The sequence below is a fragment of the Falco punctatus genome, assembly GCF_963210335.1.
Source record: "Falco punctatus genome assembly, contig: scaffold_71, whole genome shotgun sequence".
Taxonomy (NCBI): Eukaryota; Metazoa; Chordata; class Aves; order Falconiformes; family Falconidae; genus Falco; species Falco punctatus.
This window is the reverse complement of record NW_027660257.1, coordinates 235957-380135: the sequence shown is the minus strand read 5'-3', so window position 1 is coordinate 380135 and position 144179 is coordinate 235957. Positions and strand designations below refer to the sequence as shown.

Genomic DNA, 144179 nt, shown 5'->3' with positions numbered 1-144179 from the left:
TTTACTAGCTCCCCGTGCTCCCCAAGCGGGGCCTTGCCCTCTCTCGGGGGGCTATCTGAGTCAGAGGTCACGATCTCCCCCCACAACAATTACTTTTGTCCGAATTCCAACCAACATTCTGCAGATCCCAGCACGCTATCGGCTTGTCTCCTCCTGCGACCACAACGTCCTCACCCAGAGGCTCTTTCTGCATCACTGAAGAGAACGCAGATCTTTTCCCCACCCATTCTTTGTTCCCCATCCTTCCCAAGGCTGACTCCCTGGATGAGAGGTCCCTTAATTCGTCACTTCTAACAGCTTTAGAGAGTCAGCTTGGCCTAACCTTTGTGCGCAGGTGTGTTTAACGTAGAGCTACACACCAAATCAGAGCGTGGCAACTGGGGAGCTCAGACATCTTGTCCCTTTGCCGAGCCAGCAGCTTCCCCTTAACAGAATCCCTGGACATAAATGTATATACAGTGGAATCTAAACAGTGGCATCAAACGTCCCGCCAGACACCACATCCGTCCCTAAAATCCTTCCCCCCAAACAACCCTGAAAGACTTCCCTTGACACCCTCCTCCACCCCAGGCTGTTCCTGAAATCATCCCCCACCTCCACCTCCCCACCCTGGCCCTAAAACCTGTTCCCCCAGACCCTGGTGCAGCCCTTCCCCACCCTCGGTCCGTCCCTAAAATCCTTCCCCCAATCCCCCGGTCCTTCCCTAAAGGCCTCCATTAACCCCCCGTCCGTCCCTAAAACCCTTCCCCCAGGCTCCCCACTCTGTTCTCTAAATAACACACACACCCTCCACCCCCCCCACCCGCCCCCCCCCCAGTTTACCAATACACACACACCCACCTCCCCCCACCCCCCACCCCTACACACCCACTCCCACAAACACACATCCTTGCCCCATCCCCACACACCCCGCTCCATTCCTAAACACCTTCATCAATTCCCACCCGTCCCTCCCTAAACCCCTTCCCCCCGCCCCCTCCCCTGCCCCCGTCCCTCTGTCCCTGGCATGGCCCAACTGCCCAGCACCACCAGACCACTCTGGCCCAAACACCATAAGGCCATGGTTCCCACCTGACAATAGCAAGTCGAGGAACTTTTTTTTTTTTTTTTCCTAAATAGAGAGAGTTTTACTTCGTACGCTGCCGACTATGCCGAATGTTGTTTTGCTGGCTGACTGGATACACAGCAAAGCTGAACTCCACATCAAATATAATCAAATCTATCAAGTATATCAAATAACGGAATATATCAAATGCAGTTTCTTATATTGCAATAGAAGAAAATAGCATGCAATATGATAAAAGGAACCAGTAGCAGTTACTGTGAGCGATATGATAAAAGAGCAATAGGAGCGAAGCACCAAATTGTCACTGCAAAGCCTTAACGAGACTAAGGAAAGGAGACATCACCAATTCCAACCCCAGCATCACACAGGACCACCCTTTGTCTGGGAGCGCCCTTGCAGCCGGCACCAGCAGTCTCTCGGGAACCGGGAAATTCCCCTGGAGAAGGTGCCAGAAAGGAATCCTCTTGCTGCTTCTCAGCCTGCCCTGGCAGACATATGACGCACATCATAAAAGTTCTGCTCCCTGCTTTCTGTGGTGAAAAATTGACCAAAAGCTTTTGCACTCATGCAGAGCCAAAAAAATACATTTTGGGAAAGGGCAGCACGGCTCCCCTGGAGAAGGTTCCAGGAAGGAATTCTCTTGCTGCTTCTCACCCTGCCCTGGTAGCCCTGTCAGGCACTGAGCAAAAGTTCTTCTCCCTGCTTTGTGTGGTGAGAAAACTGACCTCTTTTCAGTGGCAATAATGCACAGCCCAAATTACTCACCTTGACAAAGTGCAGCAGTGCTCCCTGGAGAAGATGCCAGGCAGGAATTCTCTTGCTGCTTCTCACCCTGCCCTGGCAGCCATGTGAGGAACAAAAGAAAATTTCTGCTCCCTGCTTTCTGTGGTCAGAAAACAGAACCATCACATTTGAAATGGTACAGAACCAAAAAAAGTCACCTTGTGAAAGTGCAGCACTGCTCCCCTGGAGAAGGTGCCAGGAAGGAATTCTCTTGCTGCTTCTCACCCTGCCCGGGCAGCCATGTGAGGCACAGCACAAATGTTCTGCTCCCTAGTATCTGTGTTCTGCAAATTAACCCGTCACATTTGCAATCGTATAGAGCCAAAAAAACCCTCACTGTGGGTAACTGCAGCACTGCTCCCCTGGAGAAGGTGCCAGGAAGAAACTCACATGCTGTTTCTCACCGTGCCCTGGCCGCCATGTGAGGCACAGCACAAAAGTGCTGCTCCCTGCTTTCTAAAGTTGGCAAAATTGACCGTTTATAGTTCTACTCATGTAGAGACAGGACTTTCTTATTCAAAAGCAAAACCCAAAAAGCCACATAGCCGTGGGAAACACTTTTTCCTTCTGTGTGGCTGGTGACTTCCCATGGCTCTTCCACAAGGCAGGAGAAACAACCATGAATTTGGAAGCCCACGTAAATTCAAGTACACTTAGTCCTCTGACAGTCACTGCTTATGGGCCAGCAGTCCTCTCACCCCTCCACAGATCTGCCTCTTAGTCCTCTAGCAGTCATCCTCCATGGAGGGACCACAAGTCCTCCATACCTACCTACCAACTCACCAGAAATGAGTCAGACCACACCAGAAGTGACACTGCCTGACCTGCAGGAGATATATTAGGCCTGTAACGATGGTTTCAAGACAGAAAAAAACACCACCATCCAACAGCACAGCAGAAAAACAACCAGAAGAAACTTTGTACACAAACCAAAGGCCCCCATCCAAACCCTGCAAAAGCCAAAAAGCTGAAAAAAGGCACTCTCCACAAAAAAAAAAAACAACCACACAGAACACATGATAAAAATGCCATAACCCCAGGAACACAGGGCCAACAAACACAGGTTCTGTCCATAACCGTAACACACTTTGACACTAACTCGCCTGACCTCTGGCATACCATAACCTTGTTGCCCCCAAACCACAGCACATTGTAGCCCTAAGGCAACACTAGATGGAACGCAAAGTCCCTGAAGATCTCCGCCAGGGTTTTCAGGTGGTCCCTGACCTCAGCCATCACAACCTTGAAGTGGAAGCCAGATGGAGGCACCAGAACATTACTGGCACCCATCTTCACACCCTGAAACAGTGCCTGGGATAAACGCTCCTGGGGACAGAGGCTGAGTGTTGCAGAATGGCTGTGTGATCACGGCCATGACTCCCTTAAAGATCTTTGTGAAACAAAGTTAGCGTAAGTTAGCTGAAGCAGGCCTTGCAGCTGTGCTGAGGCATGCTGATAAGGAAGCTGAGAAAAACACTGACCTTGTGCCTAATGTTGTAAATAACTTTGAGGAATCCGCGTAGACAAGAGAGAAAAAAATATATGTAGCTAGCTATCCGCAGAAACCGCAAGTAGGAGGACGTATGAAAATGTAAGCCTTTAGAGCTTAGCCAATTAGCAGATGACTTGTAGGCATAATTAACTGGAACTGTATATAAGACATAATCGTGCCGTAATAAATCGAAGCTTGCTTTATCACTCACATTGAGTCGGCTGCTTGCTTCCCCTCGCTCGTCGCAGCTGAGGCACTCAGAGGCTTTGAGCCAGCCAGCCACCATCACAGGGCTTCAGCTCATCATTTCTGTGTCAGAGCCACCAGGCAGGTGGCCCCATCCTCCCTGAGAGACCGCTCAGGGCACCTGTACCCAGCTCCAGGGGGCTGGATACACAGCCTCGGATCCATGGGGGGAGGGGTGCTTTAATCCTGGGAGCAGGATTTCTAACAGTGCCCCTGGGGAGGAAAGCCTCCTCAGGCCTGGAAGCCTGAGAGACATCCCTGCGCTGCTCCACACGTCACCAAAAGCAGGGGCTGAGGAAGGCTGCTTTGGGGCCCGTCGAGGGAACCAGCTCCCCTGGGCTGCTCTGCGGCCACCGGCTGCCATTGCTGTTGCGCGGGTCTCAGTGCTGCTCTGCAGTCGGCCGTCACCTCCCCGCGGGACACTCCCCAGCGCAGCACACCTCTGCACTGGCTCTCCCTGGGGACAAAGATCACAAGCGAGGGATGGGCTTGGCTTTGCCCCCAGTCCCAGGCTGCCACCAGAGAGACTTGCCACCCCCGCCCCAGCTGTGCGATGTGGGCACCACGTACAGCTGCAGATGTGGGTCAGGGCAGCTGTGGGCAGGGGGCAAGCCCCGTGGCGGTGCCCCCGGCACTGGCAGCAGGCAGAGCTGGGGAGAGCGAGGGGCAGCCCAGGGCAGCCGGCAGCTGGCGGCGGGGCCCGTCAGGGTGCAGCACCCTCAGCAATGCCCGGCTCCGTGCGCCTCGGCCCCAGGGCTGCAGCGCAGGGCTGGCCCCAGCTGGGGCTGGGCTGGGAACAGGCAGGCAGGGCCCCTGGCAGCCCCGGCACGCACCTGCTCCCTGCATGGGGCAGCCTGCTCCTCTGCAATCGACCCCGTGGCATCCAGAGAAGAGCCCTGCCCTGGGCCTGAGCCATCTCTGCAGGCAGGAGGCCTTCCTCGGCGTCCGTCCCTCAAACCCTCCCTCCGGCCCCCACGGTCCGTCCCTAAAACACTTCCCCTCGCCCCCAGCCCCTGCGAGCGGGGAATCCGCCTCCCCAGCTGTGAGCCCGTGCGGCGCAAGCCCCCCCAGGGCTCACCCTGCCATCCATGTGGTTCCTGGAAGAAACACCATCCCACCATGCCCGCAGGCAAACCGCTATCCCTATGGACACAATGGGGGCAGCCGGCACGGGGGTTGGGGGTGGGGGGGTGGGGGTGGGGGTGGGGGGGTGTCACTCTCGGGGCTATCCTAGTGAGCAACACTCAGAGAGGCCAAAAACTGGAGTGCAGGGTTGATGCCGGCATTAGAGCCGGCTGCAAGCGAAAGGCACTCAATGGGCATGGGCGCTGCTGGGAGGGAAAGCGCCACGTCAGGACGGTCGGGAATCTCGGCTGGCTGGGAGGGAGCTCCATCGAGCGCTCAGAGTCGAGGCTTGAGATCCTTGCAGCCACGGAGGTTTTTGCACGGAGAGCTGCGCTAAGCAAGGCCCGTTTATCACTTTGGCTGCAACACGAGGGTGCTGCACCCCTGCATGGTGCTTCCCCTGAGCCGACAGAGAACTTTCTCTCCTGGGCTTTGTTCCCTCTGGGACAGCGGCTGTGAGCGAGGCAGGGCTGTCAGATATGCACAGCTGGGGTCGAGGGGCTCAGAACGGATAAACCCCCCGGCCTGCGCCCGGCCCTGCCCCTCTCTTACAGCCGCCATGGCAGTTCCCCTGCAGCTGAATAGAACCATCAACGCTCTGTCTTCAGTGGGGTTTCTTGTACATAGAAAAAGGGGACAGCACAAAGCGTGAAGCAAAGCCAAGAAGGTGGCACCTGCTTTTAAAAAAGAATACATTCAGTACATCACAAAAAAATGCGGTGGAACTCACTCTTCCAGTTGGGTTAGGCAGGAGGAAAATGGATTTGGAAAGCAAATAAGAATCGCTCACTTCAAGCTATAAGGTGGCTACTAAACACAGACTCTCCCGTGCATGTCCTGCTCATTAGTTCCGTGCTTTGGAAGTGCCTGTGGTGTCCCTGAAGCACCCTCTCTGGGTTACTCTTCCAAAGGGGTTCCGGGGACATCTGCATAGGGAAGCTGCCTGAAGCAATCACCGTTTGTTATCCTGTCAGGTTTCAGCCAGGGCAGATAGCCTGTGCATGCAGGGACTACAAACTTTCTCTGTAACTACAGACTTTTGCTGTTAACATACTGATCTTGCAGAGAAGTCATGCAATGTGCAATTAAAAACAGAGAGCAGTGGGAAACTAGTTTTGGCCTTCAAGGCATTTCTGACCTAATTACATTGAACTTTATTTGCTCAGAAGCCCTTAAAAAGTGCTCCAGTTGAAGGCAGTTTCCTGATCAGCTCTGCGTTCAGTCTAACTCCTATACACCTACAGCCGTCCAACTCTGAAAAGTCACACAAGGACTCCCTAAATCACCCCAGCTTTAAAGTGTCGTTTCCAGTGCCTCCCCCTGGGCCAGAAGCGTTTCCTTGCTGCCCCAAACGGAATTTCAAAGCTTCAGAGACACCCTTTGGAGAGCCTGCCCCACCTCTCAGCACCGTGAAGACACAGGTGCTGACGCCCAAAGGCACTTCCAAGTCCTGTCCCTGACTTCCCCGCAGAACCCTCTACCTCCAAACTCTCCCCAGCCCCGGAGAAGGGGCAGGGATACCTCGTTGTGCTGGAAGCCGGGACAGCGCGAGGCAATTCAGCATCCTACAGCCGGATGGCCTCAACGTTCGGGGCCAGCAAAGCACCCTGCCCTGCGCACTACTGCAAAAGCAGGCTGAAGGAGGTTGCTGTCCTACAAGAGCTGGAGGGGAAGAAACTGCAGTGAATATCACAGCAGGTACGCTGCCTGCAGCTGTTAGGTGCTACTGCTCAACGCCGTCCCAGGTAAGGAGTGCCGACACTTTCCTCAGCCTCACAGACCCCCTGCGAGCCCAGGGACCAGGCCTCACTGATTTAGGGCTCCCACAGACGGGAATTTGCTCTCCGAGGAAATGCAGCCATTGCAATCAACCTTTCCTCCCCAAAACATCAGCTGGAACATGGATGGAACCAGAATGGGAAGCACCGAGCTCCATTACCCTGAAGCCCAGGGGGGACACCCTGATGTCGTGGATGGTTTACTTGTCCTATGCCATTCAAAAAAGCACCAACTTCCCTCTGAGGCTGTACATTAGTTTTACCCCTGGGCAGTGTGTGTTACTGAAAGGAATCTTCCCAGCGAACCTCAGCTTCTCCTGATCCTCCTCTTCTTGACTAACAAAAGCCTTCCACTGGAGTGGGCTATGACTTTACTCTGATTGTGGATGACGATGGATTTGTGGTTTGACAGTGTGATGTAGGTCTTCCCAACTGTCAAAGAGTTCCTGTCTAGCCTGATGTTGACATCTTCAGCTGCTCCATGAAGGCTTGCATGAATATCTTCACCTGGAATAAAGCAAAAGGGAGACTTTGCTCATCACCCTTGCTGATGGGAGTACAAGGAACAGAGGAAGCCACAAGGAACAGAAGTGTCACAGCCTTTAGCTATATTAGCAGTTCCACAGATCAATACATTTATCACATCCTGATAGCTGCACGTGTACAGCACGAGGATGTCCTGGACACCACCTTAAGCACCTTATTTCTGGGTGGGCTTGTAAAGATTTATCCCCAAGGCGACACTATCTACAGGGAGACGTTTTCAGTGTGCCCAGGTGGCCTTTGGGTTGCCATCCCACGCGGGTCACAGGGAATTCTGCATTTGAGTCGTTCAGGTGACTCTGAGGAGGCCCCACCTCGGTCACGGCTCGCCCAGAGTCTCCTGCAAGCACGCCACCAGGGTTGTGTCTCTCCTGATCCCTTGTTGCCAACATGACAAGATGCCTGGGGCACGTAGGCAGAAGAGGGAGGTGAAGAGAAACAGGCAAAGTGACAGCCCACGGCAGGATGGGACGCAGATGAGAACTTCACCGTGTTGGAGCAGCAGTGCCCTCACTTGCTGTGGGTCTGTGAATATAGGTCGGAACCAGACTGGTGGGGCACGGCCCACACCAACCTGTCCATCACAGCCCTGCAAGTCCATTTCTTCTGCCTGGAGCCTGTCGGTGCCTATGCCCGAGCGTGCAAGTCTACACCGAGTATTCCCAAGCTGTCCCACAACCCGAGCGAGCACACCTTTGCTTTCCAACTCAGACCGAAGAGGAAAGAGCCCCTGGCTGCGCACAGCAGCCGATTAACGCCTGGAGTCTTGCTGGAGCACCTGCCAGCCCTTCACCCTCCAGAAGAGACCCCCACCAAAGCGTCCCTCACTGCCAGAGCTTCCAAACCTTCATTCTTCCCAACCAAGCAACTCCCGGGAGTCAACTAAGCTCAAACTTGAGCACCGAGCCTACTCTGCCTGTTGCAGGTGAGGGTCTCCCAGGTGAGAAGCAAACCCCAAACATGAGACATTCTCCGTCGAAATGGCACTTCTGTGGAGCGTGTTTAAAGCCTCAGAGCCAGCCCCAGCTGAGAAGGGCAGCGACCCGGCCATCCCTGGAGAGCATCCCCCTGCCGAGGCAGAGCCTTCTCCTCGCTGCACGGGTTACAGCAAGGCAGCCAGGGGATGGACCTGCCTTTCCAAGGCTGCCACGCAACAGCACGGGGGAGAGCTGGCTGCCTACTGGGTGGACTCCTTAAACCCTAAGCCAGACACAATGCGGCGAATCACAGTCGTGCCAGAAGAAAGAGAGCCCCCTCTCTTGGAGGGAGGTTGGGGAATGAATCACCCTTCAAACAGATCTCTGCAGCCATTCCTTCACCTCCACACATGGAGAGTTCAGCCTTCGTGCCTGTATAACCTCAACTTCTCTGCTCTTAAGGGAGCCCAGGAGGAGTGGGAGGGATTCGTGGCCAGACATGAGTTATGTTGCGAGAAACAGCAACGTCTCCAATGACTGGACAGCCTGCTTTCTATAACAGACAACTCAGCGTACAAAAATAACCGAGGTTCAGAAGCGTTACAGAGGCAGGCGTGCTTTATAAGCCTTGCCTTCCCCCTCCGCTGAATCCTCGGCATACGTTGGCAAGCAGAGGAAGCAGGACCCAAGAAATGGGAGACATGCACAGTGCTTTGAGCATGTACAACTCAGGTTCATGGAAACATGACATGAAAAATGCTCTACGAGACAACTAACTACTGCAAAATAAACTCCACGAAAACTATCATGATCTCCCTGTCTAGGCCCATGGACAGGTGGGTCTTGAAACAATGGGTATAGTTCTGATCTTAAAAACCAAGCTGAAGCCTTTGAAATGTAATCATTCTTTCTGCCCTTCTACGAAGTACAGAGCAGCTTCTATACAAAGACTGAACAGGGGATTCCTCAACCTAGAAATGATATAGGGGATAGGTAGGTTTGTAAAAGTATGAATGGCCTGGGAGAAAGTGAACAAGGAAAAAATTGTCAGCATTTGTCATAAAACAGGAACCCGAGGGCCTGAAATAGTATTAGTCAAAATTAGAGAAAAGTAGTACTAGTACTTTTCCAAGGAATATTCCTTCCTTTGGAACATGCTGCCATAGCTGCCTACAGACGCTCACCGCTATAAATCCACAAAGCAACTGGACAAAGGCTTGGAAGGTAAAACCATCAGAAGTGATTAAACAAAGACGTGAATAAAGCCTCCAGCACAGAAAAATGCTACCTCCAAGGCCCACGAAGGAGAAAGCACATGCACTGCCTGCTTCTACACGCTTTGCTGAGCATCCCCTACTGCTGCTCTCCTGGAGAGCACTTACACTCCCGGCTGCAGGCACCGAGGACGCTTCTGAAGGCTGGAGGGCTTTGCCGGAGCGCCTTCTACCTCAGAGAGAAGGAACTGGCATTGTGCTGACTGTGTAAACCCACAAACCTCCCGGTACAGACGAGAGCGTGCGGATGCCAGCGAGTCAGGAGGGCGCAGCAGGTCTTTCTGCCAGGCAGATAAACTGACACAGAGCAGAGCTGTCAGGGTTGGCCCAGGGCAGCTGCAGGCTTCATGTCCTGGGTGCCAAATGAGATGTGACATTTATTTAAGACCCTTGGTTGTTTAATATATAAGTCTGGAGGAAAAAAAAAAAACAACAAACCACAACAAAACAATCTCTGTACTGTAACAGCAATGTAGCCCTAGGTATTTCACTTGATGGGACAATGTCCATGGGTCTGTGGTTTGGGATGCTTTGCTGCCATGAAAGCACGTTTACTGAAGCCAGACGTACCTGCCCTATCGTTACTTACACAACACGATCTTATTACAGGCTGTCAGTTCTCTCATTCTTGCATTCTTACATGAGCAGGACACAGCTCACTCTGCAACCTGAACAAAGCGACACCTGAACTTGAAATTAAAAGAGAGGCTTCTTATACAGCAGTAGAGCAGATGCTTTTGGCTGTGCACTCCTGAACGATGCTTTTTGAGACAGCAGGAACACCACCGTGTTTTATTCCAGCATCCATCTGCATGGCTATGGACACCGGTATCTTAGCACATCATGGTAACTTTTAACTATCTGAAAGTAAGAAATCCAGCACTGGGCCATCCTCTGTGGGGCCTGTTGTGCAGGAGGAGAGGGAATTTACAGAAGAGCTAAAATATCTTTCCCTTGATCAAAGCAAACCCTTGAACACGATTTCAAAACAAATTTCAGGTTTTATGAAGAATGTGTTCCTAGCATTCAACAGCCAGTACCTTCCTCCATCGATTACTGCTCTAAATATTAGGAAGCTGGTAGCCAGATGGATACGGCTGAAGAGAAACAAAACAGCACTCTGCTGCCTTTCGTCCTCACCATAATATTCTTCTTCTATCCCTGTAACTCTCTCCTTGCTGAATTTGGATTTTAAACCTTTTTAGGAGTGCATGACAATCAGGTTCAGAATATTTGGGTAACAGGGAAAGCAAGTTTAAGTTAATTTGCCCAGTTTGTCAGAAAACTATGCCTGGCTCTCACCTCTTCTAAAAGAGGCAGGTCCTGCTGCTTTTTCACTGAAAATACAAGCAAGCAACGAAAGCCAAGCTCTTCACTCAGAAGAGTGTCATTGTACCTCCACATCGATCCTCTGAGCAGCTCTTTTGCTCCTGCTACTATCACGATACCCAACTGCCTCACCACCGCCAGCATATTCTGGTTTTTCAAACAGCATGCAAAGGTCTACTGGTACCACTTCACCACCGGAGACGGGAGTCATTTCACCAGGCTAACGATCTCTGGAAAGCGAGAGGAGTCCCCTGCGGCTGGATCCAGCCCTCCCCACCATATGCTTTTTGCTGCACCTCCCATAGAGCTACCTCGATCAGAGTCAGGAGCGCTGCTCTGAGCTGTTTTGCTGTCAGGAAGCTAATGGCATCACCTTCAAAGTGTGCTGGATCTCTGACAAAGGCCACCTGTCAGTCCCCACGTTCGTATTTCCAGCACTAGAGCAAAACACAGGGCACTGACAGTCATTTTTAAGTGTTTCTCTGAGGCAGTGCTCATGAGCTACCTTCAGACATCATTAAAACCATCGCGCTGGTTACTCCAGCCCTAAGAGCAGCTTGTTTATAAACCTCACCGTTAAATAACTGCTGCCAACACAGGGGTTTCTGCAGGACCATTGCCCAGGCTACAACAAAGCTCAGGGCACCCTAATCATCACTGCTGCCACAGCTGATGCTGTCAACAGCTAAAGTCCCCAGCAAAGCCCCCTCCGAGCCCATGCAGCCCATCGCAAGGAAAGGATCTGCTACCCCAGGGCATTGCAAGCCACCGTGAGACAACAGATGGGGAGGAAAAGGGAGATGGAGAGCAATGACCAGCCACAGCGTCTACGGGACAGGTCGCAGGCTCTTCAGACAGCTCTCCTGCACTTAGGAGTCACTTTGCTTTCCACCAGGCTCCTTGTTGTGCATCCTCCTGTAATGGATCACCCAAAGTATTACCCATTACCTCCTCCGCACCGTGCTTAGGAAGGGCTGTTGGCTTTGTTACAGGATGAAATACTCCAGCGCAGGAATATCTGGGAGCCAGCACAGAGGCTTTGTGCTGCCCAGCGTGAAGGAGACTCGCAGAATGGATTGAAAGGACAATGAAACTGTTGGATAACGCAAGACAGCGCTGCCGCATATCCAGGATGCCGTGGGCTATTTTTAATCATTATTGGTACTACAGCCATGGTACGCTGGGGTCCCTGGTCAGCTGAAACATTGCTTTTGGCCCACGGGGAAAAACAGAGCAGGAATCTTCATTCTGATTGCCTGGCAAAGGCATGCTTAATACGCCACTTCATAAATCAATCACCCTTCAAGCTACTCCTCTGCTTCTCAGCAAACGCTGATTGATCCATGAGGAAAGGAGACTAATGAATGGTCAGTTCTGCCCCGAAATGCATCCAGGGTTCATGGCACCTAAGAACGTACTAGTGATTTCCATTGATGATAGAAGAGACAAGCTGCAGTCCAGGATGCCCTGCAAAGAGATGAGAACTACATTCTTCCAGAAATCCTTCACAGGCTAAGAACGGGATAGGCGGCGTCACATGGAAGTCTGCTTCTGGGGATGAACAAAACAGCCAAAAGGGGACTTTTAACCTCCAAATAGCCCTCTTAGCACCCACCCCCCAGCCGTGCTCCTGCAGTCAACTCCACAGGTTGCTTTAGCAGCATTTTTGTCAGAAGGGGTGTTACGTAGTTTTGGAGATATATAGCCATGGGAAAAAAAAAAAAAAGATCAAGCAAATGAAGCACAAACCTAATTTCTCTTCTTCTACCCTCAAAGCGACAGACCATCGGCTTTGAAACACAAGGCCCTAGAGAGGGGCGAAGGCCATACTCTGTTTGCAAGAAATGTAACAACCTTATCTAAAACAGTATATATAAAGAAAAATCATTGTTACAAGCAGTTGTGGAAAAGGGGAACAAAGACAGGAAACTGTTGTTAACTGTTAGCTGATCTGACATAAAGGAACACTTTGGAGACCAATTATACTCGCCCATCAATCCAATTGATTTGAACTCTAAAAGCCTATATAACCAATTATTTGTATAAAGTATTAGTTACCAATCCTCAGTCCATTGCAGTGCTGCTGTGATTAAGATGCAAAGTCAACATATAATTGCACAAACTCCTATTTACACCTTTTTTTGCCTACAGTATATGCCACCCTGCACTTGCTTAAAGCAGACATACAAGAACATAAAAGTCCGACAGAAACTAGCCAGTCCTGCTGGGAATCCTCACAAGTGAAGGAAGAAAAGCACAACATGCACTCACGACCCGAGACAAGCAGAAAGGAAAATCCCTTTGCAAAGTTCTTAAATGCCTGGCAGTCCAAGGGAAAGCTAGAGCAGCCTCTTGTAATAACCACGGTGTCAGAGCCTGGCTTACACCTTTGGATAACACGGGAAACAAGATCTTTAAAAACTCACCAAACAAAACAAGTTTGTCTGCGTCTGCTAGCACTAAACACAAATGGAAATAATAACATCAGTTCATGCACTACAGTGAAGCTTTAGAGCCAAGAGAGGCTGCTGCTTAGGGAAGCAGAAGGTTTCCTCATCTCTCAGCACTGGTAAGAAGCCACTACCAGCCTGCCTGGTGTTGAAGGATCGGAGAATTGTGCGGCGATGAAGAGCTACAGACCTGACCAGCAGTGGCACACAGTGGTGGCCACCAGAAGCTATGGGGCTGTTGCCGTGAATATAGCTCGATAGCAACCGAACACACTGCGACATCAGAGCCCCTGTGAACGCTCACACCAGACCAAGGTTAAAACCAGAAATGGTTTTGGCATTCCCACCCTGGTATCCTGCACAACACAGGCACAGCTCAGGTCAATATGCAGCGAGGCAGAGGGTTTGCTCAGGCAAGTCCTGAGCCTCCTCCACTCCGGCTGGAGTCGGTACAAACCGCGAGGGCTCAGCAACCTGAGTGATCTCAGGAATGTGAAACGCAACACAGCAAGGGCTGAACCTCAGCTAAACCCTGCTGCCTATCCACATCCATCAGTGGGTTTGCAGAGAAAAAAGACAAAGAAAAAGGCTTGATCTAGAGGCTAAGTCAATAGGATTTTCATTTTGTTTTCAAACAAGTTCCTGGAAGCTACTGATGGCAGTGCCAGCCTGGCAAGATGACAGGACCTTCGGTAGAAAGGGGGTTCTTAAAGGAAAGAGAAGAGAGGCATGCAGAGGTGGTTGTCTTCTCCAAAGTCTGCACAAAACCACAGACTAATATCACAGCGAGGTAATGTTTTACTCTTGTGAGTAGCTGAGATGCCCAGAGGTGATGGCACATCCGTGCTGCCGTTACTTGTTCAGCCTCAAACATCAATAAACACGTAGGGCTGGGATTTAATGAGCTTCCTGCGTGTGTACAGTGGCCACTAACACACCGCCAAGCCCTTGCAGAGGTGGCCTCATTTACCAAAGTAAGCTGATTCAGCTAAGTCCAGCATCAATTTCAGCTGAAGAAAGGGATTCAGCATCCCAACACATCGACATTTCCGGCTGGGAACCCCAATGCTGATCTGTGCAGGAGCTGAGCAGTCGGTAACGCCCCTGACAATTCCCCTCGGCCCATTTGCAACGCGATGCAGCCCCCACTGCAGTTTCCCACCGTGGCCGAGATGCAGAGGCTGTGCTTGCCCTGCTGCCAGCTGAGCACGCCTGGTTCTGTAGTTACCGTCATCTTCACCAAACCCAAATGGCTCTAACACACCACATCAAACTCTCTGTCATGCCACAGGTGACTGAAGAGCTCCACATCAGCTCCCTAATTAATCGTGTTTCATATGCCTTGATTTTTCCTGTGATCTCATGCCTCATTTCCCCCCATTTGTGATGAAACCTCGGTGTTTTCTCAAGCTGGCGGTTATCACTCACAGCTCCAGAGGCTGCCGCAGCACAGAGAAGCTGCCTGTGGTTGGACCGAGAAGGGCTGAGGCACCTCAGGGCAGTGGCTCAGGCCATCCTGTGTAGGGCAGAAGACCCAGATCCTCTTCTGACATCCCCTGCCACCCTGAGCACTGCTGCCACACTAAATACAGTGATCCCCAGCCAGTTCTTCCAGATCTACTGTTGGGAGAGGGGTCTGCCGGAGTCAAGAAATTACTCAATACGAGTTATGCATCTTGCTCATCTTTATTGGCTTCTAATACTTCTTATACAGCCTCAATACACAAGCATGTTCCCAAAGCAAACATAGAATTGGTTATTAGCCCCTAAGCACGCGCTGCTCTCACACCACTAATTATCATGATCAGAACAAGCATTCTATCCATGCAGCTACTTGCCTTAGCCATGTTTTAGCCTTGCGGTTTGCTACTCCCTTTATTCCCATCCCGCTCCCTATCTCCCTTGGCCTTGCACCTGTCTTCCCTGACAGCTGCAGCTTGTTACAGCCACGGCCTGTTAGTACAACAAAGTTACTTGGTCTCAGGATTCAGGAGTAGATCAAGGCCACTTTCTTGTTAACTTCAGCACAACAACTTCAGCACAATTCTAATTCCAGGCCTGGATTGTGCAGATCTTTAGGGATTCTATGGCCACGCTTCTGCAGCCATTCTTCTACAATCAACCCAAGAAATTCTTCTGTTATTTTTTTTTATGCTTACGTTGCCCTAAGGAGATCTTGTCTATCGTGCAAGTGTTGGTGCTGGCTTAGAGGAAGGGGAAGATCTGAGGCCAGCTCGTCACGCTTACTGACCAACCCAAAACACACATCCCAGTAGCTCTCCAGTGCTCAGTACCAACCCCCCTGCAGCAGCCCCCCGCGTGCGGGCAGCCTAAGCAGCAGCTGCCGGCCAGCCTTCGGGACTGGGGGGCTGGCGGGACCCTGCCAGGGAGGAGACGGCTCCGGCAGGGCTTGCTTCTCCACGCTGCAGGCTGGAATCACCACCCCTGACGTGTTCGACAAACACACAGATGTGGTGCTTCGGGACACGGTTGAGCGGTGGGCTTGGCAATCCGGGTTAAGTTGGACTTGGTCATCTTCAAGGTCTTTTCCAGCCTCAATCATTCTATGATTCTACGAGGCTGATGGCATTTGCCCCACGCCTAGCAAGCAGCAATGGGGAGGAAACGGTGCTGGGGACCCCCTGCTGTCAGGGCCAGGCAGCAAAGCTCAGGGGCAGGGGAACAAGGCAGCCAGAGCCCTCCCTGACCCAGGGCAAGGCAAGCTCTGCTCCACATCATCTCCAGCTCCCAGCGTGCTGCACTGAAGAAGCCTATTTAGCTGCTCTCTCCTGCCATACAGGAATAACCTGAATCTGGCACAGAGCAAGTTTTGCTGCCCAGGGCTCAGGAGGGGAGACATGACTTCACCCACTTCCTATGGGGACAGGAACTGAGCCAGCGCAGGAAAACTCACTCTGATTAACAACCACGGAGCCAGAATCAGACCCTGCTCGCACTTTCTACCTGCCCTTGAAGCAAGTAATTGAGGGGCCAAGGCTGAACTCCCCCAACTGTGCCCTGGGCGTGCAGAACCACAAAGGATGCTCTGAGCCTGGGTCTGCCATCCACAGCAAACAAGCCAAGATTTGCTTTAGCACAGCTCCTGCTCAGCAGCTGTCAGCCCTCCTGCAAGTTGTGTGGGAAGTTGAGGGAAAACAGGGCATTCATCTGCCAAACACCTAGATGGTTCCTCAGCAGGCTTTTAGCACAAGGCTGGAGGCTTCCAGCAGGACTAAAACCACTGAGAACTACTCCTGAGCCACACATGTTACCTCTCTTCTGGGGAAACCGCTTTCTGGGGCTCTGAACCAAGGGGAGACAGAAGAGTAATGGAATAGACAGTCCTGCTTGAGGGCTGCCTCCTCTTGGGTATGCTGTCTTCTAAAATACTCCTATGGGTATGGGTTCTGATCTCCCCCCTCAAAGAGGGTGAGATCCTGCCCCCAGGCTTTTGCTTCTGCATTAGACTCACAGAGCTACTGAAAGAGAGCCATCTGCATCATTACTTTTATTACTGACAGCAATAAAAGCATCTCAATATATAGCGCCTGTCAGCCATGCACAAGCTCAGTGGTGCTTTGCTAATTACTGAAGTTTTCTGTGCTGACAAAGAGATGCCAAGGGATGCAGCAACCGATGGGGAAAAACTGCACAGAAGAATTTCAGTGCCGCACCACAGATCCCCTGGGCTAGAAGCGTGTTGTAGCACCTTGCCACAAGGGCCAGTGGGCACTGCAGGCACCCATATACAGGCACAGGATCTGGTCCTACACCTTAAAGACCACCCATCATACTATACTAGGTACTCTTTGGAGACAGGAGTCTAATGTGAGTCAGCATTTACGGAGCTCTGAGTAGAGAAGCAATTCTCCTTTCACAACTCCAAGCATCTCTCCGGCACCTCCTGTCTCTGGCAGCCTTCTTCACCTGCATGGAGCACCTGCCGTAGACGTTATTGTTTCTGGATGGCATTGGACTGGTGGATTTGCTTTGCACCTCTGGCACACCTCTGGGAACCCGTCATGCATCTCCTCAGCCACGTGTCCCTGAGCAAAGCTCACCTTCCCACACCAAGCTGGTGCTACGCTGCCAGGTTGCAATAAATGTTGTTACTGCAGCAAACTGGGTTTGGTGTACAATCAGCAGCACTCAGGGCAAGCAGCTTGGGCATCATCTCACTTGAGCAGGACTTGACAGCTGAAAGAATATCGAAACTTTATGAATACTGACTTGGTTGAGACTAGGACTTACCTCCATAAACTTATTTTCCCACATCCACACGGTCCACACAGGGTGGGCTGAACGTCATCTGGGAAAGGCCAAGCGACCGACAGGACTTTCAGTGGTATTGAAACCTTTTCCAAACCTGTACGAGTGCTTCGCACGCAGGTTTCAGAAACCCTTTCAAGTACCATAATCTGATGTTAAGGTGCTGGGCAGGGATATGCTGGAGCCCAGAACATCCCAAGTCACCCTCATTTCAGTACGAGCTGGGATTTTTCACACCCAGACACATGTACACAGGTGAAAAGGAGGAGTTTAGGCATGTAAAGCACTGAAGGACAAGTTTTCATTGTAAATCATTACGCTCGTAGCAGCAAACATTTTCTCCACACTCATCCATAAATTTGTAGCAACAGAACCGCCACCACACACACAGTCTATCCAGGGGACAGTACCTGTGCTCCTAAGCAGCCCAAGGGACACACAATTTAAAGCAACCAAATCATACGCTAAGGGAAAAATTGTGACTTGTTCACATGGAAGAGCTCCATGCTTGCTTAAGCAATGCTAGGGACAGATCTGACCCAGCTTCAGCAGAAATTTAAGCAATGTTCACCTGATTCTGCGTAAGTCACCCTAAGAAGGGTGTGATCCATTGAGAACTACTGCTGCCTGCGAGCAAGTCAGTACCGATACACAGCAAAGCGAAGGAAACGCCTCCCAACACCTTAAACTGCTGTTTTGCTCTTAGCACTTCTGTTTCTTAATAAACACTCTGTTGGTGGCTCCGAAAGAGCAACCCAGCTGCTTTCTGTACGCACGTCGCAGGGAGCCTGCCGTGGTGCCGGACACATTAGCCAGGGCTCGCCACGCGAGGTCAGGGAACGCTGTCTGGTGCTCTGCACTACTCCTGCAATAAGCTCTGCACCACACCTCGAAAGATTGATTGATTACACGTTTCTGCTTCACTTTAGCAATTAATCTCAGCAGCCTTTCATTTACCTGTGTGCTTCAAAACTAGAGAGATAATCCCTTCATTATCCCCTTGCTCTCCTTCGCAATTCGTAGTTTATTTCAAAATAACTGTCACATTGTACTGGCAGGCAGGAATGAAATCCTGGGTTCTTCTCCCAGGGAGCTGCACATGTTCCTGGGAAATCACCCATCTCAGAGCCAGCAGAGAGTTTATCTCCGTGGCCTACCCACACAAATCACTTTTGCAAAGATTGACTATGGAAGAACCAGCTGTTTCAGTAAGAACAAGACTCTCAGGTTTTTCAAAGCAAGCCACAAAGATCCTGGCCCTAATTATTCGCTCACTCTGTTCCGTCACAAAGTATAAACCCTACGGCCCTAGTCTCCACCGTCACTGCTCATCTGCCCCAGAGAAATTCTAGCCCTCTCAATTTCATCCTATAGATTCTGTATAGGCATACAAATAAGGCACTTTTTTGTGCTTCCCTAGCTGATATTTCATTTATTCTTCCTAGAAACTGTTACCCAAAACAATAAGCTCCTCTGAGTGAGCATAAACCATTCTCCGTGAATATGTCAATAACTGGAAAACATTAGACAAAGCTGAAATAAGTCGTAAGGCTACATAAGCGTTTGGAAGATACAGGAGCATTTGTAACTTCCACAAACCCAAGACAACTAAAATGCTCTTTGCCGGGCTAAAGCAGCACACAGTATCACCTCGGTTAGGACACCACGCTTCCAAGGACCAACGCTGAGGAACAGGGACAAAACAAACCTCCCTCTCAGGCGAGAGGAAACACACGCCAAGTGCCTTCATGCAACTGAGGAAGCGTCTCGTTCGGCACCACAACGTACCCCTGCTGAGCCAAGGCCGACAGAAGCATTTTAACATGACGCCTTTTCCTAAAGATATTCCCCACTTACTCTTGAGTGAAGCTTAAAGCTGATGGTGTTTCTGTGGCCTGATCTTGGCTTCTGCTAGCCTAATATAAATTTTACACCTATCTCAGGAGGCAGCGAGCTCTTCCTCCCAAATCCCAAGAGCCCTCAAGTCCTGGCGGCATTAGTCCTGATGTCGTGAGCTGTGGGATGCAGGTGGGTAGATGTCGCGACAGAGGGAAGACACAGTCACTCGATATGAGTGATCAGCAGACTTCGTTTATTGTCCCTTACAGTCACCTTTTATGCCTTCTTATAATTAGCTCATACATATTACAAAAGTTAAGCTCATTATTAGTTAGTTGCCTAAATACCAAGCCTGCCCCTAGTTTCTCTTCTGTAGTTATCTGTTCCCACCTGCAACATTCTTTTCCCACCAAAATCTTCCTGTTATTGTGTAACAAGGACAGCCAAAGACAGTGTATTTTTCTTTACTTCAGATAAGCTGAGAGCGATGTGCATTTTTGTCCAGCCAGCTGGACTATGTCTATGAGACCTTTTTCAGCTACCCAGTCATCCACAGGTAGAGGGCAAAAAGAAAGAACAAGGGTCTGCGGCAAAACAACGTAGAAGCAGTGCAGGGGACAGATGTGTAAGAGACAGCGGCATTGCAGCGAGTCTGACAGAGGCACGCATTCCCACGTCGCGCTTCAAACATAGCACCGCCAAGGAATGAAGCTTCACACGTGCATATGCACACCGTAACGGAGAATCAAGGTTCCTCCCGCCTCCGACTCAGCAACTCCCAGCAAAACCGGATTCCAAAAAACCTCATTCCTGCTTGAGGGGATGCACTTTAAAAGCCCCCCTAAACACCAACTATTTGTCCCTTTTCTTTGAGGCAAAGCCGGGACAGGGGAGATACACCTGGAGAGGGAGTTAAGGTGACCAGGACAACAGGGAATGATGGTAGATGACAGTCATGGGGGGGCTGGGTGGAGAGCACCCAGCCGACACCAGCATCCCCCAGGGAGAGGCCGGCACACAGCCACACAGAACAAGGGCACACTCAGCCTTTGTCCCTTACCTGTTCACTTGAAGCACCAAAACATACTGAGGTTCTGAAATACAAGGTTTTAGAAGTAGTCTGCAAAGCAAGCTTCACATTTTTCTGCTTTGAAAGGACTCTGTTTTGAAGGACGCAGAGACTGGGCACCATGCAGTGCCCAGACCTTACCTGTGTCGTAGTGTACTGTCAGGGACCCGGAATAATCACCAGTCTTCTGTGGGTGGAAGTCCACTGTTACTTGCACGGCATCGCCAATCCCAAGAGTCCCAGCAGAGCGATCAACAGAGAAAGGGCTGCAACACAGAGAGGCACATCAGGATTACTGTGGGACATGTGGGGACTACGCTCCTTCTGCCGTCTAGCTCACTCCAGCTCACCTCTATTAGCAAGGGGCCAAGAAACCACAGTCAGCAGCAGAAAAAGAGAACATACAGGGCCAGGAACTGAGCCACCGACCCAACTCCTGAAGAGCTCCAGCCTAAGCTATAAAGATCCTAAGCTATAAAATGACCTCATCTCCCCCATACCCTGCACCCAGTTCTCTGCAGCAAGGCTCAAGAGTCTGACTGCTAGCGGTACGATCGGAGGAGGGTTTTTGAAGGGCACAGAGATGGCAAGAGTTATTTGCATGCACAACTTGACACTGAGTTCCTCAGGAATCCGTCTTTTCCTGCCACCTATACACCTCAAGAGATACAAATGTCAAGGTGATACCTGTCCCAGTGAGATTACAGCCTGGAAATCAGACAGGGAGAACAGAAGTTTATTCTTGAAGAACAGAAAATAATTAAACTCCAATTGGCAGAATTAATTTTTTTTTTTTTTTTTATTTTTTTTTTACCTTGAAAGCATCCTGGTTTTGCCTAAGAAAGGGCACATTTTATCAGCATTTCAATGAAAGCTGCTCTAAGCCAAGAAAAATCTGTAGGAGTGCAAAGGCACATTAGAGTGATACAGAAACAAGAAAACAAGACACAAAAGGAGTACCCATTTACAGCCTGAACAATTAAATCTCTAGCTAAATGAAGCACCATTACCAGGAGCATTTCAAGGCACCTTTAACAGGAGGTTTTCGGTGTATTCACAAGCAATGCAGTCTGGGGCTCTGGGTTGTGATCCAGGCTTGGTAACTGTTTGCTTGGCGTACTAGAGAAATTCTGTGCAATGTGTTGGAAATAATTATGAAAAGGTTTTGGTGTACTTTGGATTTAACAAGAGCAGTTATGATTTGTGGCCAGGTAAACAGCTCTCAGCTGACAGACACATAATTCAGTCCTTTAATACTCAGGGAAAAGTCAGATGCAACATGTTTCTGCACAACAGCAGCTGGGCTTTGTGGCTCTTGTACAGCCTCACTTAGAAAGCAAAAGTTATTTGGTTTAGCGCTTTGCCGGTGGTCAATTAACCTTAAAAATATGTTCTGCAGAGTTTCCCAGTGATTGGGGAATGCAGCCCACAAAAATAATGTGAAAAACTGGAGCCATGTGCACGCTGAGCTTCGTTCATGTAAGCAGTGACAGCTGATGAAATTGCTGGAGTTCCTGCTCATTAAGGAGACACTGATGCAATTAGGGGCCTGACCTGCTCCCATTACAACTAGCAAGAACATCACCAGTGACTAATGGGGAAGCACTGGGCCTGCAGTGTTCACGTGCTGGACCTGAGACTTTTGAGAGGGAGGAGGAAAGCCAAGGTGCCGCCAGCCTCAGAACCGGACTGCTCTCCATGGCCCTGCACCTGCACTGGGGGTTGTGCCTGGTTATACTGGGAAGGGCTCTGCTGGTGCTCGGCTGGCATCACTGCCTGCTGGGGGAAAGGCACAGAAAAATTCCCCCCCACCTCTTTTATTTTGTTGTTTTTACCAGAAACATTGCGGGAACAGAAAAGTTGCTGGTTAAGGGCCACACTTCAGCACTACCTCCCACCCCATCCCCTTCCTACTCCATCCCCTTGTCTGCATACCCCTGCCCTCAGATAGCTGGGATGGGAATGACACTCCCGAGGATGACTTCAGGGGATGCCCGAGAAAGTAGATACCTTCACATCTTCAAATTACCAGAGAAGAGGATCCCACCGAGGTCAGGACTCATTCTCAGGACTGAGAAACAGAGCGCAAGTCAGACGCTGCACCTCCTGCCTCCCACCCCACGCTGTACCCACAGGACAACTTGGTTCCTGCTGTAGCAGGAGCTTGTTATCCCTCACGTAGACCTGGTTCTCCAAGACGCAGAGGGATGCAAGGTCCATGCTTAAACTGAACTCTGAACTTCAGTGCACGTCACTAAGCTGTTCCCTGCAGCCTACAGATAAGAGATGCTAAGGAAACGTCCCTGACACACTAATAGCCACATGAAAGCCACTGCCAAGAGATGAAGCTGGCAGGCTAAACTCTGGCCTTTTAGCCATTAATTGTGAGCTGTTCTTTAGGATAATTCTTGTCCTGTTAGATCTACCCTTGTAATGAATAACTACTGCTCCTGAAAAGACAGGAAAGATAAGGTTTGGAGGTTTTTTAACAGCTTCTCTTCTGACATCCTTTTTAACTATGCCCATTTGTACGTTTGCTTTGTTGTACAACATCTAAACTGTCACAGGTCCAGATCTCCCAGTGGTACCTTGCAATCCCTGGCTTGTATAAACTCATCTAGCGGCACCAATCTGAGGGAGACCTTCCCAGCACAACCTGCTGAGATCTTGCCCGTAATAGCCCTTCAGAAAGGGAACAACTCCAGACTAGTAAGCAATTTCATTGTGATCTGTCTTGGTGTTTACATCTTGCTTGCTTTCACCAGGCATCAGCTCCCCATCTTGACAAAGCTGGGCAAAAGTTAAATCCCATGAGGATACCACGGGAAAAATACTCCTGACAAGTCAGAAACACAACTGACAAGTGAACAACGCTGACAATTCTGTGGCTCAGGATTTCCCGACTACCGTGCTGCCTTTTCTCCTGCAACCATACGTTTAGTCAGTGCAGTGTGCAAGGAGGCTGCAACATACTTCGTCCCATGGTATGGTTCTCTTCTACAACCACAACCCCTTTACTCCACTGATGCCTTAATTTGCATTATAAAATCATCTGAGTTTGTGAGAATTGATTTCATTAAAAGCTGCCTCCCACCCCAAGACCGACAGTAAAATTACAGGTTTGAATTGCCTCATCTGTCAACTAAGACCTATTGCAGGAAAAAAACCCAAAGATCATTTAATCTTGGCATACAGAATTTTTTGGTAATGGTATAAAAGCCAAAGTTGAGCACTGTAATGCGGCGAATGAAGAGACGGGACGCAGCTTGATGCAAGCAGATGTCAATTTATTGTACAGAAGCACGAGGTTTTCTAGACTTTCAGAAGCTGCGCGTTTTAAACAGATTGGTTCTTGAAGCTAAGCCTTGCATACTAGAGGCAATCCCTGATTGGTGGTTAACTGCCATCAATTAACAGCAAGGTGTTACCTTTCCTTGGCGCCATCCGTCTCCCACCCCCCTGTGCTCTGCAAACATGCCTCATCATGTTAATTGTTGTCTAGACAAGCTCGAGCACATTCCCCTCAGCTAACTGATTGCCACGCATGGTCCTAGTTTCCAGCCCGCTCCTGCACTGTAACCATTCCAGTAAACACAGTCTGTTAGGGCAAAGCATCCAAGACTCCATCTCCATACTGAAAAAATCCTGCACAGAGCCAGCATCTGACAAGCTCTCTCTTTCCCTCTTTCCCTGCACATAGGCTCTGTTGTCACATCCCTGTACATCCCATGGTAACTCTCCAATCCCACGCCTCCATGTAGTATAATGGGTACTGCAGGGTGGGATGCAAGGCGGCTCCTAGCACTGTGCCATGTAGGATCCTTTCCTGAGCTTCCAGAGCTTGATGGGACATTCCTAAATGGAGCTTCTCAGACAGATCCTCTCTAACGCCGTAGCACAGCACAGCACAATGTAACATCAGGAAAAGGCAGTGCTGCACTGAGATCTGCTTCCAGGCAAGCTTGGGGGAGTACAGTCGAGATACCGGACTGCTGGGCTGCTATTCAGGGGACACAGCAGAACTGCATGCAGCCGAGGGATGGGAAATGCAAACACCTCTATTTGGGATGGAAGAATCCCTGGCAGTACAGGCTGGTGGGCACGAAAACCTTTCTACGGAAAGGGAGCTTAGGGGCTGCGGCACAGGACGTACAGGGAGATGCTGGGATAAATGGCTTTGCGCAGCCTTGAGAAGGAAAGACGAAGGTTGGTATCACTTGGTCTTACTTTTCGTGTTGTGTGCACACCTGGTCAAACTTTGACACTTGCTTTGAGCACTGTGTTTGCTCAGATGATCTCCAGAGGTCTCTTCCAAAGTTATTCTATGATTTTATCTTCTCCAGCAGCCCAATTCCATTTCACATGTTCCCCAAATTTCCAATATTTCCTATACACCTGTGCATATATATAGGCAGATGGTAGACAGACAGGCATTAGAGGAACTCAACCTTTAAGAAAGTTCCCAATGAGGAATTCATTATGACATTTTGCTGAACACTTAAAGCCAAAAAAAAAAAAACCAAACAAAAAACCCAAACCAAAAAAAACCCGAGCAAAAAGACAGGAACCTCAGAGTATTTAAAAAGAAATCTGAAGGAAAGTGGGGGTGACCTAATTAGAATAAAAAAGTAAAACGCTGCTTATATTCAAAGATCATCAGTTTGAAATTTCAAACTGGCTTTCAAAAGTTCATAACAAAATGGAAGAGATGACCGATGCCTTTGGCTGACATGGGAAATCTTACCAGCTTTGATCTCTGCGCACATGCAATCCAGTTATTCAGAATTGTACTTTCTTGTGTAGTTTGAAATAAAGCTTTCATAACGCTTCCCATCCCTTTGCTGCAAATCAGGACTGAAACATTCAATTGCTGAAGTTCAGCATAAAAATCGTATCAAGCAGGATTCAACATACGCTGGATCACTCAATAGAAGAGTTGGCAAGGACATTGCCAAGAGATGCTACACACGACTGGGTACTTGTTTTGGTGGTGACGACTAGATCTGGAAATCCCAGAGGGAAGCTGTACAGGGATTTACAAGGTCCTGCCTACATATTTCCACAGTGACAAGCAGCAGCCTGCTTGAATAGCATCCTGGAAGCCTGCTTCCATAGCCTTGCCAGGCTTTGGTAGGAGCCTCTTGGACCTTCACGCTTCCCAGGAGCAAGAGCAAAGAGCCTTCTCTTGACCCCTGTTTTCCTGGGGAAGAAACTGAAGCAACTCAGGTGCACTAAGGCAGACAGTCTTTGCTGCGTTCTGGACCTCAGCTCCTGCACCAAGACCTCTGGGACCAAGCAACTCGGAGCTAACTACCAGCCAGCTGAACTGGTTTCCTTGCAGGTGCAGTGTCCAAAATGCATTACCTTCTCCAGTTCAGCAAACTGGAAAAACAGTGACTGTCTTCTGAGACCAACAGGAACAGTACAGGCTGTCCACGACACAGCACACATCGGGCGCTTGACCAGGAGACTGCCGAAATACCACGTGCTTGTGGCCTCCCAAGGAACGCGTATATTTGGCCAACAGGGCCACATACCCATTTCAGAAGGTACTGAAGATCAAGGAGGTTGCCGGTAGCTACTACAAAGTGCTAGAGCACTTTCCAGGAGATCTGAGAGAGACAAAGCTCTACAAGAGGCTCCCACCCCACATACCAGGTATTTGCTGCACCTTTTGCCTGTGCGCCCATTGGCATTCTGCTTTGGGGCTAAAGTGCAGTTTTGAAGCTGCTGCCAGCTCATCTCCACTTAAGAGCTCATTCTAATGAAGAGTATTGGATCCCAGGGACCAGATCAAACCTACTGGAAAACCAGGTTCTGGACCCCACAGGGTTTTTGTCAGGGTCTCAATACCAATTGCTTTGATCTATCATCTCTGATTGCACTTGCTACTCTAGACAAACTGCTGATAAAGCTGCTGATAAATTCTTAAATGTCTCTTCCACCAGCTCAGAGCTTGCCCATTTCTTAGCACTGCCCTTGGTCTGCAGGAACTGAGCTCCTAGAGCTGTCGTCTGCCCCGCAGGATCTTCCACAGCCCAAGGGCAGTCCAGCTGCCTTCTTACAATTGCTCTTTCAGTCTAACAGAATCAGCCTTGCACGACTGTGCTCTGAAGACACCGTTGCACTATAAAACTCCACTCTGCAGCTTGCAGAGTTTAAGCAGAGGTTGCGCCATGCTTCAAACACTATAATCAACAGCAAAACCCACGTGCCCTGCCCATCTCCAGCCACGGCAGCAGCACGGCAGCTCACATGCTCTGGTTCCTTTTTGTCGCAGTTTCCCAACTATATTATCACAGAACAGTGTTTTGCACAAAAAGAGATGAGCTCCCTACCTCTGCGTGCTGATGCAGTAGCGGGCCACCCGGTTACCAACGTTGCGAACCAGCAGCGTTTTCTGGGTGCTGTACTTGACGGGACAGGCTGAGAAGTTCACCTGGTCAGGGAAGTCCAGGATTGCTCGGGCACCTATAGCTCGGATAGGCACAACAAACTTCTCCCTTTCTGTGATGCAGATGAGCTCGTGGAAATAATCCTGCAGGGAAAGAAACAATCTCAGCACAATGCTTTTAGCACCATTCCCACGGCAGAAGGAAAACTGCTGTTTTCTAGGACTGTAGCAGTATCATTCAGTAACGCAATAGTACCTTTTACCTTCATGAGCTTTCATTCCAGTAGCATGACTTGCACAGGGTCGTTAACTTGCAAAGAAGAAACAAGCCCACTGATTCACCTGCTTTCGCAGCAAGCTGGCAGCACCACAATTACCTGATGCTTTGATTCTGAGACACCAGAACAGTCTCTTCGTGCAAGGGATCACAGCACTAATGGAACCTGCTTCAATCGCCACCGCAGACTATTGGAAGCACCACTGAGAACCCAGCTGTGCCACAGCACTAACTCCAATGCCAGCAACGCGGCGACCTCGTTGAAGTTTGGCAGGGGATGCTCAGGTACACTTTCAAAAGGACTTCACCACATACGTGATCAACGGCCAGTCGCTGGGGAAATACTTCACAAGCTGGTGACGTACGGAATTAGACAATTGCGGCAGCGTCAGGGCAGCGTAGGGTACGGGTGTATTTCCTGCCCCTTCTCACAGCGTTATAGGGCCAAGGCTGGGGACACGCACCCTTCAAAAGCCACCTGGTCCATCTCCCCACACCAGAGCTGGCTCAGCTCCAGACCCAAACTGTTTTTGCAAGAGGTTTCACAAGTACTTAAAAGCACTACTAGTTCCACCCCTGCCCTCAGCAGCCTACGCCAGCTCTGCGCTAGAGTTAAAGGGTGTCAGTTCTTCCTGTGTCTGAACTCCGTTTCCCTTTACATCTCGCCCAGCCTCAGGGGACACAGGAGACAGCTCTGGCTGATGCCTTAATCACACCCCTCTGTAAGGTCTGTTCTAGAGGAGTAAGTGACGGCGTGCCTGGTTAGCACACCCACCCCAGGCAGGCGGCATCAGGAGCTGCACACGGGGGACACTCAGACACCCCGCCAGAGCAAAGCCGGCTGTGCATTGCCAGCCACTGCCTTCTGCAGAACAGAGCCAGGCAATCCCCCCCGCGCCCCGGCTGTCTGGTGTTTAGCAGCAGGAAGGCAAATCAAATTACCAAAATCATGTTACTGTAGAGATGAGCAGAGCAGTCTCCAGATGTATGGCGTGGTGTCGCTGCGCTGGAACTATCACCTTGCCCCCACTGAAATCAGTGGTCAAACTGCTGCCATAGGGCCAGGAGCCATTACCCCCAGCAGCGCTCTTGTTGATGAGCTGATAAAAGCTCTGCTTCTCATCACTCACCGGCTGCCCTGATGTTTTCCTCAGTGCTTTTAATTAATTTGATATTTTTGTCATTGTTGAAGCAGCAAGCACTTTGATTTAGGAATTGCATACAGCAGCAAACTCCCTTCAGCAGAACTGATCCAGACTCCTCCACGGCTGGGATTTCTGCTCCCATCCCCATCCCCTCCTGGAAGGGCCCTAAGGCAGCCAGCCCAGGCACAGACACATACCTATTGCTCTAACACAGGCGCTGACAGCCAGCGCCTCACCCGCCACCCAGCACCTCGCCTACCACCTGCTCAGCTGGGGTTTAAGGTTGTCAACACAGATGCTGCCCCATCCAAGACAAAAAGAATAATCTCTTTTTCTAGACATCTCAAATATTCACCCTAGAAACTGCACAAGGGCTTTTGCTTTTCCTATTTGGAAGGTAAAATACTAGGAAGGGAACTGCAGCAAGCAACCTGCATGATTTAATACCGCATTTCAGGAAAGTGTTTCACCTTCAGCAAGTCATTCTGAATTGGCAATTTTGTACTCAATCTTGCAGCTAAGCCCTCTAAAGTAAAAGCTATGGGCAGCCCATGTGAATTTAAAGCACCTGTTATCTGGGTACTTCACATCCTGCACTGTTTCGATCCTCAGAAACTCATTAGCAAATGAAGAATGTTATTTGCTTTTGTTGTTGTTGTTGTTCTTTTGGCCACACTACTGTAACAAAGGCATTGCAAAGCCAATTGAAAGCTACCTGCCTTATTAAGTCTTGGCATGCCATATTTACTTAGCTCCCTCTTTCAGGTGCCAGGTAGGCAGGGGAGGATGCAAGTTCAGATCAGCAGGAGGATAAAGAAAAAAGGAACTTCAACAACTGGAGCTACTTGAAGGAAGTAAAAGGAAGTAATTGTCAAGTCGTTGTCATTGCTAAGGAGCAAATGGATCAACAGCAATGCAATTAAGAGCCCAAGAAATAAATCCCCCCCAAAAGCAAGCACAGGCAGCCTTCCCAGCTCCCTTGCTGGTGAGGGGCACTGGGACCACCTGCACAGCAACGCACAAGGAAAGGGAATTCTTTCTCCATGGACCTGAGGGCAAGGCTAAAGCAGCAAGGGTTTGGTTTCACAGAGACAACCACGACCTTGAGAGAGAGATGCCTCTCGCCATTCCTGCAGATGCACATTATGCTCCAAGCCCCCTCTCCAGGGACACCGTGGGACATGGCATCCCGTGCAAGGCTTGACTCAGCCCTTCAGAGCGGGCTGACCCTTCAGCCACGCTCTACCACCCCACCAAAGTGGGACCTTGCACCAGGCTGAATGCAGCGTCAGCTCAAACAGGGGGAAAGCCAAGGCAGAGGGGTGCTAGGCAGAAGCTGGCTGCTTGTGTCGCTGTGAACCCATGGTCCCTTAAGCTTTTGAAAGCTGAATTGCCCTCCCTTGGGGGTAAGAGGTTGCAAAGTCTCTACTGCAGCACTGCCTCGTGTTACCAGGGCGCTAACTCTGCTACACACTCGCTTGTAGCCTAGGGGCACAGTTGAGACCAGTGCAAAATGTTGTTCTGCTTTGCAACTGCAAACCCTTAGCAGACTGTTTAAGACCAGGTTTCTAAATAAACGTGCCTGGATGACAGAGGGGTTGCATCCCATCTATGCTTTAAAGTTTGTTGTGTTTAGACACAGCTTCAGGCTATAGGTTTTCATGCAAATACGACTTCATCCTTCATACAACTCCCTTCTCAATTTCAAGGAAGATACAGACAGTCGTACGATGGTTCCCCTTCTCGTGCTCCCCTGTGACAAGCAGTAAATTACAAGCTCTGGCCTTCCAGGTATCACCACTGGCATCTGAACTGGCACCCACTCAGACTGAAGCAGCTGCTCGTCTTTGGTGCTGTTTCAGGCTCTTTGTAAACTCAGGCTAACAGCAATTACTGTCACAGCAATATCAACCCTAACTGCCCAGAACCCCAAACTCAGATGTCAGTTTCCCTGCATAACCTATCCCAAACACTTCACTGAACTCCTTGCAGCAGCCAACCTGCACAGAAAAGATCCTTGTAGCATGAGGTAACACGGCAAGCCAAGCAGGGAAAGCTCCTGCTGAAACCCTGATATCAGAAAGGCTGGAAAATAAGGGCCATCACAAGACAGGAGAGACCGGAGGATGAAGATCTGTTTGCAGCAGAGGGGGTGCCCCTGCGCCTGCCCCCCTCACCTGCCGGTTCGCAGGAGTCTTTGAAATGAGTCACTTGGCTTCAGGTTCCTGTGGCGCCGGGCCATTTGCCTTGGTCTTCTGCCCCTTTCCTCCTCACAAGAGTCATCTTAAAAGTATTTGTGGAATAGCTTCTGTGCACAACAAAACATCTAACAGGGCTGGACTGACTTTTAAAGGACTTATTTCCAGTAATGCAATAACTCGCTGTCCTGTCGTATTCCATAGTCATCAATGAGCATTAATTCAGTCTCCACGGAGCATCAGCAATGAATTTCACAAACCTCACAGACTGAACTTGCATTGCCTGAAAACAGTGCACTGCTACAGTGGAAAGAGCAAGAGGACAACACAGAATAAGCTGTGCTATGTTTTTATGTGCTTCTTACTTACTTCTTCCTTTACAATAAACTATTAATAAGCCTGTAGGACGCACAAATGGAAGTATTTCTGTCTGTTGTTTATCTGCCGGTCAGTGCCACAATGGTTTCCAATTCAGCAGAGGCCGTCAGACCATAATGCAAGAACACACGGGAACGTGGGCTGGCACGAGAACACCCACGCTGTACAACTGGAGCCATAAAACAGAAACGTGCAAATCAGAAGCAGCAAGAGTAACAAACTGGAAATGTTGCCCAGCAGAAAAATTAGCAGTTCATTTATAACACAAGTGCCAATAAACCAAGAGGCACACTGGCTATTTCTTTTCTGACAGTCTGAGCACGTGGCATGTTCCCAAATGACTGCGAGACAGTAGGAAACTGCTCATTTTCCAAGAAAGGGCTACGTGGCATTTCAGCCACTAACAACTCACATGGCCCGATTAATTAGGGCTTAGCCACAATTTTACTCCTTTCAATCAGGAGTGACTTCACTGAAGTCAGACTTACCCCAGGGAAGAATAGATTCAAAGCAAGAGAATTATACAAACCAACTCCCCATCAGGAAGACCCGGACCCCAGTTCACTGGGTTACCCACAGTCCCTGTGGATCGTGCAGCATCAGGGATGTAGAGGTTGTTCAAAGGCAGCACTCCTGAGCCTTCCACAACTAACACAGATACTCTGCAGGCAAGCAACTGCAAGCCCAGCGCAGGTGGCTTTACAGAACCATTTCCCAAAGCCTGCCTCTTGGCCAAGGGCTTTGCAAGGTGCTCTGCACATCCTGACCATGCTACTGATGCATTTCTAGCTGAGCGACAGCACTGCGGGACTTTGCTGACTCACACTCCATCAAGTATGAGACAAAAAGTCTGATTTGTACAACATTCTGGTTCTGCTGTATAATCCCCATGTGCTCCTCACCAAGCGGCCCACATCCCTCCCCCAATGCCCTGCAAGGAGCACAAAACCCAGTTTGGCAGAAACCGCCAGCTGTGCAGAGGACCTTGCTGGCACAGCTCCCTAATGCCACACACTCACCAGTTCAAGGGCAAGACAAGGGACAAAGTACTGGACATGAGTGCTCCTGGGAGTTATCTCACCCTACTTCTATTTGGGGTGATGTTCATCTGTTGCTCTGCTGCTTCTCTCTAGTTGAAGAGCAGCAATTTGCCCTTCATGGGAACCAATTTACTTCCACACCCAAAATGAATGCTAATTCATACTGATAAATCACATTTTAAAGGAAGCAGTGCCCTCTGCAAAGCCTACCTCGGTGAGATTAAGCTCTTATGTCACTTGGGCAGTATGGAGAACTGCCCTAGGCCAACATCATTTTTACCTTCCATACGAATGACGTAAAACCATTTCTCAGTCCCTCCCCAAAGCAACAGATCATTTCACAAGCTCAGGGAGCCAGGGACCGCAGGGCATTTCCTCTCTAGTTTGCCACAGCCACGCTGTTTGAGGATAGGACAGGGCATTAAACTAAATCTAAGCAGCGAACGCAAGATGAGAGAACAGCTGTGCCCAAAGGGATCCTGCGCCTCTGGCCTGGTGCGGAAACGCCAGCTGGCTCAGAGCGACCCCCTCACCTTGCATCACCCACAAAGTCACACAAAGAACCGTGCCAAGAGGCAGCAAAGTGCTGGTGCAAAGAATCAGCCTGTCTGTCTGTGTTCCCCTGTAGGACAAGGCCTCAAGGACAGGAGTCCAAGTACTGATAGCCTGATGAATAGGGACTTGTTAGAACTTGCAGGGCACAAGCCCTGGGAACCAAGGAACAAGCTAACTGCAGACCCCTGAGCCGTTACAGCTGAGGAGGCAGCCAGGCGGACAGAGAAACAAGTAGCCAGATAAGGGAACGGATGGCGCCGATATGTAACTTTGTTAATCAAGAAAGCCGCCTAGAAAGAAACCTCCTAATTTGGGAATAGAAATTGTTGCTATGTCAAGGTAAACTAATAAGTTCCTATTGTTTTAACGGTGTGCCTTAAATATCAACCAATCCCTGTTTTTTACGCTTAAGATTTAACCAATCAGTGTGTAATATGTAGAAGGTAGAAACGTATAATTGTAAGAAAATCACTAATAAACCAACAACTTGCTTGCATCAAGCTGCATCCCGTCTCTTCATTCGCCGCAAATTGGTGACCCCGACATGATCCGGTGAAGGATCTGATGTGGACGGACTCTGGAATCGCCTATCTGAGTGACATGCAATGGATCCCACAGAACTTTGAATGATCCGCTGAAAGGAAGCGGGAGCCGGCCAGAACACCCTCCGGAGTTGAGAGGTGAGTTGTGGGAAATCCGTAATGGGGAATCAGGCTTCGTCCCCAGAAAGAGACGTATATGAGCTTATGAAAAGTCTCCCTAACAAACATGAGAAAAGTATTTCTGGGCATGACCTTAAAGCAATGCTTAAGTAGGTGCAAGTAAATATGCCTGCAGTGACCGCAACTACAATTCTCACGCGGGATCTTTGGGACGATACAGGGGTGAAATTGTGGGATTCTGCGACAAAAGGCAATACTGAGTCCCACCGTCTGCTCTCTTCATGGAGAGTTATTTTTGAGACTCTGAAAGCACAAAAAGAAAAGGCAGAGGAAGGAGAGGAGGAGGAGTCGCAAGCTCCTATAGCCCTGTCCTTATCAGCCTCTAAATCACAGTGCTCTAAACCCCTGGGTGTCAATGCAGTGGGGTATCCGCCAGAAGAAGACCCCTTTGACCCGGGACCGGTAGAGCCTGAACAAGAACCTGATTTATACCCTCCTCATCTACGTGATGTGTGGGCAAAAATAAAGAAACAAGCCTTAAAGGAGGGGGATCTAGAAATGGCTATTACTATAGTTGCTCCGGTCTTGTATTCTCAGGGTCGGGCAGGGGGAGCACGATGGGAGGCTCTTTCTTTTTCGGTTGTTAAAGAACTGCGCCGCACGGTTACGGAACGTGGTATTTCTTCTCCCTGTTTTATAAGTCTGTTATCTTCTGTGTTTGATGCTTATGTCATGACTCCTCATGATTTGAAATCTTTAGCACGATTGCTGCTAACCCCGACTCAGTACACGTTATGGGAGTCGCACTGGAGAGGGGGACTGCAAGCACTCCTGCTCACGTACGTTAACCATAATGATTGTGCATCAGCTGCACTGGCAATAGAGCATCTTACGGGCACCGGTGCACGTGCTGATCCGGTAGCGCCGGCTCAACACTGCCCCCGTGCGGCTCTCGAGGCAATTAGAGAAGAGGCGAAAAAGGCTTTTTTCCAGGTCCCTGACGTACAAAAGCCACAAAAAGCCTTTACTAACATCACTCAGGAGTCTCGAGAACCTTATTTGCAGTTTATTGATAGACTAAAACAGGCTTTGGAACGTCAAGTAGATAATGCGGAAGCTCGGGATATATTGTTAACAAAACTAGCTGTTGAAAATGCTAATGTTGATTGTAAAAGGCTACTGAAGTCTCTTCCCAACCCAAACCCCACTCTGGTGGAAATGGTGGAAGCATGTAACCGAATCGGTACGGTTGACCACAAGTTTGAAGCTATGGCTGCTGCTTTTGCAGCGATGCGTGGTGTGGGGAATTGCTATGGTTGTGGTAAGCCTGGTCATCTAAAGAGAAATTGTCTTGCTTGGGCTGCGGGGAATAAACAACAACCTCCTGGTCCTGGATTTTGTCCGAAATGTCAGAAAGGGCGTGATTATGCTAATCGATGTTGACCTAAGTATGACTTCCAGGGACAACCGATACAGGGAAACCGACCACGGAGCGCGGGACAGCGACGCGCACAGACACAAGTGCCACAGCTGACATTTCAACAAGCTCGGAGAGAAGCACCGACACCTCAAGTCTCTGTCCAGCAACCTCAGGCAGCGCCGGATTGGACCTGGCAACCTCACACACAGTAACACTGCTCAATTCCTCGGTTCATTTATTATCAACAAATGTCAAAGGACCATTACCCCCCGATACACAAGCTCTGTTAATTGGTAGATCTTCCACAACATTGTCTGGTCTCTTTGTTTTACCGGGTGTTATTGACCCTGACAGTGTGGACGAAATCAAAATCATGGCACAGACTCCATTTCCACCTTGTACGATACCTCAGGGTAGTCGTGTTACCGAAATCTCGGAATGAAGAACTTATCGACACCAATGTGATGTAGATAAGCAGACACTTCTTTATTGACGGCCGGGTGCGTGAGCGAGTCCTCTCACGATCAACGCACACCAGGTCCCAAACTCAGATTCCATATATAGAACTTATTAATATATATTCATTAAATATTCATGCATAATCATAACATTTCCCGTAAATCATTTACATACTCTCCTCCTATATCCGATTCTGCGCAGTAAAGCTTAGAAATGTCTAGAATGGGTCTAGGGTACGATTTGGGTAGGTGGTATATGAGTCGGTGGTCGCGATCTCCCCCTGCCGGAATTACCTTTTACTAAAGTTCACGGTTTCTTGGCAGGCACCTACAAGCTGTTCCAGTTGACTCTCCCCAGTTCCCATTCATCTCATATTCTGACATTTCAATACACCTCTGCATACAGAAGACTGGTCAAATACAAGGAAACCTTTCAACCCTAAAGTTATTACCTAAGTTTTAACTATGGTTCCAGCCCCTTCTTCTAGCCTTGGTACAGAACGTACAGAAGATCTCATAGCAGCTTTTACTGTGCAACTATAAGTTTCATTAAAAATATTTCTTATCCTTCTATTTTTCAATTTTATAAAATGATTTTATAAATCAATTAATCAATCAAATAAAGTCAATCAATCTTAACTTATTAACAAATCGATAACATTTCCCCCCTTTGAAAGTGTTGAAAATCATTATTTCAATACTTTCACATTATTCATATATCTTTTGTTTCAACATATTTTGGTGATGGATCATGTCTTGATAAAATAGTTGGTACTTCTCTCATAATCATACGATTCACTGCAATTCTATTGGTAAACTGTTTCTTCAAACATGCATATACTAGCATGCTCATCAAAAAGACAACTAGTAACAGAAACAAAGTTTTAATTATAGATTGTATCCAAGAGCTCAAATTCCATCCCAGTTTGTTAAAAATTTTCCCAAGCCAATCTTCTGACATATCCTTTTGAATTGTTTCAGTTTCTTCTTCAATTTTTCCCAATAGGTCTAGATCATGTTCCACATCCTGAGTGACATTTGGAATGTGGATACAACAGTGGTCCAATTTATCCTTGAGATACCCACACACTCCATGTTCTTTAAGCAGGACCATATCTAGTGCCATTCTATTTTGTAAAGTCATTCTGGAAGTTGCCTGTAGTTGTATATTCAATTCCTTAAACCCCTTCTTGGTAACGTTTGCCAATTTTTCCACTTGACCAGGTAAATGATAGAGCCATGCTCTGTTTCTATATGAAGCTATAGGATTTAAAAGTGATTCAAGTGCCCAGCCAATTTTCACTCCTGTAGATGGTTCATTCCAAACATCATCATTTATCCCAGATCTCTTTATTCGTTTCAATTCTAAATTCTCTAGAGATCCTTTAAATGGTGATTTCTTCCAGATTGGACACAATGTTGGCATGCCTAACGTGATTTGTTTCACCTTACCATCTAATGGTAGGTGTGTTGTCCAGGTTCCATCACTTAATGCCCAAACTAAATGTCCTGGACTTCAAATAGTAGATTTTCTACAACTAAACAAAGTTCCTCTTCTGACTGTTAAAAGCGCTGGTTAAATTTAGAGTATTCTTAAGACCTCGACAAAAACAACCATATTTCAAAGCAGCAGCCAACGGAGGAATTCTTTGGATTACTAAATCTGCATTACTACAATCATACACTTTTTCACATTTCCACCATGGCACTATTTTATTTTCCTTCTCTCCCGATGTAGTTGACCTATCATCTACCCAGGGTAATACTGAAAAAACCTTTACATCCCAGGTAAAACACCAAGGAGTTCTTGCTATATACTGAAAATGGGAAAATATGGACATAGACCATATAGAGTCCCACTGGTCTAATAATTGGGTGCTTTGGCCAGTTTTGTTACACTTCCATTCCATGACACTTTTGCTCACATTGATTTTAAATTGTTCATCATAAGAACACCATCCCACAGTCTTAAATCTCCCTATTTTGGTAAAAACATGATTTAACAATTTTTCACAATCTGCCAGACTACCTGGAGTTTTCCACTGTTTTCTAGTAACCTTTACTTGTTCATACCATTGAGTTACTGGCCTCTGTTCACAATAGGTGGTTTCATTTTTATGGTCCAGGTTAGTCAGATTCATAGTTAAAATTCCGCATGGAATAGATTCACCTACTGTCCTCGGTATTGGCAAACAAGCAGTGATCTCCGTGACATTTTGTAAACTGGCAAATTCTTTAGTCAATCCTACCAACAAATTTTCCTCAGCCATTTGTTTGGGAATTTCAATCACTTGTTCTGTTTCTACTTGTCTTTTGTTCCTGTCCACCAAGCCAGCCCATGATCCCACAACATTACCAACCAAAAGAAAATCCAAAACCCAATCATAACCTGATATAAAAAATTAGGCATGTTTCAAAGTCAATTTTTAAGTCTCTGGGTCACGATTAGCAATCTTCCACGGAGTAGATGCTTTCTTCATGCTGCTTTCTTCACTCGAGTATAATGTATCCAAGCATCCGATTCTGCAATTTTGATAGCTGTAAAAGTGGTTAGCAGTATCTGGAAAGGTCCTCTCCAGTGCTCCTGCAAAGGTTCGGAGGTCCAAGTCTTCACATAGACATAGTCTCGTGGTTGGAAATCATGCACTGAATTTCCCACGGGTAAAGGTCTATTCCAAATTACTACACTCCAAATCACAGCCAAAGTTTTCCTTAGAAAAAGCAAATAGTTATACACATCTTGTTTTCCTTTTACATGTATGTTTAGATTTGGTTCTAGAGACTCATATGGTTTTCCATATAATAATTCATAAGGACTGACTGAGGTTCCACTCTTTGGCTGTACCCTGATTCATAACAATGCCAATGGAAGTGCCTGAGGCCACTTTAGACTGGTTTCTTGACAAATTTTACTTATTTGTCATTTCAAAGTTTGATTCATCCTTTCCACTTTTCCACTAAATTGTGGTCTCCAAGACGCATGCAAATCCCAATTAATACCCAACACTTTGCTAACACTTTGGACTGCTTCAGCAACAAAGTGTGGACCTCTGTCAGAGGAAATTCCAATAGGAACTCCAAATCTCAGAATTATTTCTTGTAATAACCACTTTACAACCTCTTTTGCTTGTGTGGTGCGACAGGGAAGGGCTTCTGGCCATCCTGTACAAGTATCAACCCTTACCAGGATGTACCGGTACCCATTTTGTCTAGGTAACTCTGGAAAATCTACTTGCCAATAATCTCCAGGTTCTGTACCAGATTTCAGTCTACCCATTTGAACCTTTTTCTTAATCACTGGATTATTTTTCAAACATACCTCACACTTTGCAGTTATCATTTTAGCTATTCCCAACATCTTTACTGATATTCCTTGCTTTTGTAAAGATGTTACTAAGGCTTCTGTTCCCCAGTGACGTTCTTGATGTCTCGTTTGAATTATCTCTCTCATCCCAAGAGGTGGAATTACTACCTGTCCATTAGGAGTTATCTACCATCCAGCTATGTTTTTCTTAGCATTTAATAACCGACCCAATTTGTCATCTTCCTCTGAATATCTCGGTTTTTCCCTAGGAAGGGTTACTGTTTTAGAAGGAATTATTGCCATTTGCAATGCTTGTTTCTTTGCTACCTTTTTTCTTTTTTCTTTTTTTTTTTTTTTCTGTTCTATCAGCTAAATTATTCCCAGCTATTATTTTTGTATTCCCAATCTGATGTGTCTTACAGTGCATGATTGCTACTTGATCTGGCTTTTGAACTGCTTGCAATAATTGTAAAATTTCTGTTTGATGCTTAATGTTTGATCCTTGAGAGGACAATAACCCCCTCTCTTTCCACAAAGCTCCATGGACATGCACTACCCCAAAGGCATATTTTGAATCAGTCCAGATATTTACTCTCTTGTCTTTGCTTATCTCTAAGGCTCGAATTAAAGTGATGAGTTCTGCCTTTTGGGCTGATGTGGTACTCGCCAATGCTCCTGCTTCTATAACTGTAGTCTCTGTTGTTACCGCATATCCGGCGTATCGGACTCCTTGTTCCATAAAGCTGCTTCCATCAGTATACAGTTCCCAGTCTGGTCGCTCCAATGGCACATCCTTCAGATCTTCACGACTAGAATAAACATACTTGATGGTAGCCAAGCAATCATGTTCCAGTCGTCCTTCTTCCTGTATGGAACTTAAAAACACTGCAGGATTTACCAGGTTAGTTGTCTTTAGAATCACATCATCTTGTTCAGTCAATACCACCTGGTATTTCATCATTCGGCTGGGGGACAGCCAATGTCCCCCCTTCTGTTCTAGGACAGCTATCACCATGTGTGGAACATAGACCGTTATTGTTCTTCCCAAAGTCAATTTCCGAGCTTCTTGTATGAGCATCACTGTTGCGGCCACTGCTCGAAGGCAGTTTGGCCACCCTTTACTCACTGTGTCCAGTTGTTTAGAGAAATATCTGACTGGTCGTTTCCAGCTTCCTATCCTCTGGGTTAACACGCCCAGTGCAAGGTGTTGTCTTTCGTGTACAAACAGCTGGAAATCTTTGGTTAGATCCGGCAGTCCCAAGGCAGGTGCAGACATTAAGGCACGTTTCAACTCTACAAAAGCCTTTTGTTGTTGTGGGCCCCACACAAAGGGAGAGTTCTTTTGGGCCTCGTACAGCGGTTTAGCTATTAGCCCATAGTTCATGATCCAAAGGCGACAACACCCAGTCATTCCCAAAAATGCTCTGAGTTCATGAATATTTCTCAGCTCAGGTATACTACAAATAGCTTCTTTTTTCCTAATTGTCGTTGTCCTTTTGAAATCTCAAAGCCCAGATATATCACAGTCTGGCAGGCTATTTGGGCTTTCTTCCTGGATACCTTATACCCATTTAGTCCCAGGAAGTTCAAAAGGTCAATAGTCACCTGTATACAAATAAATCTTTCTTCTGTAGCAATCAATATATCATCCACATATTGTAAAAATAAATGTCCAGGTCTTGGTTTGTCCTGTTTCCAGATTTCAAATTCCTTTGCTCAATGATTTCTAAAAATAGTTGGACTGTTTTTAAATCCTTGGGGTAATCTAGTCCATGTCAGCTGCATCTTTTGCCCGGTTTGAGGATTTTCCCATTCAAAAGCAAACAGTTTTCTGGTTTCCTTTTCCAAAGGTATACAAAAGAAAGCATCTTTTAAATCAAGCACTGTAAACCACTGATAATTCTCCCTCAATGCTGTTAATAGTGTATAAGGGTTTGCTACTACAGGATAAATATCCTTAATTATTTGATTTACTGCTCTCAAGTCTTGGTCCAGTCTATATTCACCCGAAGGTTTTCTGACTGGTAAAATAGGAGTATTATACTCAGATTCACATTCTTCCAAAATTTTATACTCCAAAAATTTATCAATCAATTTCTTCAATTCCTGTCTCACTTCTGATTTGATTAGATATTGTTTAATTCTCACTGTTCCTGCACCTTCCTTCAAATCTATTTTAACAGGTTCTGCTAGTTTCGATTTACCAGTAATATTTGTTTCCCATACAGTAGGGATCACTGCCTAATCCACCTCCGGTGGAATTTCTTGTTCCTTTATCTTTTCTTGTATCATCAGGATTTCTCCCTTTTTTGACTCAGGTATTTTCAAGAAAAGTTCTCCTTCGTCAAAAACAATCTGTGCATTTAATTTGGATAACAAATCTCTTCCTAAGAAGGGTATTGGACATTCTGGTACATACAAAAATTCATGTGTAATTATCTTATTTCCAAATTTCAAATCCAGGGGTTGCAGGAATGGCCTGGTTTTGTTCCAGTTTTTCCTTTACAGGTATTTAATAAAAAAAATGTCGCTCCTGTATCCACTCCCAGCCTCACAATTTAAACAACATTTTTTCCCACTTTCTTATTATCAGAAGTTATAGCCAATACCAAATTATCTCTAATAGTTAGCTTACATTCATCCTGCCAATCCTTTCTTTGTCTTAAGTAAAAAAAAACAAATCCACATCTGGCATTTTATTCCATTTCCCTTCTCTTTTACAATACAACATTAAAAGCAAAATAGTGTTATAATTCAGTGTCCCGTTCATGGGCCACTTTTCCTGATCTTCTAGTATATATAGTGGCCACCAATTATTACGATACTCAAATTATTACAATACTCAATCATCTGGCTCTTTTGCAGATCATCCTGTTAATTTCCCCAATGTGCCAATAAACATCCCAACAAAGAATTTTTCAGGATTTTGTCACTTACGGCAAGATTACCCATGCCTTTACTTTTAAACAACCGAGTTAACTTAGTTGCCATGGTGTAATTACTCACAGTACAATACACAATTATTCAACTCTGTCACTCCGATCCGCAGATCCACACTCCACACTCGCTTTCGTTCTGAATTATACGTCTCACCCTTACAGCCACACTCACACTTTCCCACAGTTACTTTAAACAAACATATAACACAATATCATACCTCTTAATTTTCTTCTTAATACACAAACTCACAAAACAACAAAAAGACAAACATATAACACAATATTATACCTCTTAATTTTCTTCTTAATACACAAACTCACAGAACAACAAAGAACACCAAAAACTTCTAACTTCTTGTTAGAGGCACAGCCTTAGAGAACACTATAGCATATAGTTTCTCTTGTTTCCACTTTTGTCCAACCCTGCAATAGCTTTCGCTTATGTCTTACGGGCAGACTCCTAGTCCTACCCTGCACAGCTCTTTCACCACGTCTGACAGGCAGACTTACTCAGTGGGACTCCAACCCACTGGTGGGACTCCATCCCACTCTTTCCCATACACTTATTATAGTGGGACTCCTGCCCACTTCCTCTAGTGCACTTACTTACTACAATTAAAAAAAAGAAGTGTCTTACCCCCCAAAAATCCAGGGAACGTTGCGAAGAGCCTTATGGATCGGGGATCGATGGGTGTCCCCGAGAAATCCTCGGTGCCGGCTGGAACCGATCAGGTCCCCGACTCCTCCGGTCTCCTTCAGCGAGGTCCCATCTGGATCGCCAAAACTGTTACCGAAATCTCGGAATGAAGAACTTATCGACACCAATGTGATGTAGATAAGCAGACACTTCTTTATTGACGGCCGGGTGCGTGAGCGAGTCCTCTCACGATCAACGCACACCAGGTCCCAAACTCAGATTCCATATATAGAACTTATTCATACATATTCATTAAATATTCATGCATAATCATAACATTTCCCGTAAATCATTTACATACTCTCCTCCTATATCCGATTCTGCGCAGTAGAGCTTAGAAAGGTCTAGAAATGGGTCTGGGGTACGATTTGGGTAGGTGGTATATGAGTCAGTGGTCGCGATCTCCCCCTGCCGGAATTACCTTTTACTAAAGTTCACGGTTTCTTGGCAGGCACCTACAAGCTGTTCCAGTCGACTCTCCCCAGTTCCCATTCATCTCATATTCTGACATTTCAATACACCTCTGCATACAGAAGACTGGTCAAATACAAAGGAACCTTTCAACCCTAAAGTTATTACCTATGTTTTAACAATGGTTCCACCCCTTCTTCTAGCCTTGGTACAGGACGTACAGAAGATCTCATAGCAGCTTTTACTGTGCAACTATAAGTTTCATTAAAAATATTTCTTATCCTACTATTTTTCAATTTTATAAAATGATTTTATAAATCAATTAATCAATCAAATAAAGTCAATCAATCTTGACTTATTAACAAATCGATAACAGCTGCATCACTTGCATATGCTGAATTTACACCTGACAGAGACTGAGTACATGCCAGTCTCTGTATAATGGCTGAAGAGTTCCAGGAATTCTAGTTAATGCAAGCTCTTGAACTAATCATCATTAAAAAGCACACCTAATACCTTTCACCCTCAAAAGAAGCATATGCATCCAAGTACATTGATCACACACCACCAGGTTTCCTTTCTTTAAAAAAAATAACCTAATGTGTGTTTACACATGTGTATAATCTCACGCATACACTCTGCTGTATGTTTATCTCTTTAAGAAATAAAGGTCAACAGATCGGGAGTGTTGGACCAGGCGCTGAAGAATTCTCAAGTGGTTTCTGGAAGAGATGTTCTCTAGACTCCACATAGATGGAGATAAATCATCATTTCTGTATAGATACCCAGTGTGCTACAGCAGGACACCTACGACAGAACCGACGTTTCTTTAATGCTGGTAACTTCATGCCACGTACACTGAACTGCCACAGTTAAGCTGAGAAGCGATGAAGTAGGAATGAGAGGATCGCTATGACCTAACACAACTCTCCCCAGTCAACTAGATATGATCTTACATATGTCACTAGATCAGATAAATTAATCCAAGAATATGTTTTGTTCATAGTGTAAGTAACGAGTTGTGGACTTGTAACCTCCAGAGGAGACTAATTTAGGACACTGTTCTTCAAAATTCCTCCATTGACCACAGCGTCACTTTTTACTTGCAAAATGTGTTTCAGTCATATTTCAGTTGTCTCTGATGGTACCAAATAACCAAGTCATGTTGCTGGATGGCTCCATAAGAGACTCTTTTCCTTCAACAGCCCCTTAAAAGGGTTCTACAATCATCAAACTGAAAAGGGAAAGCAAGAGAATAGAACCCATACAACTGCTATTTACATATGGAAGGAGTAAGGAAATGAGTAGCATTGGAAGCTGAAAGACTACACTCAGCATCCAGCTGCAAACATCAAATGGGAACAGAAGCCAGGCTGTGCAGCATTTGAGGAGAGTTAAGCATCACACTAGTCTACCATTCCCAAACCAGTTTGGGCAGTTTGAATACGGTACCAAGGAAGAGCTACTTTTCTTTTAAGATAAAATAAGGCAGAGTATGTAGTCCTCTGACAAACCCTTTCCCAGCTTGGCCAGGGAACACTGCACAGCTGATAAACCTTGTAGTGTAACACTTCTTAACCAAGAAATCTTCAGTACTTTGAAGGCTGTTGAAGGAACTGCAAGGGCAACAAACAGTAGTTGTGCTTATTTGGCATTCTCTCAGCAGTTCTTTTCCTCTACAAAAAAAACCAGAAGTATGATTCAGAAAAAAAGAACAGAGAGACCAGAAGAATGCAAATATGGATGGGAACTCCAGGAAATATGATTGCGGGGTGGGGATGAGAGAGGGAAAAGTAAGTTTGAAGAGTTATGGGATGGGATTTGGCTTTTGGTGCTCTGTTCCTTCAAGCCCTCTGTTTCCTGCAACAAATGAAGCTGACATGTTTCAGTATTATCATATGGAAAAAGATCAGGACACAAGAACATATTGTTTGATGACTTTATGCCTGTGTATTTCCTAAAGATAACATCGAATCCATGAGTGCTGTTTTAAAAATTTTAATATAGAATTGTTCCAGATAAAACTGACTTACTTCCATTTGTAAAAATTGCTTTACTGAAGACATTCCAAAACACAATTGTACGTACACATATAAATCAGCAGTTCCACACAGCATGCGTTTAAAATATCCCTCTTCACCTCCACAAAGCAATCTGAAGGAGGAACAAAAGTTTAATTCAAATATATTACTTGCAATCTTGAAAAAGGTTAGTACCCTGTAAAAATCTGAGTCACTGCAGTACAATTTTTCTTTCTTTACTGTAGAAAAATTTCACTTGCAAATTTTATATCCGAGTTTGAATTGCAACACTTGTTCAGCATACTGCAACACATCTTCAGGTTACATAAAAACAACAAAAAAGCAGACATCACATTCATGCTTAAATGATTTAGTTCTACATGTAAAGTCATTATACAAAACCTTAATCCACGAAAAAATTTCCTCAGAAGGTTTTTTGTTTTGTTTCTTTTGTTTTAACACTTTTTTATTAGCAGCAAACACAAGACAATCCTGTGAAGTGTAACAAGGAACTTAAATGTATTTACATTTTAAATGTGTTTAAATGCTAGAAGCATTCTGAAGACATTGGATAGAAAGAAACTTAAAATACAAAGGAAGACTAAGTACAAAACTGTTCTAAGCAGAGACAGGAGTAAACAGGAACACTCTCATACTTTACACCTTGGACATTAATGTTGCCCCTTTATTATGAGTGGCACATGTTCAAGGTGCTTTTCAGCGAATGTGCCACTTGCAAATTGTCATGGAAAACCATTATGCAGGAAGAACCACAAAGATACATTTGTTCTGTACCTAACTTACTTTAACCTTCCTACCCACAATACTTCAGGAGCTTTATACTTTAAAAGCACTTTCTACCACCCCTCTTCTACTTTAAATAGCTTTTGAAGATCCTCAAACAATTTTGGGGCGGGCCATAAAAAGACAGATCACTTCATATCACGTTTGAATATACTTAATGAAAAATACATAAGCAAGTTTGTCGATATTTCTGAGAACTAAGCACAGTATTTCTCTGCTTTAAAACCTAAATCTTGCTGTTAATTTCTAGATACAACATAGCAGCACATGCGTTTAATTTTAACTTCTAAAACCAGATCAGGTAACTCTCATACTAGAACATTGAACCTGCAGCGTTCCTGAGGCAGGGAAGGGAAGGCTAAGAATGGCACAGAAAGGGACAGAACTTTAGGTGACTAGTCAGAGAAACAGATACGCTGTTGTAAAACTGCTATCCACTTACTCCTGGAGCGTGTTACTGATAATAGTCAGTATCAACTCCTTCACAAGAAGGAAAAGATGAATAACAGACAATTAGAACTACTGTACAGCTACAGGTTTTGTTGGAAATGTCTGTATTAGGGTATAAAATTAAGAGGTAAAAAAAATCTACCTATAATGTGAGCATTGGTGTGGAGTAGAAAGACAAGTAACAAGCGGCGCCATAAACAAGCTCAGAAAACCCATATGATTTGCCTTCTCCTAACGCTTGATGATAAGGCCAATAATTCTTTAAATATAAAAATGAGCCTAAGTGTAGATTTAATCCAACGTTAAGGAATAAATCTTGCTTGAATAAAGAAGCCATGCAATGTAAATAAACAAAGCCAAGTGCCTGTTAGTTGAGTAATACTAATAAACCTCCCTTTTGGAATGCCTTCTAACCAACCCATCAGTATAACCGTTTTTACATTGGAGCTTTTTACACAGTTTTTATTTAGACTGCAAGAGTAACCACAGACCCCAGTTAAGGCCTTACCATGCTACATGCTATTCAGCAATGTAGACATGCACAATTCCTACCCTGAGAAGCACTGACTATTAAAAAAAAGTCCTTTAAAGAAATACGGTACTTTCGTTGTCATGATTACTTTAGTATTTCTCTATACTGCAAAATTGTTTTAAAAAAATGCACAACAGAAAATAAAACAGGCTGGTATTAAAAAAATCCTATTCTAAAAAAATTCTGTATTTCTATAATCCAATCTCCATCAACCCCAAGACTGAAAAAAAAAAAAAAAAAAAAAAAAAAGACTAGGCTTTGGACCTAGGATTATTTAAAAATTCCCATTAAACTCTTCCAGCATTTATGCCATTTTCACCAAAGCTCCCTACACTAGCTTCCTATTCCATGCAAACTGATTAAAAATAAGCATATGAGTCTTATTAATATTACACAGTACAACCCTGCAGAAGTGTTGCTGGGTATGTACAGTGTATATCAAAATCTGGTATTCTGCTTTAACAGTATCATCACTTATAAGCCTGTATTATTTTTACTATTATACATGAAGGCAGCTGATACAGAAAATAGAGCTGTGACAGCACGAAAAAAAACTTCATTTAAATAAGAATAATTTCTTCTGATAGCATTTTTCCTGGTGGACAAACAGTGACTAATACAATACTTCAACATCATCCATATTACCTTAAAAAGATACCTCTTAAAATTCCACCTTTCAGGAAAGAATATGGGTTCCAGTTATCACGGGGGGGGGGGGCGGGGGGGAAGGAAACTGATAACATGCTAATTTAAACAAAAACCAGTATCAGAATTCCACAAAATGTTGTGCATCTTATTTTGGAAGCACAACAGAGCTTGTTTCTTGAGAGCTTTCTAGAATTCTGTGTCTAGAGAGTCTAACACTCTTGCTCGACAGCTCCAGAAACACTGATGGCCAACAGGACTGAAGAAGATGGCCTTCAGGGGACGCATCTGTGCGGCCACCCTTAGGCTGAGAGCAACCGGGGGAGCAGAAGGAAGAAGCAAGAATTCCCAGCTGCCTGTCCTTTCTTTTCTCAGTGCCATTCTTCCTCGCTCCTCCACCAAGCCTGGGGGCTCCCCCGCCTCAGCAGTAGCAGGTTTCATCGCTGGCAGAGTCCCTGGAGCCACTGAGCACCCTGGTGTACTCCAAGTGCTGCACAGCTGAGTAGGGTCTGTTTGGGACAATTGACCTTTTGACTGGGTTAGACAAACTGCACGGTCAGATGCGGTTCGTACTGAGCAGCTGAGCAGCAAGAGGCTGCGTGGCCGGCTCTTCTCGCCAGCGCTGGCAAGTCCAATAACTAAATAACTACCCTTCAAGTTCTGCGATTAATAGGTATCCAGAACTTACCCGTTTCACTGGACAGTAAATTTCAGGCTATTTTTTTAGTCACAGAACTAATTACATAACAGAGGAACAAGTCGATGGTAACAGAAACTAGCCAGATTTGGAAACAGAGTTTTAAATATTTCTATAATAGTCATTTTCAAATTATCAAAAGCATCAGAATCGTAAGAGTATGAAACAGTTGCATTTCCCTTCAACAAAGATTTATGAATCATGTAATAAGTGGTAAAGTTTTTAATTCCAGATCTGGAGAGAACCAAATGAGTAAGTGCATGTATCACTTTTCACCTGAAATAATTTGATATACTTCTCCCACCTTGGTATTCATTAAATTGGGTAGTATAAAAAGGTGAAATTAGAACCATTTCACCTGCAATTCTATTGAACTGGCAAGAGGAGGTTTAAATTTAAGGTTATGTCCCCCACTCCCTTTAAGCACTGGATGCTGAAAATAGATATATAACCTCCCAAATACCTTTGCTTAGTCTGAAAAAACCTTAGCATTTACAAAAAGCTGACACCACCACTTGGATTGCAATTCCTCAAGTTCTTCTTCATCTCTATCCATGACAATTTCAATCTACCATCCCAGGAAAAGAGAAGTCTAATATATAATACATAATATAAAATGAAAGTATATTCTGCTCATGTGTATCAAATCACAACCCGAATATAGTCAGCCATATCTAGTAATTTGTTATAAAGTCTTAAATAAAATCAAAAATGCTAAAACTATGAACAAGCATCGGCCTCTTCTCAAATAATTCATTTTTCCTTGAAAGAAAGCATAATCTAATTAACACTTTTTCAGTCACTGGTAGACTAGAAAATTCATAATAAATGGAAGTCAACAATACAAAAGGCATTCAAGTAAAAGAAATAATCACTGATTATAATGATCAGAATTCTATAATGTGAACAGCTGAAAATGACCAGAGCAGTGTCACCTCCTGGAACATTAGCTTAATTACTTGTACTTTGTACTATACTGTTTGAATAAATACATTAGCGTAAATCCATAACTCACCGATATTATTACTGTCTTTGAAATGCTACATCTTCCTGTATAATGCCATACTCCTCCACCAAACCTTTTTTAAACAAGTGGGTTTGTTTTGGGGTAGACTCCAGTGCTACTGCTTTACTATTTTTAGACTACTTGATCATGGACAACACCTGGTCTTGTACTTAATAGTCTGAATCAAAAACCTAACCCTAACCCCGGGTGGAGGGGGTGGGGGGTGCAGGGTGCAGTTCCTGCTAACACAGGTTTAATTACCTTAAAAGGTCCCCTTAAAATTAGAGGCTGCTGGCGTATGGTTCGCTCCGCTTCTCTGAGAGCAACACTCACTACAAACAACCCTTTTTCCCAATTAGAGTACCGTTCCTCAGCATCCCTAAAGCTCCTGGAGTAAATTCTGATCGGGCGGGCAGGACCTTCTGGTCCTTTTTGCCAAAGATGAACGGACAATCCTGAGTGTGCAACCCCCCACTCAATCTGGACAGGTCAGTGGGGTGAACAGGACCCAAAGCCCGGTGGGTGTTTGCTTCAGACACCAAAAGCTGTAACGCTTCATCGTGGGCTGGAGCCCATTCCCAAGCTGCTCCTTTCCGCAGCAGGTCATATAAGAGTCGTGCAATTATTGCAAAGTCTGGGATGTGTCTTCTCCAAAAGAACAATAAGCATGAGGTGTGCTGCAGCTCCTTTTTATTTTCTGGAATTTTTACCTGCTCTAGTGTTGAGAGGGTGTCCTGAGGAATACAGGCTGAACCTCCTCTCCACCATATCCCTCAAAATTTCACTTCCTTTGCAGCAGTTTGTATCTTTCCCTCTGGTACCTGGAGTCCCAGAGACTCTAAGTGCTGTATAATCTTTCCTTGTGTCACCTGTACTGGAATAATTTCATCCCCTCCTACCAAAACATCATCGATGTATTGATAAACTCTAACTCCCTGTTCTGGGAGAATTTGGGCTCATCCTTGTGCCGAAGCATGACGTGCTAAGGTGGGAGAATGTTTATATCCCTGAGGGAGGCGAGTGAAGCTGTACTGCTGTCCCTCCCATGTGAAAGCAAAACGATCACGGTCCTCCTCTTGCTGGGGACCCATGACAAACATCTCTTTCGCATCAGCTGTGGCCATCACCGCATGAGCCTGCTCCTGAACGAGTGAGATGCGCTCAGCTCCGTTAGGCACCGCTGCTGCCAAGGGACCAGTGTCTGCATTAAGTCGACGATCATCTACAGCCAGTCTCCACCTCCCATTTGATTTACCAACTGGCCACACTGGGGAATTGTATGGGGAGTGGGTGAATGTTAAAATGCCCTGGTGTTTAAGATCCTCAGTCACAGGAGCTATCCCCTCCAGGCCCCTAACGGCAAGGGACAGGCTGTCACATCAGTCATCCTGGAAGGGGGGAGCGTAGGTGCTGCTTGCAACAGGCGCACTTCTGCCCAGGACGTTTCAGCTAATTCTCTGATCTGAGGAGTGCCAAAGGACCATGCATTCCCCTGGGTATCATACCACTGCCTGCCCTTCAGCACATCTATGCCCAAAAGATTTGTTGGGAAAGGGCCTTTTGCAGCCTGGGTGTTACCTGGGTCTGCCTCCCCAGGCATCCATAATGTTACCAAGGCCACAGGGACCGACTGAGTTTTCCCTAAAGCATTTAGGACAATTGGGGTTTTAGGCAAAGTCAGAATTCCACATTGCTCTGCCTCACTCTGCGTCAGTGCAGTGATTTGTGCTCCTGTGTCAGTACTGGTTTTTTCTGTGTTCCAACGGCCACTGTAATCATTAAATCTCCTCTCAAATTTAAGGTGAGTTGCCTAATAAACATTCACCCTCCCTTCCCCCCCCACCTTCGGGGGATGGAGGATAGTTTCTTTACTTCATCAGCTTTTTCCCCGATGCCTATTGATGGTGGGGCACTAGGGCTTGGCTTGAAACTAACTTTGTGCCCTGACCATGTCTGTACAGATTTCTCCAGTCTCTGGGTCGGGAGCCCATCCATTAGATCCCAGTGAATACCTCTCTGGAGCCCCAGCTGCCACCAGTCCTGCCGGCTTAGGGGTCTCCCTCCCCCAGGACCAGTACATCGGACCGATTTAGAATTCTGACTTCCCTGAGCCTGTGCTAAGCGTCCCTCAGCTTTTCCCGCAGTTCTGCGGCTCTCGTTTCAGGTCTTTGCCAGGACCTACCAACGGGACCGTATTTTGTCCCAGAGTTAATTAGCTGTTGAGCAATTTCCCCTCACATAACTCTGCCTGATATGGGGGTATTTTGTATTTTCCCCTGTAGCTGGATCCCAATGGGTTTTAAAGAATCAGGAAGTCCTGGAATTAGAGGAGTCATCCCTTCTGGGTCCACAGGCACCATCATGGGGGAGCCCTGGCGAGATTCAAGCCTCCTGTCATACATCATCTGCAGACAAGCTGCCTTTTGTACACTTCCTACCAGCTGATCCACCGCACCTGTTACGGCTAGGGGGTCTCCCCTTCCAGAGGGTTCACTGCCCCGGCCCAATACGCTGCCCTCTGCGTTAATGACCATGGGGCCTGATGGTTGCCAGCAGTTAAAAACACACCTGGGCCCCAGTATCCTTCTGCTTCCTTCTCTGACAACAAAGTAACTGAGCCCCCCTGCAGATCTCTCAAACCTCCAGTATCTGTTTTCCTTGAATGTTCAAAGCAGTGATTTATTGGAACTCTACTCCTAAAAACCAGCTTCTGCCTTCTCTGTGACAAACTTAAAAAGAATCCGCCGGTGAAAACGCAAACACCTTTGCAGTGCAGTCAGGCCAGGACAAGTCTCCTAGCCTGGCACTTTCTTTGAGGGGCGTCTTTGTAACTCACCCTGGCAAAACCCTCTTTCCTCCACAAAAACACATACTCAATGACAGCAAGCCCACCTTTCCTGTTCTTCTCCAGCCACGTTTTTCAGACAAGGTCCTGAAACCAAACGCACTCTATGACACCTAGCAGATGCACAGTCAGGTTCAAAATGCACACGGATGAAATGCAACGGCTTTGTGTCCATTCGGACACATGGAACGAGCTGTGAAGCTACAGCTGAACACTCTCTGTATTACTAAAAGCATGCAGGAACAGAAGGAAATTCTCGCAGGGGCCACCTGCTTTGAAATAGCACCAGTCACTGCAAAGCAAAGCAGTGACTCTGGAGGAACGACTACCCTGAAACAGGTGGAATTCCTCTTTCGACACCTGGCCTCATATTATAGAGCATGTTTCATGCTATGTGTTAAAAGCATTCAACTCATCTTATGTTTGCCCAAGTGCTACGAAATGATCTTTTCCCAAAGAAAGGGTATCTTTCGTATCACTGATTACATTTTTCTTGCTTATTCAAAAAAGACTGCAACATATAAGCTACAAATACAAGCAATGAATAAGAAACGGCAAAAAACCAAGGTCCAACAGCAGAGAAGTGCACGGTATGATTTAGTGCGGAATGCAACTGATGCACATGGAAGAAGCAGTGGTGGCTGAAGTCTATAAACGTCTTCTCTCGGGGCTTCTTTTACGTTTGACGTTTGTGCTTAAGGATTCACTCTAGAAAAACGTGACTTCAGCTTACGCCAAGTGCACCCGTGTAGAGGAAGTGGGTTAGTTTTCTCTGCACTTGTCTTTTTCAGGCAACTGCATAACATTCTACACAATCTTTTGGTAAGCTGGAAGTTTTCACATTCAAGTCTAAACTGCAAAGCTAGCAGAAAAACCTCCCTTTGCTTAGCACAGGAACTTCACAGCTTTCAAGCCATTATGTTCAAGAGTCAGGAACACTCCTCTTTTTCCTTAAAAATGCCCCTAACATAGTGACACATTACCTTGTTTAAGTTCTTTAGCGATTTTTTCATCTAGTTCCTGCCATACCTAGAATTATACAGAAAATACAGTTAATATTTTAACAGTTACGTTTTTCTAATATTAAACTTCTAAACCATTCTTAAAAACCACACATAATGAGAGAAAACCTAAAAACATCATTCCAAATAGACACATCTTGGTTTGGGGTTTGATTTCTACTGAAGAGAAACTTTTGGTCAGTCGGGCTGCAGCTGCCTCATTGCTCAGCAACGTTAACAAAACAATTTGTAACTCACCAGCTGGATTATTACTGGGCATTTAACAAAATACACAGGAAGAAAGCAAGAAAGCCTAGCGCAGTTATTGCAGAGAAGGTATGGCTGAAGTTTATCATCAAACACACGAACAGAATGTCAGCTACATGCCGAGATAGGTACAAATGCCACCCACAGGGACAAATCAGCCAGTTGAGGCTGGCTTCTGCAACTTCACAGAGAGAAGAGCTGCACCAGCAGCTGCTGCAGGATTGACATACACCATTTGTATAGAAAAAAGCGTGTGCCAATATTCTTCTTTTCTCCACCTTAAGATGGGAAATTGAAAGAGCTCCTACAGATGATGCCAAAACTTCTTTATTGTTATTGCAAATACCACGACACGCATTTATAAAAACATAAAAGCACACACAATTTTTTCTTGCAAACTGTGTACTAAGAAAAGATAACCACAGCTACAGCTTCTACGCAGCGAGTGCTGTGGGGTTTATTATGTAGCTGGAATCAGCCTGGATCACTACAAAGAAGCACTTATGCCTCTTCTCCCCTAGAAAGTGGGTATTGTTACCAATTAAGTTATTCTCACTTACGATTCTGCCTTCAGAAGCCTTCACAAGAAGGAATCACATCTCTTAATTTAAGAGTCACAGTCCAAGCGCTATATGCTGCTGTTTACATTTGATGATACCTGCTACTCCTACATTTTTTCCATCAAATTTGTGACACGCAGAAGTGAATTTCAAAACACGTATCATACAGCTTCCAGGGCTACGATGGCCATGAAGATGCTGCAGGGCTTGGACCTCATGAGCTATATGGAGAGGCTGAGAGCTGCAACTGTTTCTTTACTGGAGAACAGGAAAGCTCAGCGGGACCTTATGTATGTGTATAAATACCTGGTGGGGGGAGTACAGAAGATGGAGCCAGACTCTTCTCAGCAGTGCCAAGCAAAAGAACAAGAGGAATAGGCACAAATCCAGATAGAGGAAATTTTAACACAAGGATTTTTACAATTATTATTTTTAAAAAAATTGTAAGCATGGACAGACACTGGAACAGGTTGCCAGAAAAGGTTGTGGAGTGTCCATCCTTGGAGATGTATAACACCTGGCTGACAGAACAGTGACAAAACCTGCTGTGGCTGACCCTGCTTTGAGCAGGGGTGACGTTGGACTAGATCATCTCTAGAGGCCCCTTCCCCTCACTCATTCTGCGACTCTCTTGATTTTAGTACTGAATTCCTGGGGGAAGGAGCATTTATTTTATGAAATGAGCAGACCCACCTAGCAGCATAACAACAACAAGAAGAACGGAAACACTGCACAGGGTACTCAACAGCACAGAGAGAGCAAGAGCCTCAGGAAGGAAACCACTCTGCTTACCCTCACAAGAGGAGCAGTAACAGGCAGTAACTGCAAGGGTCAAAGGAGCGGGGCTGTAAACCAGCGAAGCGGAGGGAAGGGCTCTCTCTCCAGGAACACAGGGATAGCTGGGACCACATTCACTAGATCCTGCAGGAGAAGCACCACTCTGTGATACTTCATTGAAATACTCTGTGCCAACAGAGCTGCATGAACAATGGAAAAGGACCCCCCAAATCTCTAATTGTTTTCAAGCAGGTACAAGCAGAAGCAAAATTCTGGGGAGAAAGGACCCCCTAACTCCTGAGACGAGACACAGGTAACAGAAAAAAGCAGGAAAACTAATGCCTAGACCAAAATACGGCCCAAACCCAGGACCAATCCCAAGCAAAGACGTAGTAGTTAGTGGTGTTAGAAGAAACCACTTTCCCTGGTTTCCTGAGTCTTCACAATGACTAGAAGGTCCACAGGACCCTCTGCAACATGTACAAATCAATCAAGAGAAGAAAAAGGTCTTGTTTTCCTCTTCTTCATTCCATCAATGTCTTTGTGATTCTCATCCATGTCTGAGGGAAGAGAAATAGGTGGAAGTAAAGCCAACACACTGATTTCTGAAAAAGGAATAATGAAGAGCCAGGCAAAATACACCTCCGAGGACCTTAACTTGCCTCCACTTTTCTCCTTCCCCCCAAACCCCTGGGAAAGGCATCACAGCTGAGTGTCCCAAACCTCCTGAGCAGGCACTTCTCACCTCACTGCACATCTCTTCAGGTGGTAACACACCAGGTGTTCACTTGCAGCAGGCACCTTCTCAACAGTTCTTTTTTCAGAAAGTGGTGTTGACTTACTACTTATCCACACAGGCTGCTTTAGCACAGAGTAAGCTGGATCCTGTAAGACTCCGTGAGATGATGCTCCGAGTCTGGAGTACCAGTACTGTTCTGAAGTTGAGATCCTAGACACAACTGCTGCGACCACCAAGAACTTTTTGTATATCAGAAGTGGCAAGGAGGGTAAACCAGCCTACTCCTAAAGCTCAAAGTTCCATCATAACAGATTAAATCCATAGACTATCATCTCACAGATGGTTAACTACCACAGAAGCCATTGCATTACATCTCACAGATGGTTAACTACCACAGAAGCCATTGCATTACATCTCACAGATGGTTAACTACCACAGAAGCCATTGCATTACATCTCACAGATGGTTAACTACCACAGAAGCCATTGCATTACAAATACATAAAGCAGAGAAGTCCCCTGCAGCAGTCATTCTTTCACTTGGACAAACTAAAGTTCAAAATATGCGCAGTGTTAGGAAAATGTGAATACAATCAGTAAGTTTTAATCAAAACCTAACAGCATAAACAGACAACATTTCCAGTATAAAATACCATCCCAACATTAAACAATGCTGGCTGCAAACCTTGCCATGTATCTGGCTGCAGAGAAGAGAGACGGACAGATTTTTGATGAAGGAGCTGAAAAAGAAAGAAAAACAGCCTGAAGTTCACAGGTCTTCAGTGAGAAACAAGAACGTGGCCTACATGTAAATGAAGCAAGTAAAAAAGCTAACAACAAAGACTGCTACAAGAGTGCAGAAAGCCAAATCAGAAATGGAACAGAAATTGGAAGATGAAGTAGGAAGCAGACATTTCCCTTCCCACATTAAACTGGTTTCATTTATCCACTGATTCACCCTGGTTGCAGAGTTCACTGTTCTTGTCTGTCAAGACACCCATGTTCATTTTCACCAGCCTTTGGCACAGCTGTTAGGATTTAAGCTTGACATTTGTTAAACCTAACAACAGGACTCCAGTCCCAAAACCTCCTTGCAGCACTTGCAGGAGACATTCCTTGCCTTAGTCTATGGACTAAGGGAGCAGGTCTGAAATACTGAATTGCTAGTTGCTACGGTCACTGTCTAATTACATGCACAGAATTTGTCAAGTACTTGTAATTTATTCCACATTACTGAAGCTCTAATACAAATAAAAAACACCAAAAAAACCCCAAAGACATTGCATGTGATTGGGATTCTACTGGTTAATAAGCTTGTGCCAATATGAACTTTTTTTGTATTTTTAAAGATCCTTTTGCACTTCAAGGTTATTCATTTCTGTAGCGTATATATTTGATAAAGGGGAAGGGGCTATACTGTAATGGAACACATTTCTTTATGCTTTTTTAAGAATAACACGCTCATTTTTTGCTGAACTTGTGATATGACCATCTTCAACATGTACGGCTCTATGTGTAATCACTGATAGTCATGCTTAATGTTTAGGAAAACGGTGCAATCTTTCAAGCCTTTAAACACCAAATTCCTTAGTTAAGTCTAAAGGAGAAACTGTGTCCACTTGCTAGTGAAGCACTCCTTCCTCTTGTCAGCATCATTTACCAGGGTTTTTTCCAACAGCTGCAGGACCAATGAATACCATCATTTTGAATAACAGCAGTGTGAACTATTTTCACCTCTTTGCCCCTGAAGCTATTTCAAAGCTTCTGCACAAACGAAATTCACACAAACATCTCCCTCTTCAGAATGGCTGGCATGTTCCCTACTTCCAATAGCCCTTCTCACCTTGAGGAAGCTACCACAAGGAACACCAAATCTGCAGAGAGCTTTGACTAAAAAAAGAAGCCTCAAAGGACTGCCTGAGGCACACTGCAATTTCAGCTTCTTAACTCCCTGTCATTTAGAGCTTCAGTGGCAGAAACATGTGTCATCTCCAGCCAAGGCAGCACTGCGCATCCTGAATTTAAAGGCAAGGCAAATTCTGTAGAAGGGAACCAGGTTAGTGGGAAAACAAAACTGAGGCATAACTGAAGTAAACAGTGAAGTGAAGAAAGGGCTGTGTCAGAGAAATTCTTCTGTTTTGAAACAGTCTGCTGAACAGACAGAATACCAGGCAGCACAACCAGCAAAGCATTTCAAAACAGACTAAAACTATAATCTCTGGTTTCTTCCCTCATGCTCCAACTTGCCTCCTGAATGGCACGGGACTCCTGCGGAAATGACAGCACAGACTGTGCATCTGGTGATTTTGCATTTGGAAACTGATTGAGATTTGCCACCCGTTATTGTATGCAGAGGGATACATGCAGTTTTTCCCTTTTGTTACTTCCTGACTTCAAAGTCTTACGTTCCAATTCAATCCTCTTTTCTCAGATGCATGTTATGCACATGACATACTGCACCCGACTGAGAACAATTAAGCCCGCAGTTCTAAGTGAAATACTCACCTAGTCCTCCAGCAACTACTGCACCTCTGAGAACTCAGTTCCTTCTTCTGAAGGACTCCAGAGAAGATCAGGTTTTAAGACTTCCCTGAATACACTGAACGTCAGGTGACTTGAGGCTACAGGCAGTGCCACTACAATTAGTCTCAGTTGTTCCCTAACTGGTGATTACAGGAAGAAACATCATAAAGAGATGTGCAGCTGGATTTAGTAACAGGGAGGTTATTCTTTTTTTCCTGTTTCTTCTTCAAAAAAAGAAACCACAACTGTTAAACCCTTTTCTTTTAAACTAGGACAGCTTTTTTCCTAGAAGGGGGATGGTTTCCTCCTTTGCCTTTTTCTTCTTGTAACATCTCGCTCCCATCTCTCTCTCTTTTTCCCCTGCCCTCACGTGCTCCCTGCTCCCTGTCCCTCTTGTTCCCTTGTCCTGGCTTTCTCCTTACTTCAGTTTTGTAGTGGATCCCTGAATTTCGCCTCCTTTCTGCTGCTTGCGTGCAGAATATTCCCTGCAGGTGGTACAGTACTAATTGCCTCCCACGTTCTTTATGCAGCGTTACGTCCACCCCTCTGACACAAAAAACACATTCGCAACGATACAGAAAAGTTCATCTCTTAACTGCCGCTGCTACGCACTACCTACACACCGCTTTGTCCATTTTTGTTTTGTTGTTTGGTTTGTTTTTTTCTTTTTCTTAAGCCAGGCACAGTATGCAGACACGTTATTTAAATGGATTCTTTCCAGTGTAGGTGGGACCACCGAACCGAGATAGACTTAAAAGTGAGCGAATGCTTCTCACATTCATTCAACAACAGAATATGCGAGGGACAGACACCGACTGAACAGGCAAGCTTGCCCATGCCTCAGTCCTATGCTAGGTGGGAAACGGATTACAACGACTGACATCTGGTTTCCAACTCTCATGATATCACATTTACGTGATATTACGTCTGTGAGGGATGTGCTATCATGCTGACTGCTAATTACAGGGCATACTTTGACCAGAGGTATGCAGAGGTTGCAGCTTTTTACCAAATTAGAAAGCTCTGTAGACTTCCTGAGGAGCAGTTACATATAACACCACATAGCAGGACCCACAAAATCAAATGCCTCCTATGCACAGCATACGTCCCGCACTCAAGTGAGAAGTTACGTGTCCTGTTCATACCATCCTAGTTTTGAAGCATCCCTTTGTTGGTATTGTACTAAAACAAGTTCCGGTGAAGAAACTGCTAGCATGAACATCAGTGAAGGAGGAAAAGGTGTCTCAAAGAAAGATGTCTGATGGGATTTTGCACTCATCATAAAGTTCACTGTTTTAAAAAAGGTCATCCACAGAATGGCTTGGGTTGGAAGGGACCTTAAAGATCATCCAGTTCCAACCCCCCTGCCATGGGCAGGGACACCTTCCACTAGACCGGGTTGCTCCAAGCGCCACCCAGCCTGGCCTTGAGCACTGCCAGGGATGGGGCATCAGCACTAAATTTTACTGAAGAGCTTCTCTGGCAGCTTCCTATGCCACAGTATTCTTCATCACAGTTTCTCTTGCAAAAGAATGTTGTTACGCAGTCTGTCATTTAGATCTCAGTATTTTTTGGTCTTTGAGCACTTCTGGAAATTTGTATAACCCTGATGACCAAAAGTCTTCGTTTCTACCACCTAGTTGTGTACTGTTTTGATGAGCAATTTGGTTTAGCATATCAGAGCATATGGTTTGGAACTAGAAATGGATTCTAACTTTAGACTGAAAAGCACAACCTTGCTTACAGATACTCTTCAACACTAGTTGAGAACAGTATTTAAAAACGCTTACCTTAGCCACATAGGCTTCAACTCTGTTTCTTGATGGTAACGTATTCACGGTCGGGGTTAGGAAGCTTCCTGCTAGATTTAGACTTCTATTCAGTGCCGGACTGTTGCTAATATGTCCCAGTTCAGTTGAATACAGAACTGGACCACTGACAGCGCTGCTTGCAGTTAAAGGTTTGCTTCTATGGCACTCCTGAAGGAGCTTATTGTTGGCTTCTGCTAGTCTCTCATTAGCTCTGAAACATTCAGAAGCATACAAAGAATTATCTTTGGTAATAAGACTTCCGCAAAGTTACCCTCCAGGTCTTTGATTATTATCTGACTTCTGAAAGTGGAAGGGATTAAGAGAGTCCAAAAAAATCTCCATAACTGGATCTGGGTTTTTTTTGGAGAGCCTATTTCTAAGTAGTCACTCTACCTGCAAGAAGCAGCAAGAGTTAACCAATACTTTGGGCTTCTCAGCATTAAGGCCTCAAAGCAGTCTGTGCACACCGTGTGTTTACATAGCTCTTCCTGAAAGGTACATCACCTGCATAAGAACTCTGGGCTACCCTTCCTTTCCCAAAGAAAGCTGAAACCTATGACATGCGACTAAAATGGAAGCCAAAAGATTTTTGTTGTTCTTCTTCAGAGCATCAAATGCCGTTCTCTGAAGGGCCTATCCTTATTCAAGCAGTAAAGGACATGACATTATCTTTTCTGCCATACTTAGAGTAAGAAGAGGAGATTAGAGACTGGCAAAAAGGCTGCCTGGTAAAACAAACTCAACTTCAAAAATATCCTATTAACGCCCATGATCGGTGCTGTTACTGCTGGAACACTGAAGAGAAATGAAGATAGTTCCAAAGAACAGGGGGGACCCTTAAGGTACTTTCATCACAAATATGCTATCTTATGCATAATGCTGACCAGATGTAGAAAAGGTATTTAATGAAGAAAACTGCTTGAGGAAAAAGTAGTATCTTATTATCACCCCAAAAGAGCAGGGACTTACCTTTCCAGTTTTTTTGCTAGGCATCTTCCATTTTTAACTTCCTCCAGGTACAGGTCTTTGTACTTTTCCGCTTCTGCCTGTGCGGATTCTTTTTGAAAAATACTGTCTCGTTGGGTATTTTTTATCCTGTCCAATTCACGTTCGAGGTCTCCAATTCTGTGTTCTAGCTGGTTTGTCAGCAAAGCATGACGACTGGCTCTGATTTGTTCTAATCTGTCCTGGGAGGCTGCCTGCATCTGAAGTAGATACACACTTTCAACCACCGCAAAGAAAAAGAGAACTCTCCTCGCCAGTCAATTGCGTGTGCCCAGTTTCAAGGGCCCAGCTCTATTCAGCGAGGCAACTGTGCCTCCTCACTGCCATCAGCGACCAGGGCAGAACCCTGGAACTACCACACCAAATGATTCTTTTCATTCAGAAAGAACCCCCATCTTAGCACTATTACTCATCAAAGCTACTGATGAAGGAACACTATCTCTGTAGGACAGGGCATAGCATTCCTCAAAGAAATCATGGAGATGCCGCACCCCCAGCCCCCACCCTGCAGCTTTGGTGACTTCTTTTCTGAGCGTTGCCCCTTGTGCAATGACTACGGAAGATGTGTATGGCTGGCTGTGACAACTCTTAAGTTGCAATACCCATTCAAGGATAAACAATGACAACAAGACCTAAACAATGAGAACAAGACCAGTGGGCAGTGATACCCCTCCAAGAACTGCAAAATGAAAACCTACCTCGGGCAAGTTTTTGATTCAGGGCCTGCAGGCACACTGCACGCACATGAAAGCATCTTGCCCAACCATATTCCCTTCTCCCACTGCCCTTCAGGAAAAACAGAAGTACAGCGTAACACATGGAATCAGGCACCACCACCACCCCTAAAAATGACAACCAAAACAGAAGTCTATAACAGACACACATAAGAAATTAACTTACCTGCAAAAACAGATTGACTTCTTGCAGTTTTTGCCTTATTTCTTGTGCAGCTCGTTCTTCCACCTCTCTTTTGTATTGTTCTATTTGGCTGCGATCCACCATGTTAGTCTCCATATGGTGTTTGAGATTAGCCACCTCTTCTTTCAGCTGGCTTTTGCTCTTTTCCAGTTTTTCATGGCTCCCACGCATGGTGGACAACTCCTCTCGCAAATCATGATTTTCTGCTTCTAGCTGCATGCCTTTTTTAGACTCTATCTCCAGCTGCTGGGAAAGTTCATCAACCTGTAGACAGGAAAGGGGGAAAAAAACAGGGAACTCAGAGGGATCTAAAATTAGTCAAATCTGTGAAAATTGGTAAAGGAGTTGGCCATCAACACTGTATTTATCATCTGCTGATTCAGTGTTAAAACAAAAGCGAAACCAGGCTCTTCTTTTAAAACAAGAACAGCTTTCACATCATTTCTGACAGCACTCCTCAGGTTCCCATCCTTCCTCAGTTCTGCAGTGGGTCACAGACCAAGAGGTACCAAACCAGCGGCATTACACCCGCAGGGCTAGGCTGAAAAGCACTAGGGCTATTCTTCTGCGAGATGTTCATACGATCATAGGAAATCAAACACACCCATACCCAGTTACATCACAGCCACATTCTGGTTTCATCAGAAAAAAGCCCCATGTATCATGCTTCAGAGGAACTGTCACATGCTGTCACACGGTCAAAGCTTCGTCACAGAACTGACAAGACAAGAAACGGATACCCTTTCCTTCCATTACGCTAATAGATCTGGAAATAGTGGTTCAGAACACCGCTTTTGCAGCAGTGGTGGCAGAAGACAGTCTCTTTAGGTCAAAGCTACGGTTTGTTTTCAAAAGATTTCCAGGAAATATCAGACTTCCCATAGGTCCCAATGGTCAACTACAGCTTCTATCCCCTTCTTTCCCCCTCCAGAAACATCCATCGTCTATACCTATTAACCATAAAACATGATATCCCATCATCTTTTGGTTTTAAAAAAGTGGGGGAAACCAGCAGAGTCAACACTTGAAAGTCTCTAAAATACGTAGAAACTTTACACTTATTTAAAATTGCTGAAACGTAATTCCATTCCCTGTCATTCAAAATAACTCTTCCAACAGGAACACAAATATGCTGCTAACCTGTGAACTAAAAATGAGCCACTCTCAAGGCAGTTGACTCATTCTACAATAGTATCTTCTAAAAAGGAGCATAACTTTGAAACACAGCTACTTTAGCAACAAATGAGCGGAGAAGCAGATAAAAGGTTCCATGCTACCAAACAGCCAGAGCAACCTCAAAAGCGTTTCTGGGTCTCCAAGACCAGGAAAGACGGACTGAGTCAGCTACTAGTAAGCAATAAGTTACTGCATTCATTTTTTCTGCATCACCTCACACTGCATCGTGCCCTGCGAAGCAAAGACACCATTCCGAAAAGCAAACCCCCACCTGCCTCCTGCTCAACTCGTGCCTGAGACAGGCTTCAGGGGGTGACCTTGGGCAAGGCCAACTGCACAGAGTTGTTCCGAGTGACGGTGGCGTTACTCCCCTCTCTTCCGAGAGGGAATGCATCCGTCGGAGCCCGACGATGCTGCCACGGCCTCAAGCTGCAGCCAGGCCTGTGCTGGGCCTTCACTGCTCTCAGCCCTGGCCCTCACCCATGGACGTGACGTCCCAGTAGGACTGCAGACCTGCCCATCCCTATGGACCGGCCTGGTGATCTGCACTCTTGGAGGACTCTGCTTACTGTCCCCAGAACTCTTCTGCTCTTCTTGGTGAGGGCCTGTGGGGCTGATCCCTGGCCTGTGTGGTCACAGACCCTGCCAGCCTTGCTGTGGCTCTTGCTTTGCCCTTCCTCTGCAGGACAGCCTACCCCTGATGCGCCCTCGCAGATACTGCTGTGTACGTAACACTTCCATCTTTACCCCTAAGAGCTACATCAGTATTACAGTCGCCTACTACTGTGACCATAGAAGGAACATCAAAACCCAGCCAAATAATTTCAGAAATACAGCCAAGAAAACAAAAGTCAAAGTCAACAACATGAAAAGAAGTACGAAGAAAGAACAGAGGTTCCAAAAGAAAAACCACCACCACCAAAATAACCCAAACAAAGCAAAGCTCACCTTTGCTCTTAATCTGTCAGCTTCATTGACCATTTCAGAATACCCGTTCTTCATTTCTCCCTGCAAATTCAGCTGGGACAGTCCCCCTCTCGCCTCATACACCCTTAGTTCCTTCGTAGCTCTGCTCAGCAGCCTCTTCAACCTGCACAGCAAATTAGGCACAAAAACAATGAAGCAAAGAAACAAAACTGGACTTTTTCACATACTCTCATGTAAACAGCACAGACACGGCTTGCTTCATCTTTAACATGCTTGACACACCAGGAATTACCAGGAAAAACCAGTATTCCTGTGCCACATACGCTTGGAGAGTCCAGATTTCACCTGAAAAGAGGAATGAAAGACTCCCTTTTTGCCCGGAGAACTGCAGGGCAACCTGCATCTGCAGTTGTTTTGGCAGCTATTGAAAACTAGGGGCTGGTGTACAGAAGTACCTTGCAAGAACTAACACGAGGCTGGCATCTGCTCACAGTTAGGTACACCTATTTTTTACATTACAGTTCAATAAAACATGACTTCTACGCAGGGATACCTCTTCACCACGCTAAAAAGCCGTACCTCTTACAGTCTTTCTGCAGATCGAGGTTTCTTTTCATTTCTTGGTCCAGACGTAGTTCAACTGCGTGTTTCAACTCTACCAGCTTCTTCACCTCCTTTCTTTCACTCTCGCACTTTCAAAAGAGAAAAGAAAGATGTATCACACACACAGAGCACAGGAAAAATACCTACGTACCGTCTGTGCATCTGGCGCTCTCCACAGAGAAGCTGCCGGACGTCTCTATCCGGTAGCCACGTTCCACAGAATGCCACGGGACGGAATTCCTGAGGATATTCCATCCCTTCAGGTTTCACATCAAACAGACCAATACGTAACTACAGAAACAGATGCCCTCGCTGAAGCAAAGGCCATCCTCTTCTAGACAAAAAGGTGGAAAAGATGCTGGAGAACACTTTTGGCAGTGCCTCTGCTCACAGTAGGGATTACGTAGGAATGCACTTCATGGGCCAACACTGACCCATCTAAAGCTTTCATGGGATCTTCCACCAACCAGCAGGCAGGGGCTTGTGGAGGAATCTGATCTTTTGGAGTTCTTCAACATTTTATGAACTAAGTAAGAAGAATCACCTTTCTTGATCAAAGCTTAGACTTGGATACCTTTTTTCTGCTCTCTGCTTAGATCTGAGGACTAACATCCCGTTTGCCAAAACCTTCCGCAATTCCGAGAGAAACATAACAAACCAGAACAAATCAGTATTCTTTGGTCCCATGCACATAACATACCAGGTACACTGTAGAAACAAAATAATTTCAAGAATGGACAAACTTTAAATTGTTCTTTCTAAGCATATCCTTTACCTCTCTTTCTACTTTGTCAGTCTCGTATTCGAAGACTTGTTCCCTTAAATCAGTACACTTGGCATTTAAATCCTTGTTTTGCTCTTCTATGAGATAAATTTGCTTTTCCCTATCAGCTCTGAGTTTGTTCAGAGTATCATTAAACCGGTCCTGCACATCATTCACTACTTCTTCTTTCATGATCCTCTTGCTCTGTGTATCTTCCAGCTGCTGACGCAGTAAAGGGTTTTCACTCTGGAGCTGGGCCAATCGCTCCTGCAAGGACTCCTGTTTTATTACAAGTTCGCTTACTGGATCTTTCTCAAGTTGTTGAGCACGATCACATTCCTTTGCCTGACGCTGGGCTTGACTTAATTCTTTTTGTGTCATTTCTACAAGCAAAGTTTTTTCTCTGAGGGTTTGCTCCAACTGGTGAAGCTCATTTTCTAGCCTATTAGCTTTGCTTTCAGCTTTACACAGCTGCTGAGACAAGCTCTTGTTGGCTTCTTGTGTGTCGGAGAGGTCATGATGGAGCTTGTCTTGCAAGCGATGCCATTCATCACGTTCTCTGTGAAATCTTTGTTCAGCATCCTTTTCTGATGACCGATGACGTTCAAGTTCTTGAACAGCAGCATTCAGGCGGGAATGAAATGATTTGATTTCTGTCTCTAGTCTGTCTTTGCTTTCGTTTGTCTGCTCAAGTCTGGAAGTCAGCACTGCAGATTCTGTCTTTAGTAAGTCCAGCTGTGCATTGTACTGAAGAACCGTTTGTGTTAATGCTTCCTTGTTCAGTTTAAGTTCCTTTTTGAGAGCTTCATTTTTTTCTTTCAAGGTCTTATTTTCCTCTAAAGATTTTCCTTCTTCCTCCTGGTGCCTAAGTCTTACTTGATTGATTTCTAGCCTTAGCACAGCAATCTCATCTTGTAGTAACTGATTCTTGTACAACAGATCCTTTTCTCTCTCAGTGTTGGATTCCTGAATGACAGGGAACATGAATAAAGAGCCAATTGGGAAATGAATCTACAAAAAAAACTTCAGCAATAAACTGCATTTTAACATTTCTAATACTGAAGCATGACTTCAAGGATGAAGTTTCAGGCAATAAGCTACTCTGTGAACCCACGCACATGTACAATGTACGTACACAACGGAAGTGCAACATATCCTTAAAACCTAAATGAACATCCCAAATACACAATACCCCCTTAAACCTACAACCAAATAATAAAATTATTTAAAACATCTCAAGTGTAAAGCTTTTAAAATGACAGTGCTTTCTTGTATGTGCATGCCTTTATAATATTGCCTTTAAGGTTGAATTAGTTGTGCTACAGATCTGGTAAAAACAAGGCTAGAAAGGGTATTTTCCTTCTCAAATGTCTTCTGAACACTTATCCTTTTGTGTTACTGGAAGTTAGCTATGAAACTCAATCACCCCCGGAATGCAATAGTCCTGTATATTCCCTCTTTATTATATGTTTAACTTTTTTCGACTTAAACACATTCACCCTACATTTATTGGGCAGCACAGCCAAGAACAAACAAGGCTTCAAAGCACTGCACATTCTCAGGAAATTCAGTAAACTCTTTTCAAGATCTCTTTGAATACAGTGTTTATGGTTGCTTTTTCTCCTCCAGTTACTCTAACTCCTACAGAGAGTTGAATTCATTGTTGATATTCGATCATAAAATTTCAGTATGTGGAGGTGGAAAAGAAAGGCATACTTGAAGTAAGTAAGTTCAATAAGGGAATAACTAAAAAAAAAAAAAAAAAAAAAAGCAATGGAAACACAAACACTGTCAAACAACTTTCTTCCTGGTCAACCTTGACATAGGTAGCTAGGTGTCTCATTGCTAGAAACCCTAAAAAGTGATAATAAAATGTCTGTGAAATGACAAATAACAGATAGGTTAAGAAACGGGGTAAATAGTGTGTTCTATTAGTTTCCGACTTGCACAAGTAATTCAGGTACATACAGGAGTGATGCTGCTTTCCAGAACTTTTAAAGACGTAAGAGAAAACAGGAAAGGTATTTACACAGTTAAGTTACACCGGTAAACAGTAAATAAACCATCAAGAAACACGGGAAGTTATATAAGATTTGTTATGACTTTAAAACAAATATGGTGAAATCTGAATTATTCGAAAAAAAATATCTGCTTACCTCTGAATTTTTTCCTATAGATCTTCTTGTCTCTTCTTCTAGTTCCATTTGTCTCCCAAGGTGGTTGTTCAAAATTCCTTCTTGAAGGGCTCTGGCCCTCTTTTCCTGAGAGCGCTGTGTCTGTGTTTCATCACGTTCCTCTTCAACCTACAGTAATACAACTGCTTGCATCTCGAGAAAAATCAGAGCTAGCAATACATCTTCCCACTCTCCCCAGAATACCTGAAAAGATTTTTGATTCCCCACAGCTATGATAATCCACCTATAAAGAATAAATTTTAATTTTCTTCTGAAAATTTAAGAAGAAGAAATACAGGATGTTTTGTAGTAATTTCGAAAAAAGTCAGGCTTTGCCTGAAATACAAATGAAACCTAAATTCTGAAAAAGAAAAAAAGGATTAATAAACTGCAAAGCCAAAAAAGCCCAACAAAACAAAACAACAACAGACCAATTGTGAACCAACTGTTCTCTACTGCCCTCAAAATTTGGCAATAGTTATCCAATGCCTCTTCCATGAACAAAGCACCTCCTTCTCTAGGCATACTGGAATACAAGTGAAAAGAAGCAGAAAAGAAAGTGTTTAATTCATTATTTAATATACCTGTTTCAAGAGCTTTCTCAGTGTTCTTATCTCCATTTCTAAATTCCTTGAGTGTAACTCAAGTTTCTGTTTCTCCTCCCTTTCTTTACAATATTGATCTTCTTTCATTTGCAGTTTTTCTCTCATTTTCTCACAGAGCACTTCTACTCTGAGTCTCTTTGCTTCTTCTTGTTTCAAAGAACACCTGGGATGTAACAGAGTATTTGAGAAACAAAAGCACTGATACAAAAGTAGATGTTCCACATGATGAACTTGCAGAGACAACTCAAACCATAAAAAAACTTAAATGTTTCCAGATTCCATATTTTTACTGTACTTCTCAACTTTTTAAAGAATTCTAACTTCATTCCATTGTCCACGGTATCAGTTGTACAAAATACGGAAATAAACCATTGATTGATTTACCAGTTTTTTGTAAGGTTACACAGGGAAATGCACACTAGTGTGTACACTTCTGTCATAAAAAAATAAATCCTCTTCATATTAAAGCCATTATGTTGAAAAAGGAGTTTGTAGTCTCATCGGATCAAAGCATCATAAACTTTTACTATGGTTAATATACATTTTCTTAGTATACTGAGCCTACATATTACGGATTCAGTGACCAGAAGTAATACTGATGAATCAGCACGCCACTTATCTATGGCAACAATTTTTCAGCAAGCCTTCTGTAAGGCTGCCCACAGACAGAACAAGCAGTTTCTGTTTACTCGAGAAGGATGTCAGTGTTCAAAACCAGATTCAGAAATGCATGGGGTTTAAGCTGAATACGATTAAAACCAGGTTTAAAACCTCAGTGGATCTACCTCTGGGAGAAACTACAGCAATTTCATTTTGAAGCTGACTTACAAGGAAAGCCTTATGGAAGGTCAGCTTCTTTACCAACTGAAACAATCAGCAATGAGCACTGACATGGTAAAAAACGGTCCATGGTGTGCCCATGGTACCCAAACAAGAAAGCTGCTTTGTGTTTGATCATTATTTTGACTATTTTTTCCCATATATTCACAACAGTGAACAAGAAAAAAAAAATCAAGTGTCAACGTAAGGGAAGAACTGCCAATTGAAAGCCTGCTTTAGAAATTCTGCAAGACAAGAATCAACCACCACTAAAATTACTTGAAAGACTGACAGAAACATTTGTATTTGAATGGCGTATATTGCAAGGAGAAAGCTTTACATGTAGTTTCTAGTGTAATTTCGCAAAAAGTGTAACTTTTGAAAGTATAAATTTAACGCTGCTTGGAGAATTCACTTAGAATGAAAATACTACTTCTTTATACTTGACAGATGTTTGAGGATTTTGAACACCTGCTGAAGTCAAACCCAGGCCAAGCTGGGACCGGCCTCGTCTTCCTCGTACCCCCCTCCCCCGCGCTGGGAGGCCCAACTCCCCCAGGCCCAGCTCCCGCAGCCTCCCCTCACAGGGCTGGTGCTCCTGCCCCCGGGCCAGCCCGGCATCTCCCTGCCGACCTCACACGGACTGGGCAAGATCTCCTGGGCTGGGCGGCCAAACACCGGGCCCCGGGCTCGAGACACAGCTCAGCAAGCCCTGCGGAGGGGTGGGCACTCACTGCCCCCAGTGCCCTGGCACTGCTGCCCTCCATACAGCCCAGGCCGCTGCGGGCCGCCCCAGCTGCCAGCTCACGGTGGCTCCTGCTGAGCTCGCTCTCTGCCTGGGCCGCTCCCCAGCCACGCCGTCCCACCGGGGATCACCACAAGGAGATCTCCCCTCCCAGGCCAGGGCTCTGCAGTTGTCCTTGCTGAACTGCCTACGGTGCCTGCTGGCCACCCCTGTCTGACGTGATGTCAACAGCGATGAGAAACCTCACGCCTCCGGGTCTAGCTCAGGAGTGTGGGGAAAGGGGCAATCCCAAACTTGACCTTTCCAACAAACAAACAGGTAAGCAAACAAATGCTCTAAGCTCTGGTTTGACTTGCACTGGGTGGAGTTACCAGAAATCCTAGTATTATAGGCCCACTGAAGCTGCAAGGACAAAATGAAAAAAAAAAAACCACCACCCAACCATCTCTCAAATCTCTCTTATAAATCTGATTTCCCCATACACACTCTCTTGCTCTTTTCTTGCTAGAAAACAAAGTTAGAACAACATCCAGAAGACTGTACATGGAGCTGGTATCCGGACGTTTTTCCCCTCTCCTTCATAGCATAACTGGCCCACGGGATTCAAAAAACCCAAACCCAAAAGACTGGAAACTTCTCATCCTGTTGCCTGCACCATCAGTGTCTTTCGGAACAAAACCACTGACAAGATAATACATTATCAGACCACAATTTACATACTTAAGGCTTTGGATATCCCTTTTCCATTCTGCTTCTTGGTGAGCCAATACAGATTTCAAATCTTGAGTCTTCTCCGCTCTGAACCGTGACTCCCTCTTTTCATCTCCCAATTCCCTTACTTCGAGTGAGAGAGCTGTATACCGATTTGTCCCACGTTCTATTCTCTGTTCATATACAAGAAGTATGTTTCGCAGTTTCAACAAAGTAGCAGAACCTGTTTTGAGACAGAAAAGACACAAAGCTGCACAAATACTGCCCAATGCTGTTCAATGCTTTGCTGCATTAGGTGCAGGTGGCAGGTCTCGGTAGCGGGAAGGTCCCTGTGAGAAGGAGGCAGGGGTCGTCCCGTGCTGGACATGGACGGTTTCGATGGACCCACCGCAGGGCACAGCTGAGCCTCTCAGCCGTGCTGGCAGCTCCTCAGGAAAAACAAACGTAGGAAAGGGCGAAACCACCACACGGGCAGAGAAGGGGAAAAGCATGTGAAAACCAGCCCCGCAAACGAACACCCAGGTCAGCGAAGGAGGAGGGAGAGGTGCTGCTCCAGGTGCCAGAGCAGAGATTCCCCTGCAGCCCCTGAGAGAACCATGCTGGAGCAGATACCCACAGCGCAGTGCTGCGCAGGACCCCGTGCCAGAGCAGGCGGATCCTTCCCGAAGGACCTGCGACCCATGGAGGGCCCAGGCTGGAGGAGATTTTCCCCAAAGGACTGCAGCCTGGGGGAGGACTCACACTGGAGCAGGGAAAAGGGACAAGGAAGGAGCAGCAGAGAGAAACTGCTACGTCCCGACTGCAGACCGCAGCCTCCCCGTGCTGCCTGGGGAGGTGGCAGGGAAGGAGCGCAGCAGAGCTTGAGCAGGGGGGGTGCCGACGTGTCCTTCTCAGGTTTTGGGTCTTTGTTTCTCACTATCCAAATGTATTTTAATCGGTGGAGTCTGTTTTGCCAGTGACAGTCACTGGGAAGTGACAGCCCTGCCTTCACACTGACCCACAAGCTTTTTCACCCCGTTTTGTCAAGGAGGGGCAGTGGCAGCACTGGGCGGGGAGTTTGGCCTTCGGCCAAGGTTAACACTTGCCTGATGAAATTTTAGCATAGTTTAAGAGCCCTAGTAAGTGATGCTTATGTTTATATAATGCCTTGTGCATATATGCAAGCATCTTATGACAGTTGAAATTTGTTATATATATGTACTTATTATTTTTAAGCAAAGCCATTATTTTGCTGTACTCCTTGTCATTAGCTGTTGAGGGGTGTGCTGGTTGTGGCTGGGATAGTGTTAATTTTCTTCACAGTCGCTGGTACGGGGCCAAGTTTTACAGCTGTGCCGCAAACAGGGTTGGTAGCACGGGGATGTGTTCCTTATGGCCCAGCAGCGCTCACACAGAGCCAAGGCCTTTTCTGCTCCTCACCCCACCCCACCAGCCAGCAGGCTGGGGGTACGCAAGGAGCCGGGCCGGGACACAGCTGGGACAGCTGACCGCAGCTGACCCAAGGGACGAGCCATGCCACGCGGCATCATGCTCAGCATATAAAGCTGGGGGAGGACGAAGGAAGGGAGGGACATCCAGAGTGATGGCACTTTGTCTTCCCAAGTATTTGTTATGCGTGACGGAGCCCTGCTGTCCTGGAGATGGCTGAACACCCGCCTGCCCATGGGACGTGCTGGATGAATTCCTTGCTTTGCTTTGCTTGCGTGCGTGGCTTTTGCTATTGAACTGTTTTCATGCCGACCCATGAGTTTTCTCACTTTTCCCTTTCCGATGCTCTCCCCCACCCCACTGGGGTGGAACAAGTGAGTGGCTGTGTGGTGCTTAGGTGTTTAGGTGTGGCTGGGCTTAAACCACATCAGGGGGATATAAAGAAGAAAAAGCTCTTGCTGACTTTTGATGACCGCATTAGAAGGAGCTGAACTGTACTTTGCAAGAAACTGCTTCTCCAGCTCTGACTAGACAGAGAACCAATGATAATGTAAGGCACTTGGCTGATAATACAGGCAACATCTCAGGTCAGGTGACAGTTTCACAGCTTTTGAGGGGGATCTCTAATCATAAAGAGATACTATATCAAAAAAACAATACTTAGGAGTGCATACAAAGAAACCATGTTTTAAGGGGAACTTGTAACAGCTGAAGACGGTGACTTGAAAACATACCGGTATGATCCACACGAAGCTGTTCTAACAGCAGCATAGCCTCCTTGTAGGTTGAAGTTCGTAATTCCACATCCTCTGAAGTTGGGTCAGATGAGCGAGTTAAACCAGGGTCATCAGTTACTTCCACTGGGATGCTGACCTACAAAAAATACAGTACTTTCTGTAATTCCACTTTCTAGTATTACAGACCATTACAAATGCATGAATGATTCATTCTCTCCTTCACAGCCCACAGATTTGTCTCAAATACAATAAAGCTGCATACCAGCAGCAATTTGTACATCTGGTTGATCACTACATAAACACTGCTCCCATCTAAGTGATTAAAAGTTGATAGAAACTGTTTATCAAGAACTTCGTTTTACAGTACCTTGTTCTTTTCACTCCCAGTTGTTGCTGCAGGTCTAGAAAACAGAAATATATTTCAGTACTGGAATGCTTACATTGCAGTATGAATAATACCTGAAGTTCGTTTGAAAACCTCATTTCAGAAGTGAATTAAACTAAAATCTGGTATAGTAACTTCGCTAGATATAGTTCAAGACTGAAACAATTATTGTGTGCTATTAATGTCTACCGAAAGGCTAATTTTTCCGCAAAATATTAAGCAAATAGTTGAAATAACTGTTCCCTAAACTTCACGCAAAGTGACAGAAATCTTACAGCTACAGACATGTAGCTATACGCTTACGTGCATTCCCTGTTTAATACCAGGGGTTTAGCTCCCTTCAGTACCGAGAATCCTTCTCCTACAGGTCAAAGAACTGTAATTTTGGATTCTCTGGTGTCCTGGGTCTGGCTGGGATGCAGTTTATTTTCTTCACAGCAGCCCACACAGGGCTGTGTGTTAGATTTCTGACCAAAACAGTGTTGATAACACACCAGATTTTTAGCTAGGGCTGAACAGTGTCAACAACTTCTTTTTCTCACTTTGCCACAACCCGCACAAGTAAGTTCAGGGTGGGCAAGAAGTCAGGAGGGTACACAGCTGCAAGAGAAAAGGTGGAGCGGGGAGCAGGGCAAAAAATCCTGAGATACCTGCAGTGAAAGAGTGATGTTGCTTTTCTGTAAGTCTCTCCTCGCCCTTTTTAAACACATAAAATACTTCTAGGCCTGTGCACACACTCATGTAATTAATCAGAATTTGTGCACAGTGACCTTATCATTAACTTGGCCAGCATACTCAAAGCACTCTAAACAACAGCAAAGTGTTTGTCAACACAAAGTGCACCAGGTAGTGTGGTCACAAGAAAGAACAAAAATCTTCATATGCATCAGGTTTACAAAAAGCCTCAACACACAACAAAACCCCAAACTTGCCTCTAGCTCTTAGGCCAATTTACATCATTAAGTAAGTTTTGTTTTCAACGTTCCTTTTATGCATACCTTCCTTCATCCTCAGATGTTTCACTGGAAGTGCTATCATCCTGTACTTGACCATGATTGCCACTGGAAGAGCTCATCTGCTGATGAGCCTTCTGCTTTGAAGGCTGCCTTCTACTTTTCTTTGCAACTTTGGCATTCAGGGCAATTTTACTGCATTAAACAGAAAGGGGAAAAAAAAGTAAATCACCAAGTGAGTAGGCTTACAAAAAATATTTCTGTGAAACAGACATAAGATGATGTCCAGAAACGACTGAGACAAAAAATATCTACTATAAAAACACAGACTTGACTGCAAAGATCGTGGAAGATACCCAAGTACTTAAAAAACCTGCCCCTAGGAGTGAGGGGGACACGTGGAATCTGAGCTAGAGCCAGGTTAAGCTGGAATACCTATAATATCCATGTTACAGAAAGCATCTAGAGCAGAGATTCCTTTGAAGGACAGACAGGAAAAAACTCCTGCTTTAGGTTTACATAAAAATACGTGTGCCTTCTTTAGACTTTTGAGATTCGTTTGGTAATGTCATCTTTTCCCCTCTCCCGACAAAGGGCATATTAACTTAATGAAAAGGAAAACACCAACTGCACGGAGATCACTAAAATCACCTAGAAAAGGGAGTAGTAGCAAACCCCAGGTTCCTACTTTTCTTTTCTAGGTGGCCATTTCCTACAAAAATAACTGCTTTTTCCAGTCTTCAGTTCTGGTTTTGAAGATGCATTTTGCCTCAGTATTGACAAGGAAATCACAGGAATTTGGGTGGGGGGTTTATTTTTTATTTCCTTTTCTTTTTTTAGAGCAGGCAATAGATTTGAATATCGTGAGCGTTGTGTTTTCTAAAAAGACATTTTCTTCACTTTTGGAGAAGCAGTGGACTACTCACTATGGCTTTCACCACTGAGGAAACTACTTCACCTACCACAGTATTAGAAAACCTAAGACACTTACATAGTACTACAAATAAGAACTAGAGATCATTTCCTTAGCTTACCATTTCATTGGCATTTCAATCAATTTTGAGCTCTCCCCAGATGAAAAATTCTTTTTGTCTTTTTCTTCTATAGTGTTTTCATTCTCCATTTTCAAACAGTCATTCTTCCTTACAGTAATCTTTTGTTTCATTTGCCGATTAGTGATGTTGTCTGATGGTATATTTAATTTACCAAGACATTCCTGTTTCGCCACCGCCTGCACTTTTGAAATTCTTCGTTTGCTTTTTTCCTTCTCAACCTATAAAAAGAAAGTTAAGCTTCATGTATTTCTTAGTAGTTCTAAAAGACAGAAACACCACATCCAAGATTGATTAATTCAGGGTTTACCCCTGAAATAATATAACATTAGAGAAGCCTTTTCACAAAATTACACTACAAAGCGTATCATGTCATTGAAAGTGCTTTGAATTCACTCATGATTAAAGATAACAAGAATACAGCCCTTAGAAAGAAAACAATAGTGTCTCTTAAAACATGAGAACAACAATGAAGTGAAAGCATTACTGATGGACAAAGAGTTAGGAGGACTGCACAATGTCAGTTGTAACACCGCCAGAAAAGAATATCAAGTGGAACTGCGCTGGGCTCCTGCTCCCTGAACAAGGGGAGAAAAGAAAAAAAAAGATCCCAAACCCACAAACACAAATGGTTTCACAGGAAAGAGGAATTTTAGTGAAAGGCAATGAGGACACACCATGCAGATATCACAGCACATGAATTATTAGTCAAGACCCTGTTCAGAAGCTATTTTCATTCTTTGATTCAGAATCAGAACCGATAGAGTTCTATGGATTTCTTCTTAAGGCAATGTAGTGATAACTACTTGCACTGGAACCCAGTGCCACCTGCTGTTAAACTGGAGCAATAATGCATTCCGTTTTCCAAAAATGGGGAAAAAGACAACTCTCCACTGCTCTCTTTGTTCACAAGTAACATTTCCATTAGAACAAACCCCAATTTGTAGGAAGCATCCTCCTTTAATGATGAACAGCTAAAGTGAACAGGACCGTTGATCCAGAGCGAGATTAAAGAATAAAGAGTAGCAGGTGAACTACCTCTTCTGGCAGCTGTACCTTCTCTTTCTCCAAAGCCAGGAATACTATTTGCAGCATTCCTACCTTACCCTTAAATCTTCCCGTATCTTGGTTTAGTTCTTCATCAAGATTCCTTTTCAGCATGACGTATGATTGCTGAGCATTTGCAAAAAGACTTTCCATTTCTGCTTCTCCTATTTTGTCGATAAAGCAGTCCCTGGGAAAGTCATCACTAAATCCAGAGTCTTTTCCAAGTTCCCTCTCTGTTACAAAAAGTGCATTTTCACCACGTGGAGAAACTGTCTTATTGTAGGAATAATATCAGAAATGTCATCCAAAAGACTGGGTTTTAAGCTGTATCTCGGGGAGTATTCAGGACCTCCCACTACGTTTCTACTACTTCCATTTGCTAGAGGCACCTTTGTATCATCCATATTATTTGTGCAATCTTCTTCATCTGTACTCCAGGTATCTTCCATGTTTGCATTTCAGTTATCTTGATCAGGAAGGACACCAAGACTCGGATTACAGTTTCCATTTTGGGTACTTTTCCACCTAGCGTAAGTTTAATGTCTCCAAATTCACCTTTACTTTCTAAGCTGTTACTTGATTCTGTTGCATGAGATGAAACAGCATGAGAACTCTTCAGCTCAGCACTGAAGCCATCTTCTGACATTTCTTCCACAAGGGAAGGAGTTTTCCCACTTTCATTAATTTCACCAAGCAGCTGCTTTAGTTCTGCTGTAACGTTTTTAAAACTTGTTTTCAATTCCCTCTTCTCATTTTCAACCCACATTCTTGCATCTCTTTCTTTCCAAGGTTTTGGACTTAGAACTGCTTGTCAGCACCGTGCAATTCCTCATTTTCTGCTGTGAAATTTCTGATGTGAAAATTTCTGCCTTATCAGTGTGATTTTCATGTGCTGTTTTTTCTATCAAGTTGATAGTTTCTCAAATATATTTATCCTTAAGTAAACAGGTACAGACAGAAAGATTATCAAGAAAAATTACTACAGTTAATCTATGCAATTTCTGTTGCAAACTCATCCTATAATAGAAATAAAGCATTTTGAAAGCCATTTTCACTACAAAAATCAAGGGACACTAAATGAAAGGTTCACTGCATCACCATCTTCTTAACAAGAGAAGGACTCAGAGACAGCGGTTTCTTGGGTTAGGTTTGCCTAGGCATTAGGGTTGCTTTTACCTTTTAGCCTGCTTGCTTGCTGTAACTGCCGGCATTTGTCACAGAGCATGTTTATTTTTCATGTTTTATTGCTTTAATACCGTTTTTCATTAAAACTGCCAACATTTTTCTCACCCACCCTCCTCCCTCCATCGCGCTCTACCGTCTGGCATTGTACAGTCCCCGGCCACCTAAGCTAACCCAACGGGAATGAACATGACAAGCTTCTTACCGTTCACCACACAGAGAACTGGCTAAGGGAGGATTATTTCTTCACCCAAGCTTCAGAAATAATAAATTCCACTCCAAGGTGCAAAGGAAAGGATTTATTAGGGGAACCTGCCTGCTCCTGCCCTCATCCCAGGAATCAGGAACCCAAGCTCGCAGGAAAACCGCACCATGCCTTAACCCTACCCAGCCCCCTCAAGTCCCTGTCCCCACGCTCTGTTTCTCAACAGCTCCCACTGCTTCTGCCCCGTGTCACAGTCCTGCCCACACGCCCCTTCCCCTCGTGGTGCCTCCTGAAGAGGGCCTGCAGCCTTGGTGTCCCAGCGGGCTGAGACCGTCACGCTCCTCGCGCTCCTCTCGTCAGCCAGGCCCTGTTCTCCCGCGGCAAAGACCCCTCCGCTCACAAGAGGGAAGGAGCACCTCAGCCAGACACCACCTGTCTCACCCTCCCCCTTCCCAAGCTCACTGGCCAACTACTACCACCTTGCAACAGGCTTAAGTCCTGCGCTTTGCCTGCTAGAATTAGGCACGTCCCTCTCTCGTGATGCCCGGCTGTGGGGTGGAAATCATTTGCTACGCTGTCCCTTCGGGTGTTCCAGAGGACGCCAGACCCCGCTGTGCAGCCCTGCCCCGCACGCCCGCCACAAGCAGGACGCCTGCCTTATTCCCCTCTAGGATACCCTCCGAGAAAACCCTTTTCAAACACTTCACGTGGCCAAACAAGAGCGTATTTTGCAGAGGCTGGGGAAGCCTCAGAAAGGTCACCACATTTCAAGGTGTTCTCTTTGATCTTTGTCTTACAAAAGAGGAATACCGGCGTGTTTCATCAAACAGATCAGCATATTATAGACAAATCTCCCTCTTCACTTGAACGTGCATTTTGCACAGGCAATAAAACCCACATTTGGCTGCACTGTTTCTCAGAAGTGCACAAGAGGAAAAACACCCCTCAAAATGTAAGCAAACCAACTGAAAACAAATCAGTGTAACAGCAAGCATCCGACATAGTGACAAGGATTTAACCCCACCATAAGAAGACTGTATCCAACTTTACTTCAGACTGTAAACACAGCCTTCACCTACAGGACGTCCCTTCTGCATTATTCCCCAACTGGTACGTTTTCTTTACCTTAGTGTATAACACAGCCTACTGAATCAGACTGCAATCCAAAATACTTGGGTTTACATACCTGCACCCCATAATATTCAATGCCACCATTCATGTCTTCTTTTTCAGCTCATTATGACATATGAAAGGTAGATCCCGAGTTCTCACCTGCAGTGAAAAACCACACATTTTTATAAACAGTATGACTTAATACTACTTATTTACACCTAGAGTGCATCTTGAATCACCCTACTTGTGACAAAAATCTTAACATAAAATAAAAAAAATACTACATGCAGGACTGGCCATTTAGTAAAGGAGAAATCCTTCAGATGAGAGTTCTACGCCAACAGCAAAAACTTCCGTGCCATTCTACACTCCAGATGCTCAAGAGACAGCGTCACAAACTCCAGGCAGAAGCCCTTCACAACAAACCCTGAACTTTCAGTCACGTTTTAGCTCCTAGGCAAAGCGTAACAGTAAGGTATCAAAAATTAAGACGGGGGGGAAAAGTGCTTGGCCAGATCATAGCTTTCTTCTGCTACGTTATCATCCAAGAATGTCCAGGTGTTCAGACAGGTCAGCCCTAAACCACATACACTTTCAGCACTATGCCACAAGAACTCGAACCCAAAGAGATACAAACACATCCAAAGGGCACACGTAACGCAAACAAGGTAACTTCCTTTACAACTTGCCGGCAAGCGCCGTGACAGCTGGTGTTAATTAACAAATACTAAGCCCTTCATTGCTATAGCGCGCACCCACACCGTAAGTGCATTCCTAAGGCAGACATCGATAAAAGCTCACTTCAGCCTGTACGTGTTTACAGACAAACATTTAGTCCACCAGGAAGTTACCGGTGTGGCGCTCCCCTGAAACTATCCGTGAGCGTGCTCCGTGTCTGTCTGCAGCTGGAAGCAACACACCAGGTGATCCTTCTTCCGGACTTTCAGAATCCGTCTGTAGAGCATAAAACATGGGCGTGAGCATCGGTACAAATTCTCAACTCATTTCTACGCAAAATGTTCCTGCTAAGCCAACTTGCACAGCATGGAATCACAAAAGCCTTTGATCAGCCCCTTGGAAAGGGCACGTCAAGACACAGTATATGGGAAAATCACAGCAGACTTGTGTGTTTTCAGATCTTAGGCAAAAACCTCACAACTCATCTAAACTAGCCTGTCACGCTGGCAAACTGCACAGCCGCAAGGGAGAATTAACACGGTAACTCGAGCTGTGGGTTGCGAACCCGTAACTGCAGGTCTGGGGGGGACCCAACTTTCAGACTGAACTGGTACCCGATACTCAAATTTGTGCTGACGTTCCCCAGGCACACGTCCTGCAGTGGGGAGCGAACACATTGCTACTCCCAGTTGCAAGGGTTGAACAAAGACGAGCAAGACAAAGCTTACAGAAACCAAAGCTACCTAAACCCCCCCAATAATATTTTAGCCTTGTATTTGTAAGAAGGAGACGGGGAAGAGTTCCTTCTTCCTCACAAGAAAAGTCAGAGGGCGTAAGCTACAGACTCTGCTCGTTTTCTTCTAACCCATTACCACAGACAGGAAGAACTAAAAGGGCAAACACAGCCAGCACGTGTGGTATTTCTGTTGAACGCTACTCTCAAAAAGGGTCAAAAAGGTAGAAAGGCTTTTTTCCGAAGCAGCTCATCATCTAGGCTGCAGACCCTAAGGGCAACCACTGAACACGTCAGCGGAATAGAGTTGTGTGGTGAAAAAGCAACAATCCCGCCAGCCCCCGTGAGGAGCTCAGACTATTTTAAGCAGCAAGAAACTTCACTGCCGCAATACTGTACCAGAAACCCAACTCCAAGGGCCAGTTGCCATGAGACCCAAAGCATTAGCTCGACCTACCTTCACCCCAAGCCTCGCTGAACAGCTAGCACACAGCACAAGTATTTCAAGGGCCCCCAGTTACAAACATACAGCAGAACCAGGAGAAGGGGAAATAAGCCTCAGCCGCGGCAGGGCCCAAGCTCCGAGTGCTTCTGGATCTCGCTCCCCACCCCCGCCCCACTGGGAACCCCGGTGTCCTTCACGGGAAATACCTCAGAATCCCAGGGAGATTCAGCATCTTCCTCTTCCTCTGCTCCCACCGCAGTCAGGGCACCTACAAAGGCAGTAAGAGGTGAGACACTGAGCCCTTCTATTTCACTCTGCTTTTCCCCAGCACCCCTGCACCCAAAAGATGCACAGCGGCTCTGTTGCTGAGGACAAACTAAGGAGTGAGTGTTGAATTCAAGGGTTTCTTCACACCCAGCACACAACATCATGGTCCTTCCTTTGGATCGCCACCTCTCCAGCAGAAGATGGCTATGCACAACAGCTGACACAGCTACAAGCAGCACTGAAGACGTGTTTGGGTCACACTCAGGAAAAGGCTCCAGCACGCTGCAGCCCTGTGGCATACAGAGTTTAGGTCACCTGCTCTCCAGTCCACAGCTCCAGAAATTGCCACTGACTACCACCATCCACTGTACAAGAAGTACCATAGAAACACCACCCGACACATCTTCACGCTAAAATCACCAAGAAACAATGCTCCTTTTGTAGCACTGCCAGAAAAGACCTTCCTTGACTAGCAGTTTTTACCCTGCACCTTCCCAGAAGGTAGACACCTAAGCATTGCCATTGAAAAAGAGGAGAGGCTCACCGCCCAAAATCTCACCCCAAACACACAACTTGTCTCTATCTCAGGGGGCTAACATCCGAATCTCTTCTCTACCAGACACACGCAAGGCTCAGTCTCAGTAGGTTCCTGGCCAGATTAAACTATCTTCATTTCTCTGTTTTAAGCTAGTCCGTTAGGTAAAACTGATTCAGGATTCGCTCTTGTGGAGACATGCACACAAAAAACGGGAAAGGAGCTAGAGACCAGTGAGGGCACCCGTCCTAGCAGAGGGGAACTGCTGGTTCCAGCCTCAGCTAGGACTACTCACACTGTGCCAAATGCAGGCTTATGGTAAAATGCACAGACAGAAGAGCATGTATAGGCACAACACCTGGAATACAGCAGGTTCTGCCAGGCCCGCTCTGTAGCATTTGATCAGCAGCTACACACGCTCTGGTAACATCTACCACACCACTCTACTCTCTGGAGACACACAGTGGAAAGTGTGCCTTCTCCTCCTGCTCCAAGACCTGAGGTGAGTACCAGAGTGCTCAGCCCTGACTGACGGGGCAATGCTTTCGAGCACACTCAAGCGTGGCACTGGAGAGACTTTCTACGTTTTAAAACTGGACAAGGTGAGGCACTGGAACAGAACAGCTTTCTCTCAGATCGACTCAAATCTTTCCCAAGCTTCAGCCAAGAGCAACCACAACTTTTCAGTCTGACAGTACGGGCCAGAAAGGGGAATACTACTGTCACACCAAGACTCTCTAATCCTCCTCTTTTTCAACTGTGCGTTTTGTTCTGATCGCTTCAGGGAGAACACAGCAACAAAAACAAAGAATGACACCTGCTCCATGTAGCATCGTTTGGAATCCAAGGCCACAATTTGTTCTTCAGGAATGAATGAAAAGGAACAAAAGCTACTTTCCTCCTTGCCAATGCCCACTAGGGTTCACAGGCAAGGGAAAACCTTACTGTTTCAGAAGTCAATCACCATTTCAGTTCATTTACTGTGCATTAATATTTATAGAGGAAGAACTGGGATCAGTATTCACTAACTCACTTCTCTCACCAGTGTTGTCTTTGGAAGCACTGTGGACTTGATGGCTATCATTACAAATAGAGTTTTTCACACCCTCAACAACTGCAGTTTGTAGCTCTTCACCTGTGTCTTCCTTTTCCTGCTCCTTCTCCTCTTCTTCCTGTTCAGGTGATTTTTCCTAAAAGAGATTGACCAAACAGCTGGAAATAGCAGAAGCAAGCACCTTCTTAGCCACCCATCGACAACTTTAAAAATGCTTTTCCTGTGTAAGACAACAGGGAAACTTTGTTGAGCTTTGTTTTACAAGGCCTTCAGTTTTTCCATGGGACTCTATGAGGAGACAGCAATGACATTAGCCCTAAGTCATTAGCCCTGGCTCTGCAAAGCTCCGGAGAAGCAATTCTTCATGTCAGCCTAACTCTAGCTTTCATTTCAGTTACATTGTTTTGGAACACGCTCCTTTTCCTCTACTTTGCTCCAGGAAAATCACTAACTTCCTGCTCTCAATCTTATTCAAACTTTTTGCTTCCTCTATTTCAGCCATCACACCAGGTATTTTACTAAATGGCAATAAATCTTGACAGATAAAAACTGTACATACAACTGAGAAAAAATGAATTTATTTCAGAAAAATTATACTGCCTATTTGTTTTCCTGCAAAACCACTGCAACCAATAAAAAAATATTGAAAATACTGCCCAACACTATTCTTATACCTAAGAAACTGCTTTGGTTAGGAGTAAAGGCATTTTCTAATATAAAAAAAGGATGATCAAAAGATGGATATACATGAAATATTAACAGAAATCCAGTTTACCTTTTGGTTCTTACCTTTATCACCCTTAGAAAATACCTTTGTGATTGAATCATCCTTATATAACTTACTTTGGTGCCTGAGTGAAATGCTGCTCTTACATTTTCTTCATACCTATTCAAGCACAAGTGTTCACTTTCTTGTTTCAGTGCTTCACAGACTTTATTATTATCTACTTCACATTGCTCTTCTTCTGTATCTTCATCATCCACATGTTCAAGAAAGACAGAGTTTGGTCTTTGACTTTCAAGCCTTGGGTTTTTTCCTGCTGACAAAGAACTATTATCGCTTTCAAAGCCATTACTGAAGCTTGACTTTTCCTCCTTAAGACCACAACTATCTGAGAGAAGCTGAGGTGTCTCTTTTTTCCAGTCTGTCATCTTAGATTCTGCAAAAAGGGAGTCATCATTTCTGCGAAACTTCACCCCAATCATGCTTTTCTTGTTCCAACTTTCTTGTTTATCTTGCAAATTATTTAGATTTTGAAAGACAGTTTGCTTTGGTACTGACTTGCAAGATACTTCATTATTCACCGTCTTTGGAGACATGGCAGTTATGTCAAAACAACAAAAGGAGTTATGGAAATGGCAACAGGCATGTTACCAGATTAATGGAGTAATCTGGGAACGTCTGGAAAAGGAACCAAGTCAAGGATGGGCAGGATGGAGAAAGGACTTGGCCAGGGACAAAGGCTTAGGAGGGGATAATACCTTCATTTTAACAACATGACTTATGTTTTCTGAAGTGACCAAGTGCTGTGTTTTCAAAATGCTACTTTTCTCATTTACTATAGGAAAAGAATTATATAAAAGTAGATTGGCTAAGTAGTTTTTTAAACATTAGTATACTATGCAATCTGTTCCAAATAGCTTACTGTTTTTCCTGAACTGCTGGGAAACATTCATTAACAATGTCAAATTTGGCTTCTGCAGCTTCTGTAAATAAATGATTATTTTCTTTTAGAACACTAACGACAACAACAAATCCTTTGGTCACATCAAACCTTGAACACTAAATGTAATCAGGCTGTCCTTTTGATAGAAGTATAGGATGGAGCCAACACCTGACCACTATCTACAAAAACACTCCTCACATACGCAATTCAGTGAGTATTTCACCCCCAAAATACCATGCAGGCACCCTTCTGAAAATTGTTTCCACAACTATGGTTACATGCATAGCAGTTTTAAAAATCTGGGTTTAATATTTGTAGTACTTCAGTAAAATTCAGTTATATTTAAGATCGCAGCTTCTGGATGCTTACTTGCAAGTGTGCACAAGGGAAGTAACTGTTAAGAACCCTAGGTTTAATGCATTGATTAGTCCCTGCAAGTACACTTACCAGAATATCCTTACATTTCAAAAACATGCCCCAAAAATGCATAATTTATATTTAAATCAGTGCAAGAAAATGAAATCATGTTAAAACTAAACATGCTTGCACCTCCAGTATTACAGAGTAGGTTGAACTAGAACACCGGTTCCTCATCGCTGCAGAATCCCAGAGCAACAGAACAGATGCTCCAGACATCCCTGCAGAAGTTAATAATTCTTCAGAACACTAGCAAAAAAAGCAGGCCTGAGAGCTTGTAGCTGACAAAAAGAATACTGCCTAAGCATTCAAAAAAAGGAGGGAAAACATGCAATGTGAGATTACGTGCAAGCACAGAATGCCATCTCAATAGAAGAAAAAAAGATGACCCATTTGAGTAACTCATCCGCTGAGCACTCTTGAGTAACCTGATGAGGAGGAAAGGAGAACTAGGTGATGAAGGATTTCAGTACCTCTTCATTAAAAAGTGCCCTTTATCAGTTAGGATTCTATCACGAAATCTACAGGAAACATTAACAGTGTTTGGGGAAGAACAGAACAGGTTATATTAGTAACTTATAAACTGAAAATCTGACTCAAATGACCAAGAACAAACAAAACTGTGGTGGTTTATCTCGTCGCCTATGGCTCTTTTGCCTCAAACCACAAATCTACTGCGTGCTCTGCCACAGCTACAGGTCTTTTAGGAAAAACTCACAGCAAAAGAAAGGCTGGCAGGTCAGAGACTGCTTCTAAGGAGAAAACAATATTGGCTAGAACTGTAGTTTCTTTCAATCCCCCAGAAAACTTGCCTTCAGATCACTTATTTTTATAGGACATTTACTGTAAATACACCATACCTTGGGAGAAAAATCGAGTTCTTCCTCAGAAGTATGCCAACTGACATCGCTCCCCTCCTTCTCCAAGCTTCTTAAAAAGTAAAGCAAAATGAGTACTGTGTCTCTCCAATCATTCCTCAGGTATGTGCTGGGTATGTTTAAAGTCTTACCTGATTGAGTCTCCTTGCGACAAGTCGTCTATTGCTCTTCAAACATTAATTGACATGTTGAAATTAGATTTGGCATGCCAAAAATCAACCAGCACATACAAACATTTAACCTGGACAACTCTACATGTCATAACAGAATGAAACTTTGGGGAGTCAACTTTATGTAAGACAGCATGAATGAATGCATGCATTTCCAAACAACTGCTTTCTCAAGTCACACTGAATTGACAAAACAAAAAAGACTAGAGTTTTATCTCCTTTGAACTTTTATACCTAAAAGTTTAAGAACTACCTCTAAACTAAAAAAACCCAGCATAGCATGAATATGCTACGTTAATAAACAGTTAACAAAATACTGGTGCTTTAGCAAGACAGTAAATAAATGAACTTCTGAAGTATTCATACTGCACACACAAGCACACACTGTTGACAGAGATATTACTGGTTTATATACTATACTAGCTGGTGCTCTACCCACTTACAGGTTATCCTGAAAAGGTAAAAACCGTCAAAAAGCATAACCAAGATCTAATGCCTATCCTCAGGCAGAAAAATCCCCAGCAGTTCTCTACGCTGCACCAAAAAGGGTATTCAAGAGGCAAGACAGGCGTAACCAGGGCATTCTATACTACGCTCCAAGCTTTCATCCATGTTAAGACAGCAACTTGCACACAGGATCACAGGATAAATCAGGTCACAAGGGACCTCGGCAAGTCTCTCAGCCAACCGCCTCCTCAAAGCGGACTCAGCTCTGAGGTCAGATGAGGCTGCACAGGGCTTTTTCCACTCTGATCTTGAACCATTCAAGGAGGGAGACTGCACAACCTCTCTGTTTTACTGTTCTCACCATGGTGAAGCTGCCCACATTCCATTAGAAATTCTCTTGTTTCCATTTATGCCTCTTGTACCTTTGCTTCATGTGACACACCACTGGGAGGCACCTGTCTCTGTCTTCTCCTTACACGTACTGGAAGCTGCCGCTGGGTCCCCTTCAAAGTCATCTCTTCTCTACACTGAACAAGCCCAGTTCCCCCAGTCTCTCCCCAAAAGGCAAGTAGCCCTGCTCCTGGCAAAGTTTGATGGCCCTCCACCGAACTCGCTCACGGATGAAAGACCACTCTCTCTTGCACTGGGGGCTCAAAATTATACCCAGGGAGCTGGACACAACCCAGGGACTGCCAGGTAGCAGCGTACAATCCCCTTCCTCAGTCCCCTGGCTATGCTGCTCTTCATACAGCCCAGGACACCGTTAACCTTCTCAGCCGGCAGGGCACCCTGCTGGCTCATTCTCAGCTCACTTTCTGCCAAGACCCTCTGGCTATTCCCAGCAAAGCAGCTCTCCAGCCAGGCAGCTCCAGCACGTGCTGTAGCAAACGGTTGTTCCTTTCCATGTGCAGGACTTGGCATCTGCCCTTGCTGAATTCTGTTAAGACAGGCCTGACAGTCCATTTACCCAGCTTGTCAAGATCCCTCCGAATGGCAGCGTGGCCCAGATGCACATGTTGCAAACTCAACGACAGCGCACTCTAGCACACCACTGATGTACTAAAGAAATCTGAACTCTAGGAATCCAGCCTGAAGAGTGCGAAAACCTCTCAATTACCAACAACTAAGAGGAAATAAAAGGCCTCTTCAATTCCCAGGACAGAAAGGAAAAAAACAAATAGAGCCTCCACATCGTATCTATTTCAGCATTCCTCAAGTCCTCGATAATTAGTTCTCGTTAACTATCATCACAAAATGAACTTGCTTATAAATAGGAGATTGGTGGCCTTCCATAAAGTTGTATGATGACAGCCAAACCGAGGTCTTAGACAAAATCATTAAAAGGAAAAGAAAACAAAGGGCATATCGTGTTGAGTAAGTTATCTGAACTTTTGCTTTCCATGGATAGTAACTTTAAGCAATGATCAAAACCAGTTCCCATTCTCCTTTAAAAAGCAAGAGAGAAAGTTTATGAGATAGTTTTCAGACAGATCTTGATGCCCTACTGTAGAAATGGGATCTAGAAAAGTAGTATCTAGGGATCACTTGTTTCTACTTTAATTGAAGTCCATTTTCATTGTGGAGTAACAGAAGAGCATAATTTTTTTTTAAATATTATTTACTATCACTAATGACACAAAGCAATCACTCAATCCAGTAATAAAGGACCCGTGCAAAACACGCAAACAAAAAGCGCCCAAAGCCTGCTCTCAAACCTGATTTATAAAACCAAAACCATCAGAATAGAGACCTCCAAGATAATAAACATCACAGGTGTGTTAGTATTTGTACATCACACAACATGTTTCACAGTTGAAATGCTACTGTATAGAATACCTTTCTTTCGTTTTCCTGTTCTTGATGTCTGGCTAGGAGATTGTGGCATTCCTATATCCGTTTAGGGAAAGGCATGTCAAGGACAGACCAAACAAGGACACCAGAGTAAATGTGAATTCCCAGAAATTTGGAAAACCTAACCAGTACATTAACAAAGCTGTAGCAATGGGAGAATGTACTGTGACCATCAGCCTACTCTACAGTTACAAGAAGTAGAAGCCAAACCTATCACAACCTACAGAACTCTACTCTTAAGGGACAGTGTCAAACAGTGTAACTTAATTTACTTGCTCCATTGTAAAATACCTATATTCCAATATTTTGAAACACTGAAACAGATTCTTGGCAGTTTACTGTACTGCCAACTTTGAATTTCTCTCAGCTTGACTAGTCCTTGCCCAGCACTGACTGCCAATGCAATTCCTCCATATTTGTAGAGTGTTTTATACATACGGCACACTTAAAATCCCTCCGTTTAAGCATCCCAAAAATCTGTAGGTGCCAACAAACTTTGGAGATACACTAGCCAGTTGTGTCAGATGGTGCCGGATGCAAACACAGCCCCCTCCTACCTCAGTCTGAAGGTAAAAGCCCTGCATATATTGATTTGACCATGCTGAACTGTTCACATAGAGAAGCTACGCCACCAGCCAGAACGCAGGCATGACAAGCAGTCAGAGTGAATACCCTGTTCCCCCAGGGCTATAGGGCAGGCCACAACTGGACCAGAACGGGTGCACTGGCTGGTGTGAGTGTCATGCGTGTGTGCTTGTGTGTGTACGCGTGTCTATGTGTTGTGGAACAGAAGCTTTAGAATATAAATCACCATCCGCCTGCTCTACTCATCCTACTTAGTAAAATTTTATTTTTTATATCAATGAATGGTGTGGTTCTGTTATTGCAGCTACCCAACACCAAACGTCTGTGTGACAAGGCCATAACATTTGCCTCAGAGCAACAGGGAGTCCTGCTTATATTGATGTTACCACAAATACATGGAATGGATGTGGCAAGAGGACTCCTATCAAAAATACACATGTAAGAGTTAAAAAAAGGACCTCAAGATTGTTTCTCATTCCTTCTCCATTTCTGTTTTCTTAAAAGGCGATACAGCAGATATAAAGCACACTGAAGCACTCGTTTCTTTTCCAAGAGCTCTATGATGAAAAACCAATGGTTTCTGTAGGAACAGTACACCAATATGCAGTGCAGCAGCTAAAAAAAGCTGCCACTGAAGACATACTAGAAATCTGAACCCTCGCTTTTAGAAAAAATACATAATTACTTTTTGCCAAAGAAATTCCAACTTCAAATCTGAAAAGTCTGTCATTCGATATGCTAGAGGTGGAAGCCATTCATTTGGAGGTTTTTGCAAGTCTGTCTGTAATCAACAAAAAGGTTCATGTTCTGACAAAAAGTAAACACTCAAATAAGCATGAGCAAACTTCTTAAATATACCAACTTGCTCACTAGAGGCGAATATTTTGAACAATGTTCAACAAGTGCAAAAGTAGCAGCAAAAGGAGGAAGGACTACATTGTAAATCCCAGAAAAACAGGAATGAAGAGCAAGATTAAAACAAAGAATTCAAAGTGGGTATTCCTCCTTTGTCTCACGATCAGTTGAGCTTCTCCTCTAACAGGGGCTTCAAAGCTTTTACTGCAGCCTGTCAAAGGGACTCAGGATGCAGGACCTGCCCTTTGTGTGTGCAAGCAAGAGACTGCAGAATCAATGCCACCAAGTGCTCCCTGCATGCTACTAATCCCTCTCACTCAACAGGCCGGGGTCATTTTCCAGGAGACTGAGCACAAGGAGAAAAAGATTCATACTACTCAAGGAAAACAAGCCCTACTATAAACAGTTTGAGACCACAGCGCACTCTTTCTCCTCCCAAGTCCTTAACCCACATAAATATGCTCTTCACACTTACTAGGCCTCTTCAAGTGAGGATTTCCCATAACATTGTGGACTTATGCTAGTAGTATTACTGTCTTCAAGGAACTGCGCAAATTACTTGGTTCAAGAACCCATGTTTCCCTGAGGGCATATTAATTTTGGAATCACACAACAGTATTATTCTTCAAGCCACATATTTTAAAATAACCCAGGCCTGTCAGTCATCACAATGTGGTACCACAGCAATTATCTACGTGCACAGGAGGCAGCCACAGAGTGCTGTTTGGGTAACAGCAACATTTTGTTGATTAAACTACCTGTACCAAGCCCTTTCCAAAAATAAAATAAAATATAAAAACCTCTGCATCTTCCTTCAGTCTATCAAGAAACTTCACACATCGCTGACTAGATCAAAATAACTATTCCTAAGTCAAAGGAACAAAGTTTGGCTCTAAATTAAATTCCCCTATCTGGGAAAAGTGAACTCGGAAAAATATCCCATGTTTTGCTCATATTTCACGACATATTTAAAAAAGGAGTAATAAACTGTGTTTGAACACTGTCTGCTGTCCATTTGCCACAAAGTTCTGATGTAACACCCTTAAAAAAAACAGAAAGGATAGAACTTCCCACTGTAGGGCCTGAGATGTAAAGTACAAGAAGTTCGATCTATATTAAAAGATTAGTTTTCTAAGATTCCTCTAGAGCTATATGAGCTCATAAGCATAGACTGGATCTTAAAAATTAAGGAGTTGTTTTGGGTTTTTTTAATTTAAAATGAACTCACTGAAGGAGCTAATTTTTTGATAACAAGGCAATTCAATTGTTTTCCTGGATCACAAGTTAATATGGACTTTTTAATGTTTATTTCATAAAATTACTGGAAGTAGAAGTGGTTTTTATTTTTACTGGAATCAAACTATGTCCATGAAGATACAGTACACACAGAAGTTGCATTATTGTTTCTAACAAAGTGACTTTTCCAAGACGATTTTTCCTAAGTATGTCTCTACAGCACCTACACAGAAACAATCGTAACTGATGCTGAGAAATAAGACGACTCACTAAAGGCAGCTTAGTGCAGGTGAAACCATTAATATTAAAACACCACCGCACAAACTCAGTGGAAATCAACAAGACATGTACGGCCCTGCTAACTCATCTGTTGCTTCCCAGCTACAGGAAGATGAACAACTACTCAGGACGAACCTACTGCTTTTGCAATTCATTTTCACAATCTGAATGGCCATCTACAGGTACAAGTACACACCCCAAAACCAAAACCACTCTCACCTAGTTCCTTCCCTGTCCCCCTTCTCTCTCTGTATGAAAACCTATACAGATGGGCAATCTGGCAGGCAGAACGCAACAGCCCGGTAAGTGGGCCCGTAGCACACAAACCGCAGCTGCCTTCACCCCTGACAAGAAGCACCTCCAACCAGCAACAAATCAGCATATTCACAAAGCTTCTTGCGCTACCCCACCTGATGCCTCCACTAAAGTCAACGGCGAACACAGTGAGCGCTGACAACACAAACCCCCTAAAGAAAAGGCCACAGTGATTTTCCTCGTGAGCTCCTGCGTGATTAAAGATCCTACCTCCTCTGTCCACAGCAGGTGCACCCAACGTCAAGCCAGCAGCTCTGGCCCGGTGAGGAATGCCAGGTACTGTGTCGCCTTGTGCACCACCTTCGTCTCTGTCTCCCCGGAATGCGTATGCCACCAGTTGTTTACAAAGACTATATAGGGAAAGAGAAGAAACATATTTGGTAAAAACAACCACATACTTGCTTATACAGTTTAATAGAACAGTTAACAGCCACTTACCCACCCTACATGTATTCATAGCCGTATGAATTCGTATACTTGTATGCATTCACTGAGAGTAATACAGACAGAACTTACTGCACAACTACTACCTACTTCAATGTTCACTACAGTCATGTTCACTCTAGAGGTGCATATCCACACCTACGAAGCTATTAGCTCCAGCTCGGCACAGTATTTTCAGCCTAGCTGTTAAGCACACATAACCACCTCAGAGAAGGGATACGCACAGGTACAAAGCTATCCGTAAGAGGGGTGAAACTGCTTAAGACTTTAACAAAAGGGATTTGTTAGATCTCTGAAACAAAAGACTGGTAGTTCCTGGTGATTGTAGTGGAAGTCAGTAAGGACAATGGTGCTGGTCTGAGGAGAGGACTGACATGCATTTCAGTTTGCCACGTTCTACCTCTGGGTAACTGTAGGATACAGACATGTTTTAGAGTTTGTATTGGGCAGGTGCAAGCTTAGCGTCAAAACTTGACATCTACAGACAATTTGGGGTGGAAATTTTCTTCAACATCCAGATTAATACTAGACACAGGGAACGATACGTATCAGAAGACGCCACTGAGCACAGCTTCAGGACAGCTTTCAACACACCATTAAACCGTGCTGCTATTACCAAAAACATTCAAAAGCCACACTGACAACTGACAACCTATTCTAACAATAAAGTCAAAAATTTACCTAGAATATCCATGAGTAACAGCATAATCCTCAGCTGTCCATCCGTTAGTGTCTTTATGGAAAAGATCAGCACCATATCGAAAAAGAACTTTTATTAAATTAAGCTGTCCACCAGATGCTGCAGTCATAAGTGGGGTTCTGAAACACCAAAAATATGTTATGAAGTAGATCATTTGACACAGACACTGTAATTATTTTTATTCCTATTTGCTCTCAAAAACTACTTTCCTCATTACTGAATGAGCAAAAGAAAACGCGGTTTTCATTAAATATTAAGAGCAACCATAAAATGCAAGAGGGAGTCAAAACAACCAAACCTTTAATCTTCAGACAAAGCTTCCACATAGACAACACTCACATACAAACTATGCCACTATGCAGGAGATGTTTTTTACAAACTGAGGCAGTGCTGCTGAGCTAACAGCATGTTTCCTGCCAGAAGGGCCAACACAGACAATGCCTTCTTGTAGTCCTCAACGAGGAAAGCACCCACCGAGGTATGACAACAGCCAAGCGCAGATGTGCTTTCACAAGTCACACAGAAATAGCTGCTATGTGGGTCCCCGGGGTTTTTTTTTCAGAGCTCACTCTCATGCCTCTGATTAATCCAACCTAAAGAATACTAAAGAGACCCATGCAGAGTTTTGACAAACCACTCACCTTTCACAGTGATCTCGAGCATGCACATCAGCTCCTCTCTGCAGAAGAAACTCTGCTATATCTTCATGATGTTCAGAGATAGCAAGAATAAGCGGAGTGTTTCCCTCCTGAAAGGGCAGATAAAGTTAAAAATAAAAGTAAAAAAAAAAAACCAACCCTACCAGAGAAATACTAATACAACTTTTTGAAAGAACTTCTTCAACAAATACAAAAATTTACCTTATTCCGAGCATCAATATTGGCATTATGCTCAAGTAACAGCCCCGCTACGGTTGTATTAGGAGATCGGACAGCAAGGTGAAGGGCAGTGTTGCCGTCAGCATCTGCCAGATGTGGGTTGGCACCGTGCTCTAGCAGAATAGCTACACATTCTTCTTGCTGGCACTGTACTGCCTGGGAACAACACGCAAAAAAGGAAGAACTTCCAGCGCTCTGTTACAATTGCCCCAGCTTCCCAATGCTGGAAAATAAGAGCACCTTCAAAGCTGAGCTAACATATGCCTATTCCACGCTGATTACCAGATGCATGCTTCTACGCAGAGCTGTGTAAAGAATCCTACCAGCCACCTCTCATTTAATGCACAGTTGACAAGCCCCACTTGAAAGAGCATAACATATTCCACATACCTTCATCAGCGGCGATCTGTTATCACTGTCAGTAAGATTTAGTTTACACTTGTTTTCTACGAGATATGTAACAACACTCACATGGCCATTCGCAGAAGCAAGATGCAGAGGTGTCCTAAAAATTAAACATATTAAATTAGCACAAACAGACAACTAGAGAAATAATTTCAGGCTCTGATAAATTGATACAACCACAAGTTTCACTTTGCACAAAGCAAGCTTAAGAAATGATTTCTCATTCTGTTACCAGTAACAGCAGTTGCGCACCAAACACCCGAGACTGGCCAGCAAAACCCCTCCACAGCATCTGCTTAGTAAGCTGCCATTTCCTTCACTCTAGAACTTAATCTGCACAGATTCCTGTGCCCAAGCATTGGTCACTGCCTCCAGCAGGACTACACCCGTGGCACAGCAAAAAAGCTTGGGAATCTGAGAACCATGGCAAGCAACCCTCTAAGTTCTATAATTATTCATGTGCCAGAAGTATCAGAGATGTAGATGGGCTTTATATAAAGAGTATTAGCATTTCCCTGCACTTTGAGGATTTCTGCTTTTTCTCTAGGTTGCTTACTACTGCAACAAAACCAAGTACTCACTTGCACCAAAGTGCCCCCCATCACATGCAGCAAACCAGACAGCAGAACACTGTAATCCTGAGTACAGGGAAGTAATACCTGATCCTTCAGATATGTATAACTACAATAGTCATAATAAGCCTACTACAGAGGAAGTCCTCTCCAGGGAGGGAATACTGTGTTTCCATAATACATGACCAGCATAAGAAAATGAAACTCTTTTCTTCAAGTTAAAGCCTTGCCAGAGGAAAAAAAAAACCCACAAAAAACCACCCAAAAAAACCCCTCCTTCAAACCACAGAACATCTTAGGTCTGATGTCAATTAACCAGCCTACTTATATTGAAAGAAATTGCCCAGAAAGTCCTTGCATGTGTTTCCCCCTAAATCAGAGGCACAAATCAGCACAAGCTTCACGCTGTGCAAAGGCAAAGCACCTGCTGCTCTGCAGGACACCTGTCCCAACAGAGCAGAAGACAAGCTAGAAAACAGCTGGGACCTTCCTCCCTTGAAGGTGATGCAGTAACAATCCCACAGTTCCTCAAGAACTGAGGGGAACACCAGCACTGGCTCTGAACCACATCGCTGCAGGTAGGTCCTTCTCTGTATTTAGGAAAGCTCAACTAGCCTTGCAATTGTTTTGGTACCTTGCTGAGACCGGAGCACAACAGCTCCCTGGCTAAGTGGGAATGGAAAGGGAGAGGTACACAAATGCAGTGGCAGGTGATGCAGAAACACAGTAATCTGTAATGCAGATACTTGTTACAGGGCAGCTGACATCCTCCTCCACTGCAACAAAGATGAGGATGAGAGAAATACAGAAAACTTCAAAGAATTTGTAATGTCTTGCTACAGACAGGGAACAGACTGGAGCACTGACAGAGGAGTAGCTCAAGAGCAACTACCACCACTTTTTGAGAAATTTCCATGGAAACATGCAGGATTCTTCATCTCTGAAGAAATGACTGGCTGAGATTATCTGAAAGCTAACCAGGACTGGTTATGAAGGAGTCCACAATCCTCTGAAAGCTGCTACTACCAACCACTAGGAAGCATGACAGACGTGAAGTAGTCACTATCAGCTCTGCAAACAGAAAAGCCTTCAGAAAACTTGTGGACTTGTTGCTGTCCTCCTCAACCAAGCCTCTCAGTCTGTCAACAGGAGACGGCTCTGCTTGGAGCAAGGCCTGCTGTGCTCCACAGAAGATCCACTTCGGGGAACAGGCTGGCAGAGAACATCAGTGTTCAGGGTTGCCTGTCCCTGCAAGAGGCCTCCAGTAACACCGAAGTTCTTCTGCCACCCAGCCCTGGGGACACTGCCCAGATTCTGTTCCTGCTCCTGTTGCTGCTACGCTGATCACCTATAGAGTAGAGGAGAACTGCTGATGCTGAGCAGCCACGAAACAACCCCACTGGGAAACAGCAGGTTGGCAGTACGCACTTTGAATGGCCCTTGAGCCGACAACCCAGCAGCTACAAGCCAAGCAATGAAAGTGCTGGAGTTCAGTCTGACAGGCAGCTGACAGGGTAAATCTCCCTTAGCGATGAGCTCTGACCCAGGATGATGACTAGCTGGCATTGTGCCTACAGTGCTTCCAACTCTGTGCTGACTTTTGCCCATCTCTGTCAGTGAGGCTGAAGGTTTTGCTAGACCACCTCTGAAAGCTGCCTGCTCCTAACTGATGCTGTATCAAGCACACTTTCGGGAGGTCGTATGGGCTACAGGACCCACTTTATGGAAGGAACCTGTTGGTGTGATCCTTGCCATGTTCCTGGTGCAGGATTTTGCTTTTGGAAATCCTGAGCAGCAAAACTGAGATATTCATACAACCAATGCACACATTTTTGCCGTTACTTTGCATTATTTCCTATTCTTCACCTCTGTTTCCAATGATACCAAGTCTTCCAACACGAAGCCCTGAAACACAACTGCATCTGGTGGTCACTCACAACACACATCACCCCCACAAGCACTAAGAGGGCACAGGTGGCCTTGCAACCCCCATGGCTGGTACAGAGGGCAGTGGCTGCAGCAAGTAGGCAGGCTCTGTCCACCGAATTGCTCTCAGCCTCGCTGTTCAGCACTGGGCATTATCATGGCAAAACCACCACAGTGCTCATCATAGTATGCTGCCTTTTCTTTCTTCCCTCCGTCTCCCCCCCCGCCCCCGGCTTGTTTTTTACAGTTTGTGACTGTATTTGTCCTGTTATAACACTGATAATTGCCTGGCACACAGAAGGAAACCCTTCAGAGGAAAAAAAGCTTTCTAGACAAGATGAACTTGAAACGCAAAAACTAGCGAAATTTCATACCAGGGTCTGCTAAGAGCTGGTGACTCACTGCTGACTGAATCAGTAAGCAGTAAGAAGAAAAAGAGAGAAACGTTCCGAACTATTTCCATAAATGCCATCGGGCACCTTGACTCTGGCAGCTCAATTATGCACAAAAGTGCACTCAAGCCACCTTAAATGGCATCACCCACCTCCAGCTGCATAAACAAACACTGGCTGGCAACACTCAGGCACACAGCCCACATGCTGACTGACTGCACTCTTCATTGCCTTCCTACAAATCTAGACAGTTTCAGGTGTTTTCAGGGCAATAAGCTAGCTGGCTGGCAAAAGTCCAGTCTTCAGAAAAGACAGCCCAGGATGCTGAAGTACTCTGATTAAACCAGCATCTCCTCTGAATGTCATGGATGTTTTGACTCAGTCTTTTCAGAAAAGGCATTAACAGCTCGACACATCCAAGACCCAAAACCTTCAGCTGATTCCCTTATGCTTACAGCGGACCATGAGGAGCTGTGCTGCAGCCCAGGGCTTCTCCCTAAGATATAACTGCCAAGTACTTGCTGTGCTTGACTCAAAAGCACACATCCTAACACCTGCCAGAAGCAGCAGCTTCCTCTGCATGGCACTGCCCAGATCTTCCAAACCAAGGCACTAATTAGCTGTACCAAGGCCACAGAGCAAACAGCAAAGTAACTGCCACCTAAAATCAGACTGATGTTGCTTTGGCTGCAACATCAGAGTCACAAAAGGCACATCGGGCAACCGTCCACACAGCACCAATACACAGCACATTCACCCTTTCCTAAACGCAGTGCTTACCCCTCTTTTACTCCCAGCTGAGGCAGTGCAGCTTGCTCAGCTCAACTACTAACCCCGCAGGCTGAGGCCTCCGAGGTGCATGCACTCTGCCTTCCAAGCCTGCCTGGAGAATGGCCCTGAGGCTCCTTCTGCAACCCGCCCTGGCCAGGCTGCTGCCGGCCCCCTGCCGCTCCTGCGCCCCCAGGCAAGGCAACACCCCCGGGAACGAGGGCACGGAGGGGGCCGGGGCAAGACGGGGGATGCTCGGCCGACTCCAAGGGCTCCTGGCAGCACAGCCCTGGCTCCCCGCCCAGGCTGAGGCTCCCCGCAGCGATGCTGCCGTTCGCTCCCAGCGCCCTTGAGCTGCACCTGCGGGTGCCGGCGCTGCCCGCAACCCCCCCACACCCCGCCCCAGCACCGCCCGGCGCTGCTGCCCCCCGCCGCTTACCGCTCCGCCGCGTCCCGCTCGTCGATGCCGCATTTCTTCAGTCTCTGCCGCACCTGACCCAGGTCGCCACGGGCGGCCGCACGGTGCAGCTTGCCCAGGTCCTTCAGCCGGAGCTCGTAGGCACCGGTGGGGAAGGGCTTGGCGGAGCTGCCGGACGCTGCCGGCCGCCCCTTCTTCTTCCTCCCGAACCCGAAAAACCTCTTCATCCCGCGGCACGGTCCCGCCTCAGGGAAGAGACGGCGGGAGGCACGCGGCGGGCTGCGGCAGGCCCCGGGCAGGGCCGGGGGATCGGGGGTCCCCCCGGGGCAGGGGGATCGGGGGATCGGGGAGCCCCCGGGGCAATGGGATCGGGGGGCCCCCGGGGCAGGGGGATCGGGGGATCGGGGGGCCCCCGGGCAGGGGGATCGGGGGATCGGGGGGCCCCGGGGCAGGGGGATCGGGGGATCGGGGCCCCGGGCAGCGGCCCGGTACCGCTGTCTACAGAGCGAACCACCAGAGGGCGGGAAGCCGAGCGCACAGGCTGCTCCTCAGCGCGGCAGCGGCGGACAGCGCCTCCCTCAGCGGCGAGCGCGGCGGTTAAACGGCCGGCGGGCTCTGCTGGCGGGGGCGGGGTCTGCTCCGGCGCGTGTCCAGCGCGAGTGACGTCACTTCCTGCCCCGCGGTGCCCGGCGGCTCCCGCGCGGTGCCCGGCCGCGGCGCTGCCGAGCGGGGCCGGGGGCAGCGAGAGGCCCGGCGGGTGGCGGCGGCGCTGCGCCCCCCGCAGAGCACTCGGGCCGCTGTCGGGAAGCCCGGGGGGTGCCGGCGTACCGGGCAGCAGCAGCTCCCCGCTGGCCCCGGCGGGGCCCGCGCTGCGAGCTCGCGGGGCGGCTCGGGCGAGTTGGTTTTAAAAGAAAATGGCTCAAACTGGGAAAGCGCTTGTCGTTCAGGGCAAGGGCATCTCGTCAGGGAGTTATGGCCAAAACAGCTCTGCGAGCAATTCGCCTCCTAGTTTGTTGAGCAGTCCTGCTTGTGTGCCATCGTTAGCCCTGGGCAAATGGATGCCAAAGGAACGAACAGCAAGGGTTAATATAGCGGGAGGGGGGCGGGGGGGGGCCTGTAGGCATCATCTAGTTACCTGCCTTGCCAGGACAGGGTCAGAAAGTTACTTTCCAGTAAACGTGGCCGAGCTGGCACTGCCACAAAAGAACAGAAACGCGCACTGAGGGTATGGAAACGTCCAGAAATCAAAAGACAGGTCATGCCTTTGGTATAGATAAGTTGGGAACCATCCTCCTATTCTACTGCTGCGGTGATGGCACTAAGTAGTTCAGCGTGGTGAAACCTTGCTATAAGTACCATATGGTTGTGGGGTGATGTCACAGTCCAGTATACCCTAGATGGTTTGACTCATGGAACACCTTGCCAGCACACTACTTCCTATTAGAAACTGTCTCTTGCCAATGAATTTGTGAAACATGGGAGAGATGGCAAAGAAAACCTCCATCAGAGAGAGGGACACACTTCACTGTGATTAGCGCTGAAAATACTGATTACAACAGGACAGGAATCTGGTACCACTTTTTAGGAAGGAGATTCAGCCCTTTGAAATACCTTCTTTTTCTTCATCGCTAATAATGGTACAGCTCCTAGAACCTTCCTTTTCCTTTCTGGAATGAGCCTTCACAGCTTTATCAAGCCTCTTCGCTCTGGCAGTGTTCTCGCCGACCAAAGTGGCTGATGTACAGTCACTTTCCTTAGCTGATCCTCAGTGTATTAGCAGCATTCCGTTATTGCAGACATGATCTCTAGAAGGAAGAGCTATAATAATAATAATAATAATTTTAAAAAGACAGAAAAAAGACTTTTGCTGAAAACACAGCCAAGTACATTCAGGTTGCAAAACCCGAATTCTATGAGTTTTGGGAAATGGCTATGAGCAGCAGCCATTTCAAGAGTAGCTCTGTAATCAGTCGGACCATTTAATGGGGGAATGGAGAGCAAAATGCATTTTTTAATTGAGTGTATTTGTTTTTTTCCAGACATTAGAAGAAAGGCAGGATTTTATTTACAAGATGGCAATACACAGTAAACACAATCAATCTCTGCTCTTTCCAGGAGGAAGTATTTCCTCTCCAGTGTTTTTTCAAGTGCACGCATGCTCAGCCACAAAAACTTGGGTTTTTTTCAGGTCACTCCCCAGCCAAGACCAGGAGACTCTACAGTTCCTGTGCAATATTAAATGTTTCAGAATGGTATTAAACCCCCCCGTGATTACCCAGTTTTAGTTGGCAGGGACTTGGTAGCTGGCTGGGCTGAAATTCAGTTTCAGGCTTTGAAGGTAAGAGGGTGCTGATGGGTCCTGTGGATATAGTGTTATGGGCACAACGGCCACTATTTGTTTATTATTAGCCAGAAAGGATGCAAAACTAAAAACTAGAATCTATCACCCAGAGCAACCTCAAAAGCACTTCTGGGAACTCTGCTTCTGGGTCTCCATGACAAGGGAAAGATGGACTGAGTCAGCTACTAGTAAGCAATAAGTTACTGCATTCATTTTTTCTGCATCACCTCACACTGCATTGTGCCCTGGGAAGCAAAGACACCATTCCGAAAAGCAAACCCCCACCTGCCTCCTGCTCAACTCGTGCCCGAGATAGGCTTCAGGGGGTGACCTTGGGCAAGGCCAACTGCACAGAGTTGTTCCGAGTGACGGTGGCGTTACTCCCCTCTCTTCCGAGAGGGAGTAACTGGGAACTCTTCCCAACAGAGCCACTCCAGAACTTACACAAAGATACCCATCTAGCTTTTATTTGCTTCCTCCGTGACCCCCAGACGATAAGGTACTCGCAGCCTGAATGGCAGGGATAACAGAAAGCAATGATATGTAAGAACCTGACCAGAAGGTGCATGTGGTTCTCCTGGGTATTGCCTCGGTGCCCAGAGAATTTTCTGGGCTCACCTGTTCCAACAGTTCAGCCTTTTCCTCGTCAAGATGAGCAACGCGCTCTTCCAAGGTGGGATCGTGACTTCAAGTGCTCCTCCCACGTGCTGTGCAAGTCCTTGGATGTCAGAGCCAGCATGTTCTGCTTCTGCATCTGTGAAAGCAACAGTGGCAGAAGAAAAAGTAAGGTGGCCGGAAAAGACAAGAGCGCAGGAGAATGCAGTAACTCACACAGAAACAGGCCTAAGCTCTCCTCCACCCATCCAAGACCTATGGCCAAGGTTGATGTGGAGCGTAAAACACACCTTAGGAACCATAACCAAGAACAGAAGCTGGAGCTGATGGGAAGAAGGAATACTCTAGAAGTGACAGGATGAGGTTGCAACTTTGGGGAACAAGATGACGTGTCCACGCACACACAAAATCACCCTACAGCTTTCCTGCAAAGCTCCTCTGGTTCCCTCTATACTTCAGTTTTCATAAGAACACTGCAAAACGTGGTGCAAAAGTACAACATTCGCTCCTACTTTCAACAGCTACAGTCAGATTTCTTCATATAGTTACAGACATTAAGGACATTAGTTTTCAACTTTCTTTCCAACTCCTTTTGCAAGTGCAGCTTGTCTCTCTCCAGGTCACTGTGGTAGTGTGTAGTAACTTCAAGTGAAGCTTCTGGCATAGATTGCTTTTTAAGTGCATCAGCAAGCTCCTGCTGCAGTTGTCCAACCATGCCCTAACAAAACAGTTAAATGAGCATGAAGAAATTTCTAAGAACATGAAATACACCTTTAACTTATTTTATTATACAATTAGACCTGTCTTAAGATTGAACCCAAAGGTATGAAATTTTGCCTGCCACCAGCAGGCATCTGCGCAGATGATGAACCTCTCATCATCTTTCTCAGCTGAGCACCTTCGACTATCAGCAGCTGTTCATGAGGATTTCTGTTTCCTAACACATAAAAAAGGCTCAGGTATTGTTCTTCCTTGAACAATACACAAGCACACACTGCAATCGGGTATTTTTTTCTAACAAAACCCAAAGGAATCTGTTGTGATCTAAGAGCCATAGTTTGACTGCAAATATTACTCTGGTGACTGAAGGCAGGACTTTGTGTTAGATTGTTCTTTCTTCTGTTTCTTCACTATACAAGTACAATTAAATGAATACAAATATCTGAAAGCTCTTTTGAGATACACTTTAAGAGTATGTTGAATCACATCCTCTTGTAGTCTTCTTACTGAGCTCGTTTTAGAATAACAACTGCCTTTATACTGATAGATTAGGTTTACAAAATTCTGGATAGCTCATATATATATATATATACACACACACAGTCTTCAAAAGGAGCCTGTTATTTTGGTAGTAAGAATACAAAGCAAGTCACAGATTAAAATGATTGACGGTACTGCTGGAGTGTGGCTACATATCATAAAAGAGAAGGGAAAGCTTAAGGTCACCGTCTGACATGAACTTTGAGGAACAGGCAGGCCCCTCAGAATCCTCAAAACACAGACAGAAATCAACAGCTGGACATTACTAATACTCTTCAATCTAGATAGCAACTAAAAGAGAAACTGTAGAAGAATGGCTGCAGAAGCGTGGCCTTAGAATCTCTGAAGATCTGCACAATCCAGGCCTGGTATTAGAATAGGCCTGTAATCAGAATTGTGCTGAAGTTGCTGTGCTGAAGTTAACAAGAAAGGTAGCCTTGAGCTATTCTTGAATCCTGAGACCAAGTAATTATGTTGTGCCAACAGGCCGTGGCTGTAACAAGCTACAGCTGCTGGGAAAGCAGGTGCAGGGCCAAGAAAGAGAGGGAGCGGGATGGGAAAATAGGGAGTAACAAACGACAAGGCTGAAGCACAGCAACACAATTAGCTACATGGATAGAATGCTTATTTTAGTCATGATAATTAGGGGTGTGAGAACCACGCGCGTTTAGAGACTACTAACCAATTCTATTTCTGCTTTACGAATATGCATGTGTATCGGTTCTGTATAAGTAGTGTTAGAAACTAATAAAGTTTTATGCTGTAAAGGTTTACTAAGAAATAAAGTTGAGCAAGATGCGTAACTCATATTGAGCGTCTTCTTGACCCCAGCGAACCCTTCTTCCAACAAGAAAACTATTTTTTCCCCTCTGTAGAAGCTTCATATAAATCCAACCCCAACCACTTCACTTGTCTGCATCTTCATTTCTCAGCCCTCGTGTATTGGACGGTTCCTGCTTTTATACCACTCTCATTCATGTCATCGGTGCAATACTTATATAAAAAACATCAAATACAAAACCTATTCTATAGGGCATATGTCTTAGGGTTAAGATTTAACTTAAATCTTAAGGTTTAAGTCTTAGGGATAAGTCTTAGGGTTAAGTTTTAGGGTGAAGTCCTAGGGTTAAGTTTTAAGGTTAAGACAGGGTTAAGTCTTAGGGTTATGTCTTAAGGTTAAAGTCTTAAGATTAAATCTCAGGGTTAAGTCTTAGGGTAAAGTCTCAAGTATAAGGCTCAATGTTAAGCCTCAGGGATATGTCTTAAGGTTCAGTCTTAGAGTTAAGTCTTAAGGTTAAGTCTTAGGGATAAGTATTAAGGTTAAGTCTTAGGGTTTAGTCTTAGGGTTCAGTCTTAGGGTTAAGTTTTAAGGTTAAGTCTTAGGGTTAAGTATTAAATTTAAGTCTTAGGGTTAATTCTTAGGGTTAAGTCTTAAGTTTAAGTCTTAGGGTTAAGTCTTACGGTTAAGACTCAAGATTAAGTCTTAGAGTTATGTCTTAGGGTTAAGTCTTAAGGATAAGACTTATAGTTAAGTCTTTAAGGTTACATCTTAGGTTTATGTCTTAGGGTGTTGTCTTAAGGTTAAGTATTAATATTAAGTCTTAGGGTTAAAGTCTTAAGATTTAATCTCAGGGTTAAGTCTTATGGTTAAGTAATAAGTTTAAGTCTTAATTTTAAGTCTTGGGGATAAGTCTTAGGGTTAAGTCTCAAGGTTAATCTCAGGGCTAAGTCTTAAGGTTAAGTCTTAGGGTTTAGTCTTAGGGTTCAGTCTTAGGGTTAAGTCTCAGGGTTATGTCTTAGGGTTAAGTCTTATGTTTAAGTCTTAGGGTTAAGTCTTATTTTTAAGTCTTATGGTTAAATCATAGGGTTAAGTTTTAAGTTTAAGTCTTAGGGTTAAGTCTTAAATTTAAGACCTAGGGTTAATTCTTAGGGTTAAAATCTTTAAGATTAAGTCTCAGGGTTAAGTCTTAGGGTTAAGTTTTAAGGTGAAGTCTAAACGTTAAGTATCAGGGTTATGTCTTTGGGTTAAGTCTTAAGGTTAACTTTTAGGATTAAGTCTTAGGGTGAAGTCTTAAATTTAAGTCCTAGGGTTAAAGTCTTAGGGATAAGTCTTATAAGGTTAAATCTCAGGGTTAAGTCTTAAATTTAAGTTTTAGTGTTAAAGTTTTAAGGTTAAGTTTCAGGGTTACTTCTTAAGGCTAAGTCTCAGGGTTAAGTCTTAGTGTTAAGTCCTAGGGTTAAGTCTTAGGGTTAAGTCTTAATGTTGAGTCTTAGGGTTGATTTTTAAGGTTAAAACTTACAGTTAAGTCTTAAGGTGAAGTCTTAGGGTTAAGTCTTAGGGTTAAGTCTCAGGGTTATGTCTTAAGGTTAAGTCTTATGGTTCAGTCTTAGGGTTAAGTTTTAAGGTTAAGTCTTAATGTTAAGTCTTAGGGTTAGGTCTCAGGGTTAAGTTTTAAGGTTAAGTCTTAGGGTTACGTCTTAACGTTAAGTCTTAAATTTAAGACCTAGGGTCAATTCTTAGTGTTAAAAACTTTAAGTTTCAGCTTTACTTCTTAAGTTTAAGTCTCAGGGGTCTTAAGGTTAAGTCTTAAGATAGGATTAAGTCTAAGGGTTAAGCCTTAGGGTAACAGGCCTCAAAGGCATGAAGAACATGAGAACAGCGGTGCTGGGTCAATGGGTCTGTGCTTTTCTCTAGTGCTCTCCTTGCTACCACCCAGCACTCAGCTGGCATATTCATGGGCACAGCCAGGACCAGCCCAGCCTCTTGTTTTCCAGGGAGCCGATCACCACACAAATGGGGAACAGACAGTAGACAAGACGTAGCTCTTCATATCCTTTCCGTTGTTTTGCTAGAGAACCTAAAGTTTGATATACCTTATTTTGTTTATATTTACATTGGCACTTCAGTGGGTCCAGACTAAATGGCAACTCTCTACCTGACTGCTGCAAAAATTGGTTTGAGCCCTTGGTTAGTAACCAGCCGTTGGTTAACTTTGTCTTTGAAATACAGCAACCTATGGTGGAATAGGAAACTGAGACAGTTAGGGACATCGGTTGTATTTACTTGAAGGAGGTGGAAAATTTTCTAGGGAAATTTTTTAATAGTGTTAGCATAAAAATCCTGTATGTGGCACATGAGCGACTGCTCTAGGCAAATGGCTTTTTAGAATTAGAAGCCATCCCTGCCTTAAGTGACACATTTAGAAAAAGTCTCTACGTGAATAATAAGCTCACACAGCAAAGCTGCAGCTACCTGATAGCACAGTATTTTTCCTGGTTTGGAGGATTTTTTTATTCATCTAAAACTTTTCAACGGTTGTCACTGCTAGTTTACTCCCTGTATAACAAATAAGTAGTAAATGAAGGTGTTTTCATACAATGGAACAATCTGCATGTTTGCATATTTTTAACAGCTGTTGCAAAGAGGTACTTGAAACCCTAAAGAGCTTTTGCTTTTTATACTACTGAAAACCACGCTACACAGCTTTTTGCAAATTTCCAGTTTGGAGAATCGCACAGTAATTGTTCATTTGTTTCCATGAAAGAAAAAAACCCCAACACATCTTCCTTTAGAGGCAATATATTGCTGCAGATTTTAGATCTATCTTTTCTATTTCATCTACCTCTTCTCCAGCTCAGAAAGGTCTACTTCTTTAGAAATTCTTTTCGTTTGATATGTTAGAACATCTCTGTGTATTAGTGAAAAAGGAACTGGACCTGCCCTTTGTCTCACTAAATTCTCATTTCCATAATACATGCAGTTTTCCTTTACTCGTTAAAGAAAATTACCAAATCCCATACAGCTACCTGGGATCATGGATCAATCTGTATATGTGTGGCCCAGCATTACTTTTTGCAACTGATTTAAAATTCTGTGCCAAATGCTATCATAACCCAGGAATGGAAATAATAGGGATGACATACTTTGCATATCTTCTCTGCAGGTTGTTAAGACCCACTGCAAGTAAATAAGAAAAAATACAGGTAGTGGACATTTCTAAATAAACCTCTGACATCTGAAGAAGTCATTTTAATATCAGATTTATTCTCACCATACTTTCTGCATGGAAGACCGGAAGAATCTATGCTTTTAATACAATTTGTGCAGGAAAGCATTGGCAAAAATACTAGAGTACTTGTAATGTTTGTTCCTACATCAAACATGCCGAGGTGAGGCTTAAAAGCCCACCAGTGAATTCACATTTGCCGCAGTGCTGTTAGTAAAAGCTGTAATTATCCGTACTTTTTTGAGAATGCTTAAAATGAAAACACAACCTAACTCTCAGTTATAGACCAGTGTAGCACAGCAAAGACGTTATCATCTAATTTTTTCATTATAAGATGTGGGTGCATAACCAAGAAGAACACTAACAATTATTTCTTAGTAAACCTTTACAGCATAAAACCATTTAGTGGGGCAGTGCAAATCAGAACATACTCTGACTAACACGAAAGAACACTTCTGTTTTATAGGTAGACAAAAAAATTTGTGGGACAAAAAGACAAAAAGATTTAGTGGGGTATTTTCATTCTCACAGTGCTGTTTCCTCTCCTTTCGTTTTCAGTAACCTAGCTACCCAGTGATTTTGGGGGGACGTTAGGGTTAACATAGATGTTAGGTTAGCTTTAGATGCTTTACATGTTAGGGATGCATTCCTCGTGATTCTGCTCCACGCACAAGAAAAAGCCCAGTTTGCCTTTGCCTGGAGCGGGACTCAGTATGTTTTCAAACAGTTTTCTGCAAGGATACAAACACTGCCCCACTATCGCTCACAATGCTCCGGCCACAGTCCTAGCACAGATCACCATTCCACCTGGCCCCACAGTGTATCGATACATTGATGGCATCCTCAGCAGGGCAGAAGGGCCAGAAAGCGTTACAGATGCAATGAAAAACATTTGGGCAACACTAATCAAGTTGGGACTGGAAGTCCCAGAGTCAAAGTGCCAAGGGCCAGCACGAGAAGTTAAATTCCAAGGAGTCTGGTGGGTTGCAGGAGCTGCCTCTCTTCCACCAGACTCACTGGAAAAGAAAGAATCTGGGCACAATCCATCCAGTACGCTGGAACTACAACAAGTTCAAGGGACTGTGAAGTACTGGTGTAACCATATTCCTGCCTTTTCTGTCATTGCTCGTCCCTGGTAGAATTTGTTATAAAAGGGAAAATCATGGCAGTGGACATCTCATCAGCTCTGTGGTACCGTCAAGTTCCCCTTCCTGCAGGAGCATAACAGAGCCTGGCCGCGGGGTCTCCACTCCGCTCCAGCCCCCGTTACTCCTGTCAGCACGTGCTGAGGTTGCAGGCTGCGTTGCTTAGGGAGCCGTGGCAACACACATTTAGGATGGTGAATGCCAGCCATCCTGAAAGCGACAGCTGTCTCTTACCCTAAAAAGCTTCCTGTAATACTATGCTTCTCTGAGGTCCCAGTTTTCTCAAATTGCCCCCACCCCAAAGCAATTTCCCCACAGGGTCCCTAAGCAAGGCAGTGGAGGAGTGGCTCTCTCAAACTCCCTCCCAGCCCTGCCCTGGCTGAAAGAAGGCAGAAGGAAGCCTTCAGATGAGGGAAGTTCTGGCTGCAAGAGAATACAAGCTGACCAGGTCTTGGGATCCACTGACATCAACAGAAATTTAGGTGAAAACTCCCCTTTCACATGAAACTCGACTCCCAAACCAAAAAACAGTTGTGATGGGAAACTATGGTGGGGGTGGGAAATCAGCGCTGAGGGCAGGAAAGCATCAGCAGGATGGGAAACCATTGAGATGGGAAGTCGTTCTGTCATTAAAAGTGAAACTGTCACAACGCTGGCTGACCCAGGTGCTGGCGGAATGATCGCCATGGAGACGGAACCCCAGAACACTGTTTGCCCCAACAAACGCCACGCTGGCCAACTGCCACGGCATAGAGCAGCACGCTCCTCGTGGTGCTCCTGCCCTCCGGGTAACCCCCAACCAGCTGTGCCGGCCAGCATCTCACCCCATCACCCCCCTTCGCTTCTGCCAACAGAGAGGTTCCCCCTCCAGCTGCCGACGGCATCAGAGGTGCCCGGCACAAGCTTCACCACTCTGACCATGCCGCCATCGGTCACTGCTGGTGTGCTGCCCTCTGTCCCAGGGCTGCTGATCACCGTTTGGCCTTCCCAGCTCCACACCATCACCCACCAGCCCACCCAGGCAACCTGGCAGGGGGTGCAGGGGCCCCTGGGGGACTCGGGGCAGGTTGTGCAGCTGCCACACGTGCTGCAGCTCCCCAGCGCTGTGCGGCTGCCCCCTCTGCCTGCTCCTTGTCCCTCTGCCTATGGCCAGGGACAGCAAGTGGTGATGGGACACTTGTGCCCCACCAGCCAGTGGGGCTGGGCCCATGGGACGTGGGCCAGGGGCAGCCCCTCTACCCTACGGGCTGCACTGTGCTGAACGTCCCTGCCCATGCTGGGCCCCTGCCACCCCAACACCCTGCGGCTCAGCACTGCGTGCAGGTCCCCCCTGTGCTCTGCACCCATCCTGGCAGCGCCCAGAAGCTGTTGGAGGCCTTTAACAACGACGTGGTGGCCAATGAGGATGGCATCCCTGCTGCCACCCCCTGCGAGCCCACCCTGGATATGCTCTCTGGCAGAAGCAGGACCAAGCACCAAGGTGAGGTCTGCAGCGTGGCAGAGCCCATAGGGGGTGACCTGCACCAAGGAAGGCTTGCATCACCCTGGGGGTGGCTTGGCTTCGTTTGCTTTTTCAGAAGTGGTGACCACCCCGCCAAGCCCAGAGAATCTCCTGGACCTGCCCAAGCTGGGGCCAGATGCCTTCAACGAGGCCTCTCCTGAGCTGGCAGAGGACAAACTGCAGTTTCAGGATGAGCATTCGGCCACCATGGACAGCAGTGACCTGCTCACCTGGCTCGACAGCATCCTGGAGCTCCTTGAAGTTTTCAGCGGCTCCTTCTTGACCACCCTCCTCAACAAGCTCCCGGAGCTCTCAGAGTACGTGGCAAAGGGTGGCTGCTCCAAGGAGCAATCACTGGTGGCAGGGCTGGGGGACAGCAAGAACACTGACTGTGGTGTCCCTGATGTCCCTGTCTTGACCACCACCCTCAACAGGATCCCTGACCTCTTGGAGTGCATGATGGAGGGCGACTGTCCCAAGGACCAAGTGGTGGCTGCAATGCAGGAGGACACCAACCCCTCCTGGCAGAGGGTGGCAACATCCCCCTTGCTGGACGCCAAAGGCAAGCAGGGTGGGCTGGCAGCGGTCTTCCCCACCCGGCTGCCAGAGAGTCCCATGGAGCCCTCTCAGGAGGGTCCTATGGACACTTCAGAGGAGAGCCCCTTGAAGGGATGCTCAGAGGGTCCCCACCAGGGTCTCCCAGAGAGTCCTCAGCAGATCCTGCTGAAGAGTCCCCTGGCCAGCCCCCGACTGCACCCCAGCATCATCCACCCTGCATGGCCCAACTGGTGGAGGAGGTGCTGCGGAGGCAGCCCTGGGTCATTTTGACCCTCTTGCCACCACCACCGGGCATCTCCTCCTGCCGGGTGGTGCCCAGATCAGGCAAGGCTGCTGGCAAACAGGCCAAGTGCCCCACATTGGCTGACACCCTCAGGATGCCAGAGACGTCCCCACGGGGCAGCATGCCACCCAAGAAGAGGAAGAAGATGGTGGTGTGCCCGGTGGCAAAAAGCTCCAAAACCCTCTGGGGGAGGAAGCCAGACAGGGATGCCAGCAGTAGGTCGTTCCACTGTGGTGTCTCTCCAGTGTGTTCCCTTAGGGAGTGACTCTTTGGGACAAAGATAACCTCAGCTGTCTGATTCCCTTTCAAAAACTAGTCCTGAGACCTCTCTTAGGACAAACGACATGTGCCTGTGACAGGACTGGAGGAAAATGAACCTAGCTCCAGATGTATTTGTGTTGGGTAATCTAAACCAGTAGCGATTTATTAAAGGAATACTTTGGTCTTTGAAGGAAATGTCCTGAATTATTTCAGTCTAATCCTTCATTTACAACTTAATTCCCTAAATAGGGAATTCATTAGTTCCTAGTGCTTGTGAGGTACAGAAATGGACAAATAATTCTCTCTGTGTTGCTGTCCTTCCAAACTGCCATAGGTCCCACAGCCTGGACTGTCTTCTCAGGCACCCTTGGTTTTCAGGAAAAATATTTAAGCGGTATCTGTAACAGAATTCTGTCAGGATTCCATGAAGATAATGGTGTTTCTTGGCACCTGCCTCTAAGGAGCAAAACTTTGTACTTTACTGTCCAATTATCTTAAGAAAGTATCAAAGTTGGAATAAGGCCAGCTTGTGCATGAGGTACTGCTGAGCACTGAGAACGAATGCCTCTGTTCAGTGTAAAGAGAAGGATCTGAAAGTACTTGGAAGGAATAAGAGAAGGGGAGAATTTTGTGGAGCCCCCTTTGCCCATGTTTTGGGGGGGCTCCCTGCAAGTCTGGGATGGCGTAGAGGGGCAGGGCTGTCTTATCTGTCCTTTGCAGTGTTGAGAGCTCTCTCCCTGTGGTGGGAGACCACAGGAATGTGCCACTGTGTGGTAGCGCTGTCATCCAAGGATCCGAAAATACTTGGAAGGAATAAGAGAAGAATGATTTAATTTCATCTAGAACTCCAGATGCTCTTGTGTGTACTTCTTGCTGTCTGTTGGATGATGACAGGGTACAGCTACAGTGGCTGTTGCAGAGGTCCCCTTGTCCATGGTATTGTGTTCCTTCCAGCTGCTTGTGGGACCACGGCATGGTAGAGAGGTGGTGGTTGCTGCAAAGCTCCCTTGCCCAATCCTGCAGGCACCTTTGAGCTGCCTGTGGGAACTGGGTGGGGTGTAGATCGGGTAGGTGGTGCGGCGCCCTCTTTGCCCACGGCTGTGGCCACCTTCCTGTTGGCTGTTGGATGACAACGGGGTACAAATACCATGTGTGTTTTGGTGGTCCCATTGTCTGTGTCTGCAGTCACATTCGAGCTGCCTGTGGGAGCTGGATGGAGTAGAGGAACACTGGGGTTTGCAGCTCTCCCTCTGTCCACGGCTGCGGGCACCTTTGAGCTGCCTGTGGGAGCTGTACGTGGTGAGGATAGAGTGGGTGCTGGAGCTCTGCCTTTGCCCATGGCCGCGGGCACCTTCTTGCTGTCTGTAGGATGACGGGGTACAGATACAGCAGGCTTTGTGGTGCTCCCGTTGTCCGTGTGTGTGGGCACCTTTGAGCTGCCCGTGGGAGCTGGGTGGCATAAGGCAGGGTGGGTGCTGTAGCCCTCCTTTTGCCCATGGCTGTGGGCACCTTCTTGTTGACTGTGGGTTGAAGACAGGGAACAGGTACAGTGCGTGTTGTCGAGGTCGCCTTGTCCACGGCTGCGTGTTGCTTATGATTTCCTGTGGGACCCCGGCATGGTAGAGAGGTGGTCGTTGCTGCAGACGTCCCTTTGTCCCTGGCTGCAGGCACCTTTGAGCTGCCCGTGGGAGCTGGATGCCTTACGGCCAGGGTGGGTGCTGTAGCCCTCCTTTTGCCCATGGCTGTGGGCACCTTCTTGTTGACAGTGGGATGAAGACAGAATAGAGATACCGTGCGTGTTGCAGGGATCCACTTGTCCACGGCTGCGTGTTGCTTATGATTTCCTGTGGGACCCCGGCATGGTAGAGAGGTGGCGGTTGCTGCAGAGGTCCCTTTGTCCCTGGCTGCGGGCACCTTTGAGCTGCCCGTGGGAGCAGGGTGGGTTGTGGATCGTGCAGGTGGTGCGGCTCTGCCTTTGCCCATGGCCGCGGGCACCTTCTTGCTGTCTGTAGGATGACGGGGTACAGATACAGCAGGTTTTGTGGTTCTCCCGTTGTCCGTGTGTGTGGGCACCTTTGAGCTGCCCGTGGGAGCTGGGTGGCATAAGGGCAGGGTGGGTGCTGTATCCCTCCTTTTGCCCATGGCTGTGGGCACCTTCTTGTTGACTGTGGGATGAAGACAGGGAACAGGTACAGTGCGTGTTGTCGAGGTCGCCTTGTCCACGGCTGCGTGTTGCTTATGATTTCCTGTGGGACCCCGGCATGGTAGAGAGGTGGCGGTTGCTGCAGAGGTCCCTTTGTCCCTGGCTGCGGGCACCTTTGAGCTGCCCGTGGGAGCAGGGTGGGTTGTGGATCGTGCAGGTGGTGCGGCTCTGCCTTTGCCCATGGCCGCGGGCACCTTCTTGCTGTCTGTAGGATGACGCGGTACAGATACAGCAGGTTTTGTGGTTCTCCTGTTGTCCCTGGCTGCGGGCACCTTTGAGCTGCCTGTGGGAGCTGGGTGGCATAAGGGCAGGGTGGGTGCTGTATCCCTCCTTTTGCCCATGGCTGTGGGCACCTTCTTGTTGCCTGCTGGATGATGACGGGGTGCAGGTAAGGTGGGTCTTCTGATGCTCCCGTTATCCATGGCTGTGGGCACCTTTGATCTTCCTATGGTACCTGGATGGAGTAGAGATAAGGGGGGTGGCACAACAGTTACAATGCCCACCTCTGTGGGCATCTTGTGGCTGTCTCTGTGGTCACGACTGGCTATTGATACGGTTGGTGTTGCGGAGCCTCTCAGCGTTTTCTTGCCCATCTGCTCCTCTGCCATTTCTGGTCTTGTGCGGCCCTGTTTATAGCCATCTGGGGCCAACCGTATCACCATCCCCTTTGCAAGGTTGACCAGCATAAGCAGTTGGCCCCCTGTGACATCGCCCTGACATGACCAGTGCTGGGCCAGGGCCTTGTTTGTGTCCCAGCCCTCAGCTTCCTAGGGGAGAATTTTGTGGAGCCCCCTTTGCCCATGTTTTGGGGGGGCTCCCTGCAAGTCCGGGATGGCGTAGAGGGGCAGGGCTGTCTTATCTGTCCTTTGCAGTGTTGAGAGCTCTCTCCCTGTGGTGGGAGACCACAGGAATGTGCCATTGTGTGGTAGTGCTCTCATCCAAGGTGTGGCTGTCAAGGACAGGAGAAGCAAGGACCTCAGCAGCCACTCTCTATCACCATGAGCAGCCCCAGCTTCCCTGCCTGGAACAGGGCCAGCCTTGTGCCAAGGCTGTCTATCATATGAATCCCAGACAGCCAGGCAACACCTGCCCTGGACCAAGGCTGTCCCTTAGCCACCATGACACGGACCACTGCTGCTGTTCTGCCTGCTGTGGCATGGACGGGACGGGACATCCCCGGGGCTGGTGGCCAGCCCTGGGCTACCCAGGGGAGAGGGTTGTGAAGCTACCTTTGCCTATGGTGTTGGGAGGCTCCCAGAAAAACCAGGATGGGGTAGAAGCCAGGACCGTCTTATGTGTCCTGTAGAATGCTGAGAACTCTCACGCCAAGTGATGAGCTGAGAAAGGACAGGAGCCGTGCTCTTGTTGCGTCCTTTTCCAAGAGTCTGGCTGTAATTCCCAGGAGAAACAACAAAAGAGAAGTCATACTCCATTCCTGTGGGCAGCCCCAGCCCCCTTGCCCTCCCCTCGGTGCCTGCTCCTCGCAGCTGTCGCTCACCTGCCTTGTCTGGCAGTCTGAGCCAGCAGAGCCCTTTTTATGCCTGGGGCTGGGCAACCGTGTCACCGATCCCTTTGTGAGGTGGCCGACCACGAGCAGTCCCCACTGTGGGCACCTTCTTCTTGACTGTGTGGGGTGAAGACAGAATACAGATAGCATGTGTGTTTCTGGGTTCCACTTGTCCACAGCTGCGTCTTGATTCCGATTTCCTGTGGGACCCCGGCATGGTAGAGAGGTCGTGGTTCATGCAGAGGTCCCTTTGTCCCAGGCTGCGGGCAATAGTGTACAATGCTATAAAGAACAAAGAAGAGAAAGAAATGTGGAAATTGCACCTTTCCTTATGGTAAATGACATTATTATTTGCATCCTTCTGAGTCATCTCCCATATGCTTCCCAAATTGTTGTGTGTGCTGTAGTCTGAGGACGTCTTCAGAGCACTTCCATAAAGGACATGCCCGTGACTGCACTTCTTTTAGATTCTGTGCCTGACTCTTCCTCTGAGTTCCTTAGCACGGAAGCTCTCAAGGTTATACCCAACCTTCATCCCACCAGCCCAGAAGAGCAGAACCCCAAATTATGGTAACTTCTCTGGGTATGATGGGAAAAGGCAGTCCCATGCTTGCCCTGCAGCCTGTCTCCAGACATTTTTTGACATATATCTTTGGCTGCAGCACCATGAGCACTTGTAAATTCTTTTGCTTGCCTTGCCTGCTTCTAACAAGCCACTTCAAAGATTTCAGCCTCTCTCGTCCGCCCATGTGCTAACCCACTGGATGGCCACCTGCTTGTACTCGCACAGAAGACTGAGAGGGCAATGAAAGTAGTCACAGCTACAGGTGAAATGGCACATGTAATGGATTCTTCTATTTGGAGAAGATCATAAACCAATAATATTTTGGGCTGTCAACAAAAATACCTTTATGTGATACAATAGGAAGTTTCAAACTCACTGTTTGGAGGGAAGAAGGGAGCTACCACCTCTAGACATGGAGCATGGAATGGTCTTGATCAGAGTCTGCATTGCATCACATGGACCTGGTCTAAAATAGCTCTAGCAGAACCCCAGCCTCAGAGAAGAAAGCAGAAGAGAAATCCGGTGACTATAAGCAGACTGAGCTTACAAACACAGTCTCTCTCTTCAGTGAAGTGACCAATTAAGACCATGGCTTTGACTTTTGTCCTGGGGCCTATTAAAACTGTCATTATTTTACAAGTTTGAGGTTTATTAAGAAAGGGATCGGTTCAGGAATGGTCCATGGATTTTACCTGGTCAAAGGAATACATGGCACAAGGTTATGTCTCTCAGTGTGTGAGCCCATGCCCACTGAAGCCCATGGACTCAGATTGCCTTCCTCATGAGGCCATTCTTCAGCACCCTGCAGACAGTTAAAAATACAGTCTGTCCACTTCATGCCACTGTTCAGGAAAGGACATTTGTCCCAGGTAGTACATTCTGCTCACATGGTTGTCTTTCTGAGGGAGGAAGTATCCATAATGAAAGTGTTTTTCATCCCAGTCAGGGACCCGCAGGGGTCCCACGCCAGAGCACTCTGTTCCTAAAGGACTGCATCCCAGGGAAAGACCCACACTGGAACCAGGAAAGAGCATGAGAAGACCTCCCCCCGAGGAAGGGGAAGAAGAAGAATCAATGGGACATCCATCAACTGACTGTAACTGCCATTCCCCAGCGGGGAGGGGAGACAAGGAAATTGGGAGTAAAGCGAAGCCTGATGGAAGTGAAAGCTGAGGGTAAAGGTGTTTTGAAGATTTGGTTTTACTTCTCATTCTCCTGCTCTGATTTGCCTGCTAATGGACTGAACCCATTTCCCCAAGTTCAGTCTGTTTCACCCGTGACGAGAAGTGCCGAGCGATCTCCCCATCCTCAACTATGACTCGCCAACTTTTCATTGTATTTTCTCTCCCCTGTCTGGCAGAGGAAGGGGAGACATAAGAGCAGTTTTGGTCTGGCTCGAGTCAACCTGCAACACCAAAACAGTCACAGCAGTACAGGTAAGAGACGGGGCCAGAGGAGGGGCAGGTAGAGCCTGGGACGCACAAGAGAGAAGATGTCACAGCACTTTCCAAACTAGAAGCTACAACAAGGTCTTTTACCACCACATACCAACATACGCTTCATGCCAGTCCCTCTGCTACCTCCTCCTGGTCTCTCCTCACCCAGGGCTCACTCGCTCACTCTCTTCTCTCTGCTTCTTCCTCCTCTCTCTTCATTGGCTGCCCAACCTCTTAACAGAACCAGCCACACCTGCACCTTGTCTACAACAGACAACCCACCCACCCCCCAGCCAGCCCACAGCTGTATGTTATCAATGCTAATTAACCCAGCCTCATCCTCTACAGGGAGACTGGGACTCTCGCTCTTGGCGGTGTCCAAAGAATGTGACAGTTCAGACACTTCTTTCTCCTTCTCCCTTTGTCTTCTGTAACAACAGTCGCTTGGCGCTAACCCTCAACAACCTAAACCCTAAAAACCCTTAAAACCTAAACACCCTTAAACCTAAATTATAAAAATTCTTAACACTCTTAAAACTAAAATCCTTAAATCCAATACAACCTAAATCCTAAAAACCATAAAGGCCTAAACCATAAACACCCTTAAGCCTAAAAATCCAATAAACTAAACCCTAAAACTCCAAACCCCTAAAAAACCTAAAACATAAAAGCCTTAAACTATCTAAATCCCAATAACCCTTAACACCGCTGAACCTAAAACCCCTAAAAGCTAAACAACCTAAACCCTAAAAGCCCTAAACCCTAAAACCCCTTAGACCTAAACCCACTAAACCCTAAACAATTTTAAAACCCTTAACACCCTTAAACCTAAAACCCCCAAATCTGAAACAATCTAAACCCCAAAGCCCTAAACAACATAAACCCTAAAAAAAACAGAACAGCTTTAAACCTAACCCCCCCTAAACCCTAAATTCCTTAAGCCTAAAACCCCTAACCACCCGATACACCCTTAACCCTAAAAAACCTTACCCCTAAAAACCCTAAACCCCCTAAAAAACACAAACCCTAAACCCCCTAAATTTTTAAGACCCTTAAAACTAGAAACTCTAAAAAACCTAAACCCTAAAAAGCATAAAACCCCTCAACCCTAAAACCCCTAAACATCCTTAAACCTAAAAATCCTGAAATCTAAACAACCTAAACACTAAAAACATCGAACAACCGAAACCCTAAAAACACTAAACAATAAACAACCTAAACACTAAAACCCTAAACAACTTAAACCCTAATACCCCTAAACCTCCTTTAACCCTAAAAAAATCCCAAAACCTAAACCCTAAATACCCTTAACACCCTTAAACCTAAACTCTAAATCCTAAACAACTTAAACCTTAAAACCCCTAAACAACCTAAACCCTAAAAAACCTTAACATCGTTAAACCTAAAACCCCAAAATCTTAAACAACGTAAACCCTAAAACACCTAAACCCTAAACACCCTTAAGCCTAAAAACCCTAAAACCTAAACAAAGTAAACACTACAATCCCTAAAACGCCAAAACCCTAAACCCCCTAAATCAAAACCCTAAACAACCTAAACTCTGAAAACACTTAACATCCTAAAGCCCTAAACAAGCTAAACTCTAAAAACCCTTAAAACCCTTAAACCTAAGAAATCTAAAACTTAAACAAACTAAACCCTAAAAAAACGAAACCTTTAGACATTAAACACCCTTAAACCTAAAACCCCTTAACCCTGAACACCCCCTTAAACCTAACAACCGTAAACCCACTTAAACCTAAAAACCCTAAATAACCTAAAACCCTAAACCCCAAAACCACTAAACACCCTTAAACCTAAAACCCCTAAAAAAACCTAAATCCTAAAACGCTAAACATCTGTAAACCTAAAACCCCTAAACATCCCTAAAACCCTAAACCCCCCAAAAAACCCCTATAGCCATAAACCCCCTAAATTTTAGAGACCCTTAACCTTAAAAACCCTAAACACAGTTAAACTTAAAAACCCTAAAACCTAAACAACTTAAACCCTAAAACGCCTAAACCTTTTTAAGCCTAAAACCCCTAAAAACCGTAAACCCTAAAACCCCTAAGCACCCTTAAGCTCCAAAACCCTAAACCATAAAACTCCTAAACAACATAAATGCTAAAAAGACTTAACACCCTAAACCCCTTAAAAACTCTAAACAGCCTAAACCCTAAAAACACATAACACCCTTAAACCTAAACCCCCTAAACCCTAAACAACCTAAATCCTAACCCCTTATCACACTTAAAACTAAAAACCCTAACTCCTAAATAACCTAAACCCTAAAAACCCTAAACATCCTTAAGCCTAAATACCCTAAACCCTAAAAATCCTAAACCCTAAAAACACTAAAACCCCAAAATCCTAAAACCAAAGGCACCCATCCAAACCCTGCAAAGGCCAAAAAGATGAAAAAAGGCACACTACACGAAAAAAAAAAAAAAAACCAACAAAAAAACCCAAACCAAAACCACACACAGAACACGTAATAAGATCACACTACCATAACCCCAGGAACTCAGAGCCAACAAACCCAGATTCTGTCCATAACAATAACACGCTTTAACGCTTTACTCGCTTAACCTCTGGCATACCATAACCTTGTTGCCCCCAAACCACAGCACATTGTAGCCCTGAGGCAACACAAGATGGAACACAAAGTCCCTGGAGATCTCTGTCAGGGCCTTCAGGTGGACCCTGACCTCAGGCATCACAACCTTGAAGTGGGAGCCAGACGGAGGCACCAGGACATCACCGGCACCCATCTTCACACCCTGAAACAGGGCCTGGGATAAACGCTCCTGGGGACAGAGGCTGAGGCACTCGGAGGCTTTGAGCCGGCCAGCCACCATCAGAGGGCTTCAGCTCATCATTTCTGTGTCAGAGCCACCAGGCAGGTGGCCCCATCCTCCCTGAGAGACCGCTCAGGGCACCTGTACCCAGCTCCAGGGGGCTGGATACACAGCCTCGGATCCATGGTGGGGAGGGGTGCTTTAATCCTGGGAGCAGGATTTCTAACAGTGCCCCTGGGGAGGAAAGCCTCCTCAGGCCTGGAAGCCTGAGAGACATCCCTGCGCTGCTCCACACGTCACCAAAAGCAGGGGCTGAGGAAGGCTGCTTTGGGGCCCGTCGAGGGAACCAGCTCCCCTGGGCTGCTCTGTGGCCACCGGCTGCCGTTGCTGTCGCGCGGGTCTCAGTGCTGCTCTGCAGTCGGCCGTCACCTCCCCGCGGGACACTCCCCAGCGCAGCACACGTCTGCACTGGCTCTCCCTGGGGACAAAGATCACAAGCGAGGGATGGGCTTGGCTTTGCCCCCAGCCCCAGGCTGCCATCAGAGAGACCTGCCACCCCCGCCCCAGCTGTGCGATGTGGGCACCACGTACAGCTGCAGATGTGGGTCAGGGCAGCTGTGGGCAGGGGGCAAGCCCCGTGGCGGTGCCCCCGGCGCTGGCAGCAGGCAGAGCTGGGGAGAGCGAGGGGCAGCCCAGGGCAGCCGGCAGCTGGCGGCGGGGCCCGTCAGGGTGCAGCACCCTCAGCAATGCCCGGCTCCGTGCGCCTCGGCCCCAGGGCTGCAGCGCAGGGCTGGCCCCAGCTGGGGCTGGGCTGGGAACAGGCAGGCAGGGCCCCTGGCAGCCCCGGCACGCACCTGCTCCCTGCATGGGGCAGCCTGCTCCTTTGCAACCGACCCCGTGGCATCCAGAGAAGAGCCCTGCCCTGGGCCTGAGCCATCGCTGCAGGCAGGAGGCCTTCCTCGGCGTCCGTCCCTCAAACCCCTCCCTCCGGCCCCCATGGTCCGTCCCTAAAACACTTCCCCTCGCCCCCAGCCCCTGCGAGCGGGGAATCCGCCTCCCCAGCTGTGAGCCCGGGCGGCGCAAGCCCCCCCAGATGTGGTTCCTGGAAGAAACACCATCCCACCATGCCCGCAGGCAAACCGCTATCCCTATGGACACAATGGGGGCAGCCGGCAGGGGGGTTGGGGGTGGGGGGGTGGGGGTGAGGGGGTGTCACTCTCGGGGCTATCCTAGTGAGCAACACTCAGAGAGGCAAAAAACTGGAGTGCAGGGTTGATGCCGGCATTAGAGCCGGCTGCAAGCGAAAGGCAGTCAATGGGCATGGGCGCTGCTGGGAGGGAAAGCGCCACGTCAGGACGGTCGGGAATCTCGGCTGGCTGGGAGGGAGCTCCATCGAGCGCTCAGAGTCGAGGCTTGAGATCCTTGCAGCCACGGAGGTTTTTGCACGGAGAGCTGCGCTAAGCAAGGCCCGTTTATCACTTTGGCTGCAACACGAGGGTGCTGCACCCCTGCATGGTGCTTCCCCTGAGCCGACAGAGAACTTTCTCTCCTGGGCTTTGTTCCCTCTGGGACAGCGGCTGTGAGCGAGGCAGGGCTGTCAGATATGCACAGCAGGGGTCGAGGGGCTCAGAACGGATAAACCCCCCGGCCTGCGCCCGGCCCTGCCCCTCTCTTACAGCCGCCATGGCAGTTCCCCTGCAGCTGAATAGAACCATCAACGCTCTGTCTTCAGCGGGGTTTCTTGTACGTAGAAAAAGGGGACAGCACAAAGCGTGAAGCAAAGCCAAGAAGGTGGCACCTGCTTTTAAAAAAGAATACATTCAGTACATCACAACAAAATGCGGTGGAACTCACTCTTCCAGTTGGGTTAGGCAGGAGGAAAATGGATTTGGAAAGCAAATAAGAATCGCTCACTTCAAGCTATAAGGTGGCTACTAAACACAGACTCTCCCGTGCATGTCCTGCTCATTAGTTCCGTGCTTTGGAAGTGCCTGTGGTTTCCCTGAAGCACCCTCTCCGGGTTACTCTTCCAAAGGGGTTCCGGGGACATCTGCATAGGGAAGCTGCCTGAAGCAATCACCGTTTGTTATCCTGTCAGGTTTCAGCCAGGGCAGATAGCCTGTGCATGCAGGGACTACAAACTGCAGGCATCGCAACTTGTGGACCCCAAGAAAAAGGGGGTACACGATATGAATTTACGGTACAAGGCTGTCACTGAAGCAAGCCATGTGAAGTGGAATATAGTACTTCTAGCAACAGTGAAATAGTGTACATTAAAAGAGTATTCATCTATATACAAAAAAGTCATGAAAACTTTTTTTCAGGACATTTCTCAAGATCTTGAGAAATAGACCTCTGTTTACTGGTAAGGGAAGAAGAAGTAAGAAACTAAAAAGTGTCCATCCCAATACACACACCACCACCACAAACACCACCACCCGCCCCCAAATTACCTCAGGTGAACCGCGGCCTTTTGAAAAAGGGCCAGCATCTAAAGCGTATGTAGTGACCTGGAACAACGTTGCTGCATATTTGGGATCCAGATGATGCAGGGCAGCGTGAGGATTGCTAACATGGACAGAACAGCGGGACTTACTTTGCCTCTTTATTTCGGTAGCTAGGTAAATAGCTAAGGGTCGAGGCTCTTGTGGCAAGGTGTCTGCTTACCCTTGAGCAAACAGTACTTCAGTAAGTGCAAAACCAAACCTGCAACATTGGGAACGGCAGTTTCCTGCTGACACGCATTTTTTTCCAAAAGGCAGGTGTCTGCTTCCTATCCGGGGCCATCTTTGTGCACGCTAAAAATAGTTCATGCACTTAGTGCAGTGTTCAGAGTTTTGAGAGATGGACAGCAGTGTCTGGATACACCTGGGCTTCTTGACCTTCCTGAATTTTTTCAGGGGTTGATCTCGAAAAGCTTTTCTTCTCTCCTTTTCTCTTCTGGTGTGCTTTCAGCCTCTTCTCCAGAGACCTGTTTTCCCTTTCTGTTTCTTTGCTTTTCATTTTCCTGAAACGAAAGACCCTGCAAACCTTGACATTCCACAGTGTTTATTAGAGAGGTAAAACCACGATCAACTGGAATCAGTTCTCATTTTAAACAAAGGGAGCTCATTTTACCTTCTTTCCTCTGAAAGGCTCATCAGCTGTTCCGGGTCTACCGAGGAGTCTGCTGTGCTCTCGGGGGTGGTTGGAGGCAAAGGTACAAGTGCCTGAACCGGAAAGGTTGAAGTTGAAAGGTGGCAAGACACCTGGAGTAGTAAGCTACCGTTTTCCAAATTGCTACCTTAGCTCCTCAAATGAGATCCCTTTGGTTGCTTTGCATTATCCATATTTTGCACGGTCGCAAGATAGGCTTCAGGAGCTCTGATGAATTGGGATGATGGGCTGCCCCTTCTTGCGGGCTGGGGCACCACAAACTGGAGGGGCCTTGGAGGGTAGGACAGACCCTTGCCAGCTTCGTTCTGCTGGGCTTGCTTCTGCCTTCCTGGGACACGGTTCTGCCGTTATCCCTTGGGCAGCATTATCCCATTCTGGGGCGTGAGCCTTTTATTTTTAAATCTGCGATTTTGTATTTGACTTCTTGTAGGTATTTAGATTGATTAAGTGCATTCCCAATGCATCTGAGAAACAACCTTTCTGGTTTTTCTTCTCTATCATTAGAGGGTGGGAAAAGTCAAACAGACAAGAGATCCAATGGCAGGAGGAGGCACAGCAGCTGCTTGGCCCTATCAGAAACTACTGTCATACATGAGAAACGTGTCAGTGTTTCTTGGCCTGACATCCCTCTACTATTTCTGATTTCACCACCATAGCTGCCCCTGCTTCTTTGTAGAGGATGAACAGAGAGGGTGCTGTGTGCAAGAAGTCTTTTGCCTGGGGCTCTGCGTTTGCTTCACCTGCACGGCTCCTTTGATCTTCCAAACGCACCCATGGAACACAAAAGCACGTGCAGCAAAGTGACCTCGTGGAAGTGGACAACACCTAAACCAAAATCCACCAGCAGCACAATAAGGAATTGGACCAGAAGCCCCAGATTTTGAAAACCCTCAGCCCCTCCTCATACCTGTGCACCTGTCCACAGGTGCTGGCACCTCCTCAGCTGATGGAGGGGAGGGGCCGGCCACCTCCTCCCCAAAGATGTCCCCGCAGTTTTCAATCACAAACTGCACCAGCACGTTCCCCTGCACACATCAAAGCCTTGGCCTCAGCCTACGAGTTTTCTCCCTTTGAGCCTCCCAGTTCTCCCTGCCATCCCCCTGGGGAGGGAGGGAGGGAGGGAGCGAGCAGCTGTGTGTTGCACAGCTGGCGGCCCCGCTTGAACCACAGCAGCCTATGAGCAACAGTTAGCTGGTTGATGGTGAGAGTGCTCATCCTTCGTCCTCCATCAGGGTGCGGGCGTCTCCCGTATCACACTGGGACGCACAAAAGCCTCAGCAGTCCGGCTGCTGTTGGAGCTGCTGGAAAAGCTTTTTGGGCGAGCCGACGTATTTGTAGTGGCCAGCGTGGCAGTTTGCTTTATACCGTTGCCCTGAGCGTGGGCATCTGGAGAAACTGCCCATCAGTCAGTGTGCAGGGATGACGGCCGCAGGGGACAGCGAGCTGCAGGTGATGGTCAGCGGCGGCACCGTGTCTGCCTGCGTGTTGTCCCGGCTCTGAGCTAATGGCGCTGCTCCCCAGTGGAGCATCCATCGAGCCTGAGCACAGGCTGTGTCTTAGCCAGAATCCGAGCAGGAGCTGAGGGGACAGTGACACCTCCAGAGGTGCCATCCGGCCCCCACCTCCCTGTGTGACTGTGCTGTGAGTCATAAAGCTCAGCCGTGATGCCCACTGGCAAGGAGTCTGGGCCAAGGGATGATCCCAAAGTCCTCCCCTAGGACGCACCACCAAACAATATCTGCCCAGTCCCCAATTATCACATGGCAGACGTAGTCAGAAGAGAGGAAAGATCATTTTATTGAGGACAGCAGCTGCGGGCTGCGGGGGTGGCGGCTACCCAGGAGCCCCAGGGCTTCAGGCAGGAAAACAGCACCTGCAACAATAAGAGCCAGGAAGCACTGCTAAAGCCACAAAGCCAGGACGAGGCGTGACTTGGTTGCCCTTGCTTTGGGGAACGCTTTACAAAGTGCCTTGCCTCAGCACTCCCGCCCAAAGGACTGGTTCTCTTCATTTACTCCAGCAGCCTCGGCAGACAATAAAAGCCTTACACAAGCGGCCTGCCACAGCAAGAAAGGATCTTCCTGACTTGCCGTTCGGTTCTCAAATGTTACGTTACTGCCTGTGGAACAGGGTTTAATAGGCTGTATTCCCAAGGCCTCTGACTCCCCTTTACTGACCTGGGGCCCCGCGTTCGTGCTTTTCCCAAATGACATTCGTTCTAGTGTTTGGTCCACAGTTCCCCATTCTAATATCTAATAGTGCATTCCACCACTTCATACGTCGACTTTTCAATCGCTTCGTCCGTCTCTGGCCGGCCCCCTCGCGGGGAACACGGAAACGCAGATCGGGACCCCCCACTCACTTCACAGTTAAACTGTGTCTCTCACACACATCACACTTGCCGGGCAGCCCTCAGCCACACAGGCGGCATGTTACATACAACTCTAGGAATGCTGACAGTTTGCGTTAGCACACAAAGTACGTGTTTCAATGAACAATTGCCAAAAAACAAGTTCTAATTTTTTCTGGCCCTAAGCAGGGCCCTAAGCAGGGGCCCCTCTGCTCTGTTGCCCCTTCTTCCCCCAGTTTCTTACTGGAACTAGTAACTCCAGCTCATCAGTTCCTTGACCATGGCTTCAATCTGTTCCTGAGCCACATGCACATCTTCTGTAGGCCCTTCCAAAGTGATGTTATCCTCTCCTCCAGTGAATTTGATGCGAACCTTGAGGTGAAAGACAATGAATCTCTTAAGAATTTGCCAAGATCCAAGCCAGGCCAATGCTCTTGGTCAGGCCTACACCATCGATCCCTGCCACTAAGAGATGCGCCTCTTCCAAAAAGCCCAAACAAAATCCCCACAATTTCCCAAGTCAGTAACTTAACGATGTCAGCCATATGGCAGTGCCTAGAGCCCAAGGCTCTGGTGCTGTCCCGGTTTCTGCAAGGGCTTTGGAGAAGTTTACTCATCTAGCCTTTATCTAGATACCGTCTAACTCACCAGGGAGAAGCCTTGCTGCACTCAGCATTTCCAGGTATCCTGCTACATCAGTTCTCAAAACAGCACCACATAAAGCTTCCTTGGAAGGGCTCAACCCATGACAATAACATAGGATGAGCAGTGTTTGCAGCAGTAAAAGAGAGGGTTCCCTTGAACAGCAAAGATCTGTGTCATTTCCCCCTGGGTTTACCCACGCTAGAATACACCTCTCTCTCCCGTGACGAGTGATCTGGACTAAACCTTTTTCTACGCCGGGGGTGCTAAGCTAACCAGCTCATCCATACCTTTGGCATCTGCTGAGTTATTTTGGCCAGGTTCTGTCCTTTCTTTCCAATAATGAAACGATGAAGCCAAGAGGGGGCAGAGACCGAGGAGACGGTAAAACTGTTGGCCTGAGAGACAGAAAAACAGAGAAGCTGTTTGATGGACAAACTGGAAGAGGCCTTCCCAACAATTCAGTTCCAATTCCCATGCTGCACCTCCGGTATTGACTTCTAAGCTGCACCTCTAATGGCCCAAGAGAGAGCACCCCCGCTACAGCCGTCAGTGCTCACAAATGTATCTTCATGGGACCTTCAAAGGAGGCCTAGCCCATCTTGTCAGTACCTTTGCATAGACTTCAGTCAATGCTTGCCCCAGTTTTTCAGGCTCGCCTCGCAGTATCAGCGTCTCCAAGCTACTGTCAATGGGTGGGATCTCGACAGAGACTCCAGTCTTCTCCAAGATCTCCTGCAGGGAATTCCCCTTGGGGCCGATGACATACTTGTGCTGGGACTTCTTCACCTCCACTGCAATAGTAGTAGTCTTCTTTTTCTGTAGGGGCAGAGACACTGAGGTGTCAATCACAAGGGGGCGGGGAAGGACAAGAGCGACAGGAAGAGGCACAAGATGCAGTCAGACTCTGCACCCAGCAAAGAGCAAAGCCAAGCTGAGCACAGTGGCTCGGCAGTACCCTAGCACCCCTTGGGCCCCTGCCTGCAGAAAGGCTTGTGCTCAAAAATTCACAGGGGAAGTACAAAACTAGCATGCTGTGTCAAGCTCCCTGGGACACGGCATGGAAGAGACCACACGCACACACAGGCATGTCGTTGTCGTTGTCGTCCCCCCCGTCCCCCCGTTGGACAACAGGGTTCAACTCCCAGCCGTCTCCCAGGCAGTGCTGTGATGCAACACTGTGCAGGCTATAAGCCGATTGTTGAAATCCAGACCGGTACAAATACAGACCTAACCACGAGGAAAAACAGCCCAGCAACCCACAACAAGGATATTCACAGCAGCGTTGGCTGTGGGAAATAAACTGGAGTGACATTCGCTCTTCAGCAACTTCTACTTAGGTAGCAACTTTGATACTGTCAGCTGGCCACCACTGCAGACTTCACACTTCTTTCCTTCCTTAGTAGCCCCGGTGTGAACAAGAGCCAGGGGAGCTCTTGGTGGCCTGCTAATTCCCACGGTACAGAAAAGCGAGAAATCTGTCACCTCCCGGATAGTATCTGCCCGGCTCCCACTCTGCCGAGTGAGGAAACGGTAGGATTCGGGGTCATGTACTGCAAGGGCTGCTGAGCCAGATGCAACGGAGGGATGCACAAAAGTAGAACAAGAAGGGAAGAGTGCCTAGGAGCAGGTGCCAGGGGAAGGTGGGAAGCTTTATGGACCATGCGTACCTTCTCCTCATAGATCTTCTTAACTCGAGCCACAGCCTGGGCTAGTCGCTCTTTTTCTCCGGTGAAGACTATCTCGGTCTTGTTGACACTGGGTGGAGGAATGTTGATGCGCGTCCCTGTGTCCTGCATGAGCTCCCTCACCAGCTTGTTGTAAGGGCCAGCAATGAAAGGGTGGTACACTTTCTCCACGTCCAGCCGCTCCACGGCACCCTTATCCTGGAAGAGCCCACAACAGACCTTGGTGGGAACTGCCCTCTATATTACAGTCTCTGCCAGGCACAGCTAAGTTCCCAGGGGTGTCCTGCCTGACACTCTGGCCCAAGCAACCTTCTCAGTTGGCGGGCTTGTAGATCTCCACCTCTTTCAATCTACAAATACGGTTGCTGCTGCTGCTCCTTGTTTACGATATTCACCCCTGTGATCTCCTGCCTTATCTCAGCTGGCACCTAAGACGCGTCGCTTCAACTATCAAATGCTTGTTTTGGCTTCAGAGATGGACAAAACGCAGCACAAGAAGTTTCAGGACCTGGCAGCGGTGCTCACACAGCCAGCGAGTGGCACAGCATACGTCTCCGTTCAGGCTAACGTTAGCCACTGACTGTAGCCACGGTGGCTGCAAACTCCGACTACACCACGGGGAAGCAAAATGGCTGAGCAGCCAATGCCATGAGAGAGATCACAGTACTGAGGTACCTGCTCAGCGGAGATAAGCAGGATCTCGTGCCGGGCCTTCTCAATCCCTTCTTTAGTGCCGCTGATCTTGATCTGGTTGCTGGGGTCATCTGGGCGGGGGACCTGCATTTTGGTTGCAGTTTTGAGCTTCAGGTCCTGCAGCTTCGCACCCTTCTTTCCAATGACAAAACGGTGGTGCTCCTTGGGGATGGCAACTGTTGCCGAAGCCTGCAGCAGAAGAACCAAGCATCTGTGAAAAGCCTTGCCTGCACTGGCAGATCCACAGGAACAGAGCCAGGGAAAGCAAGGTAGACGCTGCTCAGTGGTACTGCTCCTCAGAGCAAACACAACGCCTTCCCAGCGCACTCTGTCTGAGGGCTGACACTGTACCAGCTGATCTACAGCGCCTCCGTGCCAGGAGTATAGACCCCACCTTTCCCACAAACCCCTTCTGTTTGCACAGGAGCGGTACCCTGAATTAGCAAAGGCCTTCCGACACAGACGAGGAGGTGCCTCTCCTCCAGTGTAAGACACCAGACAACAACTGAGATGACAGCGCACAGCTGGAGTTTATCTGAACTCTGACACCTGCTGCCAAGGCTACAGAGAACAAGACATACAGTATGACTCCTAGGAAAGAGAAATTCAACACCAGAAACCTACTGCAGGAGGCAGGCAGCTAGCAGATGCTCACCGCTACTTAAGTGCTAAGGTGTCTTCAAGTGTAGCACGTGCTGCTCCTGGGACTGCTTCTAGAAGGCCCCACATGCAAAAGGGGTCCTTCTCAATCTACCATTAAAGGGCTGGTCTATACGAGGGCTTCCTGACTTCTTCCCTTCTCACTGAGTTTGTACAGGTCTGGTAGCTGATGACTGCTATCGTGCTCCTGGTCCCTGTGATTAGGTAACCACTAACAGCAATCAGACAATGAACATTCAAGCTATAATGGAAAAATGAAAGATGAAGAAAAGATCACTCGGTGTGACTTTTCAGCTCTGTGTTCCTGTCCTGAAGCCAGCCAAGCCTAAGAGAAGCTGGAATACAGACACACCTTCCCGACCTGGGGCCAGGGCAGTAGGAGGTATATTTGAGAACAGTGGCTCACGGATCTGTGGCGGCATGACCTGAACTGATTTTTCAGATGCACATTGTGGATGTAGGGTTTTGTTCCTTTCTCTTTCCTCTGGCAGGGTATGACACAGGGGCTGAACAGCACTAAGCAGACATGGTATTAACATCGCATTACCTACCTTTGGCATTATACTTTAAAACACACTGCAACACCTGGCTGCGATACATCCTAACAAGAGCTACCACCTTGACTATGAGCTCAAGAACCTTAAGGTAAGAGATCAAAACCTAGAGGACTGAAGCAACCGAAACAACAGGGTTGTGGCTCCTTACCAGTGTGCCTTGAGCTACACAAGGCAGAACCCTGACCCGAAGCTTTTGGCTTTTGGCAGGACTTCCTTTTCTCTACTTTTCTTTCTCCCAGCCTTCCACGTTCTCCTCTGAAGGGCTTCAGGAAAAGCACAGTCCCGTTCTCACACACTACTAGCTTTGTGTGTGAGGCTCCTGCACCCCCTCCAGCACCAGCACCTCAGCACAAAGTCACTGGTTGCAACTCAAATGTTCCAGAGATCGCAGACTCCACGCTTCATGCAACACCACGGCCTGTAATTACCTTGGAACCCTATTTTAAGCCTCATTCCCATTCCAAATTGCCAGTTGGGTGCTTTGAAAACGTATGGCAAAGCTGAATTAGTCATGTGAAAACACACCTCTTTGGCTTACAAGCACACGGGCCCAAGGGTCTCAAAGCATTTGCGAGTCTTGGGGAAGAGCAAAGCTGAAGGCAGAAACAGTTAGATGCCCTCACCTGAGTCTGCAGTCGAGCGACAATCTGCTTCCGAGCCTTCGTGACTGCTTCCGGCTTGCCAGAGACCACGATCGAAAGGCCCTGGTCCTTTGCGAGAGACAGCTCCAGGTGAGCTCCCGTCTTCTGCATGATGTCAAGGCAGATCTTGGCCTGCTTGCTTTCTCCCAACCGATCCATGTCCTTGTATTTCCTCTCCTCCAGTGGCACATGGAACACCTGCTCAGCCACGGGACAGACACAAGCAGGGCACAGCAAGGTGTCAGTGTGCTTTTGATTGTCAGTGCCTCCCTCTGCAATCCTCCCTTCAGGCCTGTTCCAGCTGACTGTGCAACAGGGATGCAGAGCTTTGTCTGGGCAGTTTTCAACACATCCCTCCCCCTCCAGAGCCGTCCTAGCATTCAGCCGCAGTCTTCCTTGTGCCCCAGGGCAAAGGACAGCAAAGAGGCAGTTACTCTGGCACACTAAGGGATTTCATACTCCAGGGAAAGCTTCGCTTCACCTACTTTTTGGAGGGATGAAAAGGAGGGAGATAAGACACCCACTCCCACCAACCTGAGTGATGACAGAAGCCTTTATTGGCCGGATTTTGCTCCAGGGCCCAGCAGGTTCCCGGGCAGCTTCCAAACATGGTGCTTTCTCAGGGAGCGCAGGGAAGGCTTCCTCGTAGGTGGGAGGATCCTTCTCTTCTTCCGAGTTTAAAGCTGTTACTGGGGTGAAGCAAACAAGGCCAATGAGATGCTCTCCCCACAGAAACGTCCCCATTCATAGGCAGTGCAACTCTATTGAGGCATCATCAAAGAGGGACAACAAAGGACTTGTGCACTACTATTCACCCTGCTACAGTTATGCTTGTGGAGAGCAGCCGAGTCTGGAGCTCAGCTGAGCTCAGCACAGCACAGACTGCAGTAGGTGCCGCTACGGATGCAGGAAGCAACCGTGCAAGTGAATGGTGGCAGCAAACACAGCACATTATCGCCAGCTTTGTTGAGAGGAGCTTCATCAGGGGACAACAGGCCAAGGAGAAAGAAATCAAAGGGACACAGCAAGGCTGTAGGTCAGAAGGGGACAAGACAGACACATGCCCAGGAAGAAGGCAGAGAGAAGCAGAAGCACTCTAGTTGGGGCAGAGTCCAGGGAAAGCCTGTAGCTTATGTTCGACTCAGCTGGGCACTGGGCTGTGCCAAGCGGGCCAGCTCGCAGCTGGAGAATGGGTGCCGAGACCCATCAGTGAGTCAGCCAATACGGTTATACCGACTTTCCCCAGCACCTGGCTGAGCAAAGGAGGAGGTGACAATCCAGCACACTGATCCCACGAGGCTCTCTTGCAGCCCAATGACCCCTGCTTGCACATGCCCTGCCCCACGGCTGACAGCGTTGCTAGCCAGAGCTCTGTGAAGATCTGAGGCTTGCCTCCGCCTGGCCCTGCACTGTGCAGCACCACCGATGTGCTCCTGTTGGTGGAAAGCCAGAGTCTGGCAGGCCGCCAGCCTAGGAATGGCGAACGCCGTGCCTGGACACCTAATTAGGGGGAGCCGGAGGCATGGAGCGAGCTTGGCTAACAGCAAGGAACATTGCCTGCGCAGTCTCTACTTAGAGGCACATCACAGGAACTCAGCTGTGTCTTCTCACCTTTCACCTGCTGCTGCGTCAAGCCACTGCGGTGTTTGGCAAAGCTCTCCTGGCTCAAAACTGCCACCGAGCTCATCGTCGACTTCCCACGCACACACACAATCCGGGTATGCCACTGGAAGAGACAGAGGAGGCAACACTGTTACCAGCACCACTCAAGATGCACACAAGTCACTCCAGGAAGGCAAATGACGTGTTTCCTGAGCACTTTTCCAGCCGGCCTCTTGAGAAGCGCCTACAGGGCCAGTCTGCTGCCCTGTTCTCTTGCTGAACCACACAGAAACTCAGGGGGGATTTTTCCTGACAGCACAGTGGGCATCAAAACCAGAGCTCCTCGTTAGGAAGGCAGAGGATGTGCAACCTAAGAAGCCTCTTGGAAAGGGGGACACCCCAAGCTGGCTTTACCTCTAGTAGGCCCGCAGCTAAGCCTGTGCTGGGCACGAGGCCGAGGGGCCTGCCGCCATCGTGGTCAAGAAGAGATGTGTGTGACCTCCCAACATACGGGTGGTCCCTCCCCTGTGTGCCCTTTGTCAGCCGGTTGCCAGGGGAACAGCCCGACTCGTTCCCATAGCAACCGACCAAAGGGCACATGGGGGCGGGGCCACCCCTGTGTTGGCAGGTCACGCACTTCTCTCTTCTTCACCAGGATGGTGCCCCGGGACCGGCTTTACCTCTCGTAGGCCTGCAGCGAAGCCTGTGCTGGGCACGAGGCCGAGGGGCCCCTCTTCCCGCCAGCTGTGCGCGCGTGGCAGCGGTGGTCGGGGTCGCTGGCTGCGCGAGGCGCGGGGCGCAGGTGAGGAGACGCGGCGGGAGGGGGGCGGCCAGCGGCGCTGCCCTCCCTTGGCGGGGCTCGGGGGTCTGCCTGCGCAGCGCCCGTCTGGAGGGGCGGTGCAGGACAGCCCCTTCCCCGGCTCTCCGGGAACTCTCCGGGAAGCCCCTCTGGGGTGCTGAGCAGGTGCTGGTGAGGAGGAAGCAGTCGAGGGGAGCTGCGGGGTGGGGTGTTGCCTTTTTTACAGGCGCGCGGTGACCTGGTTCAGGAACGGCACGGCGGCCGACCCCTGGCCGCGCGGTCCATCAGCTCACAGACACCAATGTGGTGGATGGCAAATGGCGTTTATTGCTGAACGACGTGACACTATATAGCCTAGGTTTACAATGTCACTTCCGTCTGCTTACATCATAAATCAAAAGCTGCTGGCTATCTGGAGGGGGGCCCTGTGTTTCCATACAGCGCGAGATCTTCCGGCCGCCAGGCCCTACCTAGCAACATTTCCCCCCCCTCTCTATGCTTAACTAAACAGGCTAAAATAGTAAAAATATTTCTAAAAAAGAGTATAAAGATAAGGCACACTAAGCAATTGGCACTTAGGAAGCGACTGGGGGTAATGGAGTGTAGCTTGGGATACTTGGGAGAGCCAGGGAAAATTGGGGAAAATACTGATCAAGTACATTTTTAAAGCAGTTGTTGGTGTTCTACAAACATGATGTTGACCCTTTCTAGCCGGCTCTGGATCCCCCCTGTGGGGGCTGTATCGCCGTTGTCTGGACTCCGATGGTGCAGAGCTCTCAGATGCGGACAGGCCGCTTGTCGACTCGTTGTCTTCTCTTGACACCAGGGTATACTGGTTACGGGGGTGTCCGATGATCCGGTCCTGCAGATAAAAACTCACAATTTTCATTAGTTTTATTGTGGACCATGGCGATGGCTTGGCAATAACTCTAGAGGTTGTGCGAATAGCCTCTCTAGCTGCACGGGTGGTTGCCATAACTTCATGGGCCCGCAGGCCCTGGGCTTGTGCTTGGGGGGTAATCATTGTTGGGTCTGTACCCATCAACCGCTGTAGGCTGGAGCCATGTAGCGGATGATCCGCTCCGGTTACTCGGGCTAACTGCCTCGCACAGTTCTCTTCCCATTCTTGTTTAAACACAATCATCCCTGCCCCGTCAAAAATCAACCTACAGGTCTGTTTTATATCGAACGGGAGCAAATCATCTCCCCCAAAAACCCCATCTATGAGGGTGGAGACCATGGCCGAATTGAGTCCTTTGTCTGCTATTGCTTTAACAATCGCTTGTATATCCTTAGGGTTTAAGGGCGAATGAACCCTCTGTCCCCCGTCCGTCACTCGGACCGGGAATGCTAGTGTGTCTGTTGGGGCCCAATCGGCACATGCAATTTGTATTTTTTTCCAATCAGTGAGAGTAATTTCTGTCCCCTTATGTTTTTCTTTTTCCGTGAGTGGTGATATTTTGGTCTTTGTATTTGCAAGCCAAGTCTCCCATGCAGCGTCTGAGTCGGAGTCAGAGTCCGACTGACTGCTCTCTTCCGGGTGTTGGTGGTATGTGGTTGGGCTTCGGCCCCTCCCCTTTCTTGTGTAATTGGGCGGTTCTTTCCCTTTTTGCCCGCCCTGCCTTCCACTTGGGGAGGCGCCTGCCTTATAAGGACGGTTTTGGGGAGGGTCATTCTGATTAGCTTTCCGCCCCCCGCTCAGTGATCTTTTCCCTTTTTTGGTCATGCCAATCACTCTTTTCCTTCCCATTCTCCTCCCCCTCCCCTCTGTGTGCGCTTGTTAACTCGAGCGCTCCCCCCCTGCTCCTGCCGGGGGTGGTCTCGCCCCGCCCTTCTTCTTGCTGCTCGGGGACATCTTGGGGCACATATGGTGGTGGTTCAATCCGTGTATTTTCAGCCTCAGCTTTCGCCTCAGCACCCCTGGCCTCTGCAGCCAGTTTGCCCCTAAAGGAGTTCGCCGAGGAGTCTGTGGGCGAGCTGAAGATGTTAGAGTCTTTCGGACGCTGAGTGGGCGCGTCACTTTTCTGTCGGCTTTGAGGGTCGACGGAACCCTCCTCAGCCGGGGGGCGTGAGGTTTGCGTAGCCGCCCCAATTCCCACCCACGGGGTGGTTAACAGACAATCCCTGGCAGCTTTCCAGGTCTCCTGCTCGTGTCTAGCTTTTTGGAGAGCCTGGATGACTTTCCCCCACGCTTTCAGATTTTTCCCACTACCAGTAGACATCGTTTCATCGCATAAAGCGCGGGAACATTTGTCCCACACATCTGGGTGGAGTATATCCACCGGCTGGTCAATGGCCCCCAGCTCCAAAAGTCTCGCAACTGCGAGAGTAAAATCTTTGGGCTTACAGTCAATACCCCACTGCTTATGCAGCTGTAATACGACCTTCGCAAGAGCTTCCATCCTCTTGGCTGGTCCGGGAGCGTCCTCCCCGCCGGGCTGGTCCTGCCGCTCCGGCCGCCGTTCACCCGACTCCAGGTGATTTTCCTGGGTTTCGGCACCACTTGTTGCCTTTTTTACAGGCGCGCGGTGACCTGGTTCAGGAACGGCACGGCGGCCAACCCCAGGCCGCTCGGTCCATCAGCTCACAGACACCAATGTGGTGGATGGCAAATGGCGTTTATTGCTGAACGACGTGACACTATATAGCCTAGGTTTACAATGTCACTTCCGTCTGCTTACATCATAAATCAAAAGCTGTTGGCTATCTGGAGGGGGGCCCTGTGTTTCCGTACAGCGCGAGATCTTCCGGCCGCCAGGCCCTACCTAGCAACAGTGGGGCACACACACACCCCCACCACCCCCCCCATACCCACAAACACCCCCACACCTCGGTCCATCCCTAAATCCTTCATAAATTCCCACCCGTCCATCCCTAAACCCCTTCCCCCGCCCCCTCCCCTGCCCCCGTCCCTCTGTCCCTGGCATGGCCCAACTGCCCAGCACCACCAGACCACTCTGGCCCAAACACCATAAGGCAATGGTTCCCACCTGAAAATAGCAAGTCGAGGAACATTTTTTTTTTCCTAAATAGAGAGAGTTTTACTTCGTACGCTGCCGACTATGCCGAATTTTGTTTTGCTGGCTGACTGGATACACAGCAAAGCTGAACTCCAGATCAAATATAATCAAATCTATCAAGTATATCAAATAACGGAATATATCAAATGCAGTTTCTTATATTGCAATAAAAGAAAATAGCATGCAATATGATAAAAGGAACCAGTGGCAGTTACTGTGAGCGATATGATAAAAGAGCAATAGGAACGAAGCACCAAATTGTCACTGCAAAGCCTTAACGAGACTAAGGAAAGGAGACATCACCAATTCCAACCCCAGCATCACACAGGACCACCCTTTGTCTGGGAGCGCCCTTGCAGCCGGCACCAGCAGTCTCTCGGGAACTGGGAAATTCCCCTGGAGAAGGTGCCAGAAAGGAATCCTCTTGCTGCTTCTCAACCTGCCCTGGCAGACATATGACGCACATCATAAAAGTTCTGCTCCCTGCTTTCTGTGGTGAAAAATTGACCAAAACCTTTTGCACTCATGCAGAGCCAAAAAAATACATTTTGGGAAAGGGCAGCACGGCTCCCCTGGAGAAGGTTCCAGGAAGGAATTCTCTTGCTGCTTCTCAACCTGCCCTGGCAGACATATGATGCACATCATAAAAGTTCTGCTCCCTGCTTTCTGTGGTGAAAAATTGACCAAAAGCTTTTGCACTCATGCAGAGCCAAAAAAACACATTTTGGGAAAGCGCAGCATGGCTCCCCTGGAGAAGGTGCCAGGAAGGAATTCTCTTGCTGCTTCTCACCCTGCCCTGGCAGACGTGTGAGGCACAGCACAAACATTCTGCTCCCTGCTCTCTGGGGTGAGAAAAATTTACACGGCACATTTGCAATAATACACAGACCCAAGAAGTCACCTTGGAAAGTAAAAATGCAACACTGCTCCCCTGGAGAAGGTGCAAGGAAGGAGTTCTCTTGCTGTTTCTCACCCTCCCCTTGCAGCCATGTAAGGAACAGCACAAAAGTTCTGCTCCCTGCTTTCTGCTCTGAGAAAAAGAAAATTGACCACTCATACATGGAATCATTCACATTCCAAAAGAAGCCACCTTGGGAACGTGCAGCACTGCTCCCCTGGAGGAGGTTCCAGGAATGAATTCTCTTGCTGCTTTTCACCCTGCCCTGGTAGCCCTGTCAGGCACAGAACAAAAGTTCTGCTCCCTGCTTTCTGTGGTGAGAAAATTGACTCAAACCTTTTGCACTCATGCAGAGCCAAACAAAAAAATACGTCTTGGAAAAGTGCAGCACTGCTCCCCTGGAGAAGGTGACAGGGAGGAATTCTCTGGCTGTTTCTCACCCTGACTTGGAAGCCATGTGATGAGGCACAGCACAAAAGTTTGGCTCCCGGCTTCCTGTGGTGAGAAAATTGACCATAAACTTGTGCCCTCACGCAGAACCAGAGCTCACCTTGTGAAAGTGCAGCACTGTTCCCCTGGAGAAGGTGACAGGAAGGAATCCTCTTGCTGGTTCTCACTCTGTCCTTGCAGCCTTGTGAGGCACATCAGAAAAGTGCTGCTCCCTGCTTTCTAAAGTCAGCAAAATTGACCGTTCACAGTTGCGCTCATGTAGAGACAAGACTTTCTTACTCAAAAGCAAACCCCAAAAAGCCACGTAGCCTTGGGAAACCCCTTGTCCTTCCGTGTGGCTGGTGACTTCCCATGGCTCTTCCACAAGGCAGGAGAAACAACCATGAATTTGGAAGCCCACGTAAATTCAAGTACACTTAGTCCTCTGACAGTCACTACTTATGGGCCAGCAGTCCTCTCACCCCTCCACAGATCTGCCTCTTAGTCCTCTAGCAGTCATTCTCCATGGAGGGACCACAAGTCCTCCATACCTACCTACCAACTCACCAGAAATGAGTCAGACCACACCAGAAGTGACACTGCCTGACCTGCAGGAGATATATTAGACCAGTAAGGATGGTTTCAAGACAGAAAAAACACCACCATCCACCAGCACAGCAGAAAAACAACCAGAAGAAACTTCACACACAAACCAATGGCCCCCATCCAAACCCTGCAAAGGCCAAAAAGCTGAGAAAAGGCACTCTCCACAAAAAAAAACCCAACACACAGAACACAAGATCACACTACCATTACCCCAGGAACCCAGGTCAGCAAACCCACATTCTGTCCATAACAATAACACGCTTTAACACTTTACTCGCTTAACCAGTGGCATACCATAACCTTGTAATCCTGAGAGACATCCCTGCGCTGCTCCACACGTCACCAAAAGCTGGGGCTGAGGAAGGCTGCTTTGGGGCCCGTCGAGGGAACCAGCTCCCCTGGGCTGCTCTGCGGCCACCGGCTGCCGTTGCTGTCGCGCCTGTCTCAGTGCTGCTCTGCAGTCGGCCGTCACCTCCCCGCGGGACACTCTCCAGCGCAGCACACGTCTGCACTGGCTCTCCCTGGGGACAAAGATCACAAGCGAGGGATGGGCTTGGCTTTGCCCCCAGCCCCAGGCTGCCACCAGAGAGACCTGCCACCCCCGCCCCAGCTGTGCGATGTGGGCACCACGTACAGCTGCAGATGTGGGTCAGGGCAGCTGTGGGCAGGGGGCAAGCCCCGTGGCGATGCCCCCGGCACTGGCAGCAGGCAGAGCTGGGGAGAGCGAGGGGCAGGCCAGGGCAGCCGGCAGCTGGCGGCGGGGCCCGTCAGGGTGCAGCACCCTCAGCAATGCCCGGCTCCGTGCGCCTCGGCCCCAGGGCTGCAGCGCAGGGCTGGCCCCAGCTGGGGCTGGGCTGGGAACAGGCAGGCAGGGCCCCTGGCAGCCCCGGCACGCACCTGCTCCCTGCATGGGGCAGCCTGCTCCTTTGCAATCGACCCCGTGGCATCCAGAGAAGAGCCCTGCCCTGGGCCTGAGCCATCGCTGCAGGCAGGAGGCCTTCCTCGGCATCCGTCCCTCAAACCCCTCCCTCCGGCCCCCACGGTCCGTCCCTAAAACACTTCCCCTCGCCCCCAGCCCCTGCGAGCGGGGAATCCGCCTCCCCAGCTGTGAGCCCGGGCGGCGCAAGCCCCCCCAGATGTGGTTCCTGGAAGAAACACCATCCCACCATGCCCGCAGGCAAACCGCTATCCCTATGGACACAATGGGGGCAGCCGGCAGGGGGGTTGGGGGTGGGGGGGTGGGGGTGAGGGGGTGTCACTCTCGGGGCTATCCTAGTGAGCAACACTCAGAGAGGCCAAAAACTGGAGTGCAGGGTTGATGCCGACATTACAGCTGGCTGCAAGCGAAAGGCACTCAATGGGCATGGGCGCTGCTGGGAGGGAAAGCGCCACGTCAGGACGGTCGGGAATCTCGGCTGGCTGGGAGGGAGCTCCATCGAGCGCTCAGAGTCGAGGCTTGAGATCCTTGCAGCCACGGAGGTTTTTGCACGGAGAGCTGCGCTAAGCAAGGCCCGTTTATCACTTTGGCTGCAACACGAGGGTGCTGCACCCCTGCATGGTGCTTCCCCTGAGCCGACAGAGAACTTTCTCTCCTGGGCTTTGTTCCCTCTGGGACAGCGGCTGTGAGCGAGGCAGGGCTGTCAGATATGCACAGCAGGGGTCGAGGGGCTCAGAACGGATAAACCCCCCGGCCTGCGCCCGGCCCTGCCCCTCTCTTACAGCCGCCATGGCAGTTCCCCTGCAGCTGAATAGAACCATCAACGCTCTGTCTTCAGCGGGGTTTCTTGTACGTAGAAAAAGGGGACAGCACAAAGCGTGACGCAAAGCCAAGAAGGTGGCACCTGCTTTTAAAAAAGAATACATTCAGTACATCACAAAAAAATGCGGTGGAACTCACTCTTCCAGTTGGGTTAGGCAGGAGGAAAATGGATTTGGAAAGCAAATAAGAATCGCTCACTTCAAGCTATAAGGTGGCTACTAAACACAGACTCTCCCGTGCATGTCCTGCTCATTAGTTCCGTGCTTTGGAAGTGCCTGTGGTTTCCCTGAAGCACCCTCTCCGGGTTACTCTTCCAAAGGGGTTCCGGGGACATCTGCATAGGGAAGCTGCCTGAAGCAATCACCGTTTGTTATCCTGTCAGGTTTCAGCCAGGGCAGATAGCCTGTGCATGCAGGGACTACAAACTTTTTCTGTAACTACAGACTTTTTCTATTAACACACTGATCTTGCAGAGAAGTCATGCACTGTGCAATTAAAAACAGAGAACAGTGGGAAAATAGGTTTGGCCTTCAAGGCATTTCTGACCTAATTACATTGAACTTTATTTGCTCAGAAGCCCTTAAAAAGTGCTCCAGTTGAAGGCAGTTTCCTGATCAGCTCTGCGTTCAGTCTAACTCCTATACACCTACAGCCGTCCAACTCTGAAAAGTCACACAAGGACTCCCTAAATCACCCCAGCTTTAAAGTGTCGTTTCCAGTGCCTCCCCCTGGGCCAGAAGCGTTTTCTTGCTGCCCCAAACGGAATTTCAAAGCTTCAGAGACACCCTTTGGAGAGCCTGCCCCACCTCTCAGCACCGTGAAGACACAGGTGCTGACGCCCAAAGGCACTTCCAAGTCCTGTCCCTGACTTCCCCGCAGAACCCTCCACCTCCAAACTCTCCCCAGCCCCGGAGAAGGGGCAGGGATACCTCGTTGTGCTGGAAGCCGGGACAGCGCGAGGCAATTCAGCATCCTACAGCCGGATGGCCTCAACGTTCAGGGCCAGCAAAGCACCCTGCCCTGCGCACTACTGCAAAAGCAGGCTGAAGGAGGTTGCTGTCCTACCAGAGCTGGAGGGGAAGAAACTGCAGTGAATATCACAGCAGGTACGCTGCCTGCAGCTGTTAGGTGCTACTGCTCAACGCCGTCCCAGGTAAGGAGTGCCGACACTTTCCTCAGCCTCACAGACCCCCTGCGAGCCCAGGGACCAGGCCTCACTGATTTAGGGCTCCCACAGACGGGAATTTGCTCTCCGAGGAAATGCAGCCATTGCAATCAACCTTTCCTCCCCAAAACATCAGCTGGAACATGGATGGAACCAGAATGGGAAGCACCGAGCTCCATCACCCTGAAGCCCAGGGGGGACACCCTGATGTCGTGGATGGTTTACTTGTCCTATGCCATTCAAAAAAGCACCAACTTCCCTCTGAGGCTGTACATTAGTTTTACCCTTGGGCAGTGTGTGATACTGAAAGGAATCTTCCCAGCGAACCTCAGCTTCTCCTGATCCTCCTCTTCTTGACTAACAAAAGCCTTCCACTGGAGTGGGCTATGACTTTACTCTGATTGTGGATGACGATGGATTTGTGGTTTGACAGTGTGATGTAGGTCTTCCCAACTGTCAAAGAGTTCCTGTCTAGCCTGATGTTGACATCTTCAGCTGCTCCATGAAGGCTTGCATGAATATCTTCACCTGGAATAAAGCAAAAGGGAGACTTTGCTCATCACCCTTGCTGATGGGAGTACAAGGAACAGAGGAAGCCACAAGGAACAGAAGTGTCACAGCCTTTAGCTATATTAGCAGTTCCACAGATCAATACATTTATCACATCCTGATAGCTGCACGTGTACAGCACGAGGATGTCCTGGACACCACCTTAAGCACCTTATTTCTGGGTGGGCTTGTAAAGATTTATCCCCAAGGCGACACTATCTACAGGGAGACGTTTTCAGTGTGCCCAGGTGGCCTTTGGGTTGCCATCCCACGCGGGTCACAGGGAATTCTGCATTTGAGTCGTTCAGGTGACTCTGAGGAGGCCCCACCTCGGTCACGGCTCGCCCAGAGTCTCCTGCAAGCACGCCACCAGGGTTGTGTCTCTCCTGATCCCTTGTTGCCAACAAGAGAAGGTGCCTGGGGCATGTAGGCAGAAGAGGGAGGTGAAGAGAAACAGGCAAAGTGACAGTCCACAGCAGGATGGGACGCAGATGAGAACTTCACTGTGTTGGAGCAGCAGTGCCCTCACTTGCTGTGGGTCTGTGAAGATAGGTCGGAACCAGACTGGTGGGGCACGGCCCACACCAACCTGTCCATCACAGCCCTGCAAGTCCATTTCTTCTGCCTGCAGCCTGTCGGTGCCTATGCCCGAGCGTGCAAGTCTACACCGAGTGTTCCCAAGCTGTCCCACAACCCGAGCGAGCACACCTTTGCTTTCCGCCTCAGACCGAAGAGGAGAGAGCCCCTGGCTGTGCACAGCAGCCGATTAATGCCTGGAGTCTTGCTGGAGCACCTGCCAGCCCTTCACCCTCCAGAAGAGACCCCCACCAAAGCGTCCCTCACTGCCAGAGCTTCCAAACCTTCATTCTTCCCAACCAAGCAACTCCCGGGAGTCAACTAAGCTCAAACTTGAGCACCGAGCCTACTCTGCCTGTTGCAGGTGAGGGTCTCCCAGGTGAGAAGCAAACCCCAAACATGAGACATTCTCCATCGAAATGGCACTTCTGTGGAGCGTGTTTAAAGCCTCAGAGCCAGCCCCAGCTGAGAAGGGCAGCGACCCGGCCAGCCCTGGAGAGCATCCCCCTGCCGAGGCAGAGCCTTCTCCTCGCTGCACGGGTTACAGCAAGGCAGCCAGGGGATGGACCTGCCTTTCCAAGGCTGCCACGCAACAGCACGGGGGAGAGCTGGCTGCCTTCTGGGTGGACTCCTTAAACCCTAAGCCAGACACAATGCGGCGAATCACAGTCGTGCCAGAAGAAAGAGAGCCCCCTCTCTTGGAGGGAGGTTGGGGAATGAATCACCCTTCAAACAGATCTCTGCAGCCATTCCTTCACCTCCACACATGGAGAGTTCAGCCTTCGTGCCTGTATAACCTCAACTTCTCTGCTCTTAAGGGAGCCCAGGAGGAGTGGGAGGGATTCGTGGCCAGACATGAGTTATGTTGCGAGAAACAGCAACGTCTCCAATGACTGGACAGCCTGCTTTCTATAACAGACAACTCAGCGTACAAAAATAACCGAGGTTCAGAAGCGTTACAGAGGCAGGCGTGCTTTATAAGCCTTGCCTTCCCCCTCCGCTGAATCCTCGGCATACGTTGGCAAGCAGAGGAAGCAGGACCCAAGAACGGGGAGACATGCACAGTGCTTTGAGCATGTACAACTCAGGTTCATGGAAACATGACATGAAAAATGCTCTACGAGACAACTAACTACTGCAAAATAAACTCCACGAAAACTATCATGATCTCCCTGTCTAGGCCCATGGACAGGTGGGTCTTGAAACAATGGGTATAGTTCTGATCTTAAAAACCAAGCTGAAGCCTTTGAAATGTAATCATTCTTTCTGCCCTTCTACGAAGTACAGAGCAGCTTCTATACAAAGACTGAACAGGATTCCTCAACCTAGAAATGATATAGGAGACAGGTAGGTTTGTAAAAGTATGAATGGCCTGGGAGAAAGTGAACGAGGAAAAAATTGTCACCATTTCTCATAAAACAGGAACCTGAGGGCCTGAAATAGTATTAGTCAAAATTAGAGAAAAGTAGTACTAGTACTTTTCCAAGGAATATTCCTTCCTTTGGAACATGCTGCCATAGCTGCCTACAGACGCTCACCGCTATAAATCCACAAAGCAACTGGACAAAGGCTTGGAAGGTAAAACCATCAGAAGTGATTAAACAAAGACGTGAATAAAGCCTCCAGCACAGAAAAATGCTACCTCCAAGGCCCACGAAGGAGAAAGCACATGCACTGCCTGCTTCTACACGCTTTGCTGAGCATCCCCTACTGCTGCTCTCCTGGAGAGCACTTACACTCCCGGCTGCAGGCACCGAGGATGCTTCCGAAGGCTGGAGGGCTTTGCCGGAGCACCTTCTACCACAGAGAGAAGGAACTGGCATCGTGCTGACTGTGTAAACCCACAAACCTCCCGGTACAGACAGAGCGTGCAGATGCCAGCAAGTCAGGAGGGAGCAGCAGGTCTTTCTGCCAGGCAGATAAACTGACACAGAGCAGAGCTGTCAGGGTTGGCCCAGGGCAGCTGCAGGCTTCATGTCCTGGGTGCCAAATGAGATATGACATTTATTTAAGACTCTTGGTTGTTTAATATATAAGTCTGGAGGAAAAAAAGAAAACAACAAACCACAACAAAACAATCTCTGTACTGTAACAGCAATGTAGCCCTAGGTATTTCACTTGACGGGGTAATGTCCATGGGTCTGTGGTTTGGGATGCTTTGCTGCCATGAAAGCACGTTTACTGAAGCCAGACGTACCTGCCCTATCGTTACTTACACAACACGATCTTATTACAGGCTGTCAGTTCTCTCATTCTTGCATTCTTACATGAGCAGGACACAGCTCACTCTGCAACCTGAACAAAGCGACACCTGAACTTGAAATTAAAAGAGAGGCTTCTTATACAGCAGTAGAGCAGATGCTTTTGGCTGTGCACTCCTGAACGATGCTTTTTGAGACAGCAGGAACACCACCGTGTTTTATTCCAGCATCCATCTGCATGGCTATGGACACCGGTATCTTAGCACATCATGGTAACTTTTAACTATCTGAAAGTAAGAAATCCAGCACTGGGCCAATCCTCTGTGGGGCCTGTTGTGCAGGAGGAGAGGGAATTTACAGAAGAGCTAAAATATCTTTCCCTTGATCAAAGCAAACCCTTGAACACGATTTCAAAACAAATTTCAGGTTTTATGAAGAATGTGTTCCTAGCATTCAACAGCCAGTACCTTCCTCCATCGATTACTGCTCTAAATATTAGGAAGCTGGTAGCCAGATGGATACGGCTGAAGAGAAACAAAACAACACTCTGCTGCCTTTCGTCCTCACCGTAATATTCTTCTTCTATCCCTGTAACTCTCTCCTTGCTGAATTTGGATTTTAAACCTTTTTAGGAGTGCATGACAATCAGGTTCAGAATATTTGGGTAACAGGGAAAGCAAGTTTAAGTTAATTTGCCCAGTTTGTCAGAAAACTATGCCTGGCTCTCACCTCTTCTAAAAGAGTCAGGTCCTGCTGCTTTTTCACTGAAAATACAAGCAAGCAACGAAAGCCAAGCTCTTCACTCAGAAGAGTGTCATTGTACCTCCACATCGATCCTCTGAGCAGCTCTTTTGCTCCTGCTACTATCACGATACCCAACTGCCTCACCACCGCCAGCATATTCTGGTTTTTCAAACAGCATGCAAAGGTCTACTGGTACCACTTCACCACCGGAGACGGGAGTCATTTCACCAGGCTAACGATCTCTGGAAAGCGAGAGGAGTCCCCTGCGGCTGGATCCAGCCCTCCCCACCATATGCTTTTTGCTGCACCTCCCATAGAGCTACCTCGATCAGAGTCAGGAGCGCTGCTCTGAGCTGTTTTGCTGTCAGGAAGCTAATGGCATCACCTTCAAAGTGTGCTGGATCTCTGACAAAGGCCACCTGTCAGTCCCCACGTTCGTATTTCCAGCACTAGAGCAAAACACAGGGCACTGACAGTCATTTTTAAGTGTTTCTCTGAGGCAGTGCTCATGAGCTACCTTCAGACATCATTAAAACCATCGCGCTGGTTACTCCAGCCCTAAGAGCAGCTTGTTTATAAACCTCACCGTTAAATAACTGCTGCCAACACAGGGGTTTCTGCAGGACCATTGCCCAGGCTACAACAAAGCTCAGGGCACCCTAATCATCACTGCTGCCACAGCTGATGCTGTCAACAGCTAAAGTCCCCAGCAAAGCCCCCTCCGAGCCCATGCAGCCCATCGCAAGGAAAGGATCTGCTACCCCAGGGCATTGCAAGCCACCGTGAGACAACAGATGGGGAGGAAAAGGGAGATGGAGAGCAATGACCAGCCACAGCATCTACGGGACAGGTCGCAGGCTCTTCAGACGGCTCTCCTGCACTTAGGAGTCACTTTGCTTTCCACCAGGCTCCTTGTTGTGCATCCTCCTGTAATGGATCACCCAAAGTATTACCCATTACCTCCTCCGCACCGTGCTTAGGAAGGGCTGTTGGCTTTGTTACAGGATGAAATACTCCAGCGCAGGAATATCTGGGAGCCAGCACAGAGGCTTTGTGCTGCCCAGCGTGAAGGAGACTCGCAGAATGGATTGAAAGGACAATGAAACTGTTGGATAACGCAAGACAGCGCTGCCGCATATCCAGGATGCCGTGGGCTATTTTTAATCATTATTGGTACTACAGCCATGGTACGCTGGGGTCCCTGGTCAGCTGAAACATTGCTTTTGGCCCACGGGGAAAAACAGAGCAGGAATCTTCATTCTGATTGCCTGGCAAAGGCATGCTTAATACGCCACTTCATAAATCAATCACCCTTCAAGCTACTCCTCTGCTTCTCAGCAAACGCTGATTGATCCATGAGGAAAGGAGACTAATGAATGGTCAGTTCTGCCCCGAAATGCATCCAGGGTTCATGGCACCTAAGAACGTACTAGTGATTTCCATTGATGATAGAAGAGACAAGCTGCAGTCCAGGATGCCCTGCAAAGAGATGAGAACTACATTCTTCCAGAAATCCTTCACAGGCTAAGAACGGGATAGGCGGCGTCACATGGAAGTCTGCTTCTGGGGATGAACAAAACAGCCAAAAGGGGACTTTTAACCTCCAAATAGCCCTCTTAGCACCCACCCCCCAGCCGTGCTCCTGCAGTCAACTCCACAGGTTGCTTTAGCAGCATTTTTGTCAGAAGGGGTGTTACGTAGTTTTGGAGATATATAGCCATGGGAAAAAAAAAAAAAAAAAAAAGATCAAGCAAATGAAGCACAAACCTAATTTCTCTTCTTCTACCCTCAAAGCGACAGACCATCGGCTTTGAAACACAAGGCCCTAGAGAGGGGCGAAGGCCATACTCTGTTTGCAAGAAATGTAACAACCTTATCTAAAACAGTATATATAAAGAAAAATCATTGTTACAAGCAGTTGTGGAAAAGGGGAACAAAGACAGGAAACTGTTGTTAACTGTTAGCTGATCTGACATAAAGGAACACTTTGGAGACCAATTATACTCGCCCATCAATCTAATTGATTTGAACTCTAAAAGCCTATATAACCAATTATTTGTATAAAGTATTAGTTACCAATCCTCAGTCCATTGCAGTGCTGCTGTGATTAAGATGCAAAGTCAACATATAATTGCACAAACTCCTATTTACACCTTTTTTTGCCTACAGTATATGCCACCCTGCACTTGCTTTGAAGCAGACATACAAGAACATAAAAGTCCGACAGAAACTAGCCAATCCTGCTGGGAATTCTCACAAGTGAAGGAAGAAAAGCACAACATGCACTCACGACCCGAGACAAGCAGAAAGGAAAATCCCTTTGCAAAGTTCTTAAATGCCTGGCAGTCCAAGGGAAAGCTAGAGCAGCCTCTTGTAATAACCACGGTGTCAGAGCCTGGCTTACACCTTTGGATAACACAGGAAACAAGATCTTTAAAAACTCACCAAACAAAACAAGTTTGTCTGCGTCTGCTAGCACTAAACACAAACGGAAATAATAACATCAGTTCATGCACTACAGTGAAGCTTTAGAGCCAAGAGAGGCTGCTGCTTAGGGAAGCAGAAGGTTTCCTCATCTCTCAGCACTGGTAAGAAGCCACTACAAGCCTGCCTGGTGTTGAAGGATCGGAGAATTGTGCGGCGATGAAGAGCTACAGACCTGACCAGCAGTGGCACACAGCGGTGGCCACCAGAAGCTATGGGGCTGTTGCCGTGAATATAGCTCGATAGCAACCGAACACACTGCGACATCAGAGCCCCTGT

General features: G+C 47.1%; 3 protein-coding genes and 1 long non-coding RNA gene across 5 annotated transcripts; all 4 read right to left on the bottom strand.

The window, feature by feature from the left end:
• Positions 1-51959: 51959 nt before the first annotated feature.
• On the bottom strand, positions 51960-77590 carry LOC308057325 (ankyrin repeat domain-containing protein 26-like). The gene is made up of 15 exons (XM_080411456.1): positions 77357-77590; positions 73719-73957; positions 72730-72879; positions 71714-71747; positions 71344-71482; positions 69191-69404; positions 66886-67069; positions 66284-66430; positions 64140-65093; positions 63341-63453; positions 62783-62924; positions 60641-60922; positions 59705-59940; positions 58715-58946; positions 51960-52087 (listed from the first exon to the last, which is right to left on the bottom strand). Exons 1-15 carry the CDS (start codon positions 77387-77389, stop codon positions 52022-52024), a joined length of 3165 nt encoding a protein of 1054 aa, XP_080267582.1. The 5' UTR covers positions 77390-77590; the 3' UTR covers positions 51960-52021.
• Positions 77591-80747: 3157 nt separating this feature from the next.
• On the bottom strand, positions 80748-82366 carry LOC308057318 (uncharacterized protein; the record flags this gene model as incomplete). Its single annotated transcript, XM_080411450.1, has 1 exon — positions 80748-82366. A coding segment is annotated over one exon (600 nt), but the record flags the coding sequence as incomplete, so codon positions are not given.
• Positions 82367-82870: 504 nt separating this feature from the next.
• Positions 82871-94232, bottom strand: LOC308057328 (uncharacterized protein). 2 transcript variants are annotated; one of them, XM_080411461.1, is made up of 6 exons: positions 92108-94232; positions 91700-91873; positions 91481-91587; positions 90821-90958; positions 89906-90045; positions 82871-84122 (listed from the first exon to the last, which is right to left on the bottom strand). In XM_080411461.1, the coding sequence occupies exons 1-6, from the start codon at positions 92111-92113 to the stop codon at positions 84085-84087; spliced, it is 603 nt and encodes a 200-aa protein (XP_080267587.1). In that variant the 5' UTR covers positions 92114-94232; the 3' UTR covers positions 82871-84084. The 2 variants fall into 2 exon arrangements, with proteins under 2 accessions (XP_080267587.1, XP_080267586.1); XM_080411460.1 differs by lacking the exon at positions 82871-84122 and having other exon boundaries at positions 89464-90045.
• A 28452-nt stretch (positions 94233-122684) lies between these two features.
• On the bottom strand, positions 122685-124550 carry LOC308057317. The gene is made up of 3 exons (XR_013925216.1): positions 124500-124550; positions 123442-123648; positions 122685-123227 (listed from the first exon to the last, which is right to left on the bottom strand). It is a non-coding gene; the product is annotated as an uncharacterized lncRNA (long non-coding RNA).
• Positions 124551-144179: the final 19629 nt, after the last annotated feature.

Bases quoted from the DNA above. Each gene is read 5' to 3' on its own strand.
- LOC308057328 (XM_080411460.1), bottom strand. The intron at 90,959-91,480 runs GTGAGTGGTTTG...TTGGTGTTTCAG, and splicing joins GCTCGAGATCACTGTGAAAG to AACCCCACTTATGACTGCAG. The intron at 90,046-90,820 runs GTAAATTTTTGA...TTCCCTATATAG, and splicing joins GTTACTCATGGATATTCTAG to TCTTTGTAAACAACTGGTGG.
- LOC308057325 (XM_080411456.1), bottom strand. From the start codon at position 77,389: ATGAATGGTGGCATTGAATATTATGGGGTGCAG. The intron at 71,748-72,729 runs GTATGCATAAAA...TCTGTTTTCTAG, and splicing joins ACATCTGAGGATGAAGGAAG to ACCTGCAGCAACAACTGGGA. The intron at 65,094-66,283 runs GTAAGCAGATAT...CCTGTCATTCAG, and splicing joins CTATAGGAAAAAATTCAGAG to GAATCCAACACTGAGAGAGA.